This window comes from Sciurus carolinensis, chromosome 12 (assembly GCF_902686445.1).
Source record: "Sciurus carolinensis chromosome 12, mSciCar1.2, whole genome shotgun sequence".
Lineage (NCBI taxonomy): Eukaryota > Metazoa > Chordata > Mammalia > Rodentia > Sciuridae > Sciurus > Sciurus carolinensis.
The window spans coordinates 32,286,055-32,430,233 of record NC_062224.1 but is presented as its reverse complement, the minus strand read 5'-3'; the positions used below and the strand labels follow the sequence as shown (position 1 = coordinate 32,430,233).

The following is a 144,179-nucleotide window of genomic DNA, read 5'->3' as shown; positions in this document are numbered from 1 at the left end:
CATTATTTCATTCTTCCTTATTGCTGAATTTAAAATTCCATAGTGCAAATATACCATGCTTTCTTGATCTATTCATCTATTGACAGGGATTTGGGTTGATTTCACAATTTTGCTATTGTGAATTGTGCTGATATAAACATTGCAGAGACTGTTTTGCTGTAGTATGCTGTTTTTAGTTCTATTTTTAATGTAAACAAATAGAATACATGTTTCTCTGTTTGTACATGGAGTAAAGGCATACCATTTGTGTAATCATAAATTTACATAGGGTAATGTTTGATTCATTCTGTTATTTTTCCCTTCACCCACCCCTCCCACCCCTCTTTTCCTTCTATACAGACCTTCCTTCCTCCATTCTTGCCCCCTCCCTAACCCTAACCCTAACCCTAACATTAAACCCTCCCACCCCCCATTATGTGTCATCATCCGCTTATCAGCAAGATCATTCATCCTTTGGATTTTTGAGATTGGCTTATCTCAGCATGATATTTTCTAATTTCATCCACTTGCCTGAAAATGCCATAATTTTATCATTCTTTATGGCTGAGTAATATTCCATTGTATATATATATATATATATATATATATATATATATATATATATATCAATCACAGTTTCTTTATCCATTCATCAATGGAAGGACACCTAGGTTGGTTCCACAATTTGGCTATTGTGAATTGAGCAGCTACGAACATTGATGTGGCTGTATCTCTGTAGTATGCTGATTTTAAGTCCTTTGGGTATAGGCCAAGGAGTGGGATAGCTGGGTCAAATGGTGGTTCCATTCCAAGCTTTCTGAGGAATCTCCATACTGATTTCCAGAGTAGCTGCACTAATTTACAACCCCACAAGCAAGGTATAAGTGTACCTTTTTCCCCCAATCCTTGCCAACACCTATTGTTGCTTTTGTTCTTGATAATCGCCATTCTAATTGGGGTGAGATGGAATGTTAGGGTAGTTTTGATTTGCATTTCTCTTGTTACTAGAGATTTGAACATTTTTACATATATCTGTTGATTGCTTGTAGATCTTCTTCTGTGAAGTGTCTGTTCATTTCCTTAGCCCATTCATTGATTGGATTATTTGTATTCTTGGTGTAAAGTTTCATGAGTTCTTTATAGATTCTGGAAATTAGTGCTCTATCTGAAGTACGAGTGGCAAAGATATTCTCCCACTCTGTAGGCTCTCTCTTCACATTACTGATAGTTTACTTTGCTAAGAGAAAGCTTTTTAGTTTGAATCTATCGCAGTTTTTGATTCTTGCTTTTATTTCTTGTACCATGAGAGTCCTGTTAAGGAAGTCTGGTCCTAAGCTGACACGTTGAAGATTTGGACCTACTTTTCCTTCTATAAGATGAAGGGTCTCTGGTCTGATTCCGAGGTCCATGATCTATTGTGAGTTGATTTTTGTGCAGGGTGAGAGATAGGGGTTTAGTTTCATTCTGTTGCATATGGATTTCCAGTTTTCCCAGCACCATTTGTTGAAGAGGCTATCTTTTCTCCATTGCATATTTTTGACCTCTTTTCTTGTATGAGAAAATTGTATTTATTTGGGTTTGTGTCTGTGTCCTCTATTCTGTACCATTGATCTACCTGTTCTATTTTAGTGCCAATACCAAGCTGTTTTTGTTACTATTGCTTTGTAGTATAGTTGAAGGTCTGGTTTTGCGCTACCCCCTGCTTCACTCTTCCTGCTAAGGATTGCTTTAGCTGTTCTGGGTTTCTTATTCTTCCAAATGAATTTCATGATTGTTTGCTCTATTTCTGTGAGAAACATCATTGGGATTTTAATTGGAATTGCATTGAATCTGTATAGCACTTTTGGTAGTATGGCTATTTTGAAAATATTAATTCTGCCTATCCAACATCATGGGAGATCTTTCCATCTTCTACAATTTTCTTTAATTTCTTTCTTTAGTGTTCTGTAGTTCTCATTGTAGAGGTCTTTCACCACGTTTGTTAGATTGATTCCCAAGTACTTTATTTCTTTTGAAACTATTGTGAATGGGGTAGTTTTCCTAACTTCTCTTTCTGAAGATTCATCACTTATGTATAAAAATGCATTAGATTTATGAGCATTGTTTTTAAATCCTGCTACTTTACTGAATTCACTGATGAGTTCTAAAAGTTTTTTGGTGAAATTTGCAGGTTCCTCTAAATATATAATCATGTCATCAGTGAACAGGGATAGTTTGAGTTCTTCTTTTCCTATTCATATCCGTTCAATTTCTTTGGCTTGTCTAATTGCTCTGGCTAGAGTTTCAAGGACAATGTTGAATAGAAGTGGTTAAAGAGGGCATCCCTGCCTTGTTCCAGTTTTTAGGGGGAATGCTTTCATTTTTTCTCCATTTAGAATCATATTTGCAATGGGCTTAGCGTACATGGCCTTTACAATGTTAAGGAATGTTACCATTATCCCTATTTTTTCTAGTTTTGAGCATGAAGGGATGCTGTGTTTTATTGAATGCTTTTTCTGCATCTGTCGAAATAATCATGTGATTCTTAACTTTAAGTCTGTTGATATGGTGATTGACACTTATTGATTTCCAGATGTTGAACCCACCTTGCATCCCTGGGATAAAACCCACTTGATCGTGGTGCACTATCATTTTTTTTTCTTTTTTTTTTTTGATGTTTTTATTGTAAACAAATGGGATACATGTTGTTTCTCTATTTGTACATGGCGTAAAGGCATACCATTTGTGTAATCATAAATTTACATAGGGTAATGTTGTTTGATTCATTCTGTTATTTTATCCCTTCCCTCTACCCCTCCCACCTCTCTTTTCCCTCTATACAGTCCTTCCTTCCTCCATTCTTGCCCCCCTCCCTAACCCTAACTCTAACCCTAACACTAACCCCTCCCACCCTCCATTATGTGTCATCATCCACTTATTAGCAATATCATTCATCCTTTGGTTTTTTGAGATTGCTTTATCTCACTTAGCATGATATTCTCCAATTTCATCCATTTGCCTGCAAATGCCATAATTTATCATTCTTTATAACTGAGTAATATTCCATTGTGTATATATATATATATATATATATATATATATATATATATATCACAGTTTCTTTATCCATTCATCAATTGAAGGACATCTAGGTTGGTTCCACAATCTGACTATTGTGAACTGAGCAGCTATGAACATTGATGTGGCTGTATCTCTGTAATATGCTGATTTTAAGTCCTTTGGGTATAGGCCAAGGAGTGGGATAGGTGGGTCAAATGGTGGTTCCATTCCAAGTTTTCTAAGGAGTCTCCACACAGCTTTCCAGAGTGGCTGCACTAATTTGCAGCCCCACCAGCAATGTATGAATGTACCTTTCTCCCCACATCCTCACCAACACCTGTTGTTGCTTGTATTCTTGATAATCGCCATTCTAATTGGGGTGAGATGGAATCTTAGGGTGGTTTTGATTTACATTTCTCTTATTACTAGAGATGTTGAACATTTTTCCATGTTTGTTGATTGCTTGTAGAACTTCTGTGAAGTGTCTATTCATTTCCTTAGCCCATTTGTCAATTGGATTATTTGTATTCTTGGTGTAGAATTTTTTGAGTTCTTTATAGATTCTGGAGATTAGTGCTCTATCTGAAGTATGATTGGGAAAGATTTTCTCCCACTCTGTAGGCTCTTTCTTCACATTGCTGATAGTTTGCTTTGCTAAGAGAAAGCTTTGTAGTTTGAATCTATCCCAGTTATTGATTCTTGCTTTTATTTCTTGTGCTATGGGAGTCCTGTTAAGGAAGTCTGGTCCTAAGCCGACATGTTGAAGCTCTGGACCTACTTTTTCTTCTATAAGATGGAAGGTCTCTGGTCTGATTCCGAGGTCCTTAAGCCATTCTGTGTTTAGTTTCGTGCATGGTGAGAGATATGGGTTTAGTTTCATTCTGTTGCATATGGATTTCCAATTCTCCCAGCACCATTTGTTGAAGAGGCTATCTTTTCTCCATTGCATATTTTTGGCCCCTTTGTCTAGTATGAGAAAATTGTATTTATTTGGGCTTGTGTCTGTGTCCTCTATTCTGTACCATTGATCCACCTTTCTATTTTGGTACCAATACCATGCCGTTTTTGTTACTATTGCTTTGTAGTAGAGTTGAAGATCTGGTATTGCGATACCCCCTGCTTCACTCTTTCTGCCAAGGATTGCTTTAGCTATTCTGGGTTTTTTATTCTTCCAGATGACTTTCATAATTGCTTGCTCTATTTTTGTAAGGTACATCATTGGGATTTTAATTGAAATTGCATTGAATCTGTGTAGCACTTTTGGTAGTATAGCCATTTTGAAAATATTAATTCTGCCTATCCAAAAACATGGGAGTCTTTCCATCTTCTGAAGTTTTCTTTAATTTCTTTCTTTAGTGTTCTGTAGTTCTCATTGTAGAGGTCTTTCACCTCTTTTGTGAGATTGATTCCCAAGTATTTTATTTTTGTCACGACTATTGTGAATGGGGTAGTTTTCCTAAATTCTCTTTCTGAAGATTCATCACTTATGTATAAAAATGCCTTAGATTTATGTGCATTGATCTTATATCCCGCTACTTTACTGAATTCACTTATGAGATCTAAAAGTTTTCTGGTGGAATTTCCTGGTTCCTCTAAGTATATAATCATATCATCAGCAAATAGGGATAGTTTGAGTTCTTCTTTTCTTTTTTTTTTTTTTTTTTCAATTTCGATGTTTTGTCTTTTTTTTTTTAATTATTATTATTTTTTTTTCTTTTTATTGTAAACAAATGGGATACATGTTGTTTCTCTATTTGTACATGGCGTAAAGGCATACCATTTGTGTAATCATAAATTTACATAGGGTAATGTTGTTTGATTCATTCTGCCATTTTTTCCCTTCCCCCCCTCCCCTCCCACCCTTCCCCTCCATCTATACAGTCCTTCCTTCCTCCATTCCTGCCCCCCTCCCTAAACCCAACTCCAACCCCAACACTAACCCTTCCCACCCCCATTATGTGTCATCATCCACTTATTAGCGATATCATTCTTCCTTTGGTTTTTTGAGATTGGCTTATCTCACTTAGCATGATATTCTCCAGTTTCATCCATTTGCCTGCAAATGCCATAATTTTATCATTCTTTATGGCTGAGTAATAGTCCATTGTATATATATACCACAGTTTCTTTATCCATTCATCAATTGAAGGACATCTAGGTTGGTTCCACAATCTGGCTATTGTGAACTGAGCAGCTATGAACATTGATGTGGCTGTATCTCTGTAATACGCTGATTTTAAGTCCTTTGGGTATAGGCCAAGGAGTGGGATAGCTGGGTCAAATGGTGTTTCCATTCCAAGTTTTCTAAGGAATCTCCACACTGCTTTCCAGAGTGGCTGCACTAATTTGCAGCCCCACCAGCAATGTAAGAGTGTACCTTTCTCCCCGCATCCTCGCCAACACCTGTTGTTGGTTGTATTCTTGATAATTGCCATTCTAATTGGGGTGAGATGGAATCTTAGGGTGGTTTTGATTTGCATTTCTCTTATTACTAGAGATGTTGAACATTTTTCCATATGTTTGTTGATTGCTTGTACATCTTCTTCTGTGAAGTGTCTATTCATTTCCTTAGCCCATTTGTCAATTGGATTATTTACCTTCTTGGTGTAGAGTTTTTTGAGTTCTTTATAGATTCTGGAGATTAGCGCTCTATCTGAAGTATGATTGGCAAAGATTTTCTCCCACTCTGTAGGCTCTTTCTTTGCATTGCTGATAGTTTCCTTTGCTGAGAGAAAGCTTTTTAGTTCGAATCTATCCCAGTTATTAATTCTTGCTTTTATTTCTTGTGCTATGGGAGTCCTGTTGAGGAAGTCTGGTCCTAAGCCGACATGTTGAAGCTCTGGACCTACTTTTTCTTCTATAAGATGCAAGGTCTCTGGTCTGATTCCTTCTCTAAAATAGACCAGATATTATGCCACAAAGCTAATGTCAGCAAATACAAGAAGATAGAGATACTACCTTGTATTCTATCAGATCATAATGGATTGAAGTTACAAATTAATGAAAGAGTAAAAAACAGAAACTACTCCAACACCTGGAGATTAAACAATATGCTACTATATGATGAATGGATAACAGAAGATATTAGGAAGGAAATTAAAAAATTCTTAGACGTAAACGAGAACAAAGAAACAACATACCAAAATCTCTGGGACACTATGAAAGCGGTACTTAGAGGAAGATTTATTTCATGGAGCGCATTTAATAAAAGAAGTAAAACTCAAAAAATAAATGACCTAACACTACAGCTCAAAGCCCTAGAAAAAGAAGAACAGACCAACACCAAAAGTAGTAGAAGACAGGAAATAGTTAAACTCAAAGCTGAAATCAACGAAATTGAAACGAAAGAAACAATACAAAAAATTGACAAAATAAATAGTTGGTTCTTCGAAAAAATAAACAAAATTGATAAACCTTTAGCCACACTAACAAAGAGAAGACGAGAGAAAACCCAAATCACTAAAATTCGGAATGAACAAGGAAATATCACAACAGACACGACCGAAATACAAAACATAATTAGAAGCTATTTTGAAAATCTATACTCCAACAAAATAGAAAATTTCGAAGACATCAACAGGTTTCTAGAGACATATGAATTGCCTAAACTGAACGAGGAGGACATACACAATTTAAATAGACCAATTTCAAGTAATGAAATAGAAGAAGTCATCAAAAGCCTTCCAACAAAGAAAAGTCCAGGACCAGATGGGTTCTCAGCCGAGTTCTACAAAACTTTTAAATGAGTTCTTCTTTTCTTATTCGTATCCCTTTAATTTCTTTGGTCTGTCTAATTGCTCTGGCTAGAGTTTCAAGGACGATATTGAATAGGAGTGGTGAAAGAGGGCATCCCTGCCTTGTTCCAGTTTTTAGGGGGAATGCTTTCATTTTTTCACCATTTAGAATGACATTTGCCATGGGCTTCGCATACATGGCCTTTACAATGTTAAGGAATATTCCCACTATCCCTATTTTTTCTAGTGTTTAGAGCATGAAGGGGTGCTGTATTTTATCAAATGCTTTTTCTGCATCTGTTGAAATAATCATGTGATTCTTGACTTTAAGTCTGTTGATATGGTGAATGACATTTATTGATTTCCGGATGTTGAACCCACCTTGCATCCCTGGGATAAAACCCACTTGATCATGGTGCACTATCTTTTTAATATATTTTTGTATGTGATTTGCTAAAATCTTGTTGAGAATTTTTACATTGATGTTCATTAAGGATATTGGTCTGAAATTTTCTTTCCTCAATGTGTCTCTGTCTGTTTTAGGTATCAGGGTGATATTGGCTTCATAGAATGAGTTTGAGATGGTTCCCTCCTCTTCTATTTCATGGAATACTTTGAGGAGTATTGGAATTAACTCTTCTTTAAAGGTTTTGTAGAACTCAACGGAGAACCCATCTGGTCCTGGAGTTTTCTTTGTTGGTAGGCTTTTGATGACCTCTTCTATTTCATTGCTTGAAATTGATTTATTTAAGTTGTGTATGTCCTCCTGGTTCAGTTTAGGTAATTCATATGTCTCTAGAAACTTCTTGATGTCTTCAAGGTTTTCTGTTTTGTTGGTGTATAGATTTTCAAAATAGCTTCTAATTATGTTTTGTATTTCATTCGTATCTTAGTGATATTTTCTTATTTATTCCAAAGATTAGTAAATTTGAATTTTCTCTCTCTTTCTCTTTGTTAGTGTGGCTAAGGGTTTATCAATTTTGTTTATTTTTTCAAAGAACCAACACTTAATTTTGTTAAATTTTTTGATTGTTTCTTTTGTTTCAATTTAGTGATTTTGGCGCTGATTTTAACTATTTCCTGTCTTCTACTACTTTTAGTGTTGGTCTGCTCTTCTTTTTCTTGGGCTTTGAGGCTGTAGTGTTAATTCATTTATTTGTTGATTTTTTCTTCTTTTGTTGAATGCGCTCCATGAAATAAATCTTCCTCTAAGTACTGCTTTCATAGTGTCCCAGAGATTTTGATATGATAATGTCTTTGTTATCATTTACTTTTAAGAATTTTTTTATTTCCCTCCTGATGCCTTCTGTAATACATTCATCATATAATAGCATATTATTTAATCTCCAGGTTTTGGAGATGTTTCTGTTTTTTATTCGGTCATTTATTTCTAATTTTAATCCATTATGATCTGAAAGTATACAAGGAAGTATTTCTATCTTCTTGTATTTGCTAACATTAGCTTTGTGGCATAAAATATGGTCTATTTCAGAGAAGGATCCATGTGCTGCTGAGAAGAAAGTGTATTCGTACTTTCTTTGATGGTATATTCTATATATGTTTGTTAAGTCTAAATTGTTGATTGTGTTATTTAGATCTATGGTTTCTTTATTCAATTTTTGTTTGGAAGATCTATCCAGTGGTGAGAGAGGTGTGTTAAAATCATCTAGTATTATTGTGTTATGTTCTTTTTGATTTCTGGAATTGAGAAGGATTTGTTTGACATACAAGAATGAGCCAATGTTCAGGGCATAGATATGTATGATTGTTATGTCTTGCTGATTTATGCTTCCCTTAAGCAGTATGTAATGTCCTTCTTTATTTTTTCTGACTAGTTTTGGCTTGAAGTCCACATTATCTGAAATGAGGATGGACACTCCAGCTTTTTTCCTGTGTTCATGTGCATGGTATGTTTTTTCCCATCTTTTCTTCTTTAGTCTGTGGGTATCTCTTTCTATGAGATGAGTCTCTTGCAGGCAGTATGTTGTTGGATTTTTCTTTTTAATCCAATCTGCCAATCTATGTCTTTTGATTGATGAGTTCAGGCTATTAACATTCAGGGTTATTATTGTGATAAGATTTGTATTCCCAGTCATTTGACTCATTTTTGGTTTTTGACATGATTTGGTTTCCACTTTATTTGGCTATTCCTTTAGGCTAGTTCCTCCCATTGCTGATTTGCATCATTGTTTTTTATTTCTTCCTCATGGAATATTTTGCTGAGAATGTTCTGTAGTGCTGGTTTTCTTTCTGTAAATTCTTTTAGCTTTTGCTTATCATGGAAGGATTTTATTTTGTCATCAAATCTGAAAGTAAATTTAAGTTTTGCTGGGTATAAGATTCTTGGTTGGCATCTGTTTTCTTTCAGGGCTTGGTAAATGTTATTCCAGGCCCTTCTAGCTTTTAGGGTATGGATTGAAAAATCTTGTGATATTCTTATTGGTTTCCCCCTGAAGGTAATTTGATTCTTTTCTCTCGCAGCCTTTAAAATTCTGTCTTGATTTTGTATATTAAGTATTTTCATAATAATGTGTCTTGGTGTGGGTCTGTTGTAATTTTGTATATTTGGAGTCCTACAAGCCTCTTGTACTTAGTTTACCATTTCATTCTTCAGATTTGGAAAATTTTCTGATATTATGTCATTGAATAGATTGTTCATTCCTTTGGTTTGTTTCTCTAAGCCTTCCTCAATCCCAATAATTCTTTTTTTTTTCTTTTTTCTTGTAAACAAATGGGATACAAGTTGTTTCTCTGTCTGTACATGGCGTAAAGGCATACCATTTGTGTAATCATAAATTTACATAGGGTAATGTTGTTTGATTCATTCTGCCATTTTTTCCCTTCCCCCCTCCCCTCCCACCCTTCCCCTCCATCTATACAGTCCTTCCTTCCTCCATTCCTGCCCCCCTCCCTAAACCCAACTCCAACCCCAACACTAACCCTTCCCACCCCCCATTATGTGTCATCATCCACTTATTAGCGATATCATTCTTCCTTTGGTTTTTTGAGATTGGCTTATCTCACTTAGCATGATATTCTCCAGTTTCATCCATTTGCCTGCAAATGCCATAATTTTATCATTCTTTATGGCTGAGTAATATTCCATTGTATATATATACCACATTTTCTTTATCCATTCATCAATTGAAGGACATCTAGGTTGGTTCCACAATCTGGCTATTGTGAACTGAGCAGCCTTTTCATGATATCACATCATTTTTGTAGATTCTGTTTATGATTGCTTACCATCTTCTCTGTTTGGTCAATTTTGTTTTCAAGAGTAAATATTTTGTCTTCAGTGTCTGAGGTTCTGCCTTCCAGGTGTTCTATCCTATTGTTTATGCTTTCTATGAAGTTTTTAACTTGGTTTATTGTTTCCTTCATTTCAAGGACTTATTTGTTTTTTTTTCAGTATCTCTCTTTATTGAAATGATCTTTTGCTTCCTGTATTTGTTTTTTTTAACTGTTGATTGGTGCAATCATTTAATGCCTGCATTTACTCTTTCATCTCTTCCTTCAAGGTCTGCATTTGCCCTTTCATCTCCTCATTTGCTTCCCTGATTGTTTTAATTATGTACATTCTGAACTCCCTTTCTGACATTTCTTCTGCTGTGCTGTCATTGTTTTTTTTTTTTTTTTTTTTTTTGATATATTATCTATGTTTGTTTGGGACATTTTCTTCCCTTGTTTTCTCACATTGGTCAGATATCAGTAGGACTCTGAGATATTGCAGATTTCCTCTATTGGCTTATAGTGTCTCTTTAGATTTGTAGTATATCACCTCCCAGCCTTCAGTAGCCTGAAGTCTTGAAGGAACTTGATAATGCGCTGCTTCCAAAGAAAGCTGCCCCTAGCCTGCTACTGGGTCCAGGGCTGGGGACTGGTTCTCTGTGGAATTCTTCTCACTGGGCAGTCCTGCTCCTAGAAGCTGGCTATAGACATGGCCTGCCCCCACCTGAGAGAGCCAGGCTGCTCGGGGAAAGCCCAGAAACTGCTGTGGGCTGGGGTCCACCTCGGGGTCCGGGTCTTGGGGTTGGCTCTGTATTGAAAAACTCCCACTGGAAGGGCCTGCTCCTAGAAGCTGTTTGTGGATCATGCCTGCGGCTGAAGGGAGCCCGATTGCTTGGGGAAGTCTCTTGCTGCCCTGCCCTGGTTTGAGAAGCCACCTGTGGGCTGAGCCACCACTGGGTTCAGGGCTTGGGGTTGACTCTGTGGAAAAGCTCTCACTGGGCCGGCCTGCTCCAAGAAACTGACTGTGGATTGCGCCTGCTGCTGGAGGGAGCCGGGCTGCTTGGGGAAGACTCTCCATGCACTGCCTGCTCCATGAAGCTGCCCCTGTCCAGGCCTGCCACCTAGGTCAAGCTCCACCCAGTGGGAGAGACTCACCCCGGGGCTCTATGTTGATCTGAGCCTCTCAATACCACCCTTTCTTGAATCCTTTGTTCTGGAGTGACGGGAGATGCAGTCACACTCTAGTCTGCTGTCTTGGATCCCCCACTTATTTTAGTTTTATAAAATGCTATCAAGGACCAGGATAGGTGGTTCTTATGGTGATCCCATTCCTAGTTTTCGTTTTTGTTTTTGAGAGATCTCCACACTGCTTTGTTTTGTTTGGTTATTTTGTCCATTTATTGTTTTTTTTGGCATTGAGTTTTCTGTGTTCTTTATGAAAATAATTTGTGTTATTTATAAACTGCTAGGAGTAGCTAGCAAAGATTTTTTTTCCATTTCATAGGCTCTCTCTTTACTCTCTTGATCATTTCCTTTGTTGTGTAGAAGCTCTTTTATTTTATGTCATCCCACTTATTGATTCATGTATTTTTTTTCTTTCTTGAAGGTTAGGGGTCTTTTTGAGGAAGTCAGTGCCTACACCTATATTATGAACTGTTGGCTCTATTTCTTTTTTAGTAATTGAAAAGTTTCTGGTCTACATCCTAAGTCTTTGATTTAATTCGACTTGACTTTTTTGAAAGATTAAAGATATGGATCTAATTTCATTGTACTGCTTATAGATATCCAGTTTTCAAGCACCATTTGTTAAAAGACCATCTTTTCTCCAACTTATATTTTTGGCACCTCTGTCAAGTTTTGGATGGCTGTAAGCAGGTGGATTTGTCTCTGTCTTCTATTGCAATGATCTCCATGTCTACTTTGATGTCGATACCATGCTGTTTTTGCTACTACAGCTCTGCAGTATAAGTTGAGATTGGGTATTCTGATGCCTCCTGCATTACTTATGAAGAATTGCTTTTACTATTCTGGGTCTCTTATTCCTCCAAATGACATTAAGAACTGGTTTTATTTTTCTAGTTCTGTGAACAATGTCATTGAAATTCTGTTGGGGATAACATTGAATCTGTAAATTACTTTTGGAGTATGACCATTTTGACAATACTGATTCTGTTTATCCAAGAAATGTCTTCTAAGGTCTTCTTCAATTTCTTTTTTCAGTGTTAAATAGTTTACATTATCAAAATATTTCATTTCCTTGGTTAGATTAATTCCCAGGTATGTATATATACATGTATTTTTAAGATATTGTGAAAGGGGTGGTTTTCCTGATTTCTTTCTCATCTGAATCAATGTTGAAGCATAGAAAAGCTATTAATTTATGAGTATTGTTCTTGTATCTTGCTACTTTCCTAATTTTATTTATCAGTTCTAGGAGTCTTGTGGTGATACTTTAGGTCCTCTAGATATAGTGTCATGTCATAAGCAAACAGTGATCATTTTCTTCTTTTCCTATGTGTATCACTTTAATTTTGCTCACTTGCCTGATTGCTCAGGCTTGAGTTTTGAGAACTATATTGAATAGAAGCAGTGAGAGTGCACATCCTTAACTTGTTACTGACTTCAGAGGAAAAGCTTTCAGTTTTTCTCCATTCAGATGATGTTGACTTTGGGTTTCCCATGTACTGCCTCTATAATCTTGAGGTAAATTCAGATGATGTTGACTTTGGGTTTCCCATATACTGCCTCTATAATCTTGAGGTAAATTTCTTCTAACCCTAGTGTCTCCAGTGTTTTTAGCATGAATGCTTGTTTTTTTTTTTTTGTTGTTGTTGTTGTTTGTTTCAAAGACTGTATCTGCCTCTATTAAGAAGATAATATATTTCTTGCTCTTAATTCTATTTCTTTCATGAAATACATTTATTGATTTGCATAGGTTGAACCAACCTTTCATCCCTGGGAGGAAGCCCACTTGGTCATAATGGATTATCTTCTTAAGTGTTTTTGAACATTGTTTGATAATATTATTTGAATTAAGGATTTTGAATCTAAGTTCATCATGGAGATTTGTGGTTTTCTTTCTACATATGACTTCTTTTTAAAACCAGGGTTATACTGTTTTGTAGGATGTATTTGGGAGTGTTCCTTCCATTTCAATTACATGAAATAATTTAAAGAAGTCTGGGGCTCCTCTTTAAAGTGGTAGCAGAACTAAGTTGAGAATACATCTTTTCCTGGAATTTACTTTGTTAGTAGACTTAATTGCTTTTTAAATTTCATTACTTGAATTGGTCTGTTTAAGTTTTCTATATTTTTCTGGTCCAATATGAGCAGGTCATATGTGTCTAGAAATTTGCAAATGTCCTCTTGATTTTGGAGTTTTTTGGAATGTAAATTTTCAAAATATTTTCTAATGATCCTCTGGATTTCAGAAATGTCTGGTGATATCTCCTTTTTCATCTATGATTTTGTTGATTTGGGTCTTCTTTTTTTGTTTTGAGTGGTGTGTCAAGGGGTTTATCAATCTAATTTATCTTTTAAAACAACTAACTCTTTGTTGCATTGATCCTGTATTTTTTTATCCTTAACTTTATCAATTATGGCTCTCATCTTTATTATTTCCTGTGTTCTATTGATTTTGGAGTTAGTTTGTTCTTTTCCTAAGGTCTTGAGGTATAGAATATGCTTATTTATTTGGGATCTATTGTTTTTGATATAAATGTTCAATGTAATAAATTTTCCTCTTACTATTGCTCTCATTCTGTCCCAGAGATTTTGATATTTTATATCTTCATTTCTTTGGTTTCTAAGTATTTCTTTATATCTTCTCTTATCTTTTTTTGATCCATTCTTAATTTAAAAGAGTAATGTTTAATTTCCCTGTGTTTTTGGTTTCCATCCTTTTTCTGGCCATTTTTTCTGTTTCATTTTATTATGGGATGGTAGGATGCCTGGAATTATATAAATTTTTAGTTTTTAAAATTTTTTGTATTTGCTAAGATTACATTGTGATCTAGAATATGGTCTATTTTAAAGTCACCCCATATTATTGTATTGGGTTATATCTGAGATTTAATGACAAGGAATTTTTTTAGGATAATTGGGTGCATTGACATTTGGGGCATATGTATTTACTATCATTGTATCTCCTTGCTGGATTGTTCCCTTTATCAGGGTATAATGGTCTTCATTTCTTTTGGTTAATTTTTGCTTCAAATCAACTTTGCCAAACATGAGAATAGCTACTTCTACTGTTTACATATTCCATTTGCATGGAATGTGTTTTCCATCCTTTTACCTTTTTCCTGAGAATGCCTTTGCTTATGAGATGAGTCTTTTTCAAATAACATATAGTTGAATCTTGGATTTTGATTCATTCTGCTAATCTATGCCTTTCAGTAGAGGACTTGATACCATTTATATTCAGTGTTATTATGAACATGTGTTGTGGTTTACTGCCATTTTGATTTTTTAAATATGTTTAACTCTGTCTTAATTCTCATTTAGATGAATAGTCATGTATTATTCATCATTTATTTGGGAGTTTGGTGATTTCTTTTTGGGTTCCTCTCTGTTCAGTTTATCTTTCAGATTTCTTTATAGTGCTGAATTGGTTATAAATACTTTTAGTTTATTCTTGTCATAGAAAGTTTTTATTTTCCCATTGAATATGATAGAGAGCTGTGCTGCATATAAGAATCTTGGTTAGAAATTGTCTTAAGAACTTATAAAATCTCATGCCAGGTCATTCTTATTTGTACGATCTGAGTTGAGAAGTCAGAGGTGAGACTTGTTGATTTTCCTGTAAATGTGACCTGTTGTTTCTCTTTTTCATTCTTTTAATATTCTTTTCTTATTTCTATGTTAGTCATTTTGATTATAATGTTTCTTGGAGAACTTTTCTTATGAACAGGTTTATTTGGCAATCCTGTATATGAATATCTAGGAGGAAAAACTGGTTGTGGTAGATCTCAGCTTCCAGGCTCCTGGGATACACTGAGGTAGCAGTTATGGGTATTGGTAAATTGTGTTTCTGTGGCTGGTGTATTGCAGAATTATAAACTGGATTATAACGGGGATTTAGTCTGGATGAAACTTTGGAATTGTTTGGTGGGTGTTTGAGACAGGTTTCACCTTCACTGCTTTAACTATAAAATACCTGGTATCTGCCCTGGTGTGCAAATCCTCCCATGTAGCTGCCAGTAAAAATGGTAGATTGCTCCCTTGGGATCCAGATCATGAATGACCCAGGTAAATTTTTCTTTGTGTTTATTTCAGTTTCTCTGGTTCAGGCACCTTATTGGAATTTTCTGGTCAGCTGCTAGGGCTTCTTATCTTCTATCTCCTGGTGTTGGAGGCATGCTGCATATTGGGGTGATATTGCAGGAAGGAAGTGTGGCCACATGAGCATATGCTTTCCCTGGTCATAGAAATGCAACAGATGGCCACCATCTCAGGTAGCACTGAGCACACAATTTCCAGGCTGCAGGAACTCAGCTGGCAGCCACTTTTCCTGGTGCCACTGGTGATGCTTTCGCAGGCCACGAGAACACAGTGATGAACTAGAGGTCTCTTCTCTGGCATGACAAGTGCTTACATTCCCTGGTGGTGGGGAGGGCAGCTGTAGTCACTTTATCCACAAGCCATTTTCTGTGCCCCAAATTCTTCCCCTCCTGTGGAAGTAGTTTCTGGACTTGCTTTTGCTGATTTTCTTTGACTTCTTGTCTATTAAAATCAGCCCTCCTGTCCAATCCACATATCACCCCAAGTCAATTCTTTATTTTTTAATGTCTTTATACATAGCCACTCAACACCATCTCCTTTGTCTATGCTGCCCCTCCCCTTCATTGCCTTTAAGTACAAAGATGTGATGAGATTATTCAATATGCCAGCCTAATTGGGCACACAATTGAAAATTGAAAATAATGGCTGGAAGTAAGCACATGGTAATAAATATTTTTAGTTAAGGGACCTGTGTTTAGGGACACTTCATAGTTTAAACTTTGGTGTCAGAGAGTCTCAGGTTCAATGTATACATGTGTCATTACTAAAATTTACCACAGGCCAGTTGCTTGGAATTCAATTTCCTCTTTGGAGGAAAATTGTATTTTCCATACTGGTTACTTGTAAGATAGGAAGTTAATATATGTAAAATTCCTGACACATATTTGGAGCTCAGTGGTAAGTGGCTATTGTTATTTAACATGAGAGTATTCTGATTTTAGGAAGCTTGTCAAACTTTTGTTGTTTCCTAAAAAAATATTATGTTATTTCTTTTCATCCCCCATTCTTACAGAAATGCCTCTGTGTAATGAAAGGGAAATTTCAGAAATAAGCTTTTAAATTGATAGTATTAATTTATTTCTAAAACTGATGGGCTGTTACTATGATTCTTATTCTAGAGAAAGAAATTTTAAGCAGTCAAAGCTAATTTCTCAGAAACTCAAATTGTTGGAATTTTTAGTTTATTACCAAATGCTCTGAAATCTGTTGTTTTCCTCACTAATTTGCTGTCAAAACTGGTTCAATGTTTATTAACCTTACCCTAATCCCTGACTTTCCCTAGAACTACTTCTTTAATGGTACATAGAGTAATTTAAGTATTTGCCAATTTTTAATTATATACTAAGAGAAGAAAAGCAAAGTTCAGAATATCTAATTTACTCACAATTCCAAAATGGCAAGGCATTTAACTTGAAAAATGTGCTAAAAAATGAATAATGAAACAAAGAACTGAGATACCAACTTTAAGTTCCTCAGGTGTCCAGAATTAATTTAAATTTCCCTGTTTCAAATGGATTTTTTAAAACTACCATCTCAGGATTTTCTAATTGGCAGGTGAATTAGTAAATCTTTCAAAAGCTCTGGAGTTTCACCTGACATCATTAAATACAGTGGACACAGCCAAATAGGATGAAATGTGCCAGACGTGTCAATAGAAGCATGTAGAAGAGCCAGACTTCACACACAACACATAAAATTTGTGAGATTGGAAAAAAGAAAGCTATTCTGATCATTAGAAAACATTTACTACAAAGCAGAATGATTATACTGACCTTGAAGTTTATGGGTTAGAGAGCATGTTCCACTGACAACCTCACTTCATTTCTGCTCACCTATTTTCTTTTTCTTTTATAATAGAGAATCATCTCACCTGTGACTTTGAGTCTATTTTCTGTGACTGGGAGCCATTTCTCGCAGAAGATTGCCAATGTAGTGTGGTAAGTGACTGAGCAATGGAGAACACCATTTTCCTAAAATTGATCACATAGTAAACACAGAATCATAGTAAGACATCTTCCTCTTTTGAAAAATTAATTTTAATTCTTTTATATTGCAGAATAATGATAGTGTGTATTTTCATTTCTCTCTATAGACTATATAATGTGACTGTGGTTCATGTTGTCTTGAACTCTCTTGCCCAACTTAATAGTTTGTGGTTAACTGAGTTTCTAAGAAGAAGCATCTTTTTAATAATAAACATTTTTTTGTTTTCTTAAAAGGTTGGATTGAATGCTTAAAGAGGAAGAAAATTTTTCTGATAATTTCCTCTTTTACTCAGGAATCCTGTTTAGTAGACTTGCTTTTATTTTGAGCAATTCTTTTTTTTTTTTTTTTTTTTTTTTGCAAAACAGAAAAGAAAAATAGTCTAATCTCTCTGGGAACAGAAAGCAGAGACTTAGCACTATCTATAAAATAAATCTGAAAATATTTTAATGTTATTTAATCACACTTGAGACTTCTTTATCACAATTGAACTTCTTCCTCATATATATTTTGAACCAACATTATAATTTTTACATTTCCTCTGAAATTTGAAGCCCTATAACTACATATAGCATTCCAAAGGTGGTTTGTGAAACTCCAAGAGAAACAGACTTTTTCTCTTTGCTTACTTTTTTATGGCATCTGATACTATTGCTCATATGCTGTAGTTTCATATTAATTTTGTGATCACACACCTGTACAGTAGATCCTCTTTGAAGCTCAGTGAGCATTATCCCACTTATTTCTATTTTGAAATTTCCAAAGAAATATGCCAAAAATAAATGTTGACAGTATTTTAATTACAGTCATTGGAACTTGGGAGTTGTGGATTATTGTGAAAGAATAGGGAGAGAAACTTACCATCCCTTGGTTACAAATATAAACACATTTCATTCTTTAATAGCATGTGATTAATTGTTGCTTCTTGTGTCAGTCTCATTTCTTTCCATAAGATTTTGTGGCAGAATGGTTTATGTTTAAGGCTTAAAAGAAAGAAGAATGTCAATAGTTAGAACTATATGGCACATTATCCCATATGATGTTTTGTTCATTTTTCTTTGTTCAAACCCATTATCGAGTACACAGCAGACACTAGACCTGAGTGTGGAAGCCATGGTAGATAAAACAGATGAGTAAGGTTTGCCCTAGGGTATGATAAATGCTTTACAGGGCATGGAGAGCGATTAAAATGCATTTGAGATGACTTACTGAGCGAGATGAGTTCTGAACTGAGCACTGATGGGAAATGTAATGCAGCCAGGAAGGCAGATGTAAGAAATTAAGGAGAGATGGTGGGGAACATGTTCTAATTAGAGGAAATATACTGAAAGTGGATGAGAGAGCTGTGTGCAGTCCTGCATGATATGCATATGAGACATAGAGTATAGAAATAAATGCAGAGGTGTCTAGGAATTTGAAATTTGCTTGTAGTATAACCAAGACCTGATTCCTCACCTTAAAGCATGTGACCAATCATATTTGTTCTGAAAATAAAAGATTTCAAACAGGAAGGGGTAGAAAATATATGAATGTTCTGAAGAACTGTCAGTGAAATAGTGAAGGCAGCAATTCCACAGAGGAAGTTGGGAATCTACACGCTAGTGGTCTGATGGGACCTTTATCCTTACAGGGTTGTGAGAAGCATGGGAAGCCCTGGATTAAGTCATGGCATCAACACTGCACACAAACTGCTTCAGTGGTTTTAGCTAGAAAATAAGGAAAAATGAAAGTACTTCCATGTAGGATTATGAGAATGAGATAAAATCACACTAAAGATTTTTCATATAGTAAGAGTTCAATAAACATGAATAGATTTTGTCCATTTCAGTAGGAATACAGAAATCTCATTAAGTACCACAAGGAGAAAACACTTAAAATTCACCTTTAGACACTTGCCATTTTATGGTTTATGTTTTGTGGTACAGAAAGGTTTAATGTGGCCCCTGTATTAGATATTGAAAAGCCTAGTCCTCTTTTCCTGATACAAATAATGCTGAAAGATAACAATATAATGGATAATATTAGGAGGGGCTGTTATCATTCTAAGTAAGAGAGACAAATTGCAGTCTTTCTTAGTATATAAATGGTCCAGGAAAAAATTGTGTTTGTTTGTTGTTTGTTTTTGGTTTTGGAAATTAAAACCAGGACCAAAAACAAACCATTAATTTTTAACAAATTAAACCATTTATCTACACCCTCATCCCCTTTTCATTTTTTGTTTTGATACAGGGTCTCATTGAGTTGCTTAGCCTCACTAAGTTGCTGAGCCTGGCATTGAACTTGCCAACCTCCTGCCTCAGGCAGCTGGGCCACTGGGATTACAGGCATGTGCCACCATGTTAAAATATGTATGTATATATATGTTCACACACACACAAATTATATAAAACATATATATGTAATCTGAATCATAGACTCAACCTTTCTTTATCCATGATTGCCATTAACAAACCTGAAAATAATCAGTAATCAGTTTTAGTTTTAAATCTCAGATGAGAAAGAAAACAAGATAGGTCCACAATGAGAAAGGAAAGAGTGGAATGGAAATTTTTAGGAGAATTCAGTAGATTATGATAGTTCCCATGTGTAAGTCAATGGAACTGTATCCTATTTGATTCTTGAAGTTTTGAGCTTATAGATTGCAACATTTTAAACTAATCTTTAGTATTTTGTATCTTTCATGAACACAATATGAAATCATACACAAAAGCTGAATGGGTTGGTGTGTCTGTGTGTGTGGTTTTGCTGCTGTTGTTATTAAGCCTTAATTTTTCCTCCCTCTTTGGTTGGCTTTGTTTTACCATTTCTGCCTATGCTGTTAAACTTCCAAACAGGCAACTCATGTAATTATCTCCCTCTGTGTGTTCTTATAGAACTTATTCTCAGTAGATATGTAAATATTTGAAATCATAAGTATTTTTGTAATTTTCTGTGCTGGTCAGCAAGGGGGCAAGGCTTAACCCACTGTGGATGCTGCTCTGCAGGTGCCCCAGGAGACCCACACAAATTTTGCCTCATCACGGGCCAGAGAACAAACTGCTAAATGTCCATCAATATGAGGAGTAAAAACAACAGGCTTTATTTTTCTAGGGCAACATTCAGCAATAGAGTAAATCAGAGCTACATGTGACTCTAGTGACTAATCCCAGGAAGATCAGTGTCACATGAAAAAGCTTTAGCAGAAAGCACACAGATGCAGTGTGGAATCACACACCAAGGAGGTACTTTAGACTAAATTGAGAATGTCCTAATGTGGTCTGTACCTCATTTAGTGCCTACTGGCTTCAGTTCATTGAGGTTACTGAAGGTGATATAAGGGAGACAACACTATAGTAACAGAGTGACTGCAGGGTGAGTGAGCTCCTCAAAGAAACTCTTCAGTGGTTCCTCCAAGCAGAGGAAATCCACAGGGCAGTCTTTCCCCTGGGTGTGTCCTCAGCAACTCAAGGAACATACATGTTCCTCAACACCAGTGGGGCTGTGTCCCAATAAATGCTGCTTGCTGCCAACCAGTGGGACAAACGACACATACATTTCAGAAGTTCATGAAGCAGTTTCCGCTTTATTCGGATAACACCCTCAATATTTATGCAGTCTCATGCATAAGCAATTGTAATCAGATATGTCCATCCAATCCTATTAAAGGTCAAGCGATCACAAGCTCAAGCATACATGTAAGATATATCTGTCCATGGCTAAGCACCTGAACTAATTATCATACAGCCAATGGTAAATGCCTCCTGTTTTTCTCAAGGTGCATTCCGCACACCCTTTGGCTCTCTGCCAGTTGCCATCTTGGATGCATGTGGAATAATCCTGGGCCCTGGGTCTCGCCTGCCACATCTCCCCCTTTCTGTTTATAAAAGAGACTGTGCCTGTCTTAGGTTGTCCAGGGCAGAGCAACATCCTTATCCATCATTGGAAAATGAGACTCTCATCCTCATTTCCTGTCATAGGTCAGTATGAGCTCCCCATGCATCTTACCTGTCTTTGACTTCTGGTCCAGCATATTTAACCAGACTTGGGGGGATGAGCCAGCATCAATTGCGATGAGAGCTTGGCGAATAATGACTGTTTCTCTGTCCGATGTATAGGCATTTTGTATAAACACTATATGCACAGAACAGATACAACACACAATAAACCTCCCATGGACAAAAACCCAAACCATTCTTTTCCCCATTGAACAGTGGACTGGAGAAATGTGGCCAATTGTTGTAAAAATAGGAGGATATAGAATAGAAGAGTTGGTAAGGGGTACAGGATAGGGCCACATCTTTACTATCCCCCATAGTTCACACGAGTCTCCTCCATTAACTTGGTGAGAAATTGCCAACACCATCAGCAGGAGAAGCCTCCTCATCTTCTTCCTGTTTTTGGTTCTCTGTTGAGGCCTTGACCAATCTCTCTGGCACCCAAATTGATGATTGTGCGTCCTGTAGGAAAACACAAACAGATCCTCGAGTCCAGATTAACACCAGATCCAGGCCTTTCCATTGTCCCGATAGAATGTCCTTCCAGAGCATTTGAGGTAGATGTTTTTTATTAGGCTCTGAATGACGGTCAGCAGCAGATCAGCCCTCAGAATCGAGATTTAAAAAATTTAAGATGAACAAGGCAACAGATAACTTGTCTTTTGGGGATCTGTATGACACCCCTATTCCCCCTTTTTGTTTATAAAGCATGTTTTTAAGCATTAAATGAGCATGCTTAACAATGCTTTGTCCAGTAGGATTATAGGGAATTCCTGTGACATGTTGAATACCAAAGGTGGAACAAAATTGTTTAAAGGCCTGGGACGTATATCCAGGACCATTATCTGTTTTAATTTGTTTGGGAACCCCCAGGATGGAGAAAGAGTATAAACAGTGTGTTATTGCATCTTTTGTTTTTTCTCCAGTATGAGCAGAGGCCATAATAAATCCTGAAAAGGTATCAATAGACACATGAATGAATTGTAGTTTTCCTAATTCTGAATAATCAGTTACATCCATTTGCCAAATATGATTGGGCTGAAGCCCTTTTGGATTTACTCCTAATGAGGGGTTAGGAATAAGCGTAGCACATTTAGCACAAGACTTGACTATGTTCCAAGCTGTTGCCTTAGTAATTTTATAGCATGTACATAGAGTGGAAGCATTTACGTGAAATTTGGAATAAAAAGTTTTTGCATTTTCAAGCGTATTAAAAATGTGTGGGTCTCTGGTGGCCGTGTCTGTTAAATCATTGTGTAAACTTAGAGGACCTGGAAGGCCAGTATGAGCCCATACATGCCCAATAAAAAAGGATCTTTTCTGTCCCAGATGAGTTTTTGTAAACATTGTAAATATTTAGTAATAGTGGAGGTGAGGAAATCAGACCAGTTAATTCTAAATTTTGAACAGCATTAACAACGTATTTGCTATCAGAGAATAGGTTAAAAGGCTCGTGGTGGGTTTTGAATACTTCTATAGCTAGTAATAGTTCTGTTTGTTGTGCAGATAGAGTATTAAGCAGCAATGTTTCTGTAACATTATCTATAGTAATAACACCCATACCATTTTTTGATCCATCAGTAAATATAAGGGTAGCTCCTATAATAGGTTCTTTTTGGGTGATTTTAGGGAAAATTATAGGATGTTGACTCCAAAATTGGAGAAGAGGACCAGATGGCAAATGATTGTCAAACACAGCAGAAGTACTAGTAAAGACTATAGCCCATGAATCTGAATTATAAATAAGATATTGTATCTGATCAGTAGTATATGGAGTAGTGATTGTTGAGGGATGTGCTCCAAAGGTGGAAAGGGATACTTTTAACACCTTAAGGATTAATTCTGCCACAGAGTCAATAAACAAGGATAAGACCTTGTTAGGGGCATAGTTCATGTGAACCCATAGAATAGGACACTTTTGCCAAAACAATCCTGTGGGTAACTTATTTGTGGCCAAGACAATGAATGATAAAGGCTTAGCTAGGTCAATACAATCAAGATGAACCTTTTCCATATCTGTTTCAACAAGCTTGAGAGTTATTTGAGCCTTAGGGGTAAGCACCCACTTAGAAAGGGGGTCAGAATCACCTTCAAGAATATCAAACAGGGGGCCCAAACTTGAGGTGGGTAAATGAAGGTAAGGTCTAATCAATTAATATCACCCAAAAGTTTTTGAAAATCATTTAAAGTTCTAAGTTTGTCCATCCAAACGGTAATTTTTATGGGTTTAACCATAGTTGCATTTATGATAGATCCCAGGAAGTTTTTGGTGTCTGTCATTTGTACTTTATCAATGGCAATATGTAAGTCCCATATTTCCAGTGACTTTAGTAAGGAATTATAACATTGCTCTAAGACAGGTTTTTCCTTATGAGCTAACAAAATATCATCCATATAATGATAGATTAAAAGTTGAGGGTTTGCTAGGCATATGGGTTCAATAGCCTTGCCTACATATATTTGACATATAGTGGGGATATTGGCCATGCCTTGTGGGAGGACTATCCATTCATATCTTTTATTAGGAGAGCTATTATGAAGTGAGGGCACAGTAAATGTGAATCTTTTGGTGTCTGAGGCATGTAACAGAATGGAAAAGAAGCAATCTTTTATGTCAATTACAATGGAGGGCCAATTAACTGGGATAGTTGATAAAGTAGGTAATCCTAATTGAATAGGTCCCATGGGCTCCATTATAGAATTTACTGCTCTTAGGTCATGTAATAGCCTCCATTTTCCTGATTTCTTTTTTATTATGAATATTGGTGTGTTGAAAGGAGAGGTGGATGGTTTGATGTGTCTGGCCTCTAGTTGTTCTTTAATCAATTGCTGGGCCACTTCTAATTTGTCTTTTGAGAGGGATCACTGAGGGACCCAGACAGGTTTATCAGATTTGCATGTTATTTTAATTGTTTCAGTGGCCCCTAATGAAAATCCAATTCCTTTTTATCTTGTTTTGGAGTAACTAAAATGGGTGAAGTATATCCTTGACTATTTTTCCCAAGACCTTTTCCCCATATGTGTCCTTGGGCTAACATCATTTGATTAACTTTTGGATTACTGTATGGGATCTCAGATGTGAGATGTAAATCCATCTGTTCCATGATATCTCTCCCCCACAAGTTTACCGGGAGATGTTCAAGGATGTAAGGTTGGACGGTACCATTATAACCTTCCTCATCCTTCCATTTTAATATGGCTGTGCTTTTGTTAGGATTGGAAGCTATACCCAATCCCCTTAAAGTCTGATCTGCCTGTTGAAGTGGCCAGGCTTTGGGCCATTCTGTAATTTTGATAATACTTTTGTCAGTCCTAGTATCTAATAAGCCCTCAAAACTTTTGCCTTCTATCACTAACTTTGCCATAGGTCTATCTTTTAAATCCAATGCTAACATGACCATATTTTGGTCAGTAGCAGCTAATCCTTTATCTCCCCTAATAATATTCTTTGATGGATATTGATCATGGCTGCTGGGTAAGACCAACAATTTTGCTATGCGATCACCCTGAGCTATTATTGCTACACCTCTTGGTGAAGAAGCAAGGATTTTTATTTCTCCTGTAAAATCAGGGTCTATAACTCCAGGGACAATATTTAATCCTTTTAAAGCAGAAGAACTCATCCCCAGAACTAGTCCCACTGTTCCTTTAGGTAATGGGCTGACAACCAAAGTTGGTATTGGTTGTACTCCCATCTCTGGAGTTAATACTGCTCTGGCGGAGGCACAGAGGTCCAATCCTGTACTTCCTCTTATTTGTCTAATTGGGGAGTCAAGGGGTAATGGGTCTGAGGCACAGACTGGATAGCCCCATACATTTGTGGGCCCCAAGGCCAGGGACCCTGATTCCCATTTTTTGGAGGTAAAGGGTTACCATCTTTGTCTCTAGTTGATTTACAGTAACTTGCCCAGTGTTTCCCTTTTTTACATCGGGAACATCGTTTTGGCACAGAACCTTGGGGGCAGTCCTTTTTCATGTGTCCAAATTGTTACATTGATAACACTGTTGGCCTGGGCAGGAGCTGGTATTACCTCTAAGACCCTGTGCAAGTGCTGCAGCCATCACCTGACCTTGAATAAAAGTTTCATTAATATCCCTACAAGCCTTTAAGTAGGCTCCAAGGTCTTTGTTTTTCCAAGGTCTTATTGCTTCTTTACACCATTTATTTGCTTGCTCATATGCAAGGTGTTTGACTAAAGGCATAGCCTGGTCCACATCTCCAAATATACGTCCTGCTGTTTGAATCAATCTGTCTACAAAATCAGCATAGGGTTCATTATGACCTGGAATAACTTTATAGATAACTGTCCTTGAAGATTGCCAGCACCTGAAAGCGTTTTCCAAGCTTTAGTGGCAGCAGCACTAATTTGTTTATACACACCAGGGTGGAAATTAATCTGATTACCTTGCCCTTCATATGGTCCTTGGCCTGTCAGCATGTTTAGATTAGATTGAAGATTACATGCAACTGCATTACATCAGGCAGTATCAGAGCATAACTCCTGGTTAGCCTCCTTCCACATGAGATATTTTTCCCCAGATAAACATGCCTTTGCTAAATTACCCCAATCAGTTGGAGTAAGATTTTGACTTGCAACATTCTCTAATAAAAAAAAAAATGGTAGATGCAGCTTGTACTCCATAGGACATAACTGCCTCTTTTAATTGTTTTACTAATTTTATATCTAATATTTGATGATATCTCTGATTGTTTTGATCTTCAAATACTGGGAATATTGGGAACACTGATCGAGATTCTACATCAGCCCACTGTCTGGGGAGTTGCCCCTGTGCAGCAAGTACATGTGCCCCTACAACTTGGAAAAGAGTGGTGACCTGGATTATACACTGGAGGGTGTGGCATGGTAGGAGTTAAGTGCCACTGAGAGAACTTCTTTTCTAGCTCTGTCTCAGATAGCTCCTGTTCTTCAGAGTCACATCCCTGTTCTAAGTCTGAACATCTACTTTCTCTTTCAGAATCTTGACTTGATTGTTCTTCTTTTATAGTTTCTAATATTTTTTCCCCTTCTCTTAACTGTTCTTGAAATTTTGGTATTTTGGAAGTCAGACAGAAATGAACTAATGTCCATATTGCTACAACAACAACAAACAGAAACCTAACAAGAAAAGGTAACACAAATAACATCTTACACATGTTCATTTACTACAGGATGTCCTTTGCTGCCTCTTGGGACAGCCTTTCGTTACATTCCCTCACTAGGGGAACCTTCCACTAAACCTTAATGCTATCATTTCCTCAAATAGGGAAACCTGCTAGTTGACTGCTAGTTGACTGTGCTAGTGAAAAAATTGCTCCTTTATTACTTGAGTGCTCATCGTTCCCTGTGTGGGCCACCACTTGCCGCTTGCCACTGACCAGCGGGACAAACGACACATACCCTTCAGAAGTTCATGAAGCAGCTTCTGCTTTATTTGGATAACACCTTCAATATATATGCAGTCTCATGCATAAGCAATTGTAATCAGATATGTCCATCCAATCCTATTAAAGGTCAAGCGATCACAAGCTCAAGCATACATGTAAGATATATCTGTCCATACGCTAAGCAGCTGAACTAATTATCATACAGCCAATGGTGAACGCTTCCTGTTTTTCTCAAGGCGCATTTAGCATGCCCTTTGGCTCTCTGCCAGTTTCCATTTTGGATGCATGTGGCGTAACCCTGGACCCCGAGTCACGCCCGCCACAAATAAATCCACCGTAAGTCAAAAATACACCAAATCCATGTAACCCACTACATCTCTCAGCTGAACCACATGGGGCCATGAGGAGGACCCCATCTCAGAGCAGAAGGTGACTGGGAATGGCACCCTACCTCTACCTGCACATTGCACATCTCCAGCATGGCAAAAGAGCAGAATTCAATAAAGTTTCTACTGAAAGTGCCTCAGTTTTGCACCATTGTAAAGTTAAAATATTATAAACCAAATCACTATAGCTGGGGACTTCCGAAGACACTGAGCCTGGGGAGGGGGAACAGACAGAGAGCCCAGAGTGCATCCCTGGCTTCTGTAGCTGGTCCATTGCTTCCTTTTCTGGAGTCTGGAGAGCGAGTTGTGCTGAGCCAGGGGGCCCTGAGCTGTGGAGCCTCAGGCAAGCCTGCTGTGTGCTGGACATTTCCTTTGACTGAGTGGGGAACAGACCTTAGAGCATTATGTGTGTGTGAAAGGGTCCTGGGCAGTCATGCTTGAAGAGTGGTGGGTGTCTGTCAAACTTTATGAAAATATTAATTTTCCAGGGGATCTTTGGCCCAGGTCTTAGATCTCCCTGTAAACAAGTTTCTGGGTCATCGGCCCCCACCACTATAAGCCCCTTCCTCTCCTGAAACCCTTTGATTGGTGAAGTATTTCTCCTGAGATAAGAGACAAGGATACAGAAAGGGTGTTGACAATAAGCTTCACCTGCCTGGTGGGAGCAGACAGCTGTGCTGCTGAAAGACTGAATAAAGACTGAAGGGGCAAGAATTATGTGCTTCCCTGGGACTGAACCAGGTCAGCAATGCCCAAGTCAAGAACCTAAGAGGGCTCTGGGGACCAGGCAGTCACTGGAATCCAAACTACTCTTCACAGGAGGAGCAAACCTCCACTTGCCCCATTCACTGGCTCATGTCTCCTCCATGGTCTCCCCAAACCCAAAAAGCTTGAGTTTTAGAGCATCATGCAGCATGAGCTGAATTGCAGTCCCAGGGAGAGGGGCCCCTAGGACAGTAGCAGAAGAGTCCCTCCATGGTTAACCTGAGAGATCCAGGAAGCATGCAGAACGTCCTTCCATGACTCTGACTGCCACAGACACATGCTTGCCCAGGCAAGATGGACCAAATGTCTCTGCAAGATATCATGGCCAAGAACCCTCCCCCTGCCCCGTACTAACCCATATGCCCCTTATCAGAGTTAAGCACAGGGTATACAGGCAATTCCAACCTGGCCAAGAGCAAGCACACATGGGAGCAGAGTGACTGCCAGTGGTTGGTGCTCAGTAACCTTCTGGTGACAACTACCAGCATTGACTGCCTCTTCCTGACCAGTCCAACCTCAGTGCTGTTAGAGGGATCTGGTGTAAAGCACACCTGTCATGTCCCTGTTGTTTAACCATCTCCAAAACAATAGTTGGGAGACTCTGGAGCCCTGAGCATGACCAAGGCAGCATCAAGTTCCTGGGTCCTAGGCTCAGTACTCCACATGCTTCCCTGCAAAAGGCCTGCTTGCACTTGGCAGAATGGATGGCAGAATACCTGCTTACATTAGGCCTCAACCCTGAATGCACATCTCTTAATATTCGGGCACAAAGCCAGAAATGGGATGGCTATCTTCAACCCACTGTGTAACTGGTCACTGTGAGCTCACCTGGCTGCTATTTGGGCATCACCCTTGTTATCTAAAGGATGGTGGGCTTCATCAATGTTCATAGCTGCTCAATTCACAATAGTCAACCTAGATGCCCTTCAATTGATGAATGGATAAAGAAACTGTGGTATATATATAAAATGGAATATTACTCAGCCATAAAGAATGATAAAATCATGGCATTTTCAGGCAAATGGATGAAATTGGAGAATATCATGAAAAGTGAGATAAGCCAATCTCAAAAAACCAAAGGAAGAATGATCTCGCTGATAAGTGGATGATGACACATAATGGGGGGTGGGAGGGGTTAGTGTTAGGGTTAGAGTTAGTGTTAGGGAGGAGCAAGAATGGAGGAAGGAAGGACTGTATAGAGGGAAAAGAGGAGTGGGAGGGGTGGGGGGAATGGATAAATAACAGAATGAATCAAAAACATTACCCTATGTAAATTTATGATTACACAAATAGTACGCCTTTACTCCACATAGAAACAGAGAAAAAACATGTATACCATTTGTTTACAATAAAAAAAAAGGATGGTTGACTTGCTATGCAGCTGCAGACCTACAGCTCTGGTAGACATTGTTACAGGAAGGAGTAGAGAGAGCCTTCCTCTCGGAGGGCAGCAACCCACAGTTTTTGCTGCCAGTGAGAAAAGTCAAATGTTCAAAAGAAAATTAGAATTTTGGAAAACTTTCACAAACTTTGTATTTGTTTCTGTGCTTGTTGCTCTTCACTATTCAAAGACTGTTCTAATGAGATCAATGGTGGTATTAGCTGATGCAGTTAGTTTTAATGTGCTGAAATGTAATGTGTTAACTTTGGTTATATCTGCCCAAGGAAACAATACTTTCCAAAAAACAAATGATAATTTTGCGAAGTCAAACATGACTGAAAAACCTCCTCAAAATGCAAGGTTGACCAGTGGATTTTTTAACAAAAACTTTATTTCTTTCATTTGTTTTCAGAACTAGGGATTGAACCCAGCACCTCAGGCATGCTAGGCAAGCAGTAAAATAAACTTTTTAAAATTTGTTCTAATTAGTTTTACATGAAAGTAAATTGCATTGTGACACATTATATTTAAATGGAGCATAATTTCTCATTCTTCTGGTAGTACATGATGTAGAATCACACCATCACATATGTATATAGGGTAATAATGTCAGATTCAGTTTTATAATAGGAGAAAAAAATCAGAAGATAGTAAGGAGAAGTCCCATGTAGCCCACATCAGTATCCCCTATTATTAACATAATAGCATGGCAACTTCATTACAGTTAATGAACCAGTTCTGATATATTGTTATTAACTGACATAATTAGTTGACCCTAGTCACCTGTGGGTGTCATTTGTTACATCTCTAACAGGTTACCTTTTCCTCAGTTCTCTAGCCATTCTCTGTAAAAGGAAACCCAGATGGACAGCTCACCTGCCAGGAGGGGCAAAGCCCCACCTGCTTGAGGGCAGGGTGTGCATGTTCACCTGGATTCATCTCTTTTTCCAAGTTTACCTATAAATCTTTGGTGCACAATCATACAGATGTATGGATCTTTATTTCCTACTCCAGGTTATGACCTGATACTTTGTTCATTCTGGTACTCCAATTGCTCCAGCTCTGACCATGTGTTCCTTTGATGGATCCCATCATTGTGTGTGTGTGTGTGTTTGTGTGTGTGTGTGTGGTGTGCCAGTGCATTACAGAATGATGTTATGGGCTCATCTTGCTTACAGACAGTCCCTGACTACAGTGACTCAAGTTATGATTTTTTGACAATAATGGTGCAGAAGAGATCCACATCCTATAGAACCAATAATGTGTTCCCAGTAGAACACTTTGCTTTTTACTTTCTGGAGGCTTCAATCCATTATGTGAGGTTCTCCAACACCTCAGTGCACAGCATGCTTGCATGAGATGCTTTTGCCTGCTGTGGGCAGATGGGAGAGTGCTAAGTCATTCAAGGTGAGCCAGGCTGTGCTACAATGCCACAAGTTAAGTGTATTAAACCCACTTTGGCCCCTGATTTTTTTACCTTGCTGTGAGTTGAGTCAGAATATGGCCCTGTATAAGCAGAGAGGCAGTTATGCCTCCTGCCCAGCCCTGCAAGAATGAGCCAGTTCTCTCAAGAGCTGTGTCCTTTAATTAGGGAATGGCCATAGGAACCAAGACCCAGGCACTAGAATTTTAATATAACAGAGAACATGGTTTCAAACTCAAATGAGTTTTAAAAAGAGACAGCGTGTTGGTGTTTTGTGTGATGTGGATGAATACCCATGTAATACATGAAACGCTGTTAAAGGTCTTATCCCTCTACAACAATGGGTGAAAGTACGCAAAGCCAGATCTCACTCTCAGCAAGTCTTATGTACACCAGAGAGGAGACTGTCTTCTCTCAAGTTGGACATTAAGCAGATGTGCAAGAATGGGAACAATATAATACTAAGTAATTTCTCTTTTACATCTTTAAAAAGATGTAAAGATTATGTCTTTAAAAAGTGGCATTAATGCTCATGTGAGTTTATGGCTTCTATTTTAAATAAATATTTCTAAAATTTTCAGTTGAAATTTTTTCATATGGTAGAATCCAATAGATAAAACTCACATAAAAAGCTCTTTGGAGTCCTTAATACTTTAAAAATTTTAATTCTTAATGAATTATAGTTGGACAAAATAGTGGGGTTCATTTTGTCATATTCATAAATGCACACAATGTAATTTTCTCCATGTCCATTCCCAATATTCTCCCCCACTCCTTTCCTTGACCCGCTTTCTCTATTTTATTCATCTTCTTTCTACTTGTTCACTACATTTACAGTTACATATATAACTGTGCATTAGTCACATGTAAAATCTTAATGCTTTGTATTACATTCATACATGCTCATGGCATAATATGGTCAACTCGATCCCCCTTGCAATGACATGGATGTGAGGTGTCCCCCAAAAGCTCATGTGTGAGACAGCACAAGAAGGTTGTGAGTGTTTTGACCTAATTAGTGAATTAATTCCCCTGATGGGGTTAACTGAGTGGAAATTGGAGGCAGTTGTGGTGTGGCTAGAGGGAGTGGTTCATTAGGGGTGTGACTATGGGATATATAATTTGTATCTGGAGAGTGGAGTGTCTCTCTCTCTCTCTCTCTCTCTCTCTCTCTCTCTCTCTGTGTGTGTGTGTGTGTGTGTGTGTGTGTGTGTGTGTTTCTCAATGATGCCAGCTGCTTCCCTCAGACATGGTCTTCTGCCATGGTGTTCAGCCTCATCTCATGTCCTGAGGAATGGACCCAGCTCTCTATGGAGTAAGACCTTTGAAACCATGAGCCCTAAAATAAACTCTTCCTCCTCTACAATTGGGCTGATAAGATCCTTTTAGTCACAGCAGCAAAAAAGCTGACTAAAACACCAAGTTCCTCCCCTTTTCCTCCCCACCTCCCTCACCCAAGGTTCCTGCTTCTACTTTACTGATCTTCCTTCTGTTTTCACAAGATCCTCCTTTTTAATTCCCTTTTTCTCTCTCTAGCTTCCATGTATGAGAGAAAACATTTGACCCATGTCTTTCTGAGTTTGACTTATTTCACTCAGTGTGATGTTCTCTGGTTCCACCTATTTACTAGTAAATGACATAATACCATTCTGCTTTATGGCTGTGAAGAACTCCCTTGCATAAACAGACCACATTTTCTCTATCCATTTGTCTTTTGATGGGCACCTGGGCTGTTTTCTAATTTGGCTATTGTGAATTTTGCTGCTACAAGCATCTATGTGGTTGTATCCCTAAAATATGCTGATTTTAGATCTTTTGGAAAATACCCAGGGGTGGGATACATGGGTCATGTGATGGTTCCATTCCTAGTCTTTTGAGGAACCTCCATGCTGCTTTCCAAACTGGTTGTGGTGATTTTCACTCCCACCAAAATGTATGAGTGTACTTTCCTCCACATCTTGGTCAGCAATTATAATTGAAATGAAATTATAGTTATAATGAAATCTCAGTGTCATTTTGATTTGCATCTCACTGATTGCTAAGGGTGTTGAATATTTTTTCAGATGTTTGTTAGCCAAATATTTGCATTTTTTCTTCTTGGGAAGTTTGTCTTGAGATCTTTCACTGATTGTTGAATGGGTTATTTGTTCTTTTTAAATTTCTTGGTTTTTGAAACATATTCTGGTTATTAATCCCCTGTGGGATGAATAGCTGGGAAAGATTTTTTTCCCATTCTGTAGGATCTATCTTCTAAATATTAATTATTTCCTTCACTTTGAAGAAGTTTTTTAATTTAATACTACCTCATTTATTGATACTGGATATTATTTCCTGAGCTTTAGGAGCCTAAGGAAGACAGTGCCTGTACACGTGCATTGGAACATTGTCCCCACTTCCTTCTAGTAATTTAACTGCTTCCAGTCCAATTCCAAGGTCTCTGATCTACTTTAAGTTGATTTTTCTGCAGGGTGAGAGCTAGGGGTCTAGTTTCTTCCTTCTACATATGGATTTCCAGTTTTCCCACATCCATGTGTTTCGAAGACTGTCATTTTTCCAACTTAGCATATGTGTGAAGGATCAGGTGACTGTAAATATGTGGAGTTTGCTATACATCTTTCAGTCTATTATGTTGATCTTCAGGTTTTGAGGTCAATAACATGTTGTTTGGTGACTGTTAATCTGTGGTATAATTTGAGATCAGATAGTATGGTTGCCTCTGGCCTCACACTTATTGCTCAGAATTGATTTTGCTATTCTGGGTTTCTCATTCTTCCTTATAAATTTTATGTTTATTTTTCTGTGAAGAATGTCATTGGGTTCTGATGGGGGTTGCATTGAACTCTAGATTGCTTTGATAATCTAGTCATTTTGATGACATGAATTCTGCCTATCTATGAACATGGCAGTTCTTTCCATCTTCTAAGATCTTTAATTTTTTTCTTCTTTAATTTTTTTTATAATGTTAATTATAGAAGTCTTTCACCTCCTTACTTAGATTTATTATTCTTTGAGGTTATTGTAATGGGATGATATTCTTGATTCCTTTCTCAGTGTATTCATTATTGGAATATAGAAGAGCTATTAATTTTCACATATTGATCTTGTATCCTGCAAACTTCACTGAATTTGTGTATCAGCTATATAAGTGTTAAGTGTGTAAAAAAGTTTAAGAGCCACTGGCCTCACCACATCACTCCCTGGTCTATCACATGGTGCCCGTGTCACTTCTAGCATGCCCTTCTCATATCCTGGCCAGTTCCCTTGTTCCTCTCAAAACACAGCAATGTGTTCTGCAAAGCATGCCCTGACTTCCCTAAGAGATTTGAGTTTGCCCTCCCTTGTATTATCATGCTGCTTGCTTCAAATTTCTCTTTTGACATGTGTAATGCAGCACTCATAGTTTTCTGTATCTACTTCTGTCATGATGAGGGCAGGAACTTGTCTCACTCACCACTACCTGTCACAGAGGGCAATGCCGGGCATATTTTTTGTGCTCAGAGAATGTGTGTTGAAGGAATAAATGGACAGCTGATCCCAGGATAGTCATCTTTTCCAGGGATGGACCAGACTACCCTGCTGGCTCTTCATCTGAGTGGATGTATTTGTTTTTTCCTCTATTTGGGAAAAAATGTGCTGAGAACATTTAGTTTAACTAAGCAACTGTTTTCCAAAGATTGGCTACATAGCAGGCACTGGGCTAGGTACTGGAGGGAGGAGGAGGCAGCAGGATGGCCTTGTAGGAAATAACTAGTCATCTTCCTGTTTTCCCATAGTCTGCCCTCCACAGTCAAGGGCATTCAGGATTAGCTCATACAGAATATCAAGCTGCTTTTCAAATTTAACCCTGATCCTGGGGCATAAATAAGCCAAAGAGCAATTGTCTAGTTAATACAAAAATGGGTGACAGCTACCCATGCAATAAAATGCAGACATTATATCTGTGCAGGCTGGTGGCCAGATGTGTCCAGACTCAACACTGACACCAGAAGTCCTCTGTAATAAATATGTGCACACAGGACCAATTTGTTTCTCTTTCTTTTAGCACTTGCTTGCTGTCACTAGAGTAAAAGGAAATAGAGAGAAGAAGAGACAGGAAGGCTTCTTGAATGTTAGAGAATTAAACTTGTGAGGTGCGTAGCCAGCAAAAGTCAGGCAGGTACTAGTGAGCTTAAATGGCAATTGAGCCTCTTGTCTATGTATTTCAAACTAAAACTACCTACTTAATTTTTTCACTGACCTAGTGTTGAAAATTCTTTTTGACCCAAGTTATCAGAATGTGTGCTGTCCAACATGGTAGCCATTCCCTGCAAGTGGCTCTTGGGTGCTTCAAATGTGGTTAAAGAAACATGTTAAAAAGTATTTTGGATAATAGCATTGAGTTTGATGAAATATATTATTGAAATAAATATAAAACCATTCCTTTTATAACATGGCTACTAGAAAATTATAAATTGCATTGGTGATTAAAGCTGTCTTCTTGGAAAGCACATATCTACACCCCCTCAGTTTGTCCTCTGAAGTTCAGTTATCAACAACCCACTTGAGTCATCCCTCTGCCCTGCCCAGTCTCTCCCTTAACCAGAGCCCCTTGTGTGCTCCAAGCCAGTGGTCTCTTCTGGCCTTTGCAGAGTGTGGTAATCCCCATAAGGTCCCTCAGAGCCAACCTGTCCCTCTCCTGATAATGTTGACCAGAGCTCCCCACATGAAGGGCACTTGCCCAGCAACCTCAGGCTGGCCATCAGGCAAGAGCTGAGGTCAAAGGGCTTGTTGATGGAATGTTCCACCCTTTAGGAAGGTCAATCCCAATCCAGTCTTTCTCCTCTCCTCCATACCCTGCCTCTAGTAGACCTCCACTCCCTGCCAGTGCCTCCCCAGGAGGACCCCTCCTCTCTAGCAGGACAGAGCTCTTGTGGCAGACATTGGGCAATGGCTGGAACAGAGAAGTCCTCTGCCTCAAGAGAACACCCTCTTGGGAGCTGCTGACACTGGCATTCACCCACAGCAGCTGGCCCAGTGTGGCTGACTTGGGGTAAAGTCCAGTGGGGTGAAGCTACATCCTGTGCCTTATTTGTCAAAGGTCAACCTTCTGGAAAAAAGGAGGGCAGGATGTGGCAGGACTTCCTCCTTGTTCCCTGTCTCTCCATCTTGAGGATAGCTTCTGTTCCCCTCTGTTTTCTCAGCCCATCAACCCAGGGGTCCTGTGCATTGGTGGCCTGGGACTCCTAGCACTGGTGCCCTTCACCCAGCTCCAGTGCCAGCACCAGGTCATGACCTCACAGGTGCAGACCTGGCCATCGCCACCACATTCCAGGCAGCTGTCAAGTCTGCACTTCTGCTTCTTATACCCTCTATCAAAAGTGGTGGTTACCCACTTACTATAGGCAGTGATCCCCAGAAGAAGGTGTGGTCCAAAGTGCAGAGTCCTAACCAGGGGTGTCTGAGTCCACTGTTGTGCTCTTCTGCCTGGTTTCCTAGCTTGAGGTCCTGAGAGGAAAAGGACCAAAGCCATGTGAGTTTGTTCAATGTCTGACTCTGGGTCTCGTGGGTCAGGCATGACAGTTGGCTGACTCCAGAGGCCTGGCTTGTAGGGACGTGTTAGGTCTCTGTGATTCACCAGATTGACTTTGTCTTGCATTTCCTTTTCTTTTCAGTGGGGAGTTTCTCACACACTTGTTCCATGAACTCACTGTAAACATTACTAGCAGGCCTCATCTGTCCACAGTCACCCAGCAGAGGACAGAAGACCCATCTATCCTGCACCCCAGGATGGAGCCTGCCTGGGAAGATGGTTGGGAAGGTATGTGGTTTGAGTGGCAGCTGGGCCCCCTAGGCAAAAAGCCCCATTTGTTAGGGAGGGAGTAGCCCGACCCAGCAAGCCAGTCCTAGTCACATGACCTCAACCTTCCCTCTCCCAGTTCTTTCTCATGCCACAGGGTTCTGGCCTTAGTGGCTGTGTCCCCTGTACAGTTTATTTAGCTCAGGCCCTGATCACCTCCCCTTTCTGAGTAGTCCCCTGGCCTGAATTCTTGGCATTCCCATCTTTTAGAGCCCAGGTTGTGTATCACCTCCACAAGTCACTGCTGGCCCTCCACCCTGAGCCTCTTTGGAACATGTACATGCCTCTGTGAAAAGCCAGTTCTGTCCTGAAGGTATGTTTTAAATAACTAGAAAGACATTCTGTGAGGTTGATGACTTACAGAACCTGGGGTGGCAGGGAACAACACCTCTAAGACATCCTTTTACCCAACTGCAGAACTGAACAAGGTCAGAAGCAAGAACTCAGGGATAAAGATACATCTTGGTCAGTCATAGGAGGAAGGAGAGCTTTCTCCCAGATTGGGAAGAAACTGTGGCCTCACAAGGAGGAGAGAAGGTCAGAAGCCTGGCAAGTCTTCCAGAAGACTCTGGAGAAGTCATTAAGGTGTGCCCACGTGGGTGGCGAAGGTGGCCACTGCTTGTGAAGACCTTGATGGTGACTGTGACCAACTTCATACAGCACTCTGACCCCTCCCCCCCCAGCCACCCCACCACCAGCAAGCCTGGCCTGGAGGGAAAGGGATACAGGCACTTCAAAGCTGAGTTTCCATACTCACTACCCCCCACACCAAGTGATGGCAAAGACAGCCCCCAAGAATCTGTCCTGAACATTGGATGGATGAATGAGTAAGTGTGAATTCATTGCAGGACTGCTCAGTATTTTATGTTATGCCTATTAGCTATTCAATTACTGGAGTTTTAGTGGAAATACATACTGTCATTTCCCCAGATTGGAGCTAACTGGCAAATATTACAAGAGAATTGTCCAAACTGAGATTGTTTCTTTAAAAATCAGATTTGTTGGTAAATGTACAAGATGCAGCTTGGCTCTGTGGGCTGATTGGGATCCCTAATGCAGTCTCTCAAAGAGAACGCTCCCATAAGCTGCATTTCTGCCTCAGGGGCCTTCCATGCATGAACCACCAGCCCAGGAGCTGCAGTCAAGGACGAGTGACCTGAAGACCCCACAGACCCATCTAGCACACATGTTCCTTTTCTCACAGGGAGAGTAAATAAAACTGCCTGCTCCTTCTCCTTCAGGAGGAATCTGGTAAACTTCCAGGTGGGCTGCTGTTGACAGATACACAGTTCAAGAATTTTGCTGAGATGGGGCAGAAAAACCATCTGCCTGTTCCATCCAGCGGAACCGGTGCGGAGAAAAGAGACACCACCAATCTTTAATTGATGAGATTTATTGCATCCTCCCTGTGTTTCTGCCTCCTTTGTTCTGCTACTATCTTCCTTCTCCCTCTCTCGCCCCCTCTCCTCCCCCAGGCTCCTAGCTTAACAGCTAATTATAGCAAAGCTTTCTCTCACACAGGAGAACATGCAGAGGAATGTCAGCATAGCACTATATGAATCACGAGCTGTCCATGCTCGGCATGATATTAGATAGCCAATCCTTGAGCTTGGTGTTAACATGTCATAAGTCTCCAAGGAACTAGTAAGCAAGCAGCCTTTTTGGGTACTTCCTTATTTTGGTAGCCAGTGCCCTTTGGCTCACTGCCAGGTGCCATCTTGTCCAAGATGGCCCTCAACAGGCTCCCCCTTTTTGTTATAAAAAGAAAAGGACAGTAACTGTGTCTGTCTTAGGTGCCAAAGTCAGACTTTATCCTTACCCATCATTGGGAGTCAAAGAGCTGTTGGCATGCTTTGATCCCTGTCTTAGGTTGGTGTAAAGTCCACCCTGTGCTTACCCATCTTTGACTACCAGCCCTGTAATTGGGAGAGCCAAATCTGCAGATCAGAGCCTTAGTCCATGGCCATAAGGGTTTGCCATACCACTAAGGCTTGCTGTCTTTGATGACTCCTTAGAGACAACAGATATCTGAGCAGCAATAACAGCAAGAACAACAACCCCATCATAGCAAAACTTCCCATTCATTGTTTACCAAATTGTAACACTGACTGTAAGAAACTAATGGCTTCTGGCATACCCGGGACCTTGACCTGTGTACTATTTACCACAAATATAGAATTTCTTAATAGGGTAGTCAAATTAGTAAACTCTTTAGTCCATGTCCCATTAAGCACACTTCCAAGCTTTGTGGACAGATTTGCAGCAGCAGTAGTATTAGAATAGGGTATAGGGGTAACACATAATGCTTGGGGATGTACTAGACAGCCCATCTGTGTGGTAACAGTCAACATGTCCACATACAGGAGTAGGGGGGAAAGATTGATTAAAGGGATTGAAATTGGCCTTGCATCCGGTATAACTATAAACAGGTGTATTACTCCCCTCTATATAGGCTTGCTTTTGACTGTACGTTAATTGAGTGAGAGAGAGATTGCCTCCCTGTATTATGGCAGTTTCTGAGGTGGCTAACCAGAGGAAGCAAAGACTATCTCTTAACTTGAAGTTTAGACTAGTAATAAGTGGCTTACAGTGAAACCAGCTGGTAGGTAAGGGATACCTAGAAGTTCTGTACTAGGAAATAATTGAGGGATAACTTGTGTGCCATGAGTAATATATCCCCAAAAGTTTTAGAAAGAGCTAACAGCAGTAGGCTTACCACCATCACCATCATTTTGTGTTTTGGTGCCATTTTCTTTCTTATGGATAGTTCTTACCAAGTGCTCTGGAACCCAGATAGGTTGTTGATGGTCTTGAGGAAAAACACAAACAGATCCTCTCCCCCAAATTAATACTGGGTCAGGTTCTTTCCAGGACCCAGTCAAGATGTCTTTCCACATTGCTTGTGGATGACCACCAGACTTTCCACTAAAATGTCTATCAGTCGCAGTACAGTCCATAGCATCCAAAGTTAAAAAATTGAGGGTGAATAAAGCAAGGCCAAGTCTATTCTTGGGGGGGGGGGCTAATGCCCCATTCCCCCTTTTTGTTTAGTTAAGCAGACTTTTAAAGTTTGATTAGCCCTTTCCACAATAGTTTGTCCTTGTGGATTGTAGGGCAATCCTGTAGAATGATAGATATTAAACTTTGAGCAAAACTGTTGAAATGAAGAAGTATACACAGGCCCATTATCTGTTTTAAATGATTTTGGCCTTACCATAGTAGCAAAGGCTTGAAGGCAATAACTGGATACATCTTTTGCCTTTTCCCCTGTATGGGTGGTAGCAAATATATATCCTGAGTAGGTATCTACATTTACACGTACAAATCTTAAAGTACCAAATTCAGGGATATGGGTGACATCCATCTGCCATAGAAGATTTGGAAGGAGTCCTCTAGGATTGACTCCTAAATTAGGAACAGATAAATGAGGCACACAGGCAGAACACTGTTTTACTATACTTCTGGCTTGTTCTTTTGTAATGTTATATTTTATTTTGAGAGTAGTAGCATTGACATGAAAATCTTTATGGAAATTAATTTCTTCTTCTATAATATTAAATACATGAGGATCTTGAGTAGCTGAGTCTCCAGTAGAATTTCCTTGAGTTAAAGGACCAGGTAAGCCTGAATGTGCTCTGATATGGCCTATATATAAAGGTTCTTTGTGAGTCCACAGAAGAGTTTGTACTTGATAAAAGCATTGCTGTATGGTAGAATGAGGACTAATGGGTCCAGCTGTCTCAAGCCGTGGCAGAAGCTGGGCAATATAGAGACTGTCAGTATAAATATTTAAAGGTTCCTCAGGAAATGTTTGTAAGGCAGATATTATTGCTTCTAGTTCAGTTTTTTGAGCAGATGTATGAGAAGTAATAATAGTCTGTACTTTATCAGAAACTACTGTGTCTGTACTGGAGGAGGAACCATCTGTAAAGATTGGTTTTGCTGCTGGGATAGTTTGAGACTTAACAACCTGAGGGAAAATAACAGGATGTCTTTTGAAGAAGCTGACAATAGGTGAACTTGGCAAGCAATTATCAAATGTGGCCATGGTATAACAATAGACAATTGCCCAATCTTCATTATTGTTAACTAGTACTTCAAGCTGTTTTGTCGTGTATGGGACAATAACTGTCTGAGGATGAACTCCAAAAACTCGAAGGGCTGTCTTAAGTCCTAATGTAACTAGATTTGCTACCATCACAGAATACAGGGAAACAACATTTTGGGGGGACAGTGGCAAATGGATCCATATTAGGGGTCCAGTTTGTCACAATAGACCTGTGGGAGTATGTTCAGAATCTAACACTATGAGGCCAAATGCAAGGATAGATCAACTCTGTCACTATGAGCATTTTCTAAATCTTGTTCTACTAAGTTTAAGGCTTTTATACCTTCAGGAGTTAAATTTCTGGGGGATGTAGTGTCTGAATCTCCTTGGAGACTATCAAACAGAGGCTTAAGTTGACCAGTGGTGATTCCCAAATTTGGCCTTATCCAATTTATATCACCTAATAATTTTTGGAAAGCATTTAGAGTCTTAAGCTTTTTCATGGCTAATTGAATTTTTTGTTGCCTAACACAGGTATCTAATATTTGATGTCCTAGAAAGGTAATAGGACTGTGAGTTTGCACCTTTTCTGGGGCCACATGTAATCCTTATTTTCCTAGGGTCTCAATAATATTGTTAAATATGCCTAATAAAGTCTCCTGTTCCCTATAAGCCAAAAGAATATCATCCATATAATGGAGACAATAAAGTTCTTTATAATTTTGTCTAATCTGTGATATAGTCTGGCCAACATATATTTGACACATAGTGGGACTATTTGCCATTCCCTGGGCTGTAGTCCTGTGGGTCCTTCAGGGCAGTCTTTTCTGAAGTGCCCTTATTGCCCACACTTAATGCATGTTTTTCCTTTAGCTCCTAATGGCCCCTGATTTGGCCCATGAAGAGCAGCAGCTATAACTTGCCATGTTATGACTGCATCATTGATATCCCTGCAGACCTTTATATAGGTACTTAAATCTTTATCTTTTCATGGTCTTATAGCTTCTTTACACCATTTATTTGCTTGCTCATAAGCTAATTGTTTTATTAAAAGCTTTGCTTGTTCTGAATCCCCAAATATTCTAGTAGCAATTTGGATTGATGTATAAACAAAATTTGCAAATGGTTTGTTACTTCCCTAAATCACCTTGGACAACTGTCCCTGTAAATCTCCTGTCCCTTGAATTAATTTTCAAACTTTAATGGCAGCAGCAGCAATTTGTGCATACACACCAGGATCATAAATAATCTGCTGCTGAATACCTTCATAGTTTCCTTCTCCTGTTAGCATTTCTACATTTCTTTGGGGAAAACCTGCAGCAGCGTTACAGCATGCCATTTCTAATGAGGCTTCCTGCCATGAAGTTTTCCACACTAGGTACTGTCCCCTCTGAAAGCACAGCTTTACATAGCCTTTTCCAATCTACCAGCACTGGATTTAGCCCCACTACTGATTCCAACATACTAATAGTAAATGGAGCTTGAGGACTGTACGTAGTCATTGCTTTCCTTAAAAGTTTTTAATGTTTTGAGATCCAGAGGTTGGTGGAATCTTTGTCTATTTTGGTCCTCTAGCACAGGGAAGAATTGTGGGACTGCTGAGGTTTCTTTAATGGGGGTTTCTTCTCCCCGTGGTGAAAAATTCATCTGATTTATAGTATGAGCTAACTCCTCCCAAGGGTACTTTGGGCGATATAGGGGGCAGGCTGCTTGGGGGAGAGCTGCTGCCTCCAGGAAGGGATTGGTGCTCCTTCCTGACATAACTGATGGTGGTGACCGTGTCCCTGATGCTCTTTCTAATTCCTCCCTGGTAAGCCCCTCATCCTCTTCTTCCTCTTCATGAGAAGTTACACTTAGTTGTTCCTTTATCTCTTCCAGACATATATTTCCTTCTACTAAAGTTTTTACTCTGCCTTTCTCAGATGTTAGATATTCCTTAATGAGCTACCACATGGGAAAAGTACCTCTAGGTAACAGGGATTGCTTTTCTGTTTTGATAAGATCCTCTTTATGATGTTCCCATTGTGGAATAATTAGGACTCCCTCTTCCAAAAACCAAGGACTAACCTCGGCCATTGTGGTTACATATGCTGTCACAGTAGATCGTTTTATGGCAGTTCCATTAGCCTTAAGTACATCTTGTATGATTCCTATCATTTGATTTCTTGACACTTGTGACCCCATCCTGGAGTTATGAGACCTCCCTTCACTGGGGTTATGTGGCCTCTCTTTACCAGGGTTATGTAGACTCCCTTCATCGGGGTTATCCTACAGTTTTCCTAGAGCTTACCTTAAGTTACTTAGTTTTCCTATAGCTTACCTTAAGTTACTTATGTGGGAGGACACAGAAGGAGAAAGAAGTTCCCCATACGGGCCACCACTTGTTCCATCCAGCAGAACCGGTGCAGAAAAAGGAGGCACCACCAATCTTTAGTTGATGAGATTTATTGCATCCTCCCTGTTTTTCTGCCTCCTTTGTTCTGCTACTATCTTCCTTCTCCCTCTCTCTCCCTCTCTCCTTCCCCAGGCTTCTAGCTTATCAGCCAATTATAGCAAAGCTTTCTCTCATGCTGGAGAGCATGCAGAGGAATGTCAGCATAGCACTATATGAATCATGAGATGTCCACACTCAGCATATTAGATAGCCAATCCTTGAGCTTGGCATTAACATGTCATAAGTCTCCAAGGAACTAGTAAGCAAGCAGCCTTTTTGGATACTTCCTTATTTTGGTAGCCAGTGCCCTTTTGCTCACTGCCAGGCACCATCTTGCCCAAGACAACCCTCAACATCTGCCTGGTTGGCCTTTCTTTTAGGGAAAGGGGACGCAGTTTGAAGTGCAAGTATTTCGGATCATCTGTACATTCTAAAGTGTCCCCCGGCCTCCTGACCTGGTTGACTCCCCTTGCCTTGAACACATCACCTGAACTTTTGCTCTTTACGGAGGAGCATGATGGCCCATGTGAGCACAGAGAGCTCCCTATAGACTCTGTTGTGTGAATTAAAATTAGGCTGTGAGTCAAAGAAACACAGAACCCAGAAGGTTAAAGAGAGAAGTTTTTCTCATATTTATAAGCCAAGACAGCTTGAGGCTGCATTGGTACCTTGGCCCTGGATCCCTCAGCAAGCCAGGCCCCTTCCACCTTGCCATTCCCTGTGTGTGGCTCCAAGCACCTGTTTACCTCCTGTCCTCACATAGTTGTGCCAGCTCTGGGCATCACATCTGCATTCCACCCAGGAATAAGTACATGACAGAAAAGGACATATGCTAGCTGTCCCTGAAGCGAGGTGGCTGTGTGAGGTCTCGTGAAACCTCTGCCTATCCATGGGGAGCAGAGTTGCACAGGGCCCTGAAAAGTGCAGGCTTTGTCCCTCTCCCCCTTGTGCTAGATAGAAAGGCAGGCCATTGTTGAGGAAGCACAGTGTGGAGTGCCAGCAGCCAAGCCACAACTGGTCACAGGTGTCTTTCATCTGGATCAGGAAATTTCTGGCCAGAGGTTTCTGCTACAAACACCTTCAGCATTAGCCTCTGCCTGAGCCTCACATTCCATGAAGAGTCAACCTACCACTCCAAAGAGAGAGGCCCCTCTGCTCCCACAGGAACAGGCTTGGTGTCCAGTCCTTGCCCACATGAGCTCCTCAGTCTAGAAGGTTCTCCCTCTTCTCCACCTCCTGACCCCTACCAAGCTGTGGAGGTGAGGTCCAGTCCATGTTTCTTTGTCCCTGTTCCCAGCAGCCTCTTCTAGACTTAACAGAACACACTGAAAGGTAGGAGACATGAACAGGTGTGTTCAGGCTATGCACCTGTCTTTTACCTGCAAGCAGGACATGGGCTCCTTGGGTGCAGGATAGAAACCATGACTCCTCTGTCATGTCTTAGTACCTGAGCATGCATATGGCTTCCATGTGCCTTGCCACTTAGGAGTCAGGGTTGGTGAAATTGAGAGACAAATAGCCAGGAGAGAAGGGTAATCACCCTTTTTCCTTATAACAGTAAGAAGTTCCTAAAATTAGAGAGGTAATAATAAAAAATTTAAAATACAGTCAATATAGATAGGTAAATGGGGTTAAATCACACAAATAAGGGTCAGTTTGGGTGAAGAAAGTTGGAGACAAATGACTTCTGAGAGATTAAAATGTTAATCCTTCCAGAGCCCTTCCTCCACCCTTACCAAGAACCTGCTCCTGTTCTAACCTGTTGTTAAGTCTCTCTAATAGGTTCAACTTATGAGAGAACCAGCCCCAAGAGACCACTGATTTCCAACACCCATTTCAGTCAGAAGACTATGTCTATATCAAAGACATGCTCTGAGACTCCATGTTATGTAGGAAACAAGCTTCTTCCATGGGAACACCCCACCTCTGTACCCATTCCAAGAAGGACTAACACCCTACTGAAATGGAAGGAATCTGACTCACAACATGGACTTATCACATGTGAGTCAAGACAACAGAAAAGTAGACAGCCCTCAGAGACCCCAATGACCATCTAAAGATAAGACTTAAAAACTGTTAATCAGGGTTTTTCTCTTGCTTGGACTATGTGAGGAATAACTCCATGCTTAGTCCTTCAACTTTTCAAGATTCCCAAATGGGATGAATTCTGTGTTCACATCTTTCCCCAGGTGTACAAGTGTACAATTATGATGGGGAGGGGAAAAGGGAACATATGGGACTCATGCATTGGTGTAAATGAGTGACCCCTGTCTTAGTTCCCCTCCTAGTGGAAATAAATATAGCAGGCTCCACAGCTCTAAGGACCATTACACTCATTACAGGAATCCAAAATTTCAAAACCTTAAGCAGAAAAATAGATCTGAATGAAAGTAAATTAAAAAAAAAACCTGTAAGCCACTTAAAAATTCCCTTGATTCACCTGCTGAGGTAGTTTTACAAAACAAAAGAGGGTTAAATTTGATGTTTTTAAAATTAAAAAAAATTATGTATGGCCTTAGGGGAAACCTATTGTTTCTATACTAACCACTCAGGTGTCATTCATCATAGTTTATCTTTGATTTTTTTAAGAAAAGGCTCAAAAAAGTGAAAAAAAAAGCTGAAAACCTGAGAAAAATTGGTACCAAAATCTGTTCTCTTGGTCCCCCTAGTTAACTACTCTAATAACCACAATGATGAGACCTCTCACCCTAGTTATGTTGGGACTTTTAATCAGGTCATGCATGATAAACTCTTCAACTAAATATGTTAGAGACATAATCCAGTCTGTTAAGCTAATGGTGTTGCACACTCACTACAATCACCTGTGCACTACTAATAAATCAATGATCTGATTATGTACAAAAAACCAGTGGGGAATGTGATGGGCTGATAAGTCTGACTCCATGAGAATGTTATAGGCCAGACTTTAAGGGAAATGACTAAACAGACTCCACTTTGCTCTGAGACTCCATGTTATGTAGGAAACAAGCTTCTCCCATGGGAACACCCCACCTCTGTACCCATTCTCAGTTACTTAGTGTGACAAGTTGAGCAATACAAAGTAACAATTCTTATGTAATAAAAAATTGCTCTCTTTTGATCTCTATTGCTCCTAACCAGTGTACCATGTAAACAGTAATTGTGTAACTATTAGTAACCATTCTTTAGTTTGTACCTAGGTAAGGGTCATTTTGACCCTCTTCCTCCTCTGTTGATAATCTCATGATGGTATTTATAATTTTGAATCATAGCAACACACACTTATGATTGATGTGATTTTTTGTTATAAGATCCCCTACAACCTGGTGGTCAGGGCTGTTTCTCCCAGTAGCCATTTTGGGGGGCATTGTGTGAGACAGTCAGTGGCCAGCTTAATAAAGACTCTCAAATTTGGACTTCTCAGTGGGAATGGTCTTTTCTTAAGTTGTGCCCCATAACACTGCAATGTGTGATCTTGAATTTTTAAGTTTCTTTTTCCTCTTATTTATGAACTCATGTGCATGGATATTATACCTGGTTCTGCTGAACTGTACTTAATTCCCTCTCACCTTGGTTGTTTTTTATCAGTCCATACCTCAAAACTTATTGAAGTGATTTGACGTTTTTTTCAAGTAACATTTTAAAAACTCTTTAAAAATTAAACATTGTATATATAGCTAAAATCTCCCTAAGAGCAAAACAAAGACTAGGTCACTCCTCATATCACTGAACCACAGCAAAATGCAAATCTTAATTTTATGAAAATGGGCACAAAATAAAGATGATATAAGGGAAAACGGGGATAGAGGGAGCTTAAATTGTGACTTCCAATTCCTAAAAATTTTCTGAGAACTGAAAATTTTTTTTTGTTTTTGAAATTTCCTGTTAAATGACGTGTTCACTCATGTTTTCTTATTTACTCTTAATTATGCTCCTTTTATAATAGAAAAATTGATTTTATTAGTATCACCAATGCCAAACCAGACTTTAAAACAATTAAAATATTTCATAAAGCAAAAAGGTATTTTCACATTTGCTACAATCATGGCAAATATATTTCTTGGCATAAAGCAGTCTTTGGAGTATAAAATATCCCCAGCTGCAAGATTATGTATATAAAACTCCCATTGTTTTTTAAGTAATAGTGGATTAATAAAATTAAAAGTTATACTATAAAACAAAGTGGAAATATTTACTCATAAGATTCATATTGAAATCATCTTTATTCATACAATATTATTCTCAGAATTTTAATTTACTTAAGCTTTGGTTGGAGCAAAAATATAATAACTAACTAAAAACAGTTACTGAAACTAAAAATGAGATATAAGCCATATTTTGAAGAGAGATAAAAATTATTGTCAGGATTCATGGTATGGTTCTGGATGTTCAATAGCAGGCTCATTTGAAGGTGGAATCAAATCTGAAGGGAACTCGCTTCTCCTTTCAGAATGTGGGGGTACGGGGGAAAGTTTAGCTCTTGGCAGAGGATAAGGAGGAAAAATGCCTCAGTGAATAGACACTTTGCATTGGATAAGAGGCTTTTCTCCTTGTTCTGAGGGTCTACCATAATTAGAATAATTTCTGTCTTGCCTTTGTAGAAGAGAAGGTGGATCAGAATATGGTCGGCCTGGTGGAGGGATTATCCTCTTACCTTCTGGTTCCCATGGTGATGACAGGGGCCCAGTGTCAGCAGGTGCTCTATGAGGATCAGTTACCCATATCATAGCTTGATTATCTTCTTTATTTGCTAATCTGATGGTCCAGAGGATCCTCTGGGCCTTCTGAGCCACTTCCTCCTTCCCCTGGATGTAAAGGTGACAATCTGGGTGGACCCTTCTTTTCCAAAGGAAAAGCTCTCATTTCACATGAAGGTCCACTCAATGGTGAGGGGACATATGGGGACTGCCCTCTGGCAAATGCTGGATTTGAAACATCAAGTGCATAAGGATCTTCTTCTAAAAGTTTAAATTTAAGCTCCATTTCAGTTGATTTTTGTCTGTTGTGAGCATTTACTATCTTTAAATACTTGAGGTTTTTTTCAGCACTCCAAGCTGCCAAGGCATCATCATGTGCTTTTTCTCATAGAAAATACTCTGCCGCTGATAATAATGAGTGGTTGCATCCAATTCTTCCTCAAGAACTTTGGCTCACATTCTACAGGTCTCCAGCTCTTCAGTTGCATGGCTGATTCTTTTATCAACTTTGGAAAACCTCTCCTCTTCCTCTAACCAGCACTTTTCCTCTACTCTTAATTTCCTGTGGAGTTTCATTGCATTTTCTTGATACTGTTCCATCTTTATCTTAAATTTCTGTTGAAGCTTCTGATTCTGGTTTTCAAACTGTGTATTTTCTGACTGCAAAGATTCTTGTTCAGTCTGAAGATTTTTAATATGCTCTATAAGATCTTGTTTTATCTACTTCAGATACTAAAGTACAAATTTGACTTCTTTCTCCTTCTAAGGTTTCTAAAGAGGCATTTAACTCAGCAGCATAAACCAGTTCCTTCAAAGCTTCTTTTAGCTGATTATCTAAGTGAGCACCAATTTCTTATTCTCTCTTCATCTCCAGCTCCAAGTTATCATCATCTGTTAGACTGGAGATGTGGCTTAGTGGTTAAGTGTTCCTGGGTTCAATGCTTGGTATGAAATATATATATATATATATATATATATATATATATATATATATATATATACATACATACATACATAAGTTATGAATATATAAATTGACCTTTTCTAACATGTGTACCTTCCATATAGAGATAAAATACAACTTTGGATATTATAATTCAGCACCAGTTACATCCTAAACATATAGAGGCTGAGAGATGTTATTTTTACAGTTTACAAAAGTATTTTCACATATATTATCTTGCTCATTCTTAAAACAATACTGTGGGTTATGGATGCACAAGAGGAGAGAGTTAATATTGTAACAACAAAAGAAGAAAAAGAATAAGATGCCCAACAGCTACTTTTCTACTCTCTAAAAATACTTAATATATTTAAATATATATATTTTTTCATAAAGATAATCTCCTCTATGCCAAGTGAAAAGGACAGCAACCTAATGTTTGTCTTATTGATCTGGGGTCCCCAAAGCTATTATCAACGAAAATAGTGCCCACACAGGCCATACCCCAAATTGCCTATACCAGCTAAAGAGTTCCATCAAATTCAGAAAATAAAGGAAAGTTGCTTCCAGATGATGGATTATATTAATTGCCCCCCTAATGCTTTCTATCTTGTTTTCTTCCCATCAGGATCATATCATCACTATTTTATAGATACTCCAGTCTGCCTTCCTGGGAAGGGTAAAATGTTCTCTCTGCTTATCTGTGCCAAGTATTCCACATACATTGACTCCAGTTCATATTTAGCATAATAATAAAGTTCTGAACTCATATTGAAAAGCCTAAAAGGAAATTATCAGATGATGAGAGCACAGCAAGCAATTCCAAGCTTTTCTCTATTTAATGTTCTATTTACTTATGTTGAAATACTTGTTTGCTCTTTTTCCAGCCTCTAGGGAAAGATTTTCCATAAACACAACTGGTTAAATGAGCATAAAAAGTCAGTGAAGTTTTGTTTTGTTACTAAAAAAGATATTTGTTATGTGTGTTTAGACACTATTCTGGAGCAATTGGGAAAACTATATTAATCTCATATAAATGAAGGCAGCTTTGTTTTTCTAAATCACATATGTATGGAATGATTCTTAACAAACCCACTAATTAAGCTTGTCCTATGCATGTACATTCCAAATAGATAAAATGCATCTTTGGGTATTGTAATTCAGCACCAGTTACATCCTAAACACAAAGAGGCTTAGAGAAGTTATTTTGCCAGCTTACAAAAGTATTTTCACATACATTATCACGTTCATTCTTAAAACAATTCTGTGGGCTAGGTATGCACAACAAGAGAGAGTTAATATTGTGAACACAAAAGAAGAAAAAGAATAAGATGCCCAACAGCTATTTTTCTACACTCAAAAAATAGTTAATTCTGGACTATCTCAATAATCTCACTTCAAAGACTCTTAATTTTGAGTCTTCATCATTTAACTTTGCTTTATTCAGACAGCAATAAAGTGCTATTTTCTCATGAAACTGAATCTCACAGCTCAAAATGTTGTCCACTGTCTCCTCCTTAATTCCAAAGTTTTTTTCAAACCTTTGAGCTTGAAATGTTTTAAAACTTTAGAAATGTTTCAAAATTATACAACAAAGATGCCCTCCAGGGTTTGGGGACTTATCTCTGTGGCAGAGTGCTTGCCTAGCATGCACATGGCCCTGAGTTGGGTCCTCGGCCCTGAAAAAAAAAAAAAAAAGAGGAAAAAACAAAAGAAAAAAAGAAAAAGATGCCCTCCATCTGGATTCACCAGTCAACATTGTCACACCTGCATTATGCATGCACTGGAGCATGTGTATGCATGCATATATGATGCAAGTACATGCAATATACTTAATATGCTACCTTTGAAATATTGTGAATATATTTTTTATTAATTAAACAATAATAAATACCATCATTAAAATACATTTTACAATATTCATATATGAACCATCTGGAAGTTAGCAACAAGAATCATGTCAATTTAGTTGTAAATAATTCACTATGGATATTCTATGAACAAAGACTTTTTCTTACATAGCACAATTATCACACTTAGGAAATATTTTTACTGATACAATGTAATTATCTAACATATAGTCTGTTTTCAAATTTTCCCCAAATGAGCCAATACATGCCCTTCATAGCTGTTTCCACCATCTAAGATGCAATCTAGGATCACAGGCAACATTTAGATGTCACATCTCTCTAGTCTCCTTTAAACAAAAAATATTGCCCCCAGACTTTCTGGTCTATAAGGACCTGCACTTCTTACAAGTGTTCATTTGAGGATTTTCTGGATTGTTTCCTCCTATTCAATTCAGGTTAAGAATTGTGTGCAGGATGCTGCTTCAATGATGTGGAGGGAATGAACCAGAGGGTATATCGACATCAGTTTGCTCCGGGTCTCATGATGTTCAATTGCTTAATTGCTCATTGTTTATTTAAGGTATTCTCCATTGTCAAGATATCTCTTCTCTTTACAATGAAGCATGCCACTGGTCACCCTTTGAGGACAGTCTGTTCCCCCAACAATCTTTCACTTACTGATTTTACATCAACAGAACACTCTTGCCTGAATCACTTATTGATTACTATGTTTGGTATAAAAATAGTGATTTTTTTTCTTCCATCATCCTTCTCCATTCATTAACTCTTCAAAAGTACTTCATGAAAACAAAAAATGCCCAGGACTACCTATACAAAAGGGTTAGAAAAAGAAATCAGAAGCTTCCTGGAGAAGGAAGCTCTCCAGCAATGCTCACACACCCAAGTGAACTCCGAAGTCAGCTCTGCACTTGCTGTGTGTATGGAGATATTTCCCTATGGTGGATCTGCTACAAAGGAACTCTTCCATTGTGTAAGCTGTGGATGTTTACCATGTACTTTGTGACAAGATGAGGATGGGATACTACCAAAGTATCTAAAGGAATTTCATTTTCAAGCTCCATTGAATAACCTCAGCTTCCTCTCTGAAGTAGAAGGCAGGCCTCAAAAAACATCAGAATGAGAAAAGTGGACATTGACTGGAAAATTCAAGATATCATTTTAAAGTGTGCTTGGCTCTGAAACTTTAAGTGTAGATCAAGCACCTCAAAATGATACTCTTTCCTCCTTTGTCTCACATAGCTTCCATTCAAAGAAAGATAAAGTATTCCATTCTATTCCTTTCTAAATACTTCTCTTATGGAAAGATTACCTGAGCCCCTATATGTACTTAACTTTATAGACATAGGCTACCAGGCTTTGGGGAATGATCCCCTTAGTTCCATGGTAATGCCAAACCCAGCACTTTCCAGGTTTATCCCCTAACACTGAGTTCCATCCCACCAAAAATTGAGGCAATGTAAAAAAAAAATTAATTATACAATCACAGTGTAATCCATGAATAGTCAGCTAATGGTGCTACCCTGGAATGCTGTTTTTAAGTGTTTCATCTTGTTCCTTTTCAAAGTGCCAAGAGAAAGTCAAAATTAATGTGTGCACTTTACCAGCACAATATATAAAAGAATAAATAAATCATTAAATACTCATCTTGTGAATCTTAATCTTTAAAGGGGTCATTAGAGAGCTAGTCCAATGTCTTATCCAATGCCAGGTTCATGTCCTCAGTATCTAAAATAGTGATGCCATCTCTGTTTCAATACTCAAGGTGAATGATGGTCCATGACACATGATAGTTCATTTCATCAATCAACAATTACATTGAAACAGCCTGGAAACCAGGGAGCTAAGAATCAATGTGTTTTTCACATAAGCCCACCAGCATATTGGAAAAATGCAGTGATAGGAAAACTCAAATTTAATAGGCTACCTTAAAATAGTAAGCTTTCCCAAAACAATGAAAGGAAAATTCTATTTATTGAAAGTTGATGTACCAATAGTAAGCAAGTCAACAGGTAATGTATGTACAAAATACATTTTCAGGCCAAGGAGAGTGGAGATTTTTCCCACTGTGTCTCTTGCCCTGAAAGAGATCTACCTCAGTACCATTAAGTCAGTCCCATCTGTATCTTCCATCAAAAAGTCCCAGAAGGGGCTGGTGTTGTGGCTCAGTGGTAGAGCACTTGCCTAGCATGTGTGAGGCTCTGGGTTTTACTCTCCAGCACCACATATAAATAAATAAAATAAAGATCCATTGACAACTAAAAAAAATTAAAAGTCCCAGGAGTCTCACTTCATTTCCTTCTCTTCCCCACACTTGCTTTTACAGATTTGGTCTCGCTTGGTTCAGAATTTCTTCTATACCTTTGATTTACCCACAGTCCAAAACAGAGCAGCCATGGCCACTCAAACACAACGACATATGGATATGAGAGACAAGTGAGTCTGAGAGATCACAGCAATTGTGCTATCACCGAAATGAAAAAGGAAAAGAATGTGGCTGGGAGACAGAGTTTGGGTTTAGAGTCCCAAACCTGGAGATGAGGCAAACATGTTCATTGTCTGGGTATGAAATGCCAAATCAATACTGCCCAGAGTCATCAGTAGAGACAGCAGTTGAAAATATGACCAATCCATTGTCTAAGGAAAAGAGAAATGAGGGAAGAGAACAGTAACAAAGATATCTACCTATCCACCACTTGAGCCCTTCTTACCTATATTTTTAAACTTGTTTTCTTATTTACCCCCAGTGAATGCTCTCCTATTCCTATTGAGTCTTGTAGAATCAAGAGTCAAGTCTCAACTTTCTCTTAGTTTACTGGGAACAGAGAAGACAATCTACAGAATTGTTTGGGCTGATCTGATTATCATCCAAAAATATGTATGAAATAGCTCACATCAGTGGGACTTTATCAATGCTGAGCACCTTCCCTGCAGAATGAAGACCACTTCTACAGGTACCCTGGCATGTCACCTCTCTTTGAGGAGAACATGAAAGGATGTTCTTATATTAAGTTCATGCATTTGTTCAATGCAAACTAAAAAAAAAAACTACCATGTGTGAGGCACACAAAGTCCTCACTCCACTAGATCTTATAGTATTTAAATATTTTTGTGTGTAGTCAAAGGTAATGTTGTGCCTTGCATCATTTTGGAACACTCCAATGTATCTGTGAATACAAGTGAAATTTTATAATTTTCTTTCCATGTTGGCAAATAAACAACTTATACTACACAAGCAATTATATGGCTTGAGGATAATGACTACTTCCTTTGTAACTATAAACAAAACTGCATATTCTTAAACTTATCTATTGACTTTACTCATACCCTGCAGCTATTAGTGTAGAGTTCATGAAATCTTTTATGTCCCAAGAGTCTGAGCTCAAGTTACCCAGGCCTTCCCCTAAATGCTCACTGCTAAGTCCCTCTCCTTGTACCTACCAGTTACCTCTCCCCAATTCTTAGCATCTCCTTCTCCCCACCTCTTTCCCCTCAACCAGATTCTCCAGATTCTTCCTTCTCTTTCATGCTGGCATCACCAACTCAGGCAGTCTAAGGCCTCCTTCTCTCGATTCTGTTAATTATGTGTATAATCTCCAAAATATCTATGTGCATGTTCATGTATGTGTTTCTCCTACCAATTTATAAGTAAATCTCCACCAACTTAACATTTTGGTTTAAGTTTTCTTATGTTGTTCTATAAATATTTCATGTAAGTTTTTTCTCTCTCTCTATCTCCACTAGAATAAACCAGTAAGCTATTGGGGGGAACACATCCATATGTGGAGTGTGTGAGTGTGTGTGTGTGTTCACTAGCACCATTCTATGCAATTTTATGAATATAGATATAGACAATATTTGCAAGTGACTAGAATACCTCTTGGTATTTATAAAATTTCATAGAATACCTTATATATGTTGGCCATTTTATAAACACTTTAGATCATAATATTACTTACAAGGCCAACATAAATTCATTCCGCTCATAACCAAGTCTATTTGGGAAGGTCCTATTTTGATGAGAGAAGAAGGGGCAGGAGGAGAAAGTAAAGTTTTCAGCATATTGATGTAATTGTTACTAATATTATAGTACTGACCTAGTGGATTAAGGCAGCATCACTAACAAAGTTTAGGGAAAAAGATAGATGAGTTATGAGCAATTAATACAGGAAGAAAAAAGTCTAATATCTAAAACACCAAAGTTAACAATATCTTGTGACCCATAATAATCAGACTTGGGTTTTTATTTCTCGAACAGAGGTGATAAGTTCATACAGAGTGACCATTTCTTCCTGAGCAGTCAAAAGTCAGAAGACCAGTCAGGCAATAAAACCAGCTGAAACTCCTTAGAACCACTCTTCAACCAGTTAAGCAGACCTACCACCGAGCTTCGAACAAGAAAGTGAATGCATAGGGTTGGAAAGATAAGTAACAATCATCAGAAATAAGGAGACCAAAGGAAATAAATGTCACACAGCTCAATTGGTCTTCACTGAAGTGCAGGTATGGAAGGGTGACTGGGCCAGGCAGGTGAAGACAGACCAGAAAGAAAGTCACCCAGAAACAAGACATAATAACAGCCCCATGTTGATTAGAGAGAAATGGCATCCTTGAGAGCAAGCTTGACATTTCTAATTTCTATGATGACTGGAATCTCAGGGGCTCATATGGGCACGAATGCACATGGACGCACACACACACACACACACACACACACTCATCTGCACCAGCATTAGGTTGAACCCATATTTACTCATTATTTAGGGGTCTCAACACTTTGAAATGAAACCAGCTCCTTGTTTTTACATTTAAGACATCTCTCAAAGTGATGTGCAGTGATTTGAGGTCTTAGAAACAACTGTTTTCAACTCTGAAGAGACTCCTTATGTCAGGAAGGGGACACTTACTGAGTGGGGCTTTTTGAGGCTTCACTTGAAATCACCAGCATCCCTCTTGCCTTTCTCCTACAAAATAAAGTTTCAAAGTAATGGGGATATACAGATTGAAGAGGTAGAAACTCTCCCTCTAGAAAAACACAGGTGGATCTACTAAATGCAAAATGAAATGAGAGGGAATATAAGTTTTGCTTCCTGGCCATCAAAAACAGTTTGGTGGACTTGTGCCAAAATTGGAAATAAAAGTGTGCTCTTTTCTCCCTGCACCCTACAGAGTTGGCTTTGAAGTCACATGTGCTCCACAGGGCACAGAAGGAAACAAAACTCAGGTTCTTTTAAAATTTTATTATATATGGTTTGATATGAGACAGTGTCCTTAAAACCTTTATAAAAAGTTATTTTCAGCTACTTCTTGGATATGCTGAACTTTTCTTTTATGCCCTGGAATTTAAATCCATGGTTCCCTCTGATTATACCTTCTGGTCCCAGAGACAGCCTCAGGGACTTGGCCCAGTCCCTTGGACCAGGCTCAGGTGTGCCTGGATGGGCAGGCTCCAGCTCTTGGCTTGTAGGGACCGAGGCTGACTTTGTAGCCAACTGGCACACCTTGGCCAACTCTGCAGCATTCTGGTCACCCACCCCTAAGCAGTGCCCTGTTGTGCCTCCAGCCCCTCTCAGCTCACATTCTGCTTTAGCAGCCTATGAAATAAGGGACAGCTGTCCATTCTTCATGACTGATATACCACACAAAAGGGAAGAAAACTATCACATTTAAATTAAAAATTATCTTCAAATGTAGGGAATTCCTTAATAAGTCTCATTATATCCTGAAGTATTTAAATATTTGTATTTTTTTGTTTTGTTTTTTAACTAGATAACTGAGCTTAGAGTGTGAAACTATCCTGAGTCAATATTAGGAAACTAGAAGCTAAAATAGTGAAACAGAAATATTTTGTATTTTAAAGTGCATTGATTCACACACTGTGTCAACTCTAAAGAGGAAAATATAAAACAACAAAATGCTATATTTTCAGCATAAAAAGTTTAAATGTATATTAGACTGAAATATTTTCTCTAGAAAGGAAATGAAAATTTAAAGGAATCTTAAACGTCAACTAATATAATTAAAGAAGAGATTAATGGCTCAAACTAACAGTCATGTCTAAGAAACAAACCAATCAGAAGGCAGCTCCACTGGCCAAAGACAGGACAATTGGAATATCAAAGGGAATAACTGTAAACTGATTCAAATATATCAAATATATAAAATTCATGGGTTTATAATGAGTTGATGAATTGTTCATCCCAATCTCTCCTCACCTGACCTCCAAAACAGAGAAAAATTCTGGTTGAACACAAGCAGAGTTTGCTAGGATCCCAAATGAGTAGTCTAAATTTTAACAAATGAAAGGAAAGACTAAGGAATCTATCCATCTTTTCCTTTACAAACTATTTTTCAAAATAATTAATTGGTGATGAAAATTGAGTCCATATAAAGAATCCCAACTAGTAAATGGGCAGAGAATGATGGAATTGGATATTTTTCATTTTATCACTCCTAGGGAAAATTAATAGTTGCAAAAACCATTAGGTGGAAGGTGGATGGGAAATTTTTAAAAATGATCCTGATGAAAGCCAAGGTTGGCAAGGTTATAGGTAGGTTTAACAGCTGGTTGAAACCCTATGCTATCTGAAGGGCCATTCAGAGAATGGGAGCATCAGATGAACCCATTCTCTGACTGGCTGCAGATGATAATGCTGTCTCAAGAAGCTTTTGACTGGAGTGATGTGGAATATGAGTCATATGAAAAAACAAAAAGTCCTGGAAGAAACCAATTGGGGAGGTGGGGTGGACAACGTAACCAGTACAGGAACAAAGATATGAATTCCAACCCACAATCTCAGAAGTCTTGCAAGCGAGGGGAAAGTAGAGGAAAATGTTTGGGAGGAAAAAAAAAAAAACTAGAATTTGGTACCCTGCTCAATTATCAAGTAAAGGAGTAATGAAGTCTTTCAAAAACAAAAACTCAGGGAACATGTTGCCAATACACTTATCCTGCAAGAAATATTAAAAGAAGTTCTTTGGAGTGAAGGGCAATGATGATGGTCAGAAGCAAATGTACATAAAGAAGAGATGCATTGAGAATGAATAAGTAAAGGTAAAATGCAAAATTCATTTCTCTTATTCTTAATGGATCTAACAGGTAACAGTTTGTTCAAAATACAATAGCAAAACTGCATTTAATCATGTGTGCTTATGTATAGATCTTATGTATGTGCATAGACGTGCCTGAGTGAATGGCAACTTGGTACAGGGACTGGAGAAAGGAATTCAGATTACTATTATTTTAAGGAACTCACACTACTCATGAAGGCCACAATATTATTTGAAAGGGGACTTGGATAAGTTATAAATGTATCTTGCAACATCTAGGGCAACCACTAAAAAAAAGTATTGTAAAAAGGGTATGATATGCAACTGATATGCAAAGAAAAGAGAGAAATGGAATCAATAAAAACTACAATTAAAACAGATGCCAGAAAAAAGTGAAAGACAAAAATAGAAGGAAAAGAACAAGGGACAACAAAGAGAAACTGGTAATAAAAAGGGCAGATATGAATCCAACCATCTCAATCACCACTTTGACCATCAATGCACTAAATGTACTGACTGAAAGACAACTGTCAAAATGGTTTAAAAAAATAAGACCCAGTTATATGTTGTCTTCCAAAAATCCATTTAAAATATGAAGATGAATATAAGATAAGTGTAACAGATGGAAAAAATATCATACTAACGGTAATCAAAAGAAAACAGGTGTAGCTATAGCAATTTTAGACACTAGCAGACTTAAAAGTCAGGAACATTATCAAAGATTAAAAAAAAATCATTACCTAGTGATAAAGAAGTCATTTCTCCAAGAAGACATAACAATCCCTAAGGGGCATATATTTAATAACAGAGCATCTATGTCCATGAATCAATAACTAATAGAACTACAAAGAGAAAGAAATGAAGCCATGATTATAGTTGGAGATTTCAACACCTTTTGTCAGAAAAGGACAGACCCAGCAGACAAATCATTAAGAGCATAGTTGAAATCAACAACACAATTAACCAGCTGGATATAATTGACATGAAGACCGCTTCATTCAACAACAACTGAATATGCACTTTACTCAGCTCACCTGGAACACTTACTAAGACAGGCCATATTAAATGCACCTTAACAAATTTAAAATAGAATTCACAAAATGTCTACTCTCAGAACACAGTGGAAACTCAACTAGAAATCAATAACATAAACACACTTCTGCATAATACATGGATCAAAGAAGAACTCTCAAGAGAAATTTTATTTTTCACTAAATTATAATGAAAGCACAACTTATCAAATATCCAGGATGAAACAAAAGCAGTCAAATTTAAAAGCAGAGAAATTTAAAGCACAGCATACATATATTAGAAAGAAGTAAGATCTAAAATCAACTATTTTACCTTCCACTTTAGGAAACTAATAGAAGAAAAGGTCAAGTAAATCCAAGGTAAGCAGAAGAAATGAAATTACAAAAATGAGAAATCAATGAAACTGAAAACAGGAAATCAATAGAGAACAATCAATGAAACCAAAAATTGGTTCTTTGGAAAAGATCAGGAAAATCAATATAATCAAGTGAACTAAGAAAAAAACAAAGGATACAAATTTTGAAAATCAGAAATGAAAGAGGGGCCATCACTGCAGATGTCATGTATATTGAAAGGATAATAAAGGAATACTATGAAAAAGTCTATGCCTGAAATTTGATAACCTACATGAAATAGACCAATTCCTTAAAGGATACAGTCTGCCAAAACTCACACAAGAAAAAATAGGTGACTGGGGTTAAAATCCACTATTCTTTTATATTGGCTATTTAAGATAAAGACACTTGAAAATGAGAAGGTACAAAATGATCACTTTGGACTTTTCAGTGTTTCTTAGAAGCAGAAGATAAAATTTCCATGTAAAAAGTTGTCCTTCCTACACATGAAATATGTAATATCCTTACCTTCAAGGATAAGAATTCAAAACAGAGAATTCTGTGCACACTGTTTAAATAAATGTTATCTTTTAAGCCTACCTACACTATTTAGCTGTTTCTTCACAATTATTCTTTGTTCAATCCAGTATGTGAGTAACTGACTCTGTTTCTTCAAGTCTTCATTTTCTTATGAGGCTCTCATGCTGTCTAAAACTTGTAAACAAATATGTATCCTCAGACCTAGATTAAACCTTAAGAGGATGGAGGAAGGCTTTGATTAGGTCAATCTCTAGAAAAGAAACTGAATCAATCTTTAATAACCTCCCAAACAGAAAATGAAAGGCTAAATATGTTCACTGATAAATTCTACTAAACATTTTAAAAGAAATGATACTAATTCTCTACAACCTCTTCCATAAAATAAAAGCTGGAGGAATATTTTCTAATTCAATTCTATGAAGGTCAGCATTTCCCTAATACTAAAACCAGACAGAAAAGACACTATGTATCTTCCAGTTAGGTCATAGTGGACTTGAACTGTGTTCTCAGTGAGGACTTTCTCTCTTTAAAAAAAAAAAAAAACAAAAAAACTAAATTTGCAGAAGGAACAAGAAAAAATTTTAAAACCCAGCCAGATAAAAGCACAGCACTGCCCAAAACTAAAAGTATGGAGAGAGACAGTACTCATCATTGTTACTTTGTTATACAAATGGAACTCTGGTGTGAAAGACAGATCACGACACAAGACTTCAATATTCAAATCAAAACACCATCTTCTTTCCTTTCCTCATTGCTAAACTAGGCATTTCTTCCAACCACAAAGTTCAAGAGAAGTAAATGAGAAGTAAAAAAGAAAGGAAACTCACTTGGCAAGAACTTAGGTCCCAGTTCCTGTTCGTCCCTATCTCCAAAATGAAGTTGGTAAGATTTCCTGCTATTGCATTTTGAATTGGTGACTTGATTTGCTGCAGGCACCATTTTCTTTATTTAGTATGTATGCATGTATGTCTGTATCTATTCAGATTGAGTGGAATCCTAATCCTATAAAATCCATCTTTCTAAAACACATAATGTAGTAGGTTCTCAAAGTGGTGAAGCCCAAATGACCAAATAATTCCAGAACACTTTCATCACCCTTAAAAGGAACCCAGTATGCATGGGTAATTACTCTCCATTCTACCCTTTCTCCCACAGCCTCTGGTGACCACTAATCTACATTCTGTGTCTATGGATTTGCCTGTCCTGGGCATTTCATATCAATGGTGTCATATAACCTTGGGCCTTACTACTGGGTTCCTTTTCAAGGTTTATCACATTTCAGCATGTATCAGTATCTCATTCCTTTTTAGAAATGAATAATATTCTATTGTATAGACATGCCAAATTTGTTTACCCACTCATCAACCAGCAGACATTTGAATTGTCTTCACTTTATAGTCATTATGCATAATACTGGTATGAGCATGTGTATACTGAATTCTTTTATGGACATATGTTTTCAATGAGGGGGTGTATAGCAATGAATAGAATTGAAGGATCATATGGTAACTCTGTTTCATTCACTTTTTGAGGAATGGCCATACCATATCCCATTTTACATTCCTACCAGCAAAGTGCAATATGTTTTTTAACCATTTGTGTATCTTCTTTGGGGAACTATCTATTCAATATTTGGTCTATTTTTAATGGACTATTTGTTTTTTAATTATTGAGTTTAGAAGTTCTTTATCTATTTAGGACACAAATCCTTTATCAGATGCATGGTTTGCAAATATTTTTCTTGCATTCTGAGAGTAGTCTTTCCACTTTATGAGAATATTGTTGGAAGTAGAGGTGATTTTGAAAACTATTTTTCCTGTGTGTGTGTGTGTGTGTGTGTGTGTGGTGCATGTGCATGCATGCGTGTAGATATACACATACTTTTGTGTTATATATTACCCACCACCTAATCCAAGGGTCACAAAGATTTATGCCTCTTTTGGTCTAAGGATTTTAGACTTTTAGCTCTTACATTTTAGTCACTGATCCATTTGAGCTAACTTATATATGGTGGGAGGTAGAGGTCTAACTTCATTTCTTTTCTATTTTCTTTTGTGACCCTTTCTGGTTTTGTGGAGCTGTAGCCCTCATAACTTTGCTTCAGTAGAAGCCATGGGTTAATTGTAAGAAAAGCAGGTGTGTATGTAATAAAATAAAACTACAGTTAAATCATTTAAGAAAGAACGTACTATATCTTAGAAGGCTAGCTCAATGGGTGAAACGTAACCTTTCAAAATTTCCTAGACCACTAATGGATGGCACGGAGGGTGTACAGAGGTTGGGGTGAAAAGCATGCATTCTAAAGCCAGATTCTACTTAATTCTACCATTTTCAAGCCATGTGACTTAAAGTCATTATTCTTTTCTCCGTGCTTCTGATCGACCTCATCTTAAATGAGAAGAGATAAAATAGAGTATATTCATAGACTTATGATTATGAGTTAAACAGAAAAAGCCCTGACCATTATTATCAGTAAAGGTCCCATCATATTAACCCTACAGGTACCATTTCCCAAGAAACATGTCTCAAAATAATAGCTTTTATATCCTTGGTATGGTTACCATGACAACCTCTGATTCTCCCAGATTATTCTCTTAACTCTCAGAGCCTTAGAACTCCCCAGGAGGGGACCACTTGATGATGGCGGTCACCTGTGTCCTGTATGCAAGTCACTTTCAAGCTTTTTTTTTTTTTCTTTTAACACAGTCTCAAGAAGATCTCTCAGTCCCATCTCCTCTTATCTGCTGCCTGGTCACAATGCTTGCACCTCTTAAGAACAAATGTTCCTTAAGTCTGTAGTTGGACTCAGCACACTCAACCCCAAAACAATCTTCTTAGGAGTTTTACTCTTACACTGGAAAATTGGTTTAGTCTGCCCAACACGGCCCACACTGCTTCCTGTCCCAAAACTGCTTTCCCTGGGCAGAGATTCCCTGCCTGCTAGTATTGGGTCTCCTTGTGGGTTCAGTGCTCGCCACTCTTCTAGAAGAATTTCTTGTGGGTTTTACCACCTCTGTGGGAGCACTACCAGCATGGAGACAGGTACACATTCTGATTGTTTTTTCACAGACCTGCATGTTTACCTAAGACAAACCCAGATGCCAAATTTTCCATGCCACAAAAAAATCAGACTTAAGTAATACTGCACTCTATAGATCCTTTCTCCATAGTGTTGTTTTCAGGTCATTTGGCACAGAGTTCAATAGACTTCATAGGATCCAAGATGGCAGACTAGAGGGAGGCTGCATTCCTTGTCACTTCATAACTCTGGTTTCAAGCAAAGGATATCTGTTTCTTGGTGAGGAAGTTTTTGCTGCTTATTGATCCCCTGCTGTTTACCCATTTGTCTGCTATGATCACCTGCAGTCTACCACCATATCAACGCCTTTTTTGAGTGCAGATTGCTCACTGTCAGGCGTCTATCATCCTCCATTGCCTGCCTCTCTCCAGTCCCTCGCCTGCCTTACACCTATCCATCAGCCACCACCAAAGGCTCACCTCCCAATCATCCCTACAACAGTCAGCAATCTAATCACCAATCACCATTGGAGCACCAGCTGCCTGCTGTGCCTGGAACTTCACTGTTACAGTACCTACAGGTTTGATTACCCATGACTGCCGCCATTTTGAGACAATAGCTAGGCCCATAGGACCCCTGGCCAGATTGACTGAGCCCCGTCTCCAGGATCCCTCAGCCCAACCAATCACTCCCTGCTTCTGGGGCCCTCACATTGACTGACTGCTCCCTGCACCAGGACCCCCAGACCAACTGACTGTGCCCTATCACTGGGACCCCAGACCAACTGATTGCACCTGGTCTCCAGGATCCCACAACCACACCAAACACACCTGACCTCCAGGACCCCTGCCTGATCAACCACATCCCGCCTCCAGGACCTCCAGCTTACCATGTCCACACCTTGAGCTGCAGCTCCCCAATTTGCCAACACAATTCAAAGCCAGAGCGTAGCCATCTTGGATAATCCGGGAAGCCATAGCTCCAATCTTTAGGCAGGGCAAATCCCATCCTGAGATGACTGCTGGAGAATGGAGAAGCTCATTCTCAGGTACCTCTCATGCATCAGGCTACTGAAGACTGGGAGGTTCATTACTATATGACTGTTATACTTTAGATTTCTTCTTCTTATTGAAAATTTTAAGTTTTTATTTCTTTACTTTTCTGGATCTCTTTTCCTTTTGTTTACCTGTTCCCTCAGAGTCTCTTTTTCCCTTTTTTGCTTGCTAACATCCAATTTCTTTTGATTACACTCCACCCTGTCTATTATCTAGAACTTCTGTATATTCTTTTCTTATCCCATTAACAGCTACATTCTACATCCCTCTGCATCCTCTCTGTCCTCCATTAGAAACTGCAGACCTTATTGCAAATCTGTTTGTTTTACCAAGATAATATTTGAACTCATTCTTTTATTATGACAATTTTTGTTATTGTCCTCATAGGGCTATTTGGTCTAGGATCGCATAGTGTCTGAATTGGGCACTGTTAATATTAATCTCCCTTTAAAGAAAGGGTTTTTGAAAACTATAGGGCCACTATAAGCCTATAGGGGGAAATCTGCAATACCCAGATCCTACTCTTTTTCTCCATCCCATTTATTGATGCTTGATTTTATTTCTTGTGCTTGGGCCTGGGTGGTGAGAGCCAGAAAACTGTAAGGACTCTGTGTTACCTCCCTCTCCCCTTGCCTGAGCTGAACTTGACACTGACCTTGGTGGCAGTGGCTGCTGTCCACTACTTGGTAGTCTCTGTGACATGGTGGCAGCAAAAGAGACTGATCTATCCTTCTTCCTGAACATAGGCTTCTGGGAAGTGCAGCTTTGTTGAGATGTTTCTACCTAGCTTGGCTTGTGGGGATGGCATGGGGTGGTCATGGCTTTGTTTCCTGGAGCTGCTGCTGCCCCAGTGATGTGACTTTCACCCATAATGGATGTCTTAGGGATCTGGAAGTCTGACAGTGGTGTTTTTATGTGGTGCATGAAAATGTATGAATCCTCAGTGTCTGTCTCCGAGCCTGTGGGGCTGCCTGTGGTGTGACGCCTGGAGGTCATGTGCTGTGGGAAGCTGTAGCTGCGGCCTCTGAACACTGAGCTGTGCCAGTGTGGCCAGGAAAGGATACAGAGATCTTGTGCTGGACCCCAGATCTTGCGGACAAAGGGTCCACCATCCTGGGCAAACTTCTGTGTGTCCATCTTGCTCCTTAAAAGGAATGAGACCCTTGCATCCTGAGTGAAGTTGTCACTCCTGAATTAGGAAGAAGAGAAGGACAGGGCTGAGCCAGGAAGGAAGCTAGAGTTGTGGAAGCCCTGTGCATTTCTCTGAAGTCTACCTGGGACATGCATTTCCTAGATGTGACTTTCACTCAATCTAGGATACAACTCAAAACCTGGTTAAATACCTGCTGAATGTAAGCTAGGGTTGGGGTTCAGTGCTCACCTATCATGTGATAGGCAGTGGGTTCAATCATCAGCACCACATAAAACAAATGAATAAAATAAAGGTACTGTGTCCATCTATGTCTCAAAAATATTTTTAAAAAAATGATGGACATCTCTCCTGAACTGGACTCCAGTGCATCTGCAACGTGTACACTCACCCAATATAGGCCTCAGGCCCCACCACCCCCATGTGCTTTTGCTCAGCTGGTCAGTCTTTCCTGGACCCCAGAAGGGGTCCACATGCCTCTTACACTACCCGCTAGCTCAGCAGTGTCCATCTTCTGTGTACCTTAGCTTTCTTGCCCAACCCCACTCACTGCCTGCTTTCACTGTTGGTCAGTCTTCCCTGCACCTCAGCAAGATTATCCCTACCCCTCACACTGCCTGCATATTCTAAGTGAGTCAGACTTCCCTGCACCCCTGCAGGTTGCCCTTAGCAACAACATGTCTGCTTGCTCAGTGGGGTCATTCTTTCCTACACACTCACACAGTCTGCTTGCTCTCATTCCAAGGCCCCAGAGGAAACACATTGGAAAGCAAATATGGTAAAGTTAACAGCAGTTTGGGTGGTGTCAGAGAGAAGCCAGCAAACCCTGACGCCTCTAAGTGTTCACAGGAGTCAGCTCATGGACTTGGGTTCTGTAAGCGAGGAGGAGACATCTGAACCAAGCCCACAGATTTATTTTCTACCATGTGTTACAGCCTATCAAGAGGAAGAGCAGAAAATATCTCTGTGTAAAATGGAAAAATCTATAACAAAATTCCCATTTTGGAACAGAATTCAGGCTAGAAAAGAGGTTAATCATTATTTTTTAAAGTCAGTCAAGTGGTAAAGAGGAACCAAGAGGCAGGTCTGTGTCAGGTTCCTCTCCAGTGCCCTCTTCTGGGCAGTACCATTAGGTCTCTATTGATAAGGTCCACCTGGCTCCCCAGCATGACATATTACACTTCACAAGGGTTCTGTTCTGTGTTGGTGTTCTGGAGAATTGGAGGGTGAGGTTTGAAGACCCAGGTCTGATTTTCATCCTTTATGTTAGGATTCCTTATAGGATTGTATTTGGGAGAAAGAGCATCAATATTCACAGCAGCAACTGTCAGTTTCTGGAGGTCTCAGGGTCTTGATGCATTTGAGGAGATCTCAGATGCATAACAAGTGGACAGCTGTGTCTAGAGGGCTATGAGGCTCAGTCCCACCCATGGGACATCTGCCCTGTGGAAGCTCCTCAGACCTCAGGAGCTCATATGGAGAAGAAACCAGCAGCTTGCTAGAAGGAAGACAGGCAGGTGTGCAGGCCAGATCCATCTTCTGTCAACATGAGCCTGATGGTTGGGAGTTCCATGTCCATCCCCAGGATTCATTGGTCACCCTAGGCCTCTGAATTCCAACTGTCCCAGGCACCAGATAAACAGATGTGGGTGGTTATGATGGTAAACTTTGTGTCGTGTCCTTCACAGATTATTTTTTTATAAAGAAGTAAAAAGCATTCAGGAGTAGGAAGAAGAAGAAGAAACTTAAACTGATGGCCTATCAGAATCAACTGGTGTCAGGAGGCTACAGAGTGGTAGCTTTACATTCTGATAGAAAACTGTGGTTTTGAGATTTGAAGCCACTGAAGTCTATCTCAAAATGCAGATCCCAAAACTGGGCATGGTGGCTGTACCTGTAATCCCAGGGATTCAGGAGGCTGGGACAGGGGGATTGCAAGATCATGTTCAGCTTCTGCAACTTAGAGATTCTATGTCAAAATCTAAAAAGAAGGGCTGTTCTATTTGCATACATGATTACATGACCAATATAATTCTACATCATGTACAACCACAAGAATGAGAAGTTTTATTCCATATATATATAATATGTTGAAACTCATTCTATCATGTACAACTAATAAGATCAAATTAAAAATAATAAAGAAGGGTTAGGGTGTGGCTCAGTGGGAGCGCACACCTTAGGGTTCAATCTTCAGCACTGAAAAAATGAACTGACACAAATATACCCGAGATACATGGGCAATGTGTCACAGGGACCTCACATGGTAAGAGAAGGTCAAGGGAGCTAAGGAGAAAGGAAATCAGGGAAAGCCTCACTACACAAATTTTTAAATTTTCCCTTTTCAACACGTTTTAAACACATTAAATCCCAGATTTTCAAATATGTGAATATTTCAATGAAGTTGACACAGGTGCATTACATTCAGACTCTAGAGGTAGACATCATTTATATGTACCTTCCAGATATACAAAAATATATGTGGATATTTTCATATGTTCCAACCATTCATCTACTACTTTTATGAAAAGAAAAGAACACTAAGAATGCAGTATTTACTTTAAAGGGACCATAAATGGTGTGTATTGTTGCTCATTTATACAGGGATCCTGTATGCAGAACAATGGGTCACATAGGTTGCATGACCTGGGGAGCCAGCTGCTCTCACTCTAGTGACATGCACACTCTGGGGTTCACCTTTCTTTCTGGTTCTGTGCTTCTGCCTGAAGAATGCCCTGGCTATACCTTCAAGGAATATATCCTGGAAATTCTTTCTCCTGAGAATGTCTTTGTTTTACATTTATGAAGTGTCCTCACACAGGCAGACTTCAGAGGGTTTCTCCAACTTTTGCATTAATTCATGAGTGTTTTCCTTTCTGTTGTGGAGTATTGTTATACAAGCTTTAGAGTCAGTATCTGATAACTCCAGAGTGTGTGTTATGTTCAGGTTGGTCTCTGTTCCTTCGTTAAGACTCTTGTTCTCTGTATGTTGAGAAAGTCTGGATTGTCCTCCTGAATACTGTGGCTGGCATGTTGCATGAACTCTGGATTTTAACAATTCTTTGGAGAATGGACAGTTTTTTTTTTTTTGTGGTCTTACATTTATTGGTCTGAATACATTTGAGCAGTCCAGCTAACCTATCCACCTATTACATTCCAAGTCCGTTTTTTCAAATGCATATATTTTTTAAAATTTATTTTTATTGTAAACAGTGGAATACATTTTGTTTCTGTTGTACATGAAGTAACAGCATACCATTTCCGTAATAATACATTTACATAGGCTAATGATGTTTGATTCATTGTTATTTTTTTCCTTTCCCCCACCCCTCCCACCACTCCCACCCCTCTTATCCCTCTATACAGTCCCTTCTTCCTCCATTCTTGCCCCCCTCCCACCCCCCATTATGTGTTTTCATCTGCTTATCAGTGAGCTCATTCGTCTTTTGGATTTTTGAGATTGACTTATCGTCACTTAGCATGATATCTCCAATTCATCCATTTGCCTGCAAATGCCATAATTTTATTATTCTTTATAACTGAGTATATTCCATTGTGTATATATATATATATATATATATATATAATATATATATATATATATAATACCACCGTTTCTTTATCCATTCATCAGTTGAAGGACATCTAGGTTGGTTCCACAGTCTGGCTATGAGAAATTGAGCAGCTATGAAACATTGATGTGACTGTATCTCTGTAGTATACTGATTTTAAGTCCTTTGGGGTATAGGCAGAGAGTGGGATAGCTGGGTCTCAAATGGTGGGTCCAGAGAATGGACAGTTTTGATTCTGCAAGAAAATGTCCTGATCCTTCTCCCCTGTGTGTGGCAGTTATCTGTGTCACAGACTTTCCTTTGTGGCTTGGTTATGAACTTGGGGGCTCTTCAGCTCTCAGATAGCAGATTCAGAGAAAGCACACCTATGTCAAGAACAAGACTCTGCATTGCTCATGTTTGTGAGTGTAGGGGAGGCAGTAGCAGGGCACAGACCCCAGGACAGCACAACAGGAGCATCTGTGGGGCATGTAGGGAGCAGTCTCCTGCTGTTCCTACACATACAGGTGGGTTTTGGTCACCCTGCACTCTTCATGGCCCTCCCCTGTGACACATGGCTCACCACCAAAGTCGTCCCTCAAGATGTGACATTTTACTTATGAAGTATAGGTGCCTACATTTAGTGTCTCTCCTGCACACATGTCAATTCCTAGCCACCTGGAATCTGCCCCTGACATCAGGAAAGTTTCCTCACTGGGTTCTGGAGCAGGATGAACTGCCGCATTGCCTCAGAGGAGGTTTGCTTTCCACAGTCTTGCTTTTTTCTGGCTCTGGCTTCCTTGTGTCTTTCACTGAATGAATAGTTATCAAAGTTGAGCTAACTTCCCACCACCCAATCTCTGGTGTGTTTTCTTAATTTTACAGCCTTGCAGACTACCTTCCTATCTCCAAGCCCGCTGGTTAATCTGTTAACCCTGTAAGACTGGGAACACGAACCCACAATTCTGCCCCAGCAGTGGGTAGCTCCAGTTCCTCTGCCACACTCTCTGTAGGGCATGGCCTGTCCACCTGTCTATCATTCATTTATCATGTGTCCTGGGTCTATCTTCCCAGAGGACCAACTGTAACAAGACCCATAATACCAGGGAGAAAGATTATAGAATTGACTAGAATGGTACCATACCATTTTCTCACGCTCCTGAAGGTGCAGGTTAGGGAGATCTCCAGTTCAAGGCCAGCTTCAGCAACGTAGCAAGACCCTCTTTTCTTCTGAAATAAAAAGGGCCTGTGTGTGGCTCACCAGTAGACTGCTAGAATAGTAAGCACAAGACCCTTGGGGATTGATCCTATTGTCTCAAGAAATGTGGCTAGAGTAATCCAGAGAGGAGATGAATTCCAGCTGAGAAGATGAACAGAATTTTACAGTGATTGAAACAGATGCAGTGGATCCAGCAGCGTCACTGACACACATCCCTTCTATGACTCCTGAGCAGTGTCTCAGGAGTAAGGTGGGTGCATTGCCAAATTGGTATTGGGCCTTCTGGGCCAGGTGTGATCTTCAGCAAGATGAAGAGTGGTGTCCCAGCTCCCAGGGAAGTTGGGATCTCAGGATCCCCAGCTGCCTCGTGAGAAGGAGTATGCCACAAAAACCTCAGGAGCACCTTGTGTACATTAGTTTCCAGGCATAAGTGTTAAGTACCTTGTATATAAATGTTACTTAAGACCTGGTACTCTCCACTCCTTGGCACTTAGTGGGAGGGGAATACAGCCAGAGAATAGCAGGAAACAGGACTGATCTGTCCTGGACTTATTGATGCTCCTTGCAAGCCTTGCATTAGAAATTCCCATTCTGGAAATGAGTACCCAGGAGGTCAAAGAGTTAACAAAGTGAACAAGATGGCAGACAATGGCAGAACCTGAATTCTGGACCCCACTGTGACTGACTAGAAACCCACACTGACCCACTGCAGAGAACCAGGGAGCTGACTTCAGTCCTGCAGCTGCCTATCCCAGGGGCCCTTACTTTCTAGCCCTCTCTTCCTGGATTAAGCTCCTCTCCTGTGAGTGGTAGAGGATGATGTGTGCACTCAGAATGAAGATATTTGGCTATTACACAAAATCAGGCAGGCTTTAAGGATAGGGCCTGAGCCAGACTCAGTGATGTGTGCTTGTAATCCACTTACTTTTCTACAAGGGAAGTTTCCCTGGAACCTGATCATCACATGCCACTGGTCAAGGACTGTGAGGGTTACATTAGATCACCTTCTGTTGTTTACCTTACCCGAAGAGAGGTCCTCCTCACTGCCATCTTTACAGCTGTAAAGCAGGGACACAGGAGCCCCTGGGCTTATCTGGTTACAAGACCATACTTGTTTCATCTTAAAGCTCTATTAGAGGCACAGTGGCACCTGGCATGTGTGGTCATGGGACCATGCTTATCCAATCTTACAGCTCTAAAAATTGGGCCAAGTATCCCTTGCTTGGTGTGGTCACAGGGTGATGGTCTTGCCTACCTTGCACTCTCTGCTCCATGGCTCATGCACTGGTCCAAATGGGGCACAGGTGGAGGTGCTGCTGCAGTGCTCTGGAGGACCAGGTGGACTGTGCCTCCTCCCACTCAGGGAGCATGCCTGTCAGCAGAGCAGGGCTGACTGTGGTGTGGCAGGGTGGGGCATCTTTGTTGGCAGTGCTGCTGACATGAGAGGTTCATCTTAGCTCTAGAGAAGCAGGGTTCCTGACTGTCTGCAGAAATGTTTCTCAGGGAGCCTGTAGGTGAAAAGTAAGGAGGGTGGGAAATGGCCCTCTTCTGAAGTGGGTCAACATTGGATGGACAGATATTAAGCACTGAAGTCACACCCAATGGCACTTCCCTCCTCACATACCCCTGCTTTTCTCTGCCCTCTATGCAAGCAGTGTGGGTCTCTGGTCATCTATCTCTTGCTGCTCTGAGTAGCCCAGTGCATGTGGCTCCCTGTGGTTCGTAGTCACACCTTTTGCAAAGATGACCCCCATTCTGCTTCTAGCTTTGCTGAATAGGCCTCATCAGCCAGGCCATGGAATGTGCCCTGTTATGTAAGTGACCTAGGTTTCTTCTGCCACCCACTGCAAGTCTCCAGGGACAGAAAAGCACCCTCCAGAAGCAATCTCAGAAACAATTTCCATAAGTGATACAGAATCATCATATTTCTTCTGAGAACTGCTTCCCCTTTGTCAGCATCACCCCTGGGTCCCTTTAGGGAAGAGCTGTCAGTCAGGAAGTTGTTTCAAGCAACCTGAAGTCAATATTCAAACTGTGTCCCTCCCAGGCTTGTATTTATCCGGCAGGCTTTAACCTGGGTATGTTTTGTGTGGGTTATGTGAGGAACTGGAAGGTGGCAAAGGAAATAAAAACCCAGGGGTGGACAGAAGGGCTAAAAAGAGAGTCAGCTGGGTGTGGAGGCACATCTTCTTTTCTCAGCACCAGAGAGGCTGAGGTGGGAGGAGAGCTGGAGCCCAGATGCTCAGGTCAGCCTGGGTAAAACCTGAAGAGTCCATCTCAAAAACAGAAAAGACAGGACTTTTGTAATTAGGAAAAAACATCTCTATCTGCCACAAAATTCCTTTCTGTTGAAAAAAGACACAAGTGTTATGATGGGTCCCCATGCATCCCTTAATAAGTGAAAGGTAAGAGGGCATGCCTGCTGGGAGCCCAGCAGGATGTGTCTCATGGGATTTAGGGATCTCCCTTCCACAGAACCATCATTCAAGAATACCAACTTTAAAGACTCCATGATGCACCCATGAAGTCCTGAGTAAGAGCAGAAAGCATTTGTTTCATTTACTAAAGTAATCAGAAACTTTGACCAAGAGGTTAGGCATCACAACAAAAAATCAGAACTGAATGAGAGAAAATCCTGCTGTCAGCCAGCTGTATGACCTGGCTTCAGTGCTGGTGAACTCTGAGAGTTGTTTTCACTTGCTAGTTGAATTTATACTCTGCCTCTGCTTTCAGGGCAGAAGCTCAAAGCAGAGTTGCTGTCACATCCTTCTGTGGCTGTGCTGGACTGGTGTGAGTGTAGGCATCTCCTCTCCTATGACAGGGCTGAATCCTGAGCAAGTTGTGGGAAGACTCTGGACAGGCCTGAGAACAGAAAGGCATTGCCTTGAGGGAGTTTTAAGCAATGAAATCTGAGTGCCTGTGCAAACACAGCCCAGGTGAAAAGAAAGATCTTCACTTATGCAAAGTGTCAGTGTTAGGCAGGAAAGAAGTGGCTGTTTCCTTACTAGAAAAATAATTTGCAGAGCCATTACTGCAACAGGGTCTTTCATGAAAGTTGAGAGATGCTGACCCTTTGCTCCCTCATATCTCCCCACTCATCTGGGAAACCTGACTAATAAATAATCTCTGACTCTTTATAAAAAATATTGTATTAGATGTAAATGGACCTTTATTTTACTTATTTATTTATTTTTATATTAATTTATATTGGTACTGAGGATCAAACCATGGGCCTCACACAGGAGAGGAAAGATCACCACCAAGCCACAATACCAGTCCCTAAACTTTGACCCTTCTGGAGGATTTTTGTAGCAACTGCTCATTTTGTATACATACTGCTAACTTGAAACACACTATATTCTTCTCTGAGAAGGAAGGCAAACATCTTTCTTCAGAAAGACCTCACAGTACTAAAGCTCTCACATGCAACTAATGTCCTCCACCTAGTAACTGAACCTCCAGACAGCTAAGAGAACATCTCCTCATGAACAGAAAGCCAAGGGCCCAAGGGAACATATTCTTTAGAAGACAAAGATATTGACAGACTACTGGATTGTTTCACTAACAACCTTCCTGATTGTGTTAAACCTCCCCTCACTCAGCTCTCTGGCCTGTTGATGAACTCCACAAGACAGTCTGGCTTGCTGCCTGTGCCCACACCATGTTGGGCCCACAAAACAGACTGTGTAGTCAGCTGCTCAGATCTGAAGCATCATCATATACAGCATGCTGGAAGACATGCATGGAGAACCAAGGAGCTCCCCACCAGAGAGAGCACACAAGGCAAGTTAAAACCCAATTTGAAAAACTAAGCAACTCTTCCCAAAGAGTGAAAGAAATGGGCTTATAATCTTCCCCCAAGAAGACAAAAATTAGAGCTCCACAGCTGTACTTCACCCAAGGCCCACCTGGCTATGAACATTCTAGGACCTGGTGTAACATGAAATCACAGTGCCCTCTATTCAGACCTGAGGAATGCAGCAGCAAGGGCTGGTGTGAGCACAGTCCTGGGTACCTAAACCTGCTTGGTTACCCATTACCCAAATAACATTTTTTTTATAAAATTGCTAAAAAATTCATGTGCCCTAAGTGTCACCATTTCAAATGTAAAATTCTTTTCATTTTGGTACATTCACACAGCTGTCTAAATGTCACAATAATGTCCAGATTGACTGACCACTCCAAATGAAAGCTGAATCAAAAATCAAAGTCAAGTATAAACCCCCCAACCTGTCTTCTCCCAGGTGAATGTGAAGGAGCCCTGGATTGTTCATCAACATGATCACAGAGGACTGAGGCCAAGTCTAACTGCAGAGGCTGGATGCAGGAGGACCCAGGAGGTCTCCCTTCAGGATGGTAATCACCAAGTGTAAGCTGAGGGAGGGCAAATGTGGCCCATTGGCAGTTGGAGGTGGGGTCAAGGGGCCTGAGGACAGGTCACAGAGCACATTTTGCTTCATCATGACCCTCATTTCTTGGATTCCCATTTGAGCACAGGGAGGGCCATGGGTCCTCCTGACATCTGGCCAGGGCTGGCACCTGCTCTACAAACAAAGGGGACCTGAGGTCATATCAGTCTCCAGAGAAGGTGTGCGTTTGTGTACCTGTGCTCTCCACCTCTGATGGAAGCCGCAGACCTGACAGATGCTCTGCATCCACTTATACATGTCCTCCTTTGTCTCAGCCACCAGGTAAAAGTGTGCTTGTTGATCTTGATGTCAAACACAAAACCACATGGTAGCCTCTTCTTGTGAAAGGTCACATTTACCTGCACCTGCTCACAGAGATCCCGGTTGATGATCCACAAGGATTCTTAGACTGGTCATGCTTGTAGTATTCCAGGACACCTAGCTCACTGCCATCCTGGTCACTCTGCAGGATGAACCAGCATTTCCTCCAGGCCTGAATCCCACCAGAAAGTGTAGGGAGAGGTAAGAAATTAACTCATTATTTTAAAGTTTTTTCTCCATAATTTTATTTTGAGATGAGGCTCTACTAAGTTGCACAGGCTGGCCTGGAGTTTGTGATCTTCCTGCCTCAGACTTCTGAATTGTTGGGATGACAGTTGTGGTCACCATGCCAGCCATTTAAAAGTTTCTCATGGGTCAAGAAATTAATGCTGGGGATTTTGGAAACTTCAGGCTGCTCATGGCACCAAAACTCTCCTATTTTGGAAAAAACAACGAGAGGTTTGACTTGATGTAGTGGTTCTCTCCAGCTGTGGCCCCGTTTCCTATTCATTTTCACAGCAAAACCTCAGAGTTTCCTTCTCTACCAGTCATTTGAATGACAATGAGGATATCATCAAAAAGATGAAGGCCCCCAGCCCCTCCTCTCAACACTCCTTCTGAACAGAGATTTCCTCTGGCCCCTCCACAGGACAGGCTTTTGTTGGACTATTCTCTGTTTGTCTTCACTGGAAAGTCTCCTTACCACTTTATTCTGAAGGGTGTTGCCACTTGGAGCATTATGTGAGGAGGGACTAGGGGACATCAGCAGAAAGAACACACCCAGTGAACACAACTGCTTGTTCATACAATAGGCTGTCCTTTCCTCCAGTCTCTTTACTCATTTAATGAACAAGGCAAAACCCACAGCATCATCTGATGCAGGAAAAAAACTGAGGACCAGCAAAACCCAAGCAAGGAAATTCCTGTCAATAGCACATCAAGACTTTCTTAGACACAAACAAGGTCACTGTCAACTTGTATTGAAAGGCAGAAGAACAGCAACGGATGAAATAGTTTGAAAACAATAATGAGCTGCAGGGGCTGGTCCACCAGACTTCCAGACTCATCCCATGACCAGTCAGAAAGACCAACGGTGAGGGCGGACACAGGGAGAGACACAGGTTCAACAGATTGAAACAGAGCCCCAGGAGAGGGCCAGAGAACTGGGTCAGCTGACACTAAACAAAGCCAAGGGAGCAATTCAGTGAAAGAAGGGCAGCTAGGTCCACAGTAGTGCAGAGCAGCAGGTAACAGCCACTGGAAAAAGGAAACGCGCTATGTCTCAACCTTATACAAAAATTAAAGTGGGCCATGAACCTTGGGGGAAGCACAGCCCTATGAGATGCACAGTGTGTTGGTCAGTTCCTCCCCACTGTCACCACCACACATGCCAAGGGCACCTCTGAGAAGCCAAGGTTTATTGGATTCATGTTGTCACTGTGTGGTTGGCCAACTCTGCTGCAGAAACCTCATAGAGAATAGGAAGGAAAGAGGAATGGTGCTCAGCTTTGGGAACCAGAAATCAGGGACAGAGAGACAGACAGGCAGTGAGGGGTCTTACAGTTCCCCAGCCATACCCTGGGACCCAGTTCGCCTAGCCAAACCCAACTTGCTTCTCATTTCCAACACCTCCTGCAAGTCCATTCAAGTGATAGGTTATAGGTTTTGTCCACAGAGGGGCTGGACTCCAAGGCCTCACTCATGCTCTGCAGATGCTGTACCACTGAGCTGTAGCCCAGCCTGCTCCATTCAAATTATTAACTCATTATGTGGGTTAATCCACTGATGAGGTTAGAGTCTCTGTAATCTAGTCTTTTTACCTCTGAACACTGCAGCACAGACACCTGAGATCTGGAGGACACTGTAGATCCAAACCATACCATTTATGAAAACAAAACTAAACAAAATGGAGAAATCCTGGGAACCTAGAGTTAAGCAAAGCATTCCCAGATTTTTCAGTAAAATCCAATCTAGAAAAAGAAAGATTACTAAATTGTTAAACTTCTACTCAGTTAAATCCCTGATTCAGTGATTATAAATACAAGTAACACATGAATGAAAATGCAAACTGGGTGGTAATTCCTTTCATTCTCAAAATGTGGGAAAGTGAGACAGTAGGATCACCTCAGCCTCAATTTAAGGCCAGTCAACACTTAGTGAGACACCAAATTAAAAGAAAAAAAAAAACTATGAGGACTGGGGATAGAGATCATTTGTAAAGTGTCAATGTGTTCAATCCATAATTCCACCCACCAAAAAGAAAAAAAGACAGAAAAAGAAAATGCAAGTCACACCTTGAGAAAGGGACTACTATCTTCAGTGTAAGGTATCCTCAAAATTCAATGTAAAGTAAAAACAAGAAAAATACAGACTGAGTGAAAATGCAAGCTGAGTATGATAGCCATGCCTATCATTCCAAAAACAAGGGAGGCTTATACAGGAGGATCACCTTAACCTCAACTTGAGGTCAGTATCAGTAACTCAGTAAGACCCCATCCCAAACATAAAAAAATAAAATAAAAAGGACTGGGGATGTTGGTCATTTGTAAAGTGTTCTAGTGTTTGAACTCAAATACCCACCACCAAAATAGGGAATAAGAAGCAAATCCACACCTTGAACAAATGTCTACTATCTTGACCATCCAAAAGGTAATACAGCACCTGATTCCACTGAAGCAACACTGGTAAGATGACCAGCTCACAGACACAGAGGACAGCTCAAGACTGTCAGGGATGAAAGATATGCAGGGCTGGGGAAGGGCAGGGGTAGAGAGTAAGAAGACAGCAGGCCTATCCAGTCATCTTAGCACTGGAGACCTTCTGCATCCTGACTATGCTGCTCTCAGCACCTGATGAGGCCACAACACAGGGTTTCAAGATGAGATTACATGGGAAGGCAGGGTAAAGGGCACAGGGTCTCTCTTCACTATTTCTGTCTTAAACCAGTGAGCACCTGGTTTAATGCAATGGTTTAATGCAAGAAGATACATTACTTGATTTGTTTTATTTCTTCTCTAGAAACTTCCAAAAGCCAAATAAGTCACACTTTGAGAGAGATTTTATAGTAAAATAGCAGAAGTGCAGATTGAATCAAATGCTAACTCTGCTCATTGAAAAATGTATGTTTGTTTTGAAATCCTGAAAGAGATTGTTCAAGGTGGTATTTCAGATAGGGATGACCTAGATGCCTCCATGGAGATGTGCATTGCAGTATATTTTTAAAAGATGAAAAGTCATCTTTCTTCAAAAAACAATTTAAAATCCCCTTAACTACTTTAAAATATATTCATTTGGGTCTCTGTAAAATATGGAAGATTGATGTTTGGCTTGGAATGTCTTAAGGAGAAGATACCTTAACCATCTGCTCCTGTAATACAATAATATTAACATAGGTTGAGAGAATGGTTAATATTGATCAGTCAGTGTCATATTCTAACAGGCCTGTGAGATGAATAAGCTCAAAAATACATCCCAAATGACTAAAAAAGTTGATTCATTGAGAGGAATTGTTATGGACTTATTGACCATAATTAACTAATGTGTTTATAGGTCATTCTTTGGTTTCTGGATATGAGAAGCACATGATAAGTTTACATAAGGAAGTTTGCCATCTTGTTAGTGATGAAAGAGGATGTGCAAAAGTCTTATCTACTAATGGTGATAACTTATGCTAGTATTTAGATTAAGTGGGAACTACAGAGCTCTCATGTTATTTAGAGTTAAATTTACTCTAAGTCTGATTCTGTCTGCCCCTACTCACATGAGAGATGGTCTTGCTGGTAGACTTATTGCTGATAATATATTAACAAAGGTTGCTGGGAAAGCCCCAGTTGAGGCAAATGTGTGTGTCTCTCAGTGTACACTGGTGCCATTTATGCAGTGAGAGAAATGGATGGGGGAGGGAGTGTATACCATCTAATGACAGACAATCACAAGGGAAATCTAGGCAACTTAGTACATCCTGTTGTCTCTCATCTCCAATTAAATTTTATTGTTTATAATTACTCTTTCTTTCAAAACAGAACTTGGAATCAGATATCTCACAAATCATTTGCCAAGCACAAGTTAAAGATAATGTAGGACATAAGCAGAACAAAATGTGTTTCACTTTTCAAACTTCCCTCTGAATTAAAACAAGATTGATCTTGTTACCGTGGTGGTGAAACTAAATGAAAGTGCTTCCTATATTCTTCAGAATACAGTACAATATGCAGACCTTCAACAATCTTAAAGATTCAGATTCTAATCAATTGAGTTGAGGTTCAAATCATGTTGATGGGGAAGAAGAAACAATGATCCTTCACCTCCCCCAGATTCTAACCTTGAGGTATGTCATTGCTGACACCCAAGTAAATATAGGGCATCCTGTAGCTGACTGTCTACAGAAACAGTTGTAATATGTATCCAAATGCTTTTTTTATTGTTTTCTTTTTTTATTAACATTAAAGCAAATTGATCTCTCTTTCATATTATCTATAGATTATGCAAATTTTGTGGATGCTGGAGGTGGAACCCAAGGCCTTATGTATGCTTGTTAAGCCCTCACCATTGAGTTACATCCCAAGGCCTATACAATGACTTATTTCTGTGTTTTCTTTCATATTAACCATATGGTAAAGCACTTATTTATTTTTCTCTAAGAAAATATATGTAAACTATGTCATTATGCTTGAACAGAATTATTTTGTACTGTTCAATACCATTGCCATTTCTATTAAATAAGTGCCAAACTAAAAATGTTTAATACAGTCCACTTTGAAATTGAAGACCCACTTGTGTATATTAAGAAAGGAAAGCCTGAATTGTTCTAAACTGAAATGGTAATCACCTTGTGAGACACGTTTTGGTACAGTTCAAAAGTAGGAGGGATTAAATAAGAACTCAAAGGGTGGTAGATTTCATAGCCCTAAATCCACTGCTGGGAAAGCCACAGCTGAGGCAAAGTCTCAGCTTTATTTTAACACTTCTTAATGAACAGAGATAAGAAAAAGAGAGAGTAATTTTTAATAAATTGCCCCTCTGTATCTGCGAAGTTGAAGAACAGATCTTATTTTTTGTTTCTTCACAACTTAAACTGAGATGGTACTACAGATGTAAAGGGATGTATACATTATCCCTACCCTATGTTTAGATTGACATTGCTAGTATAATTATCCTCCTGTACCTCATCTGAGACAATACCTAGGAAAGAAGAAAAGAAAAAGTGTGAAAGATGCTCTCTAGAACTGTTGTGTTTTAAAAAAGAGTAAATTCTGATCTTTCATTTGTCTCCCATTTCAAGACTATATTCTATATTTGGGTTTCCCAAAGCCTGAAGAATTATTTTTAGTGTATTACCTGTTGGTTATATAAATATTTCCTATGAAAAACTCAAGGTACTTAAATTAACCACAGTTAATTCCTAAAATTCTCTGTAAATGATATTTTTAATGTTTTAGTCTTTAAAGAAATAATATTGTCTTAGATCCTTGAAGCTACATTTTATGTTATGAAGTTAACTGAGTAACAGTTTTCTCAAACAATGGCAGACACATTGATTTGGTTCTTCCTTTGTAGAGAGTGTTCATCTGGGACTTGAATGAGACAATCATTATTTTTCATTCATTGCTTAGGGGGTCCTACACCAACAGATATGGGAGGGTGAGTACCATTAGGCATCCGTTTTTAATTTCTTTGGCATAAATATGCCAAGAATTTTATTTTGTTTTCCAAATGAGCAAAAATTAAATTGAAAAAATAAATTCAAAATGTAGAACAAAAAATAACTTATTAATATAGTCAAGTATATAAGTAAAGCAGAAACACATAAAGGAACCAAAGAAGATTACTTTTAGATCTTTAAAAATAAGACAGACTTTATGCTATTAAACTCATGTTTATTTCAGACCCCAATAAACATGATTGAATGCTATCTAAAATATATAGCAGACATACAAAAATCTTTTGTGTCATATTTTTTATTTTCCTTGTCCTTTAATTCCTAAAATATTCAATGGAGCAAATATTTCACTTGCTCTTATCTTCAGTGATGAGCAGTATTTGTATTTAATTTTTAAAATGTCTGTTATGGATGTCTTTACATATCCATTGCTGTTGGGGCTAAATTTATTTGAATGGTGTATCATGTTAAGCCTGTAAATAGCAGTAGGACTAATTCATCCATGATAGAGCTATAGTATTTATCTCGATATTATAGATAAAGAAGAATATTGCAGGATCCAAGATGGCGGCCTAGAGGGAGACTGCACCTCCGGTGGCTCCACAACCCAGGAGTTAAGAAGGGGAGGCATTGAGAGACTCGGACTGAAGTGGAGCCACGGGTGAGTCTGCCCACTGGGTAAAGCTCGGCCCGGGTGGCAGGCCCAGATAGAGGTGGCTTATCGGAGCCGGGCAGGGCAGCTAGAGTCATCCACAGGCAGTCCTGCGCACTCCGGCGGTGGGCCCCGCCCACACAGCCAGCTTCTCCAGGTTCTCGGAACGGAACTGGCCCGCTAGTGAGAGCCTGTCTGAACAGAGCACGCTTCGAGTCCCGGAGCCCCTGCAGTGCAGTGTACTCCTGCAAAGAACCAGCGGAGAGCCTCGATCTGCAGTCAGCCTCAGGGATAAGGGCAGGGCAGCCGGAGACCTCTTCAGGCGGCTCTGCCCACTCCGGCTTGAGTCTTCCCAAGGTAGTCTTCCACACTCCGGCAGTGGGCTCTTCCCACACGGCCAGCTGCACGGTGCAGGCCCACAGTGAGAGCATTTCCGCACAGAGCCAGTTCCAAAACGTGGAACCAGTAGCTGGCTAGGGGCAGTATTCTTCGAATGAGCTGCTTTATCAGATTCCTCCAAGACATCAGGCTACTGAAGGCTGGGAGGTGATACACTGGAAATCTACTGGGACACTATAAGTCAATAGTGGAAAACTGCAATATCTCAGGGTCCCACTGACAACTGACCATTATGAGAAAACAAGGGAAGAAAATGTCCCAAACAAACCTAGATACTACATCAATAAAACCCAATGACAGCACAGCAGAAGAAATGTCAGAAAGGGAGTTCAGAATGTACGTAATTAAAACGATCAGGGAAGCTAATGAGGAGATGAAAGAGCAAATGCAGGCATTGAAGGAGGAGATGAAAGAGCAAATGCAGGCATTAAATGATCGCACCAATCAACAGTTAAAGACCAAATACGGGAAGCAAGAGATCATTTCAATAAAGAGTTAGAGATACTGAAAAAAAACCAAACTGAAATCCTTGAAATGAAGGAAACAATAAACCAAGTTAAAAGCTCCATAGAAAGCATAACCAATAGGATAGAACACCTGGAAGACAGAACCTCAGACATTGAAGACAAAATATTTAACCTTGAAAACAAAGTGGAACAAACAGAGAAGATGGTAAGAAATCATGAACAGAATCTCCAAGAACTATGGGATATCATGAAAAGGCCAAATTTGAGAATTATTGGGATTGAGGAAGGCTTAGAGAAACAAACCAAAGGAATGAACAATCTATTCAATGAAATAATAACAGAAAATTTCCCAAATCTGAAGAACGAAATGGAAAACCAAGTACAAGAGGCTTATAGAACTCCAAACATACAAAATTACAACAGACCCACACCAAGGCACATTATTATGAAAATACCTAACATACAAAATAAAGACAGAATTTTAAAGGCCGCGAGAGAAAAGAATCAAATTACATTCAGAGGGAAACCAATAAGAATATCAGCAGATTTTTCAATCCAGACCCTAAAAGCTAGAAGGGCCTGGAACAACATATACCAAGCCCTGAAAGAAAATGGATGCCAACCAAGAATCTTATACCCAGCAAAACTTACCTTCAAATTTGACGATGAAATAAGATCCTTCCATGATAAACAAAAGCTAAAGGAATTTACAAAAAGAAAGCCAGCATTACAGAACATTCTCAGCAAAATATTACATGAGGAAGAGATGAAAAACAATGATGCAAATCAGCAACAGGAGGCGCTAGCCTAAAGGAATAGCCAAATAAAGGAGAAACCAAATCATGTCAAAAACAAATATGAGTCAATTGACTGGGAATACAAATCATATCACAATAATAACCCTGAATGTTAATGGCCTGAATTCATCAATCAAAAGACACAGACTGGCAGATTGGATTAAAAAGAAAAATCCAACAATATGCTGCCTGCAAGAGACACATCTCATAGAAAGAGACACCCATAGACTAAAGGTGAAAGGATGGGGAAAAACATACCATGCACACGGACACAGCAAAAAAGCTGGAGTATCCATCCTCATCTCAGATAATGTGGACTTCAAACCAAAACTAGTCAGAAGGGATAAAGAAGGACATTACATGCTGCTTAAGGGAAGCATAAATCAGCAAGACATAACAATCATAAATATCTATGCCCCGAACATTGGCTCATCCACGTACGTCAAACAAATCCTTCTCAATTCCAGAAATCAAATAGACCACAACACAATAATACTAGGCGATTTTAACACACCTCTCTCACCACTGGATAGATCGTCCAAACAAAAATTGAATAAAGAAACTATAGATCTCAACAACACAATCAGCAATTTAGACTTAACGGACATATATAGAATATACCATCCAACAAAGAATGAATACACTTTCTTCTCAGCAGCACATGGATCCTTCTCTAAAATAGACCATATTTTATGCCACAAAGCTACTGTTAGTAAATACAAGAAGATAGAGATACTACCTTGTACTCTCTCAGATCATAATGGATTGAAATTAGAAATAAATGACAGAATAAAAAACAGAAACTTCTCCAATACCTGGAGACTAAATAATACACTATTATATGATGAATGGATAACAGAAGACATCAGGAGGGAAATAAAAAAATTCTTAGAAGTAAACGAGAACAAAGACACATCATATCAAAATCTCTGGGACACTATGAAAGCAGTACTTAGAGGAAGATTTATTTCATGGGGTGCATTCAAAAAAAGAAGTAGAAATCAACAAATAAACGAGTTAACACTACAGCTCAAAGCACTAGAAAAAGAAGAGCAGACCAATACCAAAAGTAGTAGAAGACAGGAAATAGTTAAAATCAGAGCCGAAATCAACGAAATCGAAACAAAAGAAACAATCGGAAAAATTAATAAAATAAATAGTTGGTTCTTTGAAAAAATAAATAAAATTGATAAACCCTTAGCCACACTAACAAAGAGAAAGAGGGAGAAAACTCAAATTACTAAAATTCGGAATGAACAAGGAAACATCACAACAGACACGAGTGAAATACAAAACATAATTAGAAGCTATTTCGAAAATCTATACTCCAACAAAACAGAAAACCTTGAAGACATCAACAAATTTCTAGAGACATATGAACTACCTAAACTGAACGAGGAGGACATACACAACTTAAATAAACCAATTTCAAGCAATGAAATAGAAGAGGTCATCAAAAGCCTACCAACAAAGAAAAGTCCAGGACCAGATGGGTTCTCAGCCGAGTTCTATAAAACCTTTAAAGAAGAGCTCATTCCAATACTCCTCAAACTATTCCATGAAATAGAAGAGGAGGGAACCCTACCAAACTCGTTCTATGAAGCCAATATCACCCTGATACCTAAACCAGACAGAGACACATCAAGGAAAGAAAATTTCAGACCAATATCCTTAATGAACATCGATGCAAAAATTCTCAACAAAATTTTAGCAAATCGCATACAAATATATATTAAAAAGATAGTGCACCACGATCAAGTGGGTTTTATCCCAGGGATGCAAGGTTGGTTCAACATTCGGAAATCAATAAATGTCATTCACCATATCAACAGACTTAAAGTTAAGAATCACATGATTATTTCAATAGATGCAGAAAAAGCATTTGATAAAATACAGCATCCCTTCATGCTCAAAACACTAGAAAAAATTGGGGTAATGGGAACATTCCTAAACATTATAAAGGCCATCTACGCTAAGCCCATGGCTAATATCATTCTAAATGGTGAAAAACTGAAAGCGTTCCCCCTGAAAACTGGAACAAGGCAGGGATGCCCTCTTTCACCGCTTCTATTCAACATCGTCCTTGAGACTCTAGCCAGAGCAATTAGACAAACCAAAGAAATTAAAGGGATACGAATAGGAAAAAAGAACTCAAACTATCCCTGTTCGCTGATGACATGATTATATATTTAGAGGAACCTGGAAATTCCACCAGAAAACTTTTAGAACTCATAAGTGAATTCAGTAAAGTAGCAGGTTACAAGATCAATGCTCATAAATCCAATGCATTTTTATACATAAGTGATGAATCTTCAGAAAGAGAAATTAGGAAAACTACTCCATTCACAATAGCATCGAAAAAAATAAAATACTTGGGAATCAATCTCACAAAAGAGGTGAAAGACCTCTACAATGAGAACTACAGAACACTAAAGAAAGAAATTCAAGAAAACCTTAGAAGATGGAAAGATCTCCCATGTTCCTGGATAGGCAGAACTAATATCGTCAAAATGGTTATACTACCTAAAGTTCTATACAGATTCAATGCAATTCCAATTAAAATCCCAATGATGTACCTCGCAGAAATAGAGCAAGCAATTATGAAATTCATCTGGAAGAATAAAAAACCTAGAATAGCTAAAGCAATCCTCAGTAGCAAGAGCGAAGCAGGGGGTATTGCAATACCAGATCTTCAACTCTACTACAAAGCAATAGTAACAAAAACGGCATGGTATTGGTACCAAAATAGACAGGTAGATCAATGGTACAGAATAGAGGACATGGACACAAACCCAAATAAATACAATTTTCTCATACTAGACAAAGGTTCCAACAATATGCAATGGAGAAAAGATAGCCTCTTCAACAAATGGTGCTGGGAAAACTGGAAAACTATATGCAATAGAATGAAACTAAACCCCTATCTCTCACCCTACACAAAACTCAACTCAAAATGGATCAAGGACCTCGGAATCAGACCAGAGACCCTGCATCTTATAGAAGAAAAAGTAGGTCCAAATCTTCAACTTGTTGGCTCAGGATCAGATTTCCTTAACAGGACTCCCATAGCATAAGAAATAAAAGCAAGAATAAACAACTGGGATAGATTCAAACTAAAAAGCTTTCTCTCAGCAAAGGAAACTATCAGAAATGTGAAGAGAGAGCCTACAGAGTGGGAGAATATCTTTGCCAACCATACCTCAGATAGAGCGCTAATTTCCAGAATCTATAAAGAACTCAAAAAACTCTACACGAAGAATACAAATAATCCAATCAACAAATGGGCTAAGGAAATGAACAGACACTTCACAGAAGAAGATGTACAAGTAATCACCAGATATATGAAAAAATGTTCAACATCCCTAGTAATAAGGGAAATGCAAATCAAAACTACCCTAAGATTTCATCTCACCCCAATTAGAATGGCGATTATCAAGAATACAAGCAACAATAGGTGTTGGCGAGGATGTGGGGAAAAAGGAACACTCATACATTGCTGGTGGGGTTGCAAATTAGTGCAACCACTCTGGAAAGCAGTGTGGAGATTCCTCAGAAAGCTTGGAATGGAAACACCATTTGACCCAGCTATCCCACTCCTTGGCCTATACCCAAAGGACTTAAAATCAGCATACTACAGAGATACAGCCACATCAATGTTCATTGCTGCTCAATTCACCATAGCCAGATTGTGGAACCAACCTAGATGCCCTTCAGTTGATGAATGGATAAAGAAACTGTGGCATATTTATACAATGGAATATTACTCCGCAATGAAGAATGATAAAATTATGGCATTTGTAGGCAAATGGTCGAAATTGGAGAATATCATGCTAAGTGAGATAAGCCAATCTCAAAAAACTAAAGGACGAATGATCTCGCTGATAAGCGGATGAGGACATATAATGGGGGGTGGGAGGGGCTAGCATTAGGTTTAGGGTTAGGTTTAGAGTTAGGCTAAGGAGAGCAGTAAGAATGAAGGAAAGAAGGACTGTGTAGAGGGAAAAGAGGGGTGGGAGGGGTGGGAGGGGTGGGAGGGGTGGGGGGGAGGGGAAAAATATAATAAACATCATTACCCTATGTAAACGTAAAAAAAATAAAAAAAAAAAAAACTTAACCATCAAAAAAAAAAAAAAAAAAAAAAAAAAAGAAGAATATTGCAGACTGCCTCTCATGTTTAGATCTTCCACTTCAATGTATTCTATATTTGGGTTTCTCAAAACCTGAAGAATTCTTTTTAGTGTATTACCTGTTGGTTATATAAATATTTCCTATGAAAAACTCAAGGTATTTAACTACAGTTAAATCCTGAAATTTTCTGTAAATAATATTGCTAACTTTTAGAAATAATATTGTCTTAGAAATAATATTGTCTTAGATTCTTGAAGTTATTGCTTTGGAGCCTTAGAAACTGAATTCTTATGTCTTGGTGACTCTAGGGTTTTATCACAATTAAATATTAAAATTGATACCAATAAAAGAACTATGTTCTCATTACAAATATGCCAGGTATTCTTTCTTTCTGTAGATATTTATTTCAATAAGCAAACATTGAGTTCCTGTTATAGAATTATTATGCAATCTGGAGGTGAAAGTATGGATATGATTATTTCAGTTTAACAATTTAGCTTTCCTAATTCTAAAGTCATATCTAAACACAAAAAGGCTAGAATCCCATGTGCATGCACACACACACACACACACACACACACACACAACACACACACACACACAAGTAAGAGTAAGGATAAACCATCATTTCAATTTCTGTTTATACATTTCTATAAAACACAGTATATCCCATTTTATTGTTAAGTCAATTCACTGTGAGAAGATAATTAACAAAAATAACTTCATAGAATTATTAAAAATAAATAAATAATTCTACTATGTGGCCAGCACATAGTGAGGACTCAGTAAGAATGAGCTGTGTCATTGTCTGCTTTGTGTTCTATCTTCTATCAATGCTACATTTAACCTTATTTCTGCAAATACTTAAAAACTCATTAAATATTAAACCATCAACATGTAGTGAGTAGGTAGAGCCTTGAAGATGTTCTTAACTGAAATATTATTATGCAACTTTAACTAACTCCTAAAGAAAGCTGGTGTCCAGAACTCACACCAAAGTGTTGATAACATGAGTTTAATTTTTTTAAAGTATCAACCATTAGTACTTTAAGGCTTCACCAAATAATATTTGGTTTGCTTATTTAATTTTCTCATATTAAGGCATAAGATAAAAAGTTTTGTCTCATAAAATCCTCAAAAGTCAACTTTATATATTCTTTAAAGTATGAGTGATCAGAATTAATTAATCATAAGTTTACCCTGTGTTGATATGTTGAGAGGGTTGAGGGAGGACTTCAGGAATCCTATTTGGAGGAAGACTTTCCTGAGCTTGATTTTGGGCCTGAAGTCTACATGTGGCAATCAGGAAAAAGACTTCCAAACAGAGGAAACAGCCAGCAGAGTCAGTGAAGTGTTTTCTGTTTGAGAGACATTGAGGCCCCATGTGACTGAGCTCAGTGATGAAGAAAGAGCCTCAATGGAGATGTTATTAGGGATGAGGGCAGTTTCCAAAGGGCCTCCCAGGCATTCTTGGGAAGGCTGGTCTCACCAAATGCCCCAGAAAGTCATGAGAGAGCTTCAAGGGGGAGGTGAGCTCAGAGTTACATTTTTAGAGTACCAAAGTGTGGGGAATTAATGGTTGAGAAAGAAAAATGGTAATCTAGAGAGGAGGTTTTAGCAGTGATCAGAATTGTTAGCAGTAGAATTGGAGAGAAAAGATGGGATTCTGGATTACATTGCAGGGAGAGAATAGGATCTAGAAATGATTTGGATTGTAGTGAGAAGTTAAGTAATAGAGAAAGTGAAAAATGATTCCTAGGTTTTGTCCTGATCAACTGAGAGAATGGTCACACATTTGTCACGATAGAGAAGAACCAATTTGAAGGAAAAATGAGAAGTTTGGTGTTGAACAAGTTTGAGATGCCTGTTAGTTGCCTACTGGGATAAGGCAAGGAGGAAGTTGAGAGGTGAACCTGAGGCACCCAGAAGGATTGATCTGGGCAGGAGATATCAGATTGAGCAACCACAGTACCCAGTTTAGGGTCAGAAGCTCCTTCAGTGCTGGCTTGATTTCTTCCTACACATTTATTGAGCATCTTCGTGCTGGATACTGTGGGCAATTTGCTTCTTGTCAGGGTGACTTGAAGATGCATTAATGAGCATGCAAGAAAGCTTACCTAATGTTCTCAGAGAACATTGCAGTCATCTGAATATGCTCTCACATCTCTTCATCAAGCCTTTTAATAATCTGTAGTTCAAAAAGGATATGCCCTAACATTAACAACAACTAAGCTGATCAGAAAGTCTTGTATCCTTTCTGTTCCCCTAAAGTCTGAAAGCAGCTCAGTGGCAAGACTTCTTTTATGGAGTAAATTTAGTTGTGTTCCTGAACATTGCCAGGGAAGCATGCAGCTTTCTACATAAACATAAAGAAATGTATGCCTGACAATGTGATAGCTGTTCTGTCACTATGGGAACCAGATACTTGAGAATTAGGTTAGTCACAGTAGCTTAGGCAACTCAAAGAGTGGGCCATTCAGTAAGGGGATACAAGATCTGGTTGATATAATGCAAAATTAGGCCAATTACAACTATATGTACCCCCCCCAAAAAAAAAAGAAAAGAAAAAATGTTGGGAATTCCCCACCTTCCATGTAATCCTAGCTGTGGGAAGAAGGCATGTTGGGTGTTATAAGGAACTGTTGATTTATATCAAAGGTGATAAGAACAAAAAGAGGGTGCCAGGAACTACTGTACAGCTGTGGCTAGGGAGGAGGAAAGAAACAACACAGTAGCAGGAAAGTAAAGTCTATGGTTGCTACTATTAATTAGGAGGCCCTTGGTAATATTTGTGCTGATTGTCATTTTTTAAATGTATTTTTAAGTTAATTTTAAACTAAATTCAAATTTCTGAATTTTGCTAAAAAGGACTACTTTTGCTTTTTATTTGTTCTTTGATTAACTGGTCTCTAAAATAGACATTATAAACCAATGGTTAATATTATAGTACATACCCCAGACTTGTGTTTTCAAATAAATATTGTGATGATGAATCAGATTTGGTTCCCTCTCATGGTAGGACTTCTCAAGATATCTGCACCAGTGACTTGGTTGTTCCAACACTTTCTGTTCATTGCTACTTAGTTCGCACCTCTATCTTATAGGGACATGGGCTAGAATGAACCTTAAGGGTATTGAGCCTCCTTATTTTATACAAAAACCAAAATGTGAATACATTAGATAGCATAAAGCTTAGTATACTTAATTGTGAGACTCATTAAAAATTTCCTAAATACCCAGCATTCATTTAATTCAGCATTCATGCTCTTAAACTGATACAGTCAAAAGTATTTCTGGATGTCTATATGCCACTTTCATGAACATGGCTTCAACATTAAAAAAGTGTAACTTCCTGAGGAGAGCAAGAGAATAGGGGATGAAGACGGACCACCTTCAAAACAGTGATTATTGACAAAAGAGTTAGGATCAAGTATCCTGTGCAAATACTGGGATTACCAACGCAGACATAACTATAATAGTGCTCAACATAAATGGGCACAAAATAGTCTCAGCATTGTGAACTTCAACTTGGTCACTGGAATAAAACAAAATTATTATAAGAATATACTCATTGTCCCTCTTTTCTGAGTACCTGGAAGAATTCACAATAATTTTCCTATTAAGCATCAGAGCTACAGGCGGTTGCCAGAGGAGGAGGTGAGTGGTGAGTTGACTGGACTAAAAGCGACCGCTCCTGAACACCGGTGGCCTGCCTGGAGGAGGAGCACGGTGGGTCACTTGGTCTCGGAGCCACCGCTCCTGAACACACGGGGGGGGGCTACCCCAAGGAAGAGGAGGAGGAACAGGGCAGGTCACTTGGCCTCAGAGTGACTGCCTAGGGCTACGGGCGGTTGGCGGGAGGAGGAGACTCGAAGTGAATTGCTTGGGCTCCTAGTGACTGTGTCGGAAACCAGGCGGCTGTCCAGAGGAGGAGGTGTGTGGCGGGTCTCTGGGTCTCGGAGCTATTGTACGGGGCTCCAGTTGGCGGCTCAGAGGAGGGGCTGCCTAGCCAGGAGATTAGGTGCAGAGCAGGGTCCCAGGAGCTAGGTGGCTTCTTGCTGGAAGAGCCGCACAGAGACACGCCTAGGGGTGGAGCGAAGTTTCCAGGACTGCGGGCAGATTCTCTGAGAGAGGCAGCCTAAGGAGACTCGCCTGCGGAGGGTGAGGCTCCCAGGCCCAGAACGTAGGTCCGGGCCCCTGGGAACATTGCAGAGGAAGACAGCCCAGCCCAGGCGGTAGTTGTAGATTGAGGGGAACCTCTAGGAGGGCAACTGACCAGCGAGACGTCCCCACCGAGTGAGTCTTCCCTGCTGGGGGAGGTTTTCCCACAGGGACGGTAAAACAAGAGACACAGGCACAAACAGGCCTTGCCACAGCTCGCAGTCTAGTTCCCCACTGGATGACAAGTGGTCAACAAGTGGAGGCACCTCTGCCCACTAGCAGGGAATATACGCCACCTGAGGGTCACCACCCCTAGAGAGGCAGTTTCCTCGTGGAGCTCCGCATTATCAACTTCCTCCAAGACTTCAGGCTACTGAAGGATAAGAGGGGATATACTAGCAATCTTCAGGGGCATTATAGGTCGATAGAGGAAATCTGCAATATCTTAATGACCTACTGATTCCTGAACAATATGAGAAAACAAGGGAAGAAAATGCCCCAAACAAATCTAGATGTTATATCAATAAAATCCAATGACAGCATGGCAGAAGAAATGACAGAAAGGGAGTTCAGAATGTACATAATTAAAATGATCAGGGAAGCAAACGAGGAGATGAAAGAGCAAATGCAGGCATTGAATGATCGCACCAATCGACAGTTAACAGAGCAAATTCAGGAAGCAAAAGATCATTTCAATAAAGAGTTAGAGATATTGAAAAAAAAACCAAACACAAATCCTTGAAATGAAGGAAACAATAAACCAAATTAAGAACTCCATAGAAAGCATAAACAATAGGATAGAACAGCTGGAAGACAGAACTTCAGATATTGAAGACAAAATATTTAACCTCGAAAACAAAGTTGAACAAACAGAGAAGATGGTAAGAAATCATGAACAGAATCTCCAACAACTATGGGATATCATGAAAAGGCCAAATTTGAGAATTATTGGGATTGATGAAGGCTTAGAGAAACAAACCAAAGGAATGAACAATCTATTTGATGAAATAATATCAGAAAATTTCCCAAATCTGAAGAATGAAATGGAAAATCAAGTCCAAGAGGCTTATAGGACTCCAAATACACAAAATTACAACAGACCCACACCAAGGCACATTATAATGAAAATACCGAACATACAAAATAAAGACAGAATTTTAAAGGCTGTGAGAGAAAAGAACCAAATTACATTCAGGGGAAAACCAATACAGATATAAGCAGATTTTTCAATCCAGACCCTAAAAGCTAGAAGGGCATGGAACAACATTTTTCAAGCTCTGAAAGAAAATGGATGCCAACCAAGAATCTTATACCCAGCAAAACTTACCTTCAAATTTGATGATGAAATAAAATCATTCCATGTTAAACAAAAGCTAAAAGAATTTACAAAAAGAAAGCCAGCATTACAGAACATTCTCAGCAAAATATTTCATGAGGAAGAGATAAAAAACAAAGAAGCAAATAAGCAAAGGGAGGAATTATCCTAAAGGAACTGTCAAATAAAGGAGGAACCAAGATGTGTCAAAAATTTTAAATATGAACCAAATGACCAGGAATACAAATCACATCTCAATAATAACACTGAATGTTAATGGCCTGAATTCATCAATCAAGAGACATAGACTGGCAGATTGGATTAAAAAGAAAGATCCAACAATATGTTGGCTGCAAGAGACTCACCTCATAGAATGAGATACCCATACACTAAAGGTGAAAGGATGGGGAAAAACATACCATGCACATGGACTCAGCAAAAAAGCTGGAGTATCCATACTCATTTCAGATAATGTGGACTTCAAGTCAATGTTAGTCAGAAGGGATAAAGAAGGACATTTCATACTGCTTAAGGGAAGCATAAATCAGCAAGATATAACAATCATAAACATCTATGCCCCAAACAGTGGCTCATCCATGTATGTTAAACAAATTCTTCTCAATTTTAGAAATCAAATAGACCATAACACAAAAATACTAGGTGATTTTAACATGCCTCTCTCACCACTGGACAGATCTTCCAAACAAAAATTGAATAAAGAAACCATAGATCTCAATAACACAATCAATAATTTAGACTTAACAGATATTTATAGAATATACAATCCAACCAAGAGCGAATACACTTTCTTCTCAGCAGCACATGGATCCTTCTCTAAAATAGACCATATATTATGCCACAAAGCTAATGTCAGCAAATACAAGAAGATAGAGACGCTACCTTGTATTCTATCAGATCATAATGGATTGAAGTTAGAAATAAATGAAAGAGTAAAAAACAGAAACTACTCCAACACCTGGAGATTAAACAATATGCTATTGTACAATGAATGGATAACAGAAGATATTAGGAAGGAAATTAAAAAATTCTTAGACGTAAACGAGAACAAAGAAACAACATATCAAAATCTCTGGGACACTATGAAAGCAGTACTTAGAGGAAGATTTATTTCATGGAGCGCATTTAATAAAAGAAGTAAAACTCAAAAAATAAAGGACCTAACACTGCAGCTCAAAGCCCTAGAAAAAGTAGAACAGACCAACACCAAAAGTAGTAGAAGACAGGAAATGTTAAACTGAGAGCTGAAATCAACGAAATTGAAACGAAAGAAACAATACAAAAAATTGACAAAATAAATCGTTGGTTCTTCGAAAAAATAAACAAAATTGATAAACCTTTAGCCACACTAACAGAGAGAAGACAAGAGAAAACCCAAATCACTAAAATTCAGAATGAACAAGGAAATATCACAACAGACACGACTGAAATACAAAACATAATTAGAAGCTATTTTGAAAACCTATACTCCAACAAAATAGAAAATTTCGAAGACATCAACAGGTTTCTAGAGACATATGAATTGCCTAAACTGAATGAGGAGGACATACACAATTTAAATAGACCAATTTCAAGTAATGAAATAGAAGAAGTCATCCAAAGCCTACCAACAAAGAAAAGTCCAGGACCAGATGGGTTCTCAGCCGAGTTCTGCAAAACCTTTAAAGAAGTGCTCATTCCAATACTTCTTAAAGTATTCCAGAAAATAGAAGAGGAGGGAACCCTCCCAAACTCATTCTATGAAGCCAATATTACCCTGATTCCTAAACCAGACAGAGACACATCAAGGAAAGAAAATTTCAGACCAATATCCTTAATGAACATCGACGCAAAAATTCTCAACAAAATTTTAGCAAATCGCATATAAAAACATTTTTAAAAGATAGTGCACCATGATCAAGTGGTTTTCATCCCAGTGATGCAAGGTTGGTTCAACATCAGGAAATCAATAAATGTAATTCACCATATCAATAGACTTAAAGCCAAGAATCACATGATTATTTCAATAGATGCAGAAAAAGCATTTGATAAAATACAGCACCCTTTCATGCTCAAAACACTAGAAAAAATAGGGATAGTGGGAACATTCCTTAACATTATAAAGGCCATATACACTAAGCCCATGGCTAATATCATTCTAAATGGTGAAAAACTGAAAGCATTCCCTCTAAAAACTGGAACAAGGCAGGGATGCCCTCTTTCACCACTTCTATTCAATATCGTCCTTGAAACTCTAGCCAGAGCAATTAGACAGACCAAAGAAATTAAAGGGATACGAATAGGAAAAGAAGAACTCAAACTATCCCTATTTGCTGATGATATGATTGTATACTTAGAGGAACCAGGAAATTCCACCGGAAAACTTTTAGATCTCATAAATGAATTCAGTAAAGTAGTGGGATATAAGATCAATGCACATAAATCTAAGGCATTTTTATACATAAGTGATGAATCTTCAGAAAGAGAAATTAGGAAAACGACCCCATTCACAATAGCTTCGAAAAAAATAAAATATTTGGGAATCAATCTCACAAAAGAGGTGAAAGACCTCTACAATGAGAACTACAGAACACTAAAGAAAGAAATTAAAGAAAATCTTAGAAGATGGAAAGATCTCCCATGTTCATGGATAGGAAGAATTAATATTGTCAAAATGGCCATACTACCAAAAGTGCTATACAGATTCAATGCAATTCCAATTAAAATCCCAATGATGTACCTTACAGAAAGAGAACAAGCAATTATGAAATTCATCTGGAAGAATAAAAAACCCAGAATAGCTAAAGCAATCCTTGGCAGAAAGAGTGAAGCAGGGGGTATCGCAATACCAGATCTTCAACTCTACTACAAAGCAATAGTATCAAAAATGGCATGGTATTGGTACCAAAATAGAAAGGTGGATCAATGGTACAGAATAGAGGACACGGACACAAACCCAAATAAATACAATTTTCTCATACTAGACAAAGGTGCCAAAAATATGCAATGGAGAAAAGATAGCCTCTTCAACAAATGGTGCTGGGAGAATTGGAAATCCATATGCAACAGAATGAAACTAAACCCATATCTCTCACCATGCACGAAACTAAACTCAAAATGGATTAAGGATCTCGGAATCAGACAAGAGACCTTGCATCTTATAGAAGAAAAAGTAGGTCCAGAGCTTCAACATGTCGGCTTAGGACCAGACTTCCTCAATAGGACTCCCATAGCACAAGAAATAAAAGCAAGAATTAATAACTGGGATAGATTCAAACTAAAAAGTTTTCTCTCAGCAAAGGAAACTATCAGCAATGTGAAGAAAGAGCCTACAGTGTGGGAGAAAATCTTTGCCCATCATACTTCAGATAGAGCACTAATCCCCAGAATCTATAAAGAACTCAAAAAACTCTACACCAAGAATGCAAAGAATCCAATCGACAAATGGGCTAAGGAAATGAATAGACACTTCACAGAAGAAGATATACAAGCAATCAACAAACATATGGAAAAATGTTCAACATCTCTAGTAATAAGAGAAATGCAAATGGAAACCACCCTAAGACTCCATCTCACCTCAATTAGAATGGCAATTATCAAGAATACAAGCAACAACAGGTGTTGGCAAGGATGTGGGGAGAAAGGTACACTCATACATTGCTGGTGGGGCTGCAAATTAGTGCAGCCACTCTGGAAAGCAGTATGGAGACTCCTTAGAAAACTTGGAATGGAACCACCATTTGACCCAGCTACCCCACTCCTTGGCCTATACCCAAAGGACTTAAAATCAGCATATTACAGAGGTACAGCCACATCAATGTTCATAGCTGCTCAGTTCACAATAGCCAGATTGTGGAACCAACCTAGATGTCCTTCAATTGATGAATGGATAAAGATACTGTGGTATATATATACAATGGACTATTACTCAGCCATAAAGAATGATAAAATGATGGCATTTGCAGGCAAATGGATGAAACTGGAGAATATCATGCTAAGTGAGATAAGCCAATCTCAAAAACCAAAGGACAAATGATATCGCTAATAAGTGGATGATGACACATAATGGGGGGTGGGAGGGGTTAGTGTTGGGGTTGGAGTTGGGTTTAGGGAGGGGGGCAGGAATGGAGGAAGGAAGGACTGTATAGATGGAGGGGAGGGGTGGGGGCGAAGGGAAAAAATGGCAAGAAAAAAAAAGAAAAAAAATTTTCCTATTAAGATCGATTGCTAATACCATGTGGTCTCTGTGTTAAAACTCCATCAAAAGAACTTGTCAGAATGGAAGTAGGAGATAGAGTTCAGTACTTTATCCCTCTAGCACATAATAGTTTAGTTATGCATAATGATCATTACAAACATCCAAAAAGTAGTTCAGAAAATTGTACGATCAAAAGGCTCCCTTCTCAAGTTTCACACATAACACCTTGGAGTTACTTGGGCTCTGGTACCCAAACACATGCCTCACTTCACACCTCTCCCTGCCTGAGTTTCCATTTGTTTCCTGGGCTGACACAAATGAACTGGGCAGAAAGTCATTTTTCTTATTTTTAGAAGACCTCCATGGCTGATGTGCTGGGCCCATTGTCCAGGCGGGAACAAAGACTGCAGATTTAAGCCAAGTGACCAGGCGACTCTGCCAAGCAGAAAAGACTGCCTGCCCTGGAAGCTGGGCCCAGTCAGAGGTTAGGAGAGAAAATGGACAGGGAACCTTTGAAAGTAATTAAAGAGGCTTTTCCTGCCCGCTTCCCCTGGATGCCTAATCTCTCTGGGGTAGCAGCCAATGTGCCCCTCTACCCTGCTACCCTCACCTGAGTTTTAAAACAAGAGACAACTTGAAGTTAATGAGTGCCACTTGATGGGGCTCCCTAATGAGTGGGGGCTGCTGAGCGGCTCACACATTCTCTGGTTCCATAAATAACTTCCCCATCCCCTGAGTTCTATTCATCTAAGGCCAGGGGCAGGGGGCAGAAAGGAAGGAGACCCTGCTCAGCCTGGCTCAATGCAGGGAGGGGGCCCTACACCCCCTCCCCACAGCCATGCCCAGCTCTGAAGCTAAGCCTGACCAGGCTTTGGCTTGAGCTGGCTGGAGACTCAGGGCCAACCCTATTCCTAGGCCCTAGAACACTGGCATTGGCTGCTGGCTTTTCCAAACAGGGCACTGAGGCAGTGGAGGGATGCTTTGGGGCTGATGTCCTTGGTGGTGGGGGCAGGGATTGGGTGTCATTAGGGAGTGAGACTGAAAGCCTTTCTTGCTTCTTTGGACCTTTCTTGGATATTTGTATTATTTCTACCATTGCTGCCTCCTCCATATAATTCTCCTATCTTGGCCTCATTCTTGATCCCTGCCTGGTTCCCAGCTCTGAAGCTCACTGCTGATGAAGACCACCCCATCTTTTTATTTCCCAAATCTGGTCCCTCATCTCTGATTCTTCCTTGTCACCAACAGTGATTCTTCTCAGACTCAGTATCTTCTGTTCCTAGCCTGACTAAGCAGGTTATCAGCCTCAGGAGACAGGCCCAGCCAGCTCCCTTGAGTAGGATGTGAGTCCCATCACTGTGACTGTATAACATCATGTGGGTGTGCATCAGTCTGGGGAGTGGAAAGGTTTGGAGCACTGTTGAGAAGCTGGGGGAAATTGAGACTGACTCCAACACTCTGCCCTCATCAACATCCCTGCCCCATAACTATCCCTAAACCCATGACCCATCCCAAACCTGCTCAGCCTGCACTGGAGCCTGGGGTGAGACTCACTGAATGAGACTCTGACCTCAGATGAGGGCTCTGGGAAATTGGTTGATGGAAGACTGGTCTTTGCTCTCAGACCAAGTGATTGCCAGCAGGGTTCCTTGGAGCAATGTGAAAGAATTCCCCCAAGTATCCAAAAAAGGCAAGAACTGAGGGGTTAGCATTTGGAGGGCCCAGGATGAACTGAGTTAGGTGGGGAGGAAGGGAAGAGACAGCATGGGGGTGTCCAGCCATCAGAAAGCCATGAACAGAAGTGACTAATTTCCCAACTACTCATGGTGAAAATATCACATTTCATGCTTTGTTGCCAATTCATAGAAAAATTCTATTAAAACCAGGTGGATTATTTATACAGTTTAAACAAATGATGATCAAATATTTTACATGTTTTGAAAAGAATCCAGATTATGTATCCTGGATTGGGACTCACCCAGACTGTGATGGACAAGTAAACCAGGTGTGTAGTGTTTGGTAGGAGTGGGTTGGGGATAAGATTGGGGTGTAGGCTCTAATGGCTTAGGTTGGGGGTGGCTACAGTTGTTCTTCCCCCAGTGTGTATGTCCCCTCCTTCCACCTAATCAAAGCCCCCACAGGTGGGCAATGATTTCATTTCCCTTTTGTTTGGTCATCCTTCCTCACAATTCTTGATTCAAACTCCACTAAAAGGGTAGTTGTGCTGAATTGGCACTTGTGGCACCGTGATTGCCTTGGGCTGGGACTTTGCCACAGAACATGAATAATGCTTGTCTGAATGTCCAAGTCCACTACCTTTGTGTGGGTGAGTGTGGCATTTTGAATGTGGCAGGGCATGAGGTCATGTCTCTGTTGGTTTATTTTGTCATTTGCCTTCCACTTAATCCCATGCAGAAGAACATTTTATCCTACAAGCCTGGCCTGTTGCTCCTTTTGCACTTGCACATGGGTCACACCTATGTAGGGGGATGGTTTTTAAGAAGCAGTTGCAGTGGCTAAGCTGGGGTGGTGGGCAGTGGTAGGTGGATGGCAAAAGTACAGGTCTCCTTTCTGATAGTTTGGGGGTTCCCAGCTTAGGGGGCATGGTTTCCCCACCCCAGTTCTAAAGGACACATAAGAACTTCCTAAATATGCCCAACCACCATGACCCGCTCCCCTACAAAGAAAAGCATGCTAAGTGGTTGAGATCCCCCCCAGTGGAGGTCAGCCTAGAGTCCCATTGTGAGAACTTGGAACTTGGAACGTAGCTCAGCTCCAGAAGTTGGGTGAACGGAGTTGGAGGGAGGGTTGAATGGTGCCTGGGGCGGGAACAGAGTGGCCTTGCATCTGGTGCCCATGCTGCCTGTCCCTGCCTACCAGGTTGTCCTGCCCCAGCAGTTTTATTACCCATGGGGAGATAATGTCCTGCATGGAGGCAGCCTGTTCTGAAGGGGAATGTCCTCCCCACACACATTCTAGCCTCAGGGGCCAGGCCAGGGATTAGCTCAATTTCTGGTCAGATGGATCCTGAAAGGACCTAACAAGTGTCCCCCTGGAGAAGCCATGGATAGTCCTGGAGGTTCCTACATAGGAGGGCTTGGAGATGAAAGGGCAGAGAGAGAGAGAGAGAAAAGAGGTTCAAGGGAGAGCTGGGCTTCCTTTGAGAGGAAAGAGGAGGTGTGGTGGGGCAGGACTGGCAACAGCAAGTAATGGGGACCCCTGCCTCCCTGGATACCCGCAACTGGGGATCAGGGAGAGCAGGAATAACTGAGGACACCGAGCTTAATGTGAGGGCTCAGTGCTGATGATGCGTCTTGGTGATGGGAAAATTCTACATTGCTCAGTTTGCTTATGTATGTATTGCTTCCTCCTTGTAGCTGGTTCCCACAATGACAGCAATGCCCAGGGCCTATGCAGCTAGCAAGGAGCAAGACCTGGTGGAGGAATGTTCTCCTCATGGAGAACCTGGCCTATTTGTTTTCTTCCCTGACTTGCTTTTCTTTTCCTCCTTTCTTTTTTTATTTAGAGACAAAACAGGCCACATTTGGAGCCTGGAACAGCAGCAAGTAAAACAATCGCTTGTAACTACAGCATCCATCACAGACAGGTCCTCCAGCAGCCCAGCCCAGAGGAGCCACCACCATCACCGCTGCCTTCACCACAGCCTGCACTTTATTAGAATTTATATGTTGCCCCTATTGAGGGGGGAAATAATTAACACTTCTACAAATATATCATAAACAAAATATTTATTAGAAATAAATAACTCATTTATTTTACATACTTCATTTCAACAATAACATTACCCAATTTATCATTTAATATTTTTGCAAGACAACTAAATGACTACTTATTAGCATTTCCACTTTTCACGCATGCACCATAAAGCACAGGTGTTCCCGAAGTGGCCTGGCACAGGATGAGCCAGAAGTGCAGAAGACCCCAGGGTGGGCTAAGTTCCCCCTGGATTTCTCCTTCTCTTATACACTCCATGCAGGAATGACATCCCACGGTGAACACATGTAGTCACCTTCAAACACAGACACATTCTTCTACATAACCTAGGGAGTGGCTCCCCATAGATTATTACCCCCAGAAGAGACATATAAGCGTGCAAATTGATTCCCGCCTGAGTCTCCAAATATTCATGTTCACATGGACCTAACAACTATGACCACATACATACACACACACAGATGTGTATGCACATACATGCACAGATTCCCCATGGCTTACACCTCACTGTACACAGTCAAAGGCCAGGCAATATGCTTGCCTCAGATCTCACAAAGGTGGGAAATGGAGACCAGCTGCTTCTCCCCTCTTGCTCCACAGAGTGGGTGTGACATACCACAGAGGCCCATGTGTGGGATTTGAGACCCCCTCAGTTCTCACCTGTACCCCTTGAGGCTCCCTCTTTGCCTCTCTTCTGTTTCCCCTGCTTAGCAAGGGTTTCCTGAAATCAGGTCCCTGCTTTGATTCCAAACTTCTGCTCTTGAGTGGTAATGCTGAAAAACCTGGCCTGCTCTCTTCATCCCCCAACCCCAATTATATTCTCTCAGAAAGTAGAGTGTGAGGACCTGGCTTCTGGGCTCTGAATTCAGGCCTGAGGGTGTGGGATACAAAGGAGGGATTTGGACTTGGTGAAGTGGGGGTCAAACTACCTGATGATATTTATTGTATTTGAGAGTCCTACCTACCAAGGTCAAGGTCCAACTGGGTCCCACTGCCTATTTCCTTCCATGGGGCAAACACTCATCCCTGCCTCCAGGAGGAAAGAAGGGAGCAGGGAGTGCACACCCAGGTAGCAGTCTGAGCTTGGACACATTTCTCCACCCTCCTACCCCCAGCCCTGATCTGGTGTTTGGTGGGAATGGAGGGTGACCTTATATGTTTATGGAATCAAAATGTAGTCCCTATCCCCAACCTCTTCTCATTCCCTAAATGGCACACATTCTAGTATTTCTGGGTGCAGACTGAGGGAACAGATGGGTGCACATCCCTCAAGGACTCTCAATTCTGCCCAGGCTGTCTCATGCTCCACCCTAACATCAGCCACAACATCTGGGAGATTAGGACTTGTTTGGGTGTTGAGGGCCAAGGCTGAGATGGCCCCTCTGATTGTGATGTGCTTAGCCTCTCTCCCCTCTCTCACTGGGAGGCAGATGGACGTGGGAGACTGGTGCCTGGGGGCAGGCAGGACACAGGACAGGGAGTCCTTTAGAGTCAGCTTAGTCAGGGGCTGGGGGCAGGACCAGGGGGAGCATACATAATGTCCCTCATTTCTTCACATTCCAGGGCTCTTTTCATTGTTCCAATAATGTGACCAGGTATGGCTTAGTCACTGAAAGACCTGTTTAATGGAAAATGGAACATGAAACATCCTTGGAATTCTCCTAGTAATTTCTCACATTTCTATCCCCATACTGTGCTCAGTAGAAAGAAGATACATTAGAAAATTCCACAAAATTATTTCTCCAAATGTTTCCTGATAGACTCTTTAAAATAGTTAGGAAACATTTTCTATTTGCGTATACTCAGTTCACTTCCAGCTATTACCAAATCAAAGGTAAAGAGAAGAAATTGGACTTTTCAAACAGAGAGCACAATATTTTATGTCATTGAATTTTTATAATTATGACATCTATATTTAGTGATGTAAGGAAGAATAGGGGAGGTTATAAACAAAAGAAAATAATATTATGAACATTTTGTTGCCTATACCTACAAACCCACATTTATTCCTTGAACAAAGGAATCCATACCCCATGCAACAAAGCTCAGAAAAGATATTTGGCCCAGTAAAAATAAATAAATATTAGTAGTGCTTAGGAATTCTGAAGGGAAGTTATTCTAACCTAGGGAGACCAGATTTTTGTAGTTTTCTAGCATCACATTCCTATGTAAATTCCACTGAGCAGGGTCCAGGAATTTCCACTCTTCCAGACAGAAATCAACAGCCACATCCTTAAATGTCAAAGTTCCTGAAATGAAAAAATAAATACTATAGCACATCAACTACATAGTCATTAATAATGCTCTTATTCTGACACAAGATGGAATAAGAGACAGAGGATAACTGTTTCTGACATATATAGTTGGTAATAATTATTCAAGAAAATATCATATTACCAAATTCTGAGGAAAATGAATGACATGAATGTCCATAAAACCAATGCTACATTTTTTAAAGCATAAAAATGTAAGATGAAGGTATCAATACAAGTATATACCTTTTAAGTGTGATATTTATATTTTACAAGATAAATTGACAAGGTGAGTTAGAAAGTTACTTCTAAAATATTAAAGTGTACAACCATAAATTGAAGATCTGATTAAAATGCAGATTCTGATTCAGAAGTTCTGCTTTGGGGCCTGGCTATATGAAAATGTAGCAAGGTCACTAGTGGTTCAAGAAACCACAATGGTTGGAAGTCACAAGACAGAACACTAAGAATTTATTTATAGATTTGACCTTAAAAGTTTTAAATAATTTATGCATTACATCATAAGCAAGTATAGCAATGATAAAACTTTTTGATTACTTCAAATAGACAATGTGTAACCCTTAAGTTTTCAGGGTTCTGCATTAATATTTTTGATCTTTCATGACAGCATTTTGTCAAATAGTTAGTAAATCATAGTGCCCAGGTTTTTCAAGTTTACCTGAGCTAGACTTAATACAAAAGGAATATAAAGATCAAAATGACAGGCGAATGTCAAAAGAATGTTGTTTTCATAACAAATAACAATGGAAATGTTGAGATGGGAGCAAAACAAAAAATGATCAAATATTGCATAAATAATATTTTAATTTTATGCTTACACATAGAAATGGCAACATTTTACATGTTAAAAACAAGTTAACAATTTTCATTATCAATCGAAGTAAAAATTTGTTCATGTTTAAATCATCTAAATCTATTTGGAGTTGATGGTTTTGCAATTTTTTTAAAAAGACACTATTGGGAGACCTGCATTTAAGTATAGAAACTAAAATAAGTGCTAGTTTCTGAGTCTTGTATTTTCTTCAATGTTTCCTTTTATTTATCATTCATTTTGAGCTATACTTTAAAATTTTAAGATACTTGGAAATAAAATTTAAGATTCTTTTCTTTTACTAAAAATAGAAGGGTGTAAAAAGGAAGTAGCTGTCTGTGACCTAAAGTTGGAATAAAATAAAAACCTACAAGACTGGTTCAGAACCTCTACTAATAAAGTCAACAAAAGTGACCTTATTCTCTAGTCAACAAAAGTAAGAGCCTTTGTTCTCCAAAGCAAGACACAATCAAAGGGAAATGAAAAAGAAAGAAGAGTTTATATATCAAATCTGATGGTTTACACAGATTATTAAGGAAAACCCCCACGGATACTTAAAGAGACAATTAACTTTATAATTGAGACTCTACCTGGCAGCACTTAAACCAAGTAAAAGAGGTTAAATAGCTGTGATAAGATAAATTGTTATCACATGTCAATGCACAAAAAGGACATCATCACTGCTGCAATTTCAGTGAACAAAACAAAAAGCATAACACTAAACTACTTTTTAAGACATCAGTTTTATAAAAGAAATCAGTTTCATATAAAGTTCAAGCTGTATATGTCTCCCTTTGTCTAACTATTAATAGAGTCTGTTCCAAGACTTTCTAAGTAGTTGTGAACCATGAGTGTACTGCTCTTTAAATGTACATTTCATTAACTCTTGTGTATTTAAAACAGATGGCAAATCCAGATGGGATACAAACATTCATAGTATAATATCAGCACTACCCATAGAACTGAACACTTTCCCAAGGGAATCTATGGTAGCCATGTCTTCCCATGTTTATTTGTCAAAAAAAAAATAGTATTGAAAAAAATAGTATTGCAGGTCATGAATTCATGACATCAATTGGCTGTGGCATAGAATAAGACTGGAATATAAGAATGGAAGAAAGCACGTCTTTTGTGGGAGAGATTGTCTCTGCAATTCAAGACTACGTCTTGAAAATCTGTACCTTATGCCATCAGAACCAATAGATCTTTAAGGACTTACTCTCATAGGCTGAAATTAGTTGCAACTTGAAGTCATTGGGCTCAGTTCACTCTGTTTCTAAATTAAAATGTTTTAAATCAGAAAAGTGCCTAATGTTGAAAGAATCCAGTAAAAACATTCAAACTCCATGTATATGTTGACATATAGAAAGAACTTTTATGGCACTTTTATTTCATACCTCAAAAAGAAAAGCAAAAGTATCTATTTTTACAAAACAATAAATATCATTCATCACTATCTCTAATAAGTCATATGTGTACACTTTTAGGATTTGCCAAATCCTGTCCTATAGGCTTTGTGATTAAACTACAATATCCAAAGACTAGGATATAAAATTCATTGTCAAAAACCTTCAAAGAAGAGGAACTGATGTTCTGATGAATCTTCATAATTCACCAAATGATTTACCACTTTTCAAGAATATCTATGTATTCGTATTTTCTGCAGCCATAATGGAAGAAATATTTTTTCCTGGTAGCATTTCCAAAGTTAATACCTGAAATTCAATTTGAAATCATCTCCCAAAAAATAATTGACCTGAGAAAACTCACTCTGTGGATGAAAAAAGATAAATAAAAAATTCAAGTAATTTAATAAGATGAATTTTTTTCTTAAATCCAACTCTTATCTTGCTTCTTTGGAAATATATTCTTATCTTTCAAGATCTATTAATAAAACAATTTTTTTACTTAATGAAATACTGTATCTGAAATAAATCAATAAATCTTTCCAAAGTGACAAACCAGAGATGAGCAGTGTTGACTCTTAAGATTTGTCAGACCCAAGGTTTACATTAAGTCATCCTGAAACCTGGGACATTTTCCCATCTCTGTTCTTCCTCACTGAAGTACATTTTGTGGGCTGGGAATGTAGTTCAGTTGTAGACCACTTACCCAGCATGCACAAGGCCCTGGGTTCAAGCCCCATTACCAAAAACATATGCAGGAAGTACGTTGCAGGCTCTTACATACATTTTTCCTTGTACTTTGGAATAATTTTCCTACCTTCATCACTGTGAGAAAATGTACAGGGGAGAACAATTTCTGTATTTCCCCTCAATACAAGCATCTAAGATGACCATAGGTATATCCAAGAAATGGAAACTGGTGTTATGGGGGAAATTTTCATGCCCCAAGATCTTATCTATGTAAGTAAATTAGATAATAGGAGATTCCTTTCATCCCCAGGGAAATAAGCTACTTCTGTTTTAGGATCCATGCCATATCCCAGCCTGTCCTCTAGGAAGAGCTGACTAGAGGTTGCTATTTATTAGACAATCCGAAATAAATGACACCAGTGGGCACCAGTTCAGCCTCAGGCTGTTCTGGAAAATATAAGACTAGAAAATGAAAAAATAAAGAGGACACACCAACCTTCAGAGTCTCCAAAAAGAACCTTAACCCAAAGATACTCTGATAAGGTAACTGTGCATAGGAAAGACAAACAAGGAGAGACACAAAAATTGTTTTACAGCAGAGTTAGGTAATATTTTCTATTTTCTAACCATATGAACTATTAATAACTAGAAAACAAACATTTATACAAGTATCATTCATTACTAAGGGAAAAATGACAAAGAAAATACTGTACCAGTTTCCCATGTTGCCTGGAAAAACAGAGAGAGAAAATTGAGATTTTGGAATACAGAGGGAATTCAAATTTTAACATTATTTTGCCAGTCTTAGGAGGAGCTAGAATGGGGGAACATGGTCCTAGATTTAACATCTGCTCTCATACATTTGAAGGACTCAAGAAAAATGAGTGATCCCAAGGGCCAGAGGATGAACTAAGTTCTCCTAGGAACACAGATGCTCCTATAGGACTCCATATACCAAGCTGGATTCTCTCCTGATGACTTTTTCATGGACACTGCATAATCTGGGAGACCCACAGATTCCATGTTAAATCTCTGTGCAGGGACAGGATACTCAGACATCCCAACTGCAGGCTAAACTCCCACCTCATGTTACAGAGGATACAGGGCCAAGTTGTATAAGCAGTGGACTTGAATTCACTGGATCTGGAGGTAACTGTGGAAAGAGTCAAGTCCCTCCACAACTGATTTTGGTTGATTCCAATTCTGATGCCCTCATTTTATCAGGAGGCCCAACACAGCATATTCATCATTTTCCAGCATTCCAAGTGTCCAGACGGACTTCCTAGGGATGTTATAGTATTTTCTTGTCACAGAGTAAAACAGCTCCCAGCAGAGATACTTGGGTCTCACAAGCAGATAAATACTCCAGAGCTCTGGGCCCTGAGAGATAAAGTCCTGTGAGATTGTGCAATGGCTCACCCTACTTTCTGAATGCATTCCTAAGTGGAAAGTTTTATCCAGGACCCAAACCCTCAGGTTCAGAGTGACAGGAGGTGGTACAAGATCCCTGTGTAAGTAATGTCAGAATGATAATTTGTTGGCTACAGTTCTTTTCAGGAAATGTTTCTTCCTTGCACTGGGATTTTGCATTTTGGCAGAGTTTGATTTTTTTTATTTTTTTTATTTTTTATTTTTACAGACTGCATTTTGATTCATTGTACACAAATGTGGTACGACTTTTCATTTCTATGGTTGTGCACAATGTAGATTTTGGTTTACTGGAGTTGGCACAGTTGTCTCCCTCTCCTTCATTTAAAGGACTATTCCTCATGAACAAAATCACAAGTGAGTACAGGATATTACAGACTCAGTGTCCAAATTAGCCAACACTGTACTCAGGTCAAAAGCATTTCCCAGGTTAGGTCAGCCTACACTGGAAAGGAGGGCACTAAGTGTCACTGATTTACTATGAGGATGACAGCTGCAGTCCAAAGTTTCTGATATTTTGTCTTTTAGTTTATTCATTTTAACAAAAGAAGGTCAAATGTCAAGTAGAGAATAAAAGTATTAAACACAGGAAATTGGAGTTATATGGCAGTAATATACAAAAAAGAAATCAAAAGCAAAAAAAGCAAACATTTGAGCTAGTTTAGATAAGGAGTCTGCTTCAGTAACAGTTCACAAACAAAACCTGTATTCTGAAAACTATGGATATTCTCAATCTCTGGAACCAGATTTTGATTGCTGTGTAATAATGCACTACATATAGTCTCAAGGGAATCAGTCACTGTTGATGAGGCAGGGAAGCCTGAGGATTTAATTCTGGGAGCTCAAGATCACAAAGAATAAAAGAAAAAATGTTTGCTGTCAATAGTTATCCAAATAATGCAATATATACTCACATATAGACACACAAAGATAAATGTTCATAACAAACACATGTGGTTGGATTATCAGAGAGTTAATTTAGTTAATTAATATATTTTCACTGACATTTTCCAGTAAAATTGAATTTATCCATAGTATAAAGTCCACCATTTTTTCTAAGGTGCAAAAAATTGAAGATGCTTTAATATTTAGTGACAAAGCCAAGAATGACATTTTCAACAAAATGATATCAGACAAACTTGACCACTGAAAGTCTACCGAGTAGTGAAAAAGGTGAATAAATTGAATGATATAGGTCCAGATAACAGCTGTGTACACAGATTGAGGCAAAGAAAGCATAAAACTGATTTTAAGAATAATGTTAATATAATTATGTGTAATAATAAGTTACTGAAAACTCAAAAGAAGCCCAAAGAAGCTTGAGAAACACATGGTAAAACTAATGAATAACAAAAGAGAAACAGACTCAGTGTCCAAATTAGTCAACACCTCTATGTATATAAAGTAGATGAGATCAGTGAGACATGTGTCCAGAGTTTATGTTTATCTGGATGGGGTATTCATTGGTGTTTTGATTATCATCATTTAAATATAGCTTGAAACAAATATTTTACTGAAAGACTTATTTTTGCTTCTTTAGGCCATATAATTCAATCCACTCAGATTTTTGACCAGGAAAATTAAAACTTTTCACTTAAGTAATAGTGTAAAATTCAAAAATCTTTGGCCAAACTGGAAAAACATGGCACCAAAAAAGCAGTTTAACAACTCAGGTAAGTGACCTACTGAATCCACAGTTCACTAGAAAACTGACAGTATGTCAAATAAACATCTTTCCAAGATTTGGGTACCACTTTCACTGTGTGACTGTAGCCCAACATGGCTCATTCCTAAATAGTGAGAGAGGGTAATCTAAGCAGTTAGGAAATGTAGGAAACTTCCTGGAGGTTCATATATCCTATATCCCCATCATACAATATAGATATATTCCTCTTTAGGCAATTTTTTTCTTCCACAGACACAACTTACAGCTGTGATTTTTTAACCAAAGGTTCATTCTGTCTGAAATCATTCAATATATATTATTTTAGGCCAGACTCCTTCACTCAACACAATTTCCTTGAGACTTATCTAGTTGATGTGCATCAGTAGTATGTTCCTTTATATTACTGAGCAATACAGTGTTGTAAGAACGAAGCACAATTTGTTTAACAACTTTACTATTGAAAGACATTTGGGTCAAGCAAGGTGGCACAAGTGTAATACCAAAGATTTGGAAGGCTGAGGACACCATCTTCTTGCCTGAAATGGTGTGCAGCATGATCAGTGTCTACAATGGCAAGACATTTAACCAAGTGTAGATCAAGTCTGAAATATTTGAACAATTCCTGGATGAGTTCTCCATCACCTATAAGCCTGTGAAACATGGCCAGCCTGGAATTGGGCTACTCACTCTTCCTACTTCATCCCCCTCAAGAAGCCTGCCTAGACAATAAAGGCACATACAACTGATCACAAAAGAAAATTAAAAAATAAAAACCCAAAATCCAAGAAGAGGTAATAGGGCTGAGGTTTGAAGCCAGAATGAACAACTTAGTAAGACGGTCTCAAAATAAACATAGAAAAGGGCTAAGGATATATGTCAGTGGTAAGCCCACCTCCTGCCCCACCCAGTTCAATTTCAAGTACCAAAAAGGAAAACCAAAAAGACATTTGGATCATTTCCTGTTTTGGTCTATTAGGACCACAGGGTCTCATGAACACTTTCTCTCCTTCACCCATACTTGAGATTCAACTAAGAGGGTTCTACCACTGAGCTACATCCCTGGTCATTTTATTTTGAGACATGGTCTTACTGAGTTGCCCAGGCCAAAACTGAACTTGAGATTCTCAATATTTTTCTCCTTAGTCACTGGCATTACAGGCATATGCCAGCACATCCAGCTTTCTTATGAACATTCTTAAACAATTATCCATTGTATTCAGTTTAATTCCTTATTAGCATTTAAATTACATTTTTTTCCATACTGGTTTATTGAGGGGTTCCATTTTCTCTCAATAGATTTTATATAATATTCATATGCTTTCATTTGTTTTCAGTTCTTTTTTATTTGTTCCTTTTAGATATACATTAACAGTAGAGTATATTTTGACATATTTATACAAATATGGAGTATTTCTTATTCTAATTGTGATTCCAGTCTTGTGGTTGTACATGTGGAGATTCATGGTGGTGTATTCATATGTGTACATAGGAAAGTTGTTTCAGATTCATTGTACTGAAATGACATATTTTTGAATTTTTACTTCATTAAGGGATTACAATATCCATATTTAACATATTACCGAAAGACTTATTTTTACTTCTTCAGGCCACATAATTCAATCCACTCAGATTTTTTGGTCAGGAAAATTAAAACTTTTCACTTAAATAATAGAGTAAAACTTGTAAATCTTTGGCCAAACTGAAATAACATGGCACCAAAAAAAGTAGTTTAGCAGCTCAAGCAAGTAATCTACTGTATCCACAGTTGGATAGAGTTGATATGGATGCAAAGTATAAAAAAAAATCATACTTCACCTGCAACTTTTCAGTATCTGCACATCATAAGTTCCACAATACAGTTATAATTTTTGCTTTAAATAGTCATGTTATTTAAAAATATTTAAAGAAAAAAAGTATTAATGAATATTGAGGAGATACTTTAAAGCTATGCAATATACTGCTCTCCTTTAAGTTTCAGCCACAATTTTTGTATTCATTGGTGAAAATTTCCTATAGTGGTTATTAATATGGTATTTTAATGGCTATTTTTCATTTTGCATTATCATCTGCACTCATTACCTAGAATTCTTCTGCAAAGATGATTTATCCCTTTCTTCTACTTTTCTTATTTATGTGATCTTTTTATATGGTATCAACTCATTCACATTTATTTTATTCTTTGAATTGTAATGCAATGCTATCATTATTTATTTTGTTGCTTACATTGTTCCAGTTTGAGTCTTTGGGAGATCTTTCAGATAGGCTTCTTTTAACAAGTATCAATTCATTAATTTTTACCTTTTGAAAGTGCTTTCTTACATGAGAGAGTCTAGGATGATATTTTATGTATCATTTTCAAAATTTTACAACAGAACTAAAAGTAATTTCATATAAGTCTGATTTAAAATTCAAACATCAGTAAAATGTATATTAACAAGTTAAACAAAAAGTTAAAAAATAACCATATCAATAGTTACAAAAAAATAAGGAAAAAGAAGAAGAATGTACAGTTTGAGAAAGGAGAGATAAAATTATGTTCACAGATGGCATTATTGTTTACATAGAAATCTCAAAGAATTGATAAAATATCTTGGAACTCATAAGGAATTATATAAATTTTGAGAGACATGAGATTAATATTTGTCAATTATGTTTATGCACATTATCAATAAACAATTAGATTATAAAAAGCACAATTTTACTTACATAGCACTAAGTAAAAAAGAACAGAAAAATATTATTCTCTATTAATATTTCAAATTTACTTAACAAAACATACAAATTTTTGATGAAAGGGCTAGAGATGTAGCATGTAGCACAGAGGCAGGGTGTATCTAGCATTCATGAGGATGAGCTTGGTTCATTCTCTGGCCCCCCAAAAAAGAAAACTTCTGATGAAAAAAAAAATCAAATAATGTGTAAATAAAGGGTGAGATATTCCATGTTCACAGATCAGAAACCTCAATATTATTAAAATGTCAGTTCTCCACAAGTCCAATAAATAGATCCAATGCAATCCTGATAAAAGTCATAAATTGTTTTATAAATATCAAAATGAATTCTAAATTTTACATGGAAAGGCAAAAGACCAAGAATGTTCAACAAAATACTAAAGAATAATTTCATAGAAATGACAATACCCAAAATTAAAATTTATCATAAAGTTTTAGTAATAAACACAGTGTGACATTGTAACACTGGATCTAGGCAGTCAGGTTCTTTGTCTCCCAAATTCAAGGAATTAAATCCACAAACCCAAGGGTGAGAGCAAAGTAAGAGGATTTATCAGAGTAGTATAAAGAAAAAAAGAACTCCAAAGGGTGGGGGAAGAGGGAAGAGAGGGATGCTAACTGATGTCCATTATCTAGGAGTTTTAAAGGCATATCTGATGGCCAAACACATGTGATTTGTGAGGTAAGGGATGCCAGCATGAACCAATCAAGCAATTCAAGCTCTGAGTTTCATAAACCAATCAGAAGTGCAAAATTTCAATCTCTTATTTACATAATTAAGAGGATGGATCTCACCCAGTGGTTTTTGACACATCTTTGAGAAAGAGGAAGAAGCATTTGGGGTAGAGGTGTGCTTGTGGTCAGTCATTGCTGGGGTAAGGACATGGGTAATTAAGGAAGGACTGCTGCAATTGCAGCTGTGAGGAACAGGCTTTGTGGTTAATGCTGGCAGGTTTTGGCAAGTCACGGGATGTCTTTCAGGATGTCTCTTTTCAAGTTAGCATGATGTCCTCCTCCCCTCCTCTTCTTCTCCAAGGGCCCTTATCCTATCTGCCTATGGGCTACCTTCCTGCCTCAATATTTGACAAATAAAATGAGAATAGATCAGTGGAATGGAATATATAACCTAGAAATAAACTCACACAAATATAGTCAACTAATTAATCTCCAAAGAACAGAGAACAATGGAAATTCAATGGAGAGTGTATAGTTTTTTCAACAAATGCTGGAATACATAGATATCCATGTGAAAAGAAATGAATCAGACAAAAATATAGCTTTCAGAAAATTAACTTAAAAGAAATAATAACTATAAATGTAAAATGCAAAATTTTGAATTTTGAAAACAGGAGAAACTTAAGATGACCTTGTGTTTGGCAATTAGGTTTTAGATATAAAATCAAAACAAGTATCAGTAAATGAGAAAATTAAAATGTAACTTTATTGAAAATAATTTTGTTTTGTGAAATACACTGTTAATTTAATGAAAAGAAAAATCAAAGATTGGCATAAAATATAAACCACATATCTGATAAAATACCAAAATACACAAAGAGCACTTAAAACAGTTATAAAGGAACCAATTGAAAACTGGAAAAAGGTACTGGAAAGACATCTCACCCAATACATGCTTACAGAAAATAAGCATATGAGAAATTGCTCAATAGCATGTCATGAAGATATTGCTTTTTAAAACAACAGCAAAGTACCATCACACACCTAGTACAATATATATAAACAGAAACCCTGAGATCACAAAAGCCAGTAAAAAATTTGAGGCAATAAATATTCTCTCATTCTTGGCATAAATGAAAAGTAGAATAGTCATTTTGTAACACAGTTTAGAACTCTAGTACATACATAAATATGGTCTTTTCGTATGGTACAGCAATCACATTGCTAAGTATTTACACAAATGAACTGACTTTCTACAGAAAAATCTTCACATAAACATTTCCGGTAGTCTTATTCAGAATTTGCCAAGTATAGAGGCAACTAACATGTACCTAATAGGTGAGTGGATAAACTGTGGCATATCTATGCAATGTAATATTATCCAGAAAATGAGCTATAAAGACATAAAATGATATGAAGAGACTTCAATACATAGTATTAAGTCAAAGAAGCAAGTTTGATATGTACAATATGATTGTACAATATGATTCCAAGTAAATAACATTCAGAAACAGACAAAATGTATAGACTGTAAAAATATCAAATGTTTCCAGGAATTTAAGGAAAAAAATAACAGAATAATGAAAAGTATGATGAGCACATGGAACATGAAAGATTTTTCTGGACAGTGAAATTTTCAGCAGGATATAGTGATGGTGGATACAAACCACATGCATTTGTCAAATGCACATAAGTATACTATTCAAAAGAGTGAACTGAACTGGGTGTGGGGACATGTGCCTATAATTCGGATGACTTATGTAGGAGGTTAGCAAGTTCTAGGCCAGAGTTGGCAATTTAGCAAGACCTTGACTCAAATTTTACAAGATGGTCTGGGGATGTAGCTCTGTGGTTGGAAACTCCTGGGTTCAATCCCTAGCATCACACACATATCAGAAAAACAAAACAAAAACCCAAACAACAGAACAAACAACAACAATGACAAAAAAATAATGTAAAGTATGAACTTTAGTTATTAATCCATTGTTTCATTGTGAAATGTAATGTAGTGACTCATCAGTTGTAAGAAACACTCTACACAGGTATAAGATGTTAAAAATTGGGGAAACTATGAGCTAAGTAAGGCAAAGGGGTAAATGCAAACTTTGTACTGGCTGCTGGATTTGGGGGTAAATCTAAAACTGCACTGAGAAATAAAGCCTATTACAACTTAGGAAGACTCTATCTCAAAATAAAAAAATAAAAAGGACTGGGGGTGTAACTCAGTGGTAGAGCAACCCTGGGTTTAATTTTGAGTGTTGAAATAAATAGCCTATTAAATAAAACAGTAAATATACTACAGTTCCATGGAAGATTCATAACTGGAAATAAACAATAATACATAACAACAGTTTCATTGAAAAATATGAGTTAAAGTATGCTGTCGAAGGGATGAACATATAGTTAAAAAAGTATGAAAAAAATAAGGAAAGTATCATTCACAATACTGGCTCCATCAGGAGAGAAATGAAATAATTTAGGAATAATTTTAAATCGGGTATATGGCAGGGAAGTTTCTTCCAAAACCCTCCCTGATTATTAAGGAGAAATTTCTTTTGTAGTTCTTCAACAGACTGCAATTTTTTGTATTTTCTTCATGTAATACTTATAGTTAGTTCAATACAAACCCAATACTCAAATCTCAGTGCATTTTGAATTGCTAGAACATTCTGTTGAAAATAAGGTTTTTTTGTTTGCTTGTTTGTTTTGTTTTGTTTTTACATGTGAGCCCAGGGATTTAACATAGGACACCTTGGCACTGAGTTTTATTTTCAGAATTTTTAATTTTTGTTTTGGGAGAGGGATTTGGTAAATTCCCAAGGTTAGCCTCAGACTTGTAATTCTCCTGCCTTAGGTTAAATGCACGCACCACTACACCTGGACTAAAGTAAATTTTAGAAGACAACATAACACTAATACAAATTTTCTTCAAATTCTAAAATGTGCTAATAAAAGAAAAAGTAGTATAGCAAAAGTTATAAAGTGAAGACATCAAAGATTATACTTTGAAAACAAAAGTTAGCTTATGTACTTAAATGAAACTTTGAAGTGATTGAAGGTCTCCAGAATTAATCTCGTGTTTTATTAAATTCTATAAAATTAACCAGGTTTGGCAGTGCATAACTGTAATCCCAGCAATTTGGGAGTCTGAGGCAGGAGGATTGTTAGTTCAAGGTCAACCTTGGCAAGTTATTAAGGGCTGCAGATGTAGCTCAGTGGTAAGGTGCCCCTCTGTTTAACCCCCAGTATGGAAATAAATAAATAAATAAATAACATAACATAACATAACATAACATAACATAAAACCCACAATGAAGTGTACTTTACAGGTTGGTGAACTTAAGAAAAACCACTTCTAAAAATGGAAATAGAAGATAAATGTCTCAGGCAAACCACAATGCCAATAATATCCAACATAAACAAAACACTGTTAGGGACTTATTTTTTATGTTCTTACCCAAATTCACACATTAAAATCTTCTTTTTATTTTTTTCATTCTGGGGTTTCAATTCAGGGGAACTATATCATTGAGCTACATAACCAGTTCTTTTTTATTATTTCTAAAAAGAGACTCAGTAAGTTGCTGAGGGTCTCAGTTGTTGAGCCTGGCTTGAACTTGTGATCATCCTGCCTCAGTAGTCTGAGTCACTGGGATTACAGGCAGGTGCCACCACACCCAGTCATATGTTGAAATTCTATATCTGCTGTGATAGTACTAGGAGGTGGCATTTCTGGGGCATAACTGGAATTTGATAAGATCATGATGAAGTCCTCATTAATGCATTTAGTTCTCTTATTAAAAGAACTTGTATCTATTCCTTTTAGAAAACAGATTATGATTTCATTAGTTTCATGAGCAATCACTTAGTAAATAAATGATCATATTTCAGTATTTCTAGGTGTTCACAAGGTTATCTCATTAAATTTAGTGTTGATTTGCCAAATTCAAATAGGGATCAGAAGAGATTTATCCACTGTCAGATTTCTATGCTGCAAAAGAGAAGTACTGCTCTTTGATGAATCTTTGTAATTCACCAGGACTTCAACAATAAATTTTATGGTAATACATTCACTTTCTGCAGCCATAATTGCTGATGGGATTTTTGATTCTAGGTCCTGGAACTCCATTTGAAAAAAAAGCAGAAATTACCCCTCATACCAATGATGCTACTATAACAGGAAGCTACACTCAAACCCCACAGGGTCTGGGACCCATATCACAGGAGATGGAAGATCCTCCACTGAGCTTGTATTCCCACAGAATTTTCCAGAATTGAGAAAAGTCAGATTCATTCAAAGGAGAACAAAGAAGAGTAGCTCCTGGGTCTTTACACTTGAAAATGTGGTAAAGAAGCCACAAAAGTGATATTGGGAGAGGACACTGCCTTTGAAATCCTAAGAGAAAATTCAGAGATCACCAAACTCACATTGAATTCACTTTAGAGAATGAAATTCAGTACATGACCAGTGTAACTCAACATTATGTACAACCACAAAAATGAAATCCTAATGGAATGGATTATACTCCAAGTGTGTGTAATATGTCAAAATACACTCTTTCATGTTTATCTAGAAACAACAAATAAAAAAAGGGAAAAAAGAATGTGTATAAGCCATCTTAACACACACACACACACACACACACACACACACAGAGAATCAAATTCAGATGAAGAGTGTAAGACATCAAGTCATGTACATAGGATCTCAACTGTGTTTCCTGTCTTTTTTAACATTTATTTTATTTATTTTTATGTGGTGCTGGGGATTGAACCCAGTGCCTCACACATTTTTGGCAAGCACTCTGTCACTGAGCCAAACCCACCCACCCTTAACCTTAACATTCTGATTAAACTCCTGAAACATTTCCCAGTTCTGTAGAACCCTGGATTACCCAAATTACTACTCTCTTCATCTTTTGCTTGTGCTCATTATCATCTGACTACAATGTGTCAGTGGGGCACTGTATTTACCCTCAAAAAGGTGCACTTATCATTTATTTCTCTTTCTCTCTCTCTTATGTGTATAAATGTGTTACTCCTTATTTAAGACTACTTGCAAATTTCCTCCCTCCACCTCCTCTTCTTCTTCTTTCTTTTTTTCTTTCTCTTTCTTTCTTTTCTTCTCTTTCTTTCTTTCCTCCTCCTCCTCTTCATCTTCTTCTTCTTTTTCTTCTTCTTCTTCCTTCTTTTTTCTTCTTCTCTCTCTTTTTTATGTACAAGGGATTAAACCCAGGAGCATTTAACCACTGAGGCACAACTCTACCCCTTTTTATTTTGAGACAGTGTCTTATTAAGTTGCTGAGACTAGCTTCGAACATGTGATTCTCCTGAATCAACCTCCTGAGCAGCTAGGATAACAGGAGTGTTTGACTTTTCATTTCGATTCACTGTCTAAATGCTTTATTCCATGTAGTTGTGAAAGATGGGAGAAATTGCAAGGTCCACTTCATTTAACTAATTATCCACTTAAAAAGAATGACCTTCTTTCAGTGGCTTCAGATGATTTTTTTCCTACTCACCTTTCCATATGGGTAAACAAGTAGTAGATCATACTCCAAAGGATCTCAAAGACCTAGGCTGTTGGTGTGACCATCTTATGGTACATCTGAACCATGATCTGGGTTGGACACTGGTACTTTTGTGCTTTGCTTGAAAGTGGTTCACTGGTTATGACATGTGGCCCTACCTAACTATAATGGGCTTGGAAATGTAGGGACTGGATGGAATGTTTGCCATCATGATTTCAACACACTTAGCATAGACCCATCACATAACAGGAGATATTGACATTCTGTAATTAAGGCAGAAGCTCCTTCACCAGACTCTTAATGGGTGGTAAAAGAATCTCCTGAGAAAGGGAAAGTCAGTCATTCCTTAAGTTGGTAGGGAAAGGTTTTAATCAATATTATTGCACTAGAAGGGCTGGGGAGATAGCTCAGTCAGTAGAGTGCTTACCTTGCAAGCACAAGGTCCTGGGTTCAATCCCCAGCACCACAAAATATATATATATATATATATTTATATATATTAATATATATATATATATTACTGCACTAGAAAAAGTGATGTAAATTCAATTTCAATCTGTACAGAGTGACTGATTACTTCAAAAAGAATATAAGACAGTAGTATCAAGGAAGTATAAAAGTTACAAAAGCATAGTGTGGATTGATCTAAATGAAACACAGCATTAATTAACTACTACTTTTGAAAGCTAAGCTGTTGCTCTCCTTTAAAGGGGAGCCAAAACCCTATCTTCAGATGTTTGCAGGAACAAACAGAAATTTCCACAAAGGCTTTGGTTTGCCCAGATGAACTTTTTAGTGGGTGATGACATCATGCCAGATGATAGGCCCTGAGTTGTCAGAAACTATATTAGTGTTTTGTTCAAGTCTTCACAGACCAAGGTTAAGGCCTAGCCCAAAGAAGGCTCAAAGGAGACAGGTTAGAATTCTCTCTCAAAGGAGAGAATCTTTGTCACTCACAGGATATTCGATGCACATATGATTTGAGTACACAAAATGACAGCCAAAACCCCTATCTTAGACAAAAATGGTCACTGTTCCTGAATAGTTATACCTCTAGGTGGCACCATTCTGACTTCTACTTTATTACCATTCTCTTCCCATCCTGGGGGGAACCCCTCTACTCTTTCCGCCCTCAAGTGATTTTCAGCTTTTCCCTAAACACCAAGCTAAGGGCCATATAATAAGAGTAGTATGAAGAACTGAATGTGAGGATGAAGCAGATGGAAAGGAGTCCAAGAACCCAAGGGAGATGGGTGTACATCAATAACAAGGCAATGAAGACCTTGAGGTTTTCTGCTACCAATGTGCAATTGCTGGATATCCAGTGCCTCATGTAAACCACATAGAAGTGGTCAAGAGAGGAGGATAGAAGGTTTTCGAGGAGCAGCATTGTGAGAGTTGTGGTGAAGGTGATGGAATAAAGAGCTCTGGAATGGAGGGATTAGAAAGCTCATGCTATAGGGTACTCCAAGGAGCATTTTTTTTTCATTTTTTGGACATCTGAATTGGCCCTAGCTGGCACTGCACCTTCATTGCAGGAGACCTCAGGAGACCTGAGTCTTCTCTGTCAATCACCTCATTGTCAATTTTATTCCTGGCAATTTCACCCCACCAACTCTATCTGAATAATGTATACAGGTACATTTTTGCTGATCTATATTCCAGGCATGATGTTGTGAAGTAGTGGGCAAGCACAGTATAGGATACACCATAGAATATTAAACATACACAGGCACAGACAGAAATGAGACTCAGTCTTTTAAGACTAATACTTTCTCTTCTAGTAGAAGATGTGTGTGATAACTAAATAATGACCAAGAGGAAAGTTGGTAAAGATAATTCATGAATAAGTAACATGAGGTTTTCAGATATTTTTGGAATTCAGCTGAAGACAAGAAATATATTTTATATTATATTTCAGCATACACCTAAAAAAATTAAAAATTTGGTCTCTAATACTTTATATGATATTCTATTTAAATTATGTTTATAATTATAAACTTACAATTTATCAAGTTTCACATAATTGACTCTGCCTGTAATTTCAAAAAAGTATTTACTTAGAAAACTAATGTATTCAATGATTGTGCATTGCTTCTTTCAATTCCACACGCCATAGTACTTGCTGATAAACTCACTAACACATTCCATCTTCCCCTCTGGAATGGGTTGGGATAAACAACGTTATACTTTCCCCTAAGACACATCCCAATTTGAGTATCTCTTGATTATCCAAATAGAGTTCTTAATTCTTGTGGAAGACTTTAATCTCCCTGACCTGGAAGTGACACTTACATTTAATAATAAATTTGCCTTTGATCCATGTGAAAATTTAATTCTGGGGCAAATTTTATTGAGGGGGGGAGCTTAGGAGATAGTTCTTTTTTAAAATATTTTGTTTTAGTTATAGGTGGAAACAATACCTTTATTTTATTTTTATGTGGGGCTGAGTATCAAACCCATGGCCTCATGCATGCTAGGTGAGCACTCCACCACTGAGCCACAACTCCAGCCCAGGAGATAGTACTGTTATGTGTTTTATTTCTAATTAATATTACATTAATATTGTTGCTGAAGTTATTTCTTCTCAGCATTTATTAGGTACTTTTACTTGACTTTCTGTATTGTCAGGGAATGGTGACCTTTACAGTTGAGGCAGGAATCTCCAGGAGAAAAAGTTGCAATTGTTGGTTCCTGAGTACATTGGTCTTTTTGATAAATTGTTATTAATGGTGAGCAGCACACTGATGTTCAGGAATATCATTTTCCTCATTTTTAAATTAAAAAAAGTACACATACTTTACAAACTTGTGAAGACAGAATGGCATGTGTACACCCAAGTCCCTGCCATCTATGTTCAGGTCCCAGAACTATGTCAGAGAAGATAGAAGAGGTAGTAGGTGAGTGCTGAGGACCTTAAGGAGGACAAAGATGAGAAGGCACACTGGAAATAGTGAAAAATGTAGTGCAGGAGGAGAATAAAGCTGATGAGTAACAACAAGGAACTGCTGAGGATGGAGAGGAAGAGGATAAAGATGAGAAGAAAGAACAGGATGATGAAGAGCTAAAGCTGAATGAAGCTGCTGAAGAGGAAGAGGCCCAAGTGGCAGAAAGCAGAAAACAGGTGACAGCAAGGTTCTCTGCTGATGGGCTGGGGGTTGGAGGTCCCTCAGGGACTGGAGGTTTGGGTAGAGACACCCACCTTCTTTTTCTCCCAAGGTTTCTCATTTCTGTATCTCCAGACACTTCCCCAATACCTTCACTAAGCCAGTGTTCCACCTTAAGACCTGCCCCACATGAACTCCCCAGTTGGTCCCATTCCACCTCTCTCCTTCCTTGCACACTTCCTCCCTCACCCCACCTATCCCACCTGCCTCTGTTCCAAGGGAGCCTTCTAAGGGTCCTCCATATCCCCCAGTCTCACATGCAGTTCCATTCTTCCCTGCATGTCTCCCCTGAAATTCACTCAGATTCCTTTCACTCAGCACTAGTCTGGAGTCAGGGCTGGAGCCTAGCCTCATGGCTGCCCTCTTTTTAATCCCACCATTTTTTTTATAACAATATAGAAATTGTCACACTTTTGTTTTTTATTTAAAAAAAGAATACTGTTAGTGATAATAGTTAAAACGGAAACATAGGAGTTACCACTAGGAAGTATGGAAAGGATAATGAGAGGAAGAGGAAGAGGGGTTGTCCAGGGCATTATCAGTGTTCTATTTCTTGATACAGGTAGTAGTTACATGTTGTGTTCCCTCTGTGATAATTCATCTATATAATTTTGATATTTGTTTTGTTTTTGTTTTGCTCAGTAAGATTAAACTTATTAAATAAAAGGTGATGTAGAAAAGCAGAAAGAAGGGACTTTAAAAGGGTACTATGAAATACTTTATGGTAATGGATATGCTAATTGTGTTCATTGTAGGGCTAATTTCATTGATATGTATATATGTAAAAAGATAAAAATATATAACTTAAATAGACACAAGTGACAATTATACCACTATATGTGTCTACTATACTACAATCCAGGTGTAAAAAAAGTGGATAGCTTAAATTAAAAAGGAAACACAATTTCATACAGGTAATCTTAAAAAGAGACTAAGAAGGCAACTGTTATTTTTCCAACATCACAGAATATAATGACACAAATCTAAATAATATACTACTAGGTATATATACTACTAAGTGATATGTTGTAGCCATTGTTGTATATGAATTTTATCACTGATCAAAACATGTTGCACATGGCTGAATGCTATAAAATTATTATAAAATCAGCATACACCTCATAATGAGATGAATAAACAGACCTATAGAACTAAAGAAAGACCTTTACAAAAGGTCCTTGCCATTTAAACAACAATAAATGATAGAAATTGCCCTGCAGCAAAGTAGAAAAATGACATCTTTTCCAAAGAAAGTCACTGGAACAATGGAACAATGGGTGCTGTGTAAAAACAAACAAACAAAAAAAAAGCAATTGTACCCTTTCTCATACCACATGATAAACAATTTCAGAGGTAATATTTAAGTGTAAAAGCAAAATATAAAACCTTTAAAAGTTGTTATAAGAAAGGGAGTTATGGGATGGATATGGTTGCATACACCTGTAATACCTACTACTCAAGAGGCTGATGCAGGGAGATCACAAGTTTGTGGCAGGCAAACTTGGGCAACTTAATGGGAAAATGTTTTCAAAATCAAAAAGGACTGAGGATATAGCTGAGCAGTAGAGCACCCCTGGTTTCACTGCCCAGGCCCCCTGCAGAGGCAAAAGGCATTTATTAATTTTAAAAGTTACATAAAATAATATTTATAAAACTTTAAGTTGGGCAAAACTGAAATAAAAGTTCTATTCATCAAATGATACTACTGAACAGTGCAAATAGAAGTGAAAGATAGGGAAAACTTATCATCTCACATATAACCATATACTTTTAATAAGAAAAGATAGAGACCTCAAAAGCAGGTAAGAGACTTGAATAGTCACTTTATGTAGTAGATATCTAAGTATTCAATAATTCTAAAAAAGTTCAATGTCTTTTTAGAAATTAAAGAAATGTAAAAATGTCACAACATATAGACAAATTAAATAGTACTGATGAAGACACAGGACAAATGAATGAATGCTCATAAAGTGAAGATGCAATATTATCATTATCTATTTGTGAAAACTGCTATTAAAGATAAACGAGGGCTGGGGAGATAGCTCAATTGGTAGAGTGCTTGCCTTGCAAGCACAAGGCCCTGGATTCAATCCCCAGTACCACACACACACACACACAAAAGACACATGATACTCCCCTGGGAGAAGCATAGACCTATGCAACTGCACATATGAACCATGCTAACATAATGATATAGCATTATTGGTCCCAACAGTTGAAACCCAGGGAGTGGGAGGAAAAGATAAATGATAAAGTATGCAGAAAATTGTTTCTAGGGCACAGCCACATTTTGTTCACATTACATCCATTCTAACAAGTAGAATAACACACCACAGTAAGTTTAATATAGTTGCCACACATATGTGGCGGTTCACATGTACACATTTTTAAATGGAAATATGTAGAATTCATGAGAACATTAAAATTTACAGAAGCACACAAGCCTCAATATATACACCAGGTGTGTGGATGATAAAACTTATCACTACAAAGATGACTATTTTCCCCCAAATTAATCTATAATATTATTCCAACAAAATTTCAACATAATTTATTTTTAATGGAAGAGGGAACCAATGCAAAAATTTCTAAGATTCATCTGGAAGTTTAAATATATATAAAATTAGCCAAAAAACTTCTGAATTCTAAGAGCAAAAGTAGCTGTCATTACCTGACATTAATGTACATTATGAAATAATATTGCAATAATAAACAACAATGAAACCCAATACAAAGAAAATCTCTATGTATGAAAAAAAAATTTATATTGCTAAGAGCAATAGAAAGACCCATATAAATCCAACCTTATCACAAATAACATAAAATGTGTATGGGTGATAGGACCCAATAAAAAGGGAGATGTTGGTAAGAAAGTGTGTGCAGAATGTACAAGGCCCTTGATTTAAACCACATCATCACAATACAATGTAGGTATTGAGGGGGTATGTGGGTGATGTTGGAAGTACAGCAGAACAGGAAGTCCCTAATTAACCCTTCACCCTCCTCATGTTTTAAGTTCCTCTTAGAAAAACTCATAAATGAGTTGAGAGATGTAGACATTGGATAACTGAGAAAATATCTACCATCAGGAGTAGGGAATGTTGTGGTACATTTGGGCATTTGTTCTGCCTTGGGCAATGTGGATTTTTACTGGGACAGAATTCCCACAGCCAGTGTCAACCTGAGTAGTGAAAGATTGGAACCAGGCATATAACATATAGCTCTAAAGTTTCCTGTCATTTGAACCTTATTTAGTGCTGGGAGAGAAAGAAAATAAATATACACAAGTATTAAGCCACAGCAAAAAGTGGTGGTTTTCAATGGCTATGCAAGTACTTCCATGAGTTTTATTTCCAGGGATCTGTGCAGAAGACTTAAATCTCAAAGCTAATGGTTTATCCTTAGAAGGGATTTGTCAGTATAATCTGCCACCTGCTATTGCTAATAGCTGAGGTTCTATCTAGCCTGTATCAGAGTTAATAAAAGAAAATAAATAGACCGTTTCATGGGAAACTTACTGTCCTCCCATTCAGGAGGATATTTGTTTTTAACCTTGTACATAGGTCATATCAATTTATGCTTTAAATATGTGTATATAATATTCATGAATGGAAATAATATAATGAAAATGTCTTTAAAATTTTGTATTTCTAGTTTTATAAGGAGGCATATTGAGCTTTGAACTAGGAAACAATTCCCTAGGGTAGCATTGTCCAATACAAATAAAATGTGAGGAACAAATGTAATTTAAAATTTTCTAGTAATTACATTAAAAATTAAAAAGAACAGGTGAAATTGATTGTGATAACATATCATGAATATTATGGGACCAATATAAAATTATTAATGAAGTGTATTTATTTTTGAAACTACGTATTCTAAAGTTATTATTTTCAACCTTCTGCACATCTCAGTTCACAGCAGTCTCATTCCAGTTTTGAGAGCTATGACTCACCTGACCTCTGGGTGTTTAAGAGCCTGAAGTCCTTCTTTTTAGACCAGAGGTAATAGAATACACTTTCTTACTAATATTTCTACTTAAGGCCAGAGAAAAGGAGACACAATGCCCTGAGAGAGAGCAAGCACTCCTACCAGGAAGTGTCCAGGAGCAGATCACTGCCTCCCACCTGATGCTGGGTACAGATCCATTCCCATTCCAAATAGCACACAATAAACAAATGAAGATGGGTGTCCCTGTGGGGTGTCCCATATCTTCAGATCTTCAACAGTCTAGACTCCAGAGTTTAAGTAGATTAAAGGAAAACTTCCTATTTTGCTATTTGGACTTGGACCTAATGGGCAGGATGTGATGTGTTTCCTCACAGGTACAAGGCCCTATGAGAATTTTAGCACCAATGTGCATGTATGTCTACATATACTTCAAAATAAGTCAATACCATCTGTCAAGAGATCAAACCTTAAATTTAAATTGGGAGAAAATAAAATCAGTACCTATAGGACATCAATGACTTATCAGAAAACTTGTGTACAATACGTGATTGCATTAGTTATCTATCAGTGGGTAAGATGATCTAAAAAGTTATTAGTTCATTTTTGGGTTGATCATCAATTCAGGGCTGTAGAATGGTGAGAGAAGCAGAGCTACAGACTGTCCTGTAGACTCTTAGGGCAGGACAACATCACTGTACTGCATTTGAAGCTCAATAAGACTGCAATCTAGGTACTTGAGACTTACCAGAGTCACAAAATTTAATTCCTTTTCAACTTTTGATTTTGTTCCAAAAGCTTCAAGGGCTTTTCAAAATTTCCCAAAGTGATTCACATAATGAACTACATAACTTCTTTTTAGATATTTTTCAGTTGATGATGTACCTTTTTATTTTTATTTATTTGTATATATGCAGCACTGAGAATTGAACCCAGTACATCATATGTGCTTGACAAGTGCTCTACCGCTGAGCTACAATCCTAGCCACAACTACATAGCTTTAACTTCTATTTGTCAAATGTGGGCAAAGAGAACCCACAGGACACCATTGACTGTATCAATTTGTTTAACATACCTGGATGAGCCACTGTTTGGGGCATACATATTTATGATTGTTATGTCTTGCTGATTTATGCTTCCCTTAAGCATAAACCAGTATTAACAGCACCCAATACAAACAATATACAACCTTAAACCAAAGAACTCCTATTATGACATCTACAGTTTTGTCACAATAAACAGAAATAATGTGTTCAGTTATTGTCTACAATATAAACAGTAAGTTTGCTAAAAGGGTTTACTATTTCAAATGATAAACAATGAGGGAACAGATGTAGTGTAAAGGTCATGTTTATGGGAGAGAAGGAGAGAATATAGATGTAAAAAATTTATAGTAAGAGCAAAGGAAAAATGAATAAATCTTGATTGTTATCATGAGAGAAGTGCAAAAGAATCTGGTGAGACACATATGTGAGAGAAAAAATATATACAGATTTTTTTAAAAAGTAAAAATATAAGAATATATAAGAAAAGCATAATATACTATGCAGACATTCCATTCCTCAATAAATTGATGCATGAAAAACATTTGTATTGAAAGATGGTAGATATGTGAGAGAGAGAGCAAATAAAAGAAGAGGAAAGTCTCAATGAATAATTGAACAATTGCATCTGTTGGCTTTCAAAAATTTTCTCAGTTTCTCTTCTCTGCTTATGTGTGGGCTGTCTGAAATTCGATGGTAGTTCCAGTCCAATGAGTGACAAACCAATTGCCTGGGTGAGCCAATAGCAAGATGTTCTCACACCCTCTTCTAGTCTTCCTGTCCATTGTAACTCATCCTTCCTGTCCCTGTGCACTTCAGAACCCAATGAGATGGAGAGAGCCCAATTTTCTCCAGTTTCTCCCACCTATGCTCCCCCTGGGAGCAAGCTTTCCAGGCCCCCAGACAGGCCCACACAGACTCAGCTGCTGTCTAACAGATCTGGGTTTCAAGTATCCCAGGATCTGCCTTGCTGTAGTCCCAAAATCTCAGTGCCATTCCAACTTGAAGAGAGACCACCATGGATGTGTTCACACAAGGAAGTGACTCTGCAAAGAGTTAGCCAGACGGTGGCTATAGCACTCCCAGCAAGAAGATCTGAGGAGCAACCAGATTTGTAGATATCCAAACAATATATCTCTAGGTCCTGGCCCATGTTGCCAGACTGAGGTGTCCATGGCCAGAGATGGCAACAGAGGTGGTGCTAGCAAACCTACAGGACCCTTGGTCCTGTACTCCCAGCTCCTTTCTGGTGTCCCAGGATGGCAATTGTTTAACAAAACCTGCAGATACTGTGACAATGGACTTCGAAGCAACAGTGGGCACTGGGCTGCAGGTGATCCACAGATGGTTTGCAGGTGATCTCCCCTTGACCTTCTTGACTGCAATGTAACCATTGAGATATCTGTTGATAATTTAATGGAGGCTTCCATACATTGCTTTCAAAGTTCTATAACTTTTGGCAATTTGATTAGCCTTACCTATATTTCTTTACGTTTATATTAGCTGGAATTTATTAAACCTCTTGAAAATGAGTCCCTTGCTTTCTTCACATAAGTTTTAAGATCTTATTTCTTATAATAATAGTTCTACTTTTTTGTTTCTTCTATTCCAGCTGATGAAATCCCATAAATCCTGTATTCCTTCTTCAATATTTCTTGTTTTTTTCAACTTATACTCTTCTTTCTTCTGACCTATTTTTAGTTTACTGAGTATACATTATGTCTGAAGAAATCTAGTGTTGAACTACTTATCAGTGTATTTCGATTTAGCTATTTTTAAGTTCCATAACTTGTATAAGTTATGATTTCTATTTCATTGTTTATTTGTTGATATTCTCTCTTTGTTTCTGCAGTCATTTTCTTACTTTTTTGTTTAGTTTATCTGTGTTGCCTTTAGCTTATTAAGTACTAACAGATTTTAGTTTGCATGCAGATATTTTCTGGAGATAGATTTATTTCCTTTGGTGGTCAGCTGTTCCCTGATTTTATATTTTTAAGTTGTTATTGGAACATAAGAAAAAAGAGTGAACTCTTCTTGGATAGAATTCTGGGATTACTCAAACATTTTCTAGGGATGTCCAATGCTCTGTTGTACATGCCTCTGCTTTCAGTGAACTTGTCATTCAAATTATAATGTTCTTCTCATTGACACTCTGAGTCAAAGCAGACAAAATTCAGCTCTTTAACCAGCACCTGAACAAGAAAGTAGTTGAATGCCTGTTCCGTTCCTTTTGCCATCCTCAAGGAGGAGCAAGAAATTTGTAAAATATCCTCTTAATCATGCCTTTCTCTTTCTGCATGGATAGCAGTGTGAGGAAGTAAAAACCTTGACTTTTCTTAGAGGTTTGATACAGTTTTCCATAGCTAGTCATTATCTGGGGTGTGGCAACTTCTTAGCAGTTTATGGATTTCTTACAAAGTTACATTTTTGTTCATATATTGCTATTCTCTTTGTGGGAGTACAATATTCCAGAGCTTCAGAGTCTACCACTGTACTGGCATTATTGAATTGAAGACTTTTTAGCTGTATATTTTTGAATTAATTTTTAATTGTTGTAAGTGTTTAAAATATCAATACCTTATCACAAAAAAAACTTAGAGCTGCTGCTAATCTATTATTTTATAGAAAATAGGGGAAATTTATAATTTCATAGTTGCAGTCAGGATGCAATCTGTAGTACTATGGTACATTGTACTATGTTTATATATTCCATCTACAGATGTAGTGCTTCCCACATATATGCTATAATTTTTGCTTTTAACAGAATGTATATTTTAAATTGAGTACACACATACACTTTTATATTTATCTACACATTTACCATTTCTATGGACACAGATTTTAACATAGATCCAGGTTTTTTCCTAGTGTCATTTTCTTCCTATTCTAAGAATTTCCTATGTCATTTTTATACTGCATTTTTACTGGTCTTCAGTTTTCTCTGTTATTGTTTATCAAGATATATCTTATTTCACCTTTATGAGGATAGTTTTACTGGATAGAACATCAGTATCTATTTCTGTCAGAACACAATTCATAATTCTTGGGGCTACTGGTATTAGTCTAACTTCCTAAATTTGTTCAGGGCCTTCCTACTAGAAATTTGTCATTTAGCTATCTGCGTACTCACAATCTGTTAGTGGTGTTTTATGCCTAAGATGGTGCAAGGGGACTTTGTCTGTATTCATTCTACCTATGTAGTATTTATGTAGTACCCCCAGGTCTCTTCTTTTCATAGGCTTAGATGGACTGTGAAGTAACCACATGGGATATCTGATTTTTTTTATTACAGTTACTTCCTGAACTTTGAAAAGAGTTCTTCTGATAGGCATTAACATGTCCCTCAATTTCCCACTGTGATTTCCACAGGGCGAAGCTCCATACTGCATCTCTTCTATAGGTCAAGTTGCTATTGCCATCATTTCTAATCATGTGATTGGGTCATCATATAGTTACCATGAGCTGATAGAAGCTGAAACACCATAACAAACAACATGCAACTCAGTCCATCATACATTTTGTTTTCATTTTGAAAGACTGGTAGCTTTCTAAAATAGAATAATATATTTTTTTTTCATTTGGGAGATGCCATGAAAAAACTAAACAGATTTCTTCTACCTCTGAAGGAGATTATATAGAATTAATATAATTTATTTTCTATGTATATGGTTAAATTCACTATTGAAATCATCTGGGCCTGGTCATTCTATTTTGGAAGGTTATTAATTATTTTTACCATTCCTTTAATATATACAAGCCTATTTAAATTGTGTGATTCTTCTTGTATCAGGTTGGGTAAACAGTGGCTTTGGGAAAATTGTTTTTTTATCTAGGCAATCAAATATGAACAACATAGAGTTGTTCATGCTCTTACTTTCTTAGTTCAGTGTCCACAGGATCTGAAGTAATAGTCCCTCTTTATTTCTGTTATTAGTAGATTATATTTTCTTTTCCCACCTTCATTGTCTTGCTTTAGACCATGAGATTTATTATTTTTTTAATATAACAAGTTTTTATTGATGATTTTCTTTGTCAAGTTTTTGTTTGCAATTTTATTAATTTCTGCTCAAACACTTTTTATTCCTTCTTTTGTCCATTTGTGAGATTTAATTTGCTTGTCTTTTTCTAGTTTTCCCAGATGAAAATTTGGATTATCAAATTTGTATCTTTATTATTTTCTAATATATACATTCCTACTATCAATTTCTAAGAAGTATTTTTGTTGTATCCTAGGAATTTTGATAAAACATTTTTTTTAATTTTCAGTTCAAAATACTTTTAAAATTTCTCTTCAGATTTCTTATTTGGTCTATTATTTATTTAGAAATATATTTAGGTTCTCGGAATGGAACTGGCCCGCTAGTGAGAGCCTTGCTGACCAGAACAAGCTCCGAGTCCTGGAGCCAGTGCAGCGCAGCATACTCTGGCACGCAAGCAGATTCAGGGACCAGGATAGGACAGCCAGAGACTTCCCCAAGTAGCCTGGACCCCTGCAGTGGGAGGTGCCGTTCAAGGCTAGCTTCTCGGAGCTGACCGCCCAGTGAGAGTCTTTTTACATAGAACCAGCCACAAGCCCCCGAACCAACGGAGAGCCTCGATCTGCAAGCAGCTTCTGGGATCAGGGCAGAGCAGCCAGAGACCTCTTCAGGCGGCTCTGCCCACTCCGGCTGCAGGCTCTCTTCACGGGGTGATCCAAGATGGCGGCCTAGAGGGAGACTGCACCCCCAGTCACTCCAGAACCCAGGAGTTAAGAAGGGGAGGCATTGAGAGACTCGGACTGAAATAGAGCCACGGGTGAGTCTGCCCACTGGGTAAAGCGCGGCCTGGGTGGCAAGACAGGATAGAGGTGGCTTATCAGAGCCGGGCAGGGCAGCTAGAGTCATCCACAGGCAGCCCTGCGCACTCTAGCGGTGGGCCCCGCCCACACAGCCAGCTTCTCCAGGTTCTCGGAATGGAACTGGCCCGCTAGTGAGAGCCTTTCTGACCAGAACAAGCTCCAAGTCCCGGAGCCAGTGCAGCGCAGCGTACTCTGGCATGCAAGCAGATTCAGGGACCAGGATAGGACAGCCAGAGACTTCCCCAAGTAGCCTGGACCCCTGCGGTGGGAGGTGCCATGCAAGGCTAGCTTCTCGGAGCTGACCGCCCAGTGAGAGTCTTTTTACATAGAACCAGCCACAAGCCCCTGAACCAACGGAGAGCTTCGATCTGCAAGCAGCCTCTGGGATCAGGGCAGGGCAGCCAGAGACCTCTTCAGGCGGCTCTGCCCACTCCGGCTGCAGGCTCTCTTCACAGGGTGATCCAAGATGGCGGCCTAGAGGGAGACTGCACCCCCAGTCACTCCAGAACCCAGGAGTTAAGAAGGGGAGGCATTGAGAGACTCGGACTGAAATAGAGCCACGGGTGAGTCTGCCCACTGGGTAAAGCTCAGACCGGGTGGCAGGCCCAGATAGAGGTGGCTTATTGGAACCGGGCAGGGCAGCTAGAGTCTTCCCAAGGTAGCCTTCCACACTCCAGCAGTGGGCTCCTCCCACACGGCCAGCTGCACGGTGCAGGCCCACAGTGAGAACATTTCCGCACAGAGCCAGTTCCAAACCGTGGAACCAGTAGGGGGCTAGGGGCAGTTTTCTTCGGATGCGCTGCTTTATCAGATTCCTCCAAGACATCAGGCTACTGAAGGCTGGGAGGTGATACACTGGAAATCTACCGGGACGCTATAAGCCAATAGCAGAAAACTGCAATATCTCAGGGTCCCAATGACAACTGACCAATATGAGAAAACAAGGGAAGAAAATGTCCCAAACAAACCTAGATACTACATCAATAAAACCCAATGCAGCACAGCAGAAGAAATGTCAGAAAGGGAGTTCAGAATGTACGTAATTAAAACGATCAGGGAAGCTAATGAGGAGATGAAAGAGCAAATGCAGGCATTGAAGGAGGAGATGAAAGAGCAAATGCAGGCATTAAATGATCGCACCAATCAACAGTTAAAAGACCAAATACGGGAAGCAAGAGATCATTTCAATAAAGAGTTAGAGATACTGAAAAAAAAAACAAACTGAAATCGTTGAAATGAAGGAAAAAATAAACCAAGTTAAAAACTCCATAGAAAGCATAACCAATGGGATAGAACACCTGGAAGACAGAACCTCAGACATTGAAGAGAAATTATTTAATCTTGAAAGCAAAGTTGGCCAAACAGAAAAGATGGTAAGAAATCATGAAAAGACTCTCCAAGAATTGTGGGATATCATGAAAAGGCCAAATTTAAGAATTATTGGGATTGAGGAAGGCTTAGAGAAAAAAACCAAAGGAATGAACAATCTACTCAATAAAATAATAACAGAAAATTTCCCAAATCTGAAGAATGAAATGGAAAACCAAGTACAAGAGGCTTATAGAACTTCAAACATACGAAATTACAACACACCCACACCAAGGCACATTATTATGAAAATACCTAACATACAAAATAAAGACAGAATTTTAAAGGACACGAGAGAAAAGAATCAAATTACATTCAGAGGGAAACCAATAAGAATATCAGCAGATTTTTCAATCCAGACCCTAAAAGCTAGAAGGGCCTGGAACATCATATACCAAGCCCTGAAAGAAAACGGATGCCAACCAAGAATCTTATACCCAGCAAAACTTACCTTCAAATTTGACGATGAAATAAGATCCTTCCATGATAAACAAAAGCTAAAGGAATTTACAAAAAGAAAGCCAGCATTACAGAACATTCTCAGCAAAATATTCCATGAGGAAGAGATGAAAAACAACGATGCAAATCAGCAACAGGAGGCGCTAGCCTAAAGGAATAGCCAAATAAAGGAGAAACCAAATCATGTCAAAAACAAATATGAGTCAATTGACTGGGAATACAAATCATATCACAATAATAACCCTGAATGTTAATGGCCTGAATTCATCAATCAAAAGACACAGACTGGCAGATTGGATTAAAAAGAAAAATCGAACAATATGCTGCCTGCAAGAGACTCATCTCATAGAAAGAGACACCCATAGACAGGAAAGGATGGGGAAAAACATACCATGCACAGGGACACAGCAAAAAAGCTGGAGTATCCATCCTCATCTCAGATAATGTGGACTTCAAACCACAACTAGTCAGAAGGGATAAAGAAGGACATTACATACTGCTTAAGGGAAGCATAAATCAGCAAGACATAACAATCATAAATATCTATGCCCCGAACATTGGCTCATCCACGTATGTCAAACAAATCCTTCTCAATTCCAGAAATCAAATAGACCACAACACAATAATACTAGGTGATTTTAACACACCTCTCTCACCATAGATCGTCCAAACAAAAATTGAATAAAGAAACTATAGATCTCAACAACACAATCAGCAATTTAGACTTAACAGACATATATAGAATATACCATCCAACAAAGAACGAATATACTTTCTTCTCAGCAGCACATGGATCCTTCTCTGAAATAGACCATATTTTATGCCACAAAGCTAATGTTAGCAAATACAAGAAGATAGAGATACTACCTTGTACTCTATCAGATCATAATGGATTGAAATTAGAAATAAATGACAGAATAAAAAACAGAAACTTCTCCAATACCTGGAGACTAAATAATAATCTATTATATGATGAATGGATAACAGAAGACATCAGGAGGGAAATAAAAAAATTCTTAGAAGTAAACGAGAACAAAGACACATCATATCAAAATCTCTGGGACACTATGAAAGCAGTACTTAGAGGAAGATTTATTTCATGGGGTGCATTCAAAAAAAGAAGTAGAAATCAACAAATAAATGACTTAACACTACAGCTCAAATCGCTAATAAAAAGAAGAGCAGACCAATACCAAATGTAGTAGAAGGGAGGAAATAGTTAAAATCAGAGCCGAAATCAACGAAATTGAAACAAAAGAAACAATTGGAAAAATTAACAAAATAAATAGTTGGTTCTTTGAAAAAATAAATAAAATTGATAAACCCTTAGCCACACTAACAAAGAGAAAGAGGGAGAAAACTCAAATTACTAAAATTCGGAATGAACAAGGAAATATCACAACAGACACGACTGAAATACAAAACATAATTAGAAGCTATTTCGAAAATCTATACTCCAACAAAACAGAAAACCTCGAAGACATCAACAAATTTCTAGAGACATATGAATTACCTAAACTGAATGAGGAGGACATACACAACTTAAATAAACCAATTTCAAGCAATGAAATAGAAGAGGTCATCAAAAGCCTACCAACAAAAAAAGTCCAGGACCAGATAGGTTCTCAGCTGAGTTCTAAAAAACCTTTAAAGAAGAGCTCATTCCAATACTCCTCAAACTATTCCATGAAATAGAAGAGGAGGGAACCCTCCCAAACTCGTTCTATGAAGCCAATATCACCCTGATACCTAAACCAGACAGAGACACATCAAAGAAAGAAAATTTCAGACCAATATCCTTAATGAACATCGATGCAAAAATTCTCAACAAAATTTTAGCAAATCGCATACAAATATATATTGAAAAGATAGTGCACCACGATCAAGGGGGTTTTATCCCAGGGATGCAAGGTTGGTTCAACATTCGGAAATCAATAAATGTCATTCACCATATCAACAGACTTAAAGTTAAGAATCACATGATTATTTCAATAAATGCAGAAAAAGCATTTGATAAAATACAGCACCCCTTCATGCTCAAAACAGTAGAAAAAATTGGGGTAATGGGAACATTCCTAAACATTATAAAGGCAATCTACGCTAAGTCCATGGCTAATATCATTCTAAATGGTGAAAAACTGAAAGCGTTCCCCCTAAAAACTGGAACAAGGCAGGGATGCCCTCTTTCACCACTTCTATTCAACATTGTCCTTGAGACTCTAGCCAGAGCAATCAGACAAACCAAAGAAATTAAAGGGATTCGAATTGGAAAAGAAGAACTCAAACTATCACTGTTCGCTGATGACATGATTATATATTTAGAGGAACCTGGAAATTCCACCAGAAAACTTTTAGAACTCATAAGTGAAATCAGTAAAGTAGCAGGTTACAAGATCAATGCTCATAAATCCAATGCATTTTTATACATAAGTGATGAATCTTCAGAAAGAGAAATTAGGAAAACGACCCCATTCACAATAGCATCGAAAAAAATAAAATACTTGGGAATCAATCTCACAAAAGAGGTGAAAGACCTCTACAATGAGAACTACAGAACACTAAAGGAAGAAATTAAAGAAAACTTTAGAAGATGGAAAGATCTCCCATGTTCCTGGATAGGCAGAACTAATATCGTCAAAATGGCTATACTACCTAAAGTGCTATACAGATTCAATGCAATTCCAATTAAAATCCCAATGATGTACCTTGCAGAAATAGAGCAAGCAATTATGAAATTCATCTGGAAGAATAAAAAACCTAGAATAGCTAAAGCAATCCTCAGTAGCAAGAGCGAAGCAGGGGGTATTGCAATACCAGATCTTCAACTCTACTACAAAGCAATAGTAACAAAAACGGCATGGTATTGGTACCAAAATAGACAGGTAGATCAATGGTACAGAATAGAAGACATGGACACAAACCCAAATAAATACAATTTTCTCATACTAGACAAAGGTTCCAACAATATGCAATGGAGAAAAGATAGCCTCTTCAACAAATGGTGCTGGGAAAACTGGAAAACCATATGCAATAGAATGAAATTAAACCCCTATCTCTCACCCTACACAAAACTCAACTCAAAATGGATCAAGGACCTCAGAATCAGACCAGAGACCCTGCATCTTATAGAAGAAAAAGTAGGTCCAAATCTTCAACTTGTTGACTTAGGATCAGACTTCCTTAACAGGACTCCCATAGCACAAGAAATAAAAGCAAGAATCAACAACTGGGATAGATTCAAACTTAAAAGCTTTCTCTCAGCAAAGGAAACTATCAGAAATGTGAAGAGAGAGCCTACAGAGTGGGAGAATATCTTTGCCAACCATACCTCAGATAGAGCGCTAATTTCCAGAATCTATAAAGAACTCAAAAAACTCTACACGAAGAATACAAATAATCCAATCAACAAATGGGCTAAGGAAATGAACAGACACTTCACAGAAGAAGATGTATAAGTAATCAACAGATATATGAAAAAATGCTCAACATCCCTAGTAATAAGGGAAATGCAAATCAAAACTACCCTAAGATTTCATCTCACCCCAATTAGAATGGCGATTATCAAGAATACAAGCAACAATAGGTGTTGGCGAGGATGTGGTGAAAAAGGAACACTCATACATTGCTGATGGGGCTGCAAATTAGTGCAGCCACTCTGGAAAGCAGTGTGGAGATTCCTCAGAAAGCTTGGAATGGAACCACCATTTGACCCAGCTATCCCGAACTCCTTGGCCTATACCCAAAGGACTTAAAATCAGCATACTACAGAGATACAGCCACATCAATGTTCATTGCTGCTCAATTCACCATAGCCAGATTGTGTAACCAACCTAGATGCCCTTCAGTTGATGAATGGATAAAGAAACTGTGGCATATTTATACAATGGAATATTACTCCGCAATGAAGAATGATAAAATTATGGCATTTGTAGGCAAATGGTCGAAATTGGAGAATATCATGCTAAGTGAGATAAGCCAATCTCAAAAAACTAAAGGACGAATGATCTCGCTGATAAGCGGATGAGGACATATAATGGGGGGTGGGAGGGGTTAGCATTAGGTTTAGGGTTAGGTTTAGAGTTAGGCTAAGGAGAGCGGTAAGAATGAAGGAAAGAAGGACTGTGTAGAGGGAAAAGAGGGGTGGGAGGGTTGGGGGGGAAGGGAAAAAAATAAACATCATTGCCCTATGTAAACATAAAAAAATAAATAAATAAATAAAAAGAAATATATTTAATCTCTACATATTTGTGGATTTTCTGTTATCTTTTGGCTATTAATATCTATTTTATAATTGGTTGGTTTTAGAGCAATAATTTTATAATTTATATTCTTTCAAATTTGTATGTCCTGTGATGGAGAATTGATCTATGTTGGTAATTGCTCTAAGTTAGTTTGAGAAGAATGTGCAATTTCTTTTAGTAGAAAAAGTACAGTTATGTGTCATCAAACATGTTGATATTTGAGTTGAGTGTGCAGTCCATGCCTATAATGTCAGCCTGGAGACTGATGCAGAAGAATTACAAGTTTGAAGTCACCCTCAACAAATTAGTGAGACACTGTCTCAAATTTAAAAATAGAAAAATAGTGCTGGGGGTGTAGCTCAGTGGCAGAGTGCCACTGGATTCAATCCTCAGTACTGAAAAAAATGTGAATATGTTCAAAGAAATATGTAGTAAAGCAATTTTGTGATTGTACATCATAGAGTCTGCTTACACAAATCTAGATGGAATACCCTAAAACATAGCTAAGCTACATCATATTGCCTGTGGTTCCTAGACTGAAAACCTCTATTTTATCTTGCAGGAATTAATCTCGTAGCTTGTTTTAACACAATGGTAGATATTCATATACATGAATACATTTAAATAGAAAAGCATCAGCAAGTGAATCTAACTACAGCAATTTTGGGTCTGCCCCTCAAATTCACCCCTTTAGGATTCCTTGCTGTACAAACTTCTCATTTGAGGTCTTTCACAATGATCCCTTAGCAAGGAGGCAGAGACCTGCATCCACAGGCCACAACAATAATATAAACTACAACAATATACAACCAAAAGAGAAATCCCATCACATAGGATCACTAAAAACCATTACCAAATTTATCTTATATTGAAGTGGCAATAAAAGTCTTTCTCAGATGCATCTTATTGTCTAGGGACATAGTCTGGATTCACCAAGATAGACTGGCAGCAGAACTCACAGGTGATCTAGAACATTAGTCCTTGTATGTGTTCACATTTATTTCTTTATACAATATCATACCATTGGAAGTCTTTTAGTCATAGTTATTCCTACAAACAAGAATGATTCTTGGGTCTGGGGAGATAGCTCACTTGGAAGGGTGCTTGCCTTGCAAGCATGAGGCTCTGGGTTCGATCCCCAGTACCACACACACACACACACAAAGAATGATTCTAGTCTATGAACTATAACTTTGTAATGCTATTTTATTAATTAATAATGGCATATTTGTGTGATTTTTGTTTTTCTCCCACCATATAAGAGTACAGTGAGGGTACATCTTTTATAAGATACCTTCACTCAAAGATGTGTGAACTCCTAGATTGATGATTCTGTGACCCAAGGCATAGAGGTTTGCTACTCTAACATAGGTGTGTACTCAATCCACAATGGTGTTAGTGAGGATAATCACATCTATCTAGGAAAAATGCATGCCAGCTTTAAGTCCCAGGAAAGCACAGTGGCTGCTTGTGGTGGCTTCCCTGGGTGATGATACCATACTCGAACAGCTTGGACCTGTACTTCAGCAGTCTTGGTATGTACCAGCACCAGGAAACTCATCATTGGTCAAAGGGAAATAACATATGTGCCCTTTAAAATTTGTGTCTCATCTATAGAACATGCCCAGTCACATGTAACCTGACAAGGCCATTTACTAGTTACCCATGGCATCATGAGGAGATCACACTCCAAACCTTTTCCCCATGGGGCTAACAAGGCTACCCAATGAAGCTGGGAGGGATCTTTATTGTCTAGGGCCATGTCTGATCCACAGTTTGCCTCCTATTCAATTCAGTCAGAGTAGGTAAAAGAACATTTCTTTGCTTCCCAATTCTGGGCTTAAGCACAACATGCTTTGTTGTCACCTGGACCTGTATTGGAGCTACTGTGTGATGCAGTAAAGCCCCCACAGGAGTTGGTCCCCCACATCAGGGATGCTCATTTTGAGGTCTCACAACTACCCATGTATCCATGGGTGCTGTGTTTACCTCCTCATGGAAGATGGGTTGACTGCAATCCTAAGTCCTTGCTTAAGTGGGTCATTATCTCTATCTTGCCTTCAGCCTGTGGGTGATATGGGACATATAGCTTCCATTGCATCTGTAACTGAGTTGCTCATGGTTGCACATCCTGATTGTAAAATAAGTACCCTGATCACTCTTTATTATGGTGGGCCAGTCAAACACCACCATCACCACTGCCAGGGTGTGAATCATAGTACACTGATTTGCTTGGCCACTAGGTCAAGGAAACAACAAGCCTGTAGTGGTATCAACTGCCATCAAGGCAAAAATTATTCCTTCTGAACTTCTTGGTAAAAGGCCAATGTAATCAATCTGCCATTAGGTCAAAGGGATGTGTCCACACATTACCTGACCATCGGTGTATCCAAAGCTTCTAGAGTGAGGATGTTCCTGAGCACAAAACACACATGCCTGGCAGTCCTCTACTGGGGTATTCCACATTAAAAGCAGACCCCATTGTTTGACTACATTCCACATAGTTTTCACATCTGCAAGCTGCAGGTAGCCATTCAACCAGACCCCCAGGTTGGTGGGAGATATATGTTCTAACTATTGCACCCTAGCCAAAGCATTGTTCCCTGGGCTAATCAGGGGATCATGGCTAGTAACAAGTCCTATAGTCACCTGTTACTGGTGGCCTAGGTCTTGGAACTCTAACTACAGAACTTGTCCCTAAGCACAACAGAACTTGTCCCTAAGCACAACTGTCAGTACATATCCCTATGGTGGAAACTTCACCTACCATCACCATTGAGCTCAATTCATTGGCTATTTTGTTTTGTAGTGGCATAAAACCAGACAGTGTCTATTTCTGACTCCACAGTCATTGCCAGGCAGTTGTCTATGGCTGGAGCCACCAATGTTCCAAACCCTGAAGAGTATAGGTGCCTTTACTCCAAGGTGTAGGTTTGTTTATGGCTCACCTACATAGGTAACAGGCCCTAATGCCTCCTGAAGTCCCTTGGTCCTGCCAGTTTCAGGGGCTTTTTCTTGGCCTCTGCCAGTTTCTACCACATCTGGGCCCTCTTGGCTCCTGCCAGCTTTTAACACACTTGGTCTCTCTTGGCCCCTGATGGCTCCTAGTGTACCTGAGCTTGCTTGGTCCCTTTTGGTTCCTAAAACATCTAAGTCACAAGGTTGCACAGGATCAATGACAAGTACCACATGAAGTATCTTGCCCTTGTCAGATTCTGGAACCCCTAAATCTCACAGGTATAACAACAAAGTGACCAGGGTCTTTCCTTGCCTCTGTCCAAATTATTTTCCCAAGTCTACCAACTCCATTTGACTGGCAAAACTTAATTAATTGGGCTGGCCCTGCTGGCAGCTGCCTACTAGAACCATTGGCTGCTAATGATTCATTTTCTGCATTACTACTGGCTGGGCTTGTGGGTGTTAATATTCCTCCTTCTCCACAGACTCCATCAGCACTATGGGGGAGGTTGAAGGGTATTTTTAAGATACAGAGATACTCCTCCACAACTGTACCCTGGCTCTCAAGGCCTCCTCTTTATCTTGTAACTCCCTTATCTGGGCAGTCTTTGGTAAAGCTGCATCAGTTTTCACTCTAAAAGCTGTAAGAAACATTTACTTCATGGCCCCAGTGGCCATTTGTGTGATTTCTCAAACCATTTCTCTATCTTGCACCACTGCTGCCACTTTTCTCCTTAGCTGTGGGCTGGTACCTGAGTTCTGTTGTTCAGTTCACACTGCTCCACTAGGTCCTTGTCCACTGCAGGGTTTTCAGAAGTCTTATCTGGTGTACCCTTAGCTTGTCCACTCCTCCTTACCACCCACCCACAGCTCCCGGCCCACATGAGCCTAGTGCTGGTGCCACGCTGGGGCGCTCCTGCAGAGTTGGCAGTGGACCTGGGGCTGCGGGCATGTGTCAATAGGCTGGGCCTGGCAGGAGGCCCAAGCCAGTGGCACCCTCACCACGCTGCGCTATTCATGAAGCATATCGGCCACCTGTGTGGACAAGATAATAAAGTACAAAATGTTTCTTGGCATTAGAAGAATACAGATCATGACAATGACTTTGAGCCCTACCTTTCTGGACAGTCCAATCTGAGTAACAATTACCCCTTGATGAGCAATCCCTACCTGTCCAGCTACTATCCACCCTCCATAGGATTTCCTTACTCCCTCAATGAGACCCCATGGTCCACTGCAGGGGACCCTTCAATTCTATACCTCACCATCTTTGGGCAGCTCCATAATAGAGATCATTATTTCATGCAGGATGCTATTTTTGGGCAGCCAGGGGGCCTGGGGAATAGCATGTATCAGCATAGGTTTAGTTTCTTCCCTGAAAACCCTGCATTCTCAGCATGGGGGGCAGGTGGTTCTCAAGGGCAGCAGACCCAGAGCTCTGCATATGGAAGTAGCTACACCTACCCTCCAAGCTCCCTGGGTGGCACGGTTATTGACAGGCAGGCAGGTTTTCACAGCAATACTCTTAATTAGGTGCCTGGGATGAACAGCCTGGAGCAGGGTATGGTTGGCCTGAAGATTATGGTTGTCACCACCTCTGCAGTCAAGATGGTACGCTCTGTTGTCAGTAGTGTGGCACTGACAGGTGTCCATTCTGGCAATGGTGGGACAAATGTAAATATGCCAGTTTCAAAATCAACCTTATGGGCTGACAATGCCAACAAGCCTGCAAAACCATGGCCTAAAATGAAAACCAAGAGCGGGCCTGTAGATGGGGGTGCACTGCCTCATCCACCTATAAAGCATAACATGGACATCAGCACCTGGGATAACAAGGGGCCTGTGCCAAAGGCCCCAGTCCCCCAGCAGGCACTGGTCCCCCAGTCTGCTTCACAGCCTTTACAGGTGGCCTGGCATCTCCCAACTCAGCCTCCCCCATAGCCCTGCTACAGTATCAGAGTCCTCAGCAACCACTCCAAACCCACTGGGTTGCCCCTCCTAACAGAAATGCTGCATTTGGGCAGAGTGGAGGGGCTGGCAGTGATAGTAACTCTCCTGGAAGTACCCAGTCTAATTCTGCCCACAGTGTATACTCCCACCCTGTCCTTGAGAAACTGAAAGCCGCCCATAGCTACAACCCTAAAGAGTTTGATTGGAACCTTAAAAGCAGACAGGTTTTCATCATAAAGAGTTATTCTGAAGATGACATCCACCACTCCATTAAGTACTCAATTTGGTGAAGCACGGAACATGGCAACAAGCACCTGGACATCACCTTCTGTGTTGTGAGTAGTCAGGGGCCTGTCTACCTGCTCTTCAGTGTCAATGGGAGTGGGCATTTCTGTGGGATGACTGAGATGAAGTCCCCTGTGAACTATGGCACCAGTGCTGGGGTCTGGTCTCAGGACAAATGGAAGGGCAAATTTGATGTAAAGTGGAGTTTTGTCAAGGATGTGCCCAATAACCAACTCTGGCACATCAGACTAGAGAACAAGGACAACAAACCAGTCATTAACTCCAGAGACACACAGGAGGTGCCCCTAGAAAAAAGCAAAAATGCTGAGAGTTATCGCTTCCTACAAGCACACCACCTCTATCTTCAATGACTTTGCTCACTATGAGAAGTGACAGAAACAGAAGGTGGTGGTACAGCAAGGAACAGCAGAATCAAAACAATAAGGACAAGTGAGGTTTTTATGTGGTTAGCATTTACTTTGAAAGCAGAGTTTAAAATTGTATGCTTGGTGTTGTCTTTGGCGTCAACTCCAGTATGTTGTCCTGTGTGGGTTGAGTTGTGGAAGCTTTACCTTCTTCGTAGTTCATTTTTGTCAGATGGTCTGTATTCATTTGTAATTTTTTCTATGTATTATAATATTGCAGAATTCACTAATAAAGAAGTATTTTTTGTCAGCTTAAAAAGAAAAAAGAAGTCTTATCTATGCTCATAGGGAAGCCATCTAATGTATCCCAAAACTATACAGGAATCTATGTTAATAGAACATTGGCAGCTGAGTGCTACATGCTGTTTCTGCCACTTCTCAGAGTGAGCAAAGTCATTGAAGATAGAGGTGCACCCAGTTTTAGATTTGGCCCCCAGTCATTTCCATTTAGCCAGAGTCAGTTCCATTTAGCACCCCCTTCAAAAGTAATTTTTATAGGCCCTTTTTATATGCAGGCCAAACAAAGAAGGCACACTGACAAATGGTTACATAAGAGGGTGCATGCTCACAGAAAATGTTTATGACCTTGAGTACAGAATCAGAGTGTTTCTGATACTGACTACACACTGACCATAACATAGCTGAATTATGGCCTTGGCAACACACTAAAAACATAACAGTCTGCTAGAAATCTTGGCTAGGGAGCCTAACTAGCCATTTTGGGCCGGCTTCCAAAGGTCTCATAAATTTCCTGGACTGGACTTGAACTTGGGATCCTCCTGAGTAACTGGGATACAAGTCTCCACCACTGGCCCCTGGTTATATTCACAATCTTGAGGGAAGTGTCTCCTCATTTTTAGATCCAAGAAGAGTTTCTGGCTTTTTAATCTCTTTAGATTTTTATATTTTGCAGTGATGGAACCATGACTTCCAAGCTCCTTATGCAGAACAGGAAACCTGGACAGTCTTTAAAAATTACTTCTCAATTTCTTTGTGAATAATCAAGGAGATTTTTCACCATAGAATTATGAATATGTCATTAGTAGACATCCAAGTATTTATTTATTTATGAATTCAGAAACTTATATCTTGGTTTTTGCAGGCTATTTCTTCTACTGTTAGTAAATATTAGTGTTTCCTCAGATTCTGTACTCATTCTCTTTCTTCAGTATTTTAGGTTCCCTTCAAGTCATTTCATTTGATTCAGGCATCTTTGAAATTCTGTACTTTTCAGATCTTTTCAGCTTATATAACTTTCTTGAACTCTGTAATAAATCCAATTTATATTTGAACATCCCACATATGGAACCTCAGATAATCCAAATATGATGCATTCAAGTCTATGTTCATCATATTCTTCCATTTTCCAAGTTTCTCTTCATGTTACCAGTATCTAACTATTCATATGGGCAGAGACTAAGAGACAAAGTGACTTTGGCGTAGGAGGAGGTTAGAAAGGAGGCCAGAAAGGAGACTGAAGAGAACCTAGGCAGAATTGGGAGGACAATGTCAGACCCCAGGGCCTAGAGACCACATTTGTCATCCTCTGCTACACAACAGCATCCCCCTAACTTAGTTCTAATAGCCACAGACAGTGATGATGTCACAGTTTCTGAGCACTTGGTTCCAGACCAACTCAGATGGTGCCTTTGCCTACAATTCTTTGAGGAGGCCTACAATGAGGGAGAGCTAAGAGGATTTACCTGTTTATCCCTGTGTTTTTGGAATGACCAAGTTTGGGTAAGCCTCAGTGTTTTTAATTTGTTGTACAGGACACTGCTGAATCTTCAACCTTGAGGTCTGACACTGGGTGATTCATAATATCTCAGCTTGATTCCCTACAAAGAGAAGGGGACAGAGAGAGCAGAGAGAGAGAGAGAGAGAGAGAGAGAGAGAGAGAGAGAGAGAGAAGGAAGAGAGGGGAAAGCACAAAAGAAGGACTTCAGATTTACATAACTCAATTTTGGAAATGATATCCATGACTTTTGCCAATTTCTGTTTCTTGGAACTCAGATGCTGGGTTTGATCCACCTAGAAGAGAGGGTACTAGAGGTCTTAGGCACCAGGAAGTGCCTGGGATTTCTGAGGGGTCACCACATCATACAATGATAAGAGGCACATAATCCAATTTTACATCTCATGGGAAGTCATTGGAAGCTCTTTTTCCACAGGAAATGATTTCAGGGTATGCCACTTCAACTTTCTAATGGTACAGAGTGAGAAATCCAATGAAGAAGGAAGGGACTTTCCCTAGTTCTCCCTGTGGCACTCAGGTCTGGGTTGAATTATATGTCATTCTTTTTCTCTCCACTTCTTGGTATTGTTCCATCTCTAAGTTTGTGCATTAGCAACATGTGATTCTAGCCTTAAGGCATAGCCAGTAACATAAATACACCAGATGACAACCTAAGAAATAAATGCTATAATGATTTCCAGGGAACATTTTGGGAGAATAGGGAGGCCCTAAGAGGCACATTAAGTTGTCCAGGGTCACACACCTGAAAGAATGAAGGAGCAGGTATGAACCCAACTCTGTGTCCCCAAGTCTGGGGATGTAGAGTGATGGTCCACCCCATCTTGCTTGGGGATGGTGGGTCAGGGTGTGCTTTTGTAATTGTGTCCAGCTGTGCACTTATCTTAGGAGAGGGGTGCAGTTAGCCTCCCAGGAGGGCTTTGAGGAGGGCTTGTTTGAGGAAGAGACTCAGGTAAGGAGATCCAGGAAATGAC

General features: G+C 38.9%; 2 pseudogenes; one reads left to right on the top strand and one right to left on the bottom strand.

Annotated features, from left to right (window-relative positions):
• Positions 1 to 47,369: 47,369 nt before the first annotated feature.
• Positions 47,370 to 139,676, bottom strand: LOC124961197 (cTAGE family member 2-like; annotated as a pseudogene).
• Positions 139,677 to 139,839: 163 nt separating this feature from the next.
• LOC124961196 (YTH domain-containing family protein 1-like) lies at positions 139,840 to 141,471 on the top strand (annotated as a pseudogene).
• Positions 141,472 to 144,179: the final 2,708 nt, after the last annotated feature.